The following is a 144,179-nucleotide window of genomic DNA, read 5'->3' as shown; positions in this document are numbered from 1 at the left end:
ACCTAGGTCCCTTTGGACATCAACACTTTCCAATCTTTCACCATTTACGAAATACTCTCCATTCCTCCTACTAAAGTGGATAACCTCAAACTTATCCACATTATATTCCATCTGTCATGTTCTTGCCCACTCACTCAGCCTGTCCAAATCCCCTTGAAACCTCCTTCCATCCTCCTCACAACTCACATTCCCACCAGGTTTGTGTCATCTGCAAACTTGGAAATATTAAAATTGGTCCCCACATCCAAATCATTGGTATAGATTGTGAACAACTTGGGCCCAAACATTGATCCTTGCAGTACCCCATTGGTCACAGCCTGCCAATCTGAGAATGACCCACTTATTCCTACTCTCTGCTTTCTGCCTGTTACCCAATCCTCAATCCATGCTAGTATATTACCCCCAATCCCATGCACTTTAATTTTGCTTATTATCTTCCTATGTGGGACTTCATCAAAAGCCTTCTGAAGATCCAAATACACCACATCCACTGGTTCTCCCTTATCCACTCTGCTAGTAACATCCTCAGAAAACTCTAACAAGTTTGTCAAACATGATTTCCCCTTCATAAATCCATGTCGACTCTGCCCAATCAGACCATTATTTTCTAAGTGTCCAGTAATCACATCCTTTATAATAGATTCTAGAATTTTCCCTACTACTGATGTCAGGCGTCTGTAGTTCCCCGTTTTCTCTCTCCCTCCTTTCTTAAATAGTGGGGTTACATTTGCATCCTTCCAATCTGCAGGCACCATTGCAGAATTTATAGAATTTTGAAAGATGATCACCAATGCATCCACTATCTCTGTAGCTATGTCCTTCAACACTCTAGGGTGAAGTTCATCAGCTTTCAGTCCCACTAATTTCTCCAATACTACTTTTTTACTAATCCTAATTTCTTTCAGTTCCTCATTCTCACTAGACCCTTGGATCTCAAGTATTTCAAGGAGACTTCTTGGATCTTCCTCCGTGAAGACAGACACAAGGTAATTATTTAGCTTCTCTGCCATTTCTCTATTTTCCATTATAAATTCTCTTGTCTCTGTCTGTAATGGGCTCACATTTGTCTTTGTCAATTTTTTTGTTTTTACATACCTATGGAAACTTTTACAATCCGTATTTATATTTCTTGCTAGTTTACATTCATATTCTATTCTTTTTTTAATCAATTTCTTGGTCCTACTTTGCTGGATTCTAAAATTCTCCCAATCCTCCAACTTATGACTTTTATTGACAACTTTATAAGCCTCCCCCTTTGATCTAATACTATCTTTAACGTCCTTTGTTAGCCACGGCTGATGCGCTTTCCCTATTGGATCCTTTTCCCTTAAAGGAATTATGTTTTTTGAAAACCATGCATTAATTCTTTAAATACTAGCCATTGCCTATCTACTGTCAAACCTTTACTGTATTTTTCCAAACCATCATGGCCAACTTGTTCCTCATACCTTCATAATTGCCCTTGTGTAGATTTAAGACCCTAGTTTCAGATTGAACGACATTTTTTTCAAACTGAATGGAAAATTCTATCATACTATGGTCACTTTTCCCTAAAGGTTCTTTTACCACCAGATTATTAATTAGCCCTTGCTCATTGTATAATACTAGATCCAAAATAGCCTGTTCCCTAGTTGGTTCCTCAACATATTGCTCCAGAAAAACATCTTGGACACATTCCAGGAATTCCTCTTCCACAGCAGTGGTGCTCATTAGATTTACCCAGTCTATATGTAGATTGAAGTCACTCATGATTGCCCTTGCTACATGCACTTCTAATTTTCTGATTTATACCATACCCTACATTACCACTACTGTTAACGTTTCGGGTCAGTGACCCTTCTTCCGAAGAAGGGTCACTGACCCGAAACGTTAACTCTGCTTCTCTTTCCACAGATGCTGCCAGACCTGCTGAGTGAATCCAGCATTTCTTGTTTTTGTTTCAGATTTCCAGCATCCGCAGTATTTTGCTTTTATATTACCACTACTGTTCGTGGCCTGTAAACCACTCCTACTAATAATAGTTGCCCCTTGCTGTTTCTTAGCTCCACCCAAACAGATTCTACATCCTGGTCTTCCCATTGAAGATCCTCTCCCACTAATGCACTGATCCCATCCCTTAATATCAGCACTACCCCACCTCCTTTTCCTTTTTGCCTGTCCTTCCTAAATGTCGAATATCCTTTAATATTCAGTTCCCAGTCTTGGTCACCCTGCAGCCACATCTCTGTATTGGCAATTAAATCATACCCATTTGCTTCTACTTGCGCCATCAACTCACCTACCTTGTTGCGAATGCAGTGTGCATTCAGATAATTCTGCCTTTTTAACACTATTCTGTATTTGACCCTGGTTGGTTCTAACATTTGTTTCTGCTGCTTTCCACTTGCATTCACAGCTTATTTACTTCCCACAACCACCTTTCTTTTTCTCCTATCTGAATTCCCTCGCAGGTTCCCAACCCCCTGACCCTCCCCAACAGCACTAGCAAATCCCCCTGCGAGGATATTAGTCCCGCTCCTGTTAAGATGTAACCCGTCCATCTTGTACAGGTCCCACCTGCCCCAGAACTGGTCCCAATGTCCCAGGAATGTAATGCCCTCCCTCCTACACCATTTCTCCAGGCACGTGCTCATTTGCTCAATCTTTTTATTTCTATACTCACTAGCACATGGTACTGGGTGTAATCCTGAGATTACTGCTTTAGATGTCCTGCTTTTCAATCTCCTTCCTAGATCCCTAAATTCTGCTTTCCGGACCCCATCCCTCTTTCTGCCTATGTCATTGGTGCCAATGTGGACCATCACCTCTGACTGTTCACCCTCCCCAAAAGAATGTTCTGCTGCTGTTCCGTGACATCGTTGGCCCTGGCACCAGGGAGGCAACACACCATCTTGGAGTCATGTCTATGGTCACAGAAACGCCTATCTGTTCCCCTAACTATCAAATCACCTATCACTATTGCCCTTCCACTCTTCTTCCTCCCCACCTGTGCAGGTGAGCCACTTGTGGTGCCACAAACTTGGCTCTTGCTACATTCCTCTGATGGACCATTGCCCTCACCAGTACTCAAACCGGAAAACTGGTTAGTGAGTGAGATGGACTCAGAGGACTCCTGCACTTCCTGCCTAGTCTTTCCAGACTGCCTTTCCTAAAAATATTGAATATGTCAAACTCTTTACAAACAGACACTTACACCAGGTACTCCAACTAGAGAGGATGAGCTGAATTTTTGCGTCTCCCCCCGACATCGGGAATGGAGGTAAATGAGGCCCAAAAATTACAAAGCTGGCCAGCGTGCCAGTTTCCTGACCCTCATTTTGGCTGATGTGTGTTTGGGGCCTGGGAAGGCCGCCCACCCCCACGAGGCAGGTGGGTAATTAGGCTTATTAAGAGCCTTTTTAAAAGTAGACAATGGAGGCCGACACGGTCTCCAGTTTCCTGATGCAACGGGGGGGCCTATCAACTGCCTGGAGGCGGGCACCCAGCAGCCGGCTGGGCTGCCAGTATTCTTGGCAGGACTACAGGCCCTTCCTGCCTGCCTGGGCAAGAGTGCAGCCAAAGGCCGCCCTATAGAGGGGCTCTCCCACCCACTCCCCCCCACCCCCACCATCACAGTGGTGGCATGGCTGCTTTTGTATTTTTTAATTTAAGGTCTCACCCAATTGAAAATCTTGACTTTAATCAGTTTCCTACCAGAGGCGGGTTCGTGACCCAAAAACAGTCCTGACTCCTGCTTCCTACCTCTGTGGGGAAAATTCAGCCCATTAACTCTGTTTCTCTCTCCACAGATGCTGTCAGACCTGCTGAGTATTTCCAGCATTTGATATAGTTAAAATATTGTAGTTACCAAACTGCTGAGGATGTCAGTTTCTATGAAAGGACCCTACATTGAACACTTTAAATTCTTCTGACATTCTAACAGTTCAAGTGAGAAATTAGGGAACTCGCTCAATGCAGGCAAGTGAATTTAAGTGATGAGGGCTTTTGGACTCGAATTGCTGATTTTTCGATTAGGAATCAAAGGAGTATCTATTTGAGGTACTTGGTCATCTACATTGCATACAAATTATAACCAGTGTTTCATTTTGCAGTAAGAAAAACTACTGTTCATTGGAATTAGCATTATCTTTAAAATTTCCCCATTGCTTATATTTTTTTAAACAGTTACTAAATAACTTTGAATGGGAGATTCAGCTGGGTGATGCTAATACCAGATAACCAACTTTGTGCTGTCAACCAGAGTATTGCAACCCTTCCCTATAAGCATGCGAGGAAATTTAAATCAGAAAAATTCAAAAGGATTTCATACAGATAAATAATGTGCAACTGTTTCGTTCTGTGTCATGTTAGAAACATAGAATGATTTACAGCACAGAGGAAGCCGTTTGTCTCATTGTCTCTGTGCTGGCCAAAAAAGACCTATCCAATCTAATACCAGCTTCCAGCTCCTGGTATGTAGCCCTGTAGATTACGGCACCTCAAATGCATATCTAAGTGTTTTTAAATGTGATGAGGGTTTTTGCCTCTACCACCCTTTCAGGCAGTGAGTTCCAAACCGCACTATCCACTGGGTGAAAAAAAATACTCCTCAACCCCCCCCTCTAATCCTTCTACCAATTAATCTAAATCTAAGCCCTTGGTTACTGACTTCTCTACAAATGGATATAGAGGGTCTTTCCTATCCACTCCTAGGCCCCTCATAATTTTATACACTCCAATTAACTTTCCCCTCCACCTCCTCGATTCCAAAGAAAACAGTCCAACCTATCTAAGGTTTCCTCATAACTAAAATTCTTCATTCCTGGCAACATCTTCGTAAATCTCCTCTGGACCCTCTCTAGTGTAATCACATCCATCCTGCAAGACAGTGACAGAACTGCATTCTAACTGATGTTTTATACAGTTCTCACATTATAGTTCTGCGCTTACACTCCAGAACTCAGCCAATAAAGGAAAGTATCTTGTATGCCTACTTAACCACCTTATCTACCTGTCCTGCTGCCTTCAGGGATTTATAGATATGCACTTCAAGGTTCCTCTACAAACACAGGTAGGCAGTAGCGTAGTGGTATTATCACTGGACTAGTAACCCAGAGACCCAGGGTATTTCTCTGGGGGACATGGGTTCAAATCCCACTACAGCAGAAGGTGGAATTTGAATTTAATTAATAAATCTGGAATTAAAAGCTAGTCTAATGATGGCCATGAAACCATTGTCGATTGTTGTAAAAACCCATCTGGTTCACTAATGTCCTTTAGGGAAGGAAATCTGCTGTCCTTACCTGGTCTGGCCGACACGTGACAATGTGGTTAACTCTTACATGCCCTCTGAAATGGCCTAGCAAGCTACTCAGTTGTACCTAACCGTTAGGAAGTCAATAAAAAGGAATGAAACCGGACGGACCACCCGGTATCGACCTAGGCACAGGAAACAACAACGGCAAACCCAGCCCCGTCGACCCTGCAAAGTCCTCCTGACTAACATCTGGGGGCTTGTGCCAAAGTTGGGAGAGCTGTCCCACAGACTAGTCAAGCAACAGCCTGACATAGTCATACTCACGGAATCATACCTAACAGACAATGTCCCAGACACGGCCATCACCATCCCCAGGTATGTCCTGTCCCACCGGCAGGACAGACCCACCAGAGGTGGTGGCACAGTGGTATACAGTAGGGAGGGAGTTGCCCTGGGAGTCCTCAACATTGACTCCAGACCCTATGAAGTCTCATGGCATCAGGTCAAACATGGGCAAGGTAACCTCCTACTGATTACCACCTACCGCCCTCCCTCAGCTGATGACTCAGTACTCCACCATGTTGGAGGAAGCACTGAGGGTGGCAAGGGCACAAAATGTACTCTGGGTGGGGGACTTCAATGTTCATCACCAAGAGTGGCTCGGTAGCACCACTACTGACTGAGCTGGCCGAGTCCTAAAGGACATATCTGCTAGACTGGGTCTGTGGCAGGTGGTGAGGGAAAAACATACTTGATCCCGTCCTCACCAATCTGCCTGCCGCAGATGCTTCTGTCCATGACAGTATTGGTAGGAGTGACCACCGCACAGTCCTTGTGGAGACGAAGTCCCGCCTTCACATTGAGGATACTGTCCATCGTGTTGTGTGGCACTATCACCGTGCTAAATGGGATAGATTTCGAACAGATCTAGCAATGCAAAACTGGGCATCCATGAGGCGCTGTGGGCCATCAGCAGCAGTAGAATTGTACTCAACCACAATCTGAAACCTCATGGCCCCGTATATCCTCCACTCTACCATTACCATCAAGCCAGGAGACCAACCCTGGTTCAATGAAGAGTGCAGGAGGGCATGCCAGGAGCAGCACCAGGCATACCTCAAAATGAGGTGTCAACCTGGTGAAGCTACAACAGAGGACTACTTGTGTGCCAAACTGCGTAAGTAGCATGCGATAGATAGAGCTAAGCGATTCCATAACCAATGGATCAGATCTAAGCTCTGCAGTCCTGCCACATCCAGCCGTGAATGGTGGTGGACAATTAAACAACTAACTGGAGGAGGTGGCTCCACAAATATCCCCATCCTCAATGATGGGAGAGCCCAGCACATCAGTGCGAAAGATAAAGCTGAAGCATTTGCAACAATCTTCAGCCAGAAGTGCCGAGTTGATGATCCATCTCGGCCTCCTCCTGAAGTCCCCAGCATCACAGATGCCAGACTTCAGCCAATTCAATTCACTCCGCGTGATATCAAGAAACGACTGAAGGCACTGGATACTGCAAAAGCTATAGGCCCTGACAATATTCCGGCAATAGTACTGAAGACCTGTGCTCCAGAACTTGCCGTGCCCCTAGCCAAGCTGTTCTAATACAGCTACAACACTGGCATCTACCTGGCAATGTGGAAAATTGCCCAGGTATGTCCTGTACGCAAAAAGCAGGACAAGTCCAACCCGGCCAATTACCGCCTCATCAGCCTACTCTCAATCATCAGTAAAGTGATGGAAGGTGTCATCAACAGTGCCATCAAGCGGCACTTGCTTAGCAATAACCTGCTCAGTGACGCTCAGTTTCGGTTCCGCCAGGGCCACTCAGCTCCTGACCTCATTACAGCCTTGGTTCAAACATGGACAAAAGAGCTGAACTCAAGAGGGGAGGTGAGAGTGATTGCCCTTGACATCAAGGCAGCATTTGACCGAGTATGGCATCAAGGAGCCCTAGCAAAACTGAGGTCAATAGGAATCAGGGGCAAAACCCTCCGCTGGCTGGAGTCATACTTAGCACAAAGGAAGATGGTTGTGGTTGTTGGAGGTCAATCATCTGAGCTCCAGGACATCACTGCAGGAATTCCTCAGGGGAGTGTCCTAGGCCCAACCATCTTCAGCTGCTTCATCAATGACCTACCTTCAGTCATAAAGGTCAGAAGTGGGGATGTTCGCTGATGATTGCACAATGTTCAGCACCATTTGTGACTCCTCAGATACTGAAGCAGTCTGTGTAGAAATGCAGCAAGTCCTGGACAATATCCCGGCTTGGGCTGATAAGTGGCAAGTAACATTCGCGCCATACAAGTGCCAGGCAATGACCATCTCCAACAAGAGAGAATCTAACCATCTCCCCTTGACATTCAACGGCATTACCATCGCTGAATCCCCCACTATCAACATCCTAGGGGCCACCATTGACCAGAAATTGAACTGGAATGGCCATATAAATACCGTGGCTACAAGAGCAGGTCAGAGGCTGGGAATCCTGAGGCGAGTAACTCACCTCCTGACTCCCCAAAGCCTGTCCACCATCTACAAGGCACAAGTCAGGAGTGCGATGGAATACTCTCCACTTGCCTGGATGGGTGCAGCTCCAACAACACTCAAGAAGCTCGACATCATCCAGGACAAAGCAGCCCGCTTGATTGGCACCCCATCTACAAACATTCACTCCCTCCACCACCGACGCACAGTGGCAGCAGTGTGTACCATCTACAAGATGCACTGCAGCAATGCACCAAGGCTCCTTAGACAGCACCTTCCAAACCCGTGACCTCTACCAACTAGATGGACAAGGGCGGCAAATGCATGGGAACACCACCACCTGCAAGTTTCCCTCCAAGTCACACACCATCCTGACGTGGAACTATATCGCCATTCCTTCACTGTCGCTGGGTCTGAATCCTGGAATTCCCTTCCTAACAGCACTGTGGGTGTACCTACCCCACATGGACTGCAGCAGTTCAAGAAGGCAGCTCACCACCACCTTCTCAAGGGCAATTAGGGATGGGCAATAAATGCAGGCCTGGCCAGCGACGCCCACATCCCTGAATGAATAAAAAAAAAGTTCTCAACATCCTACCATTTATTATGTATTCCCTTGCCTTGTTTGTCCTCCCCAAGTGCATTACCTCACACTTCTCCAGATTGAATTCCATTGCCATTTTTCTGCCCACCTGACCATTCCATTGATATCTTCCTGCAGCCTATAGCTTTCTTCCTCACTATCAACCACACGACTAATTTTTGCATCTTCAGCAAACATCTTTCATGCCCATTGCACGTAACTCTAAGCCATTGATATATACCATGAATAGCATGGGACCCTGCGGAACCCCACTGGAAACAGCCTTCCTGTCACACAAGCACCTGTTGACCATAACCCGTTACTTCCTGTCACTGAGCCAATTTTGGATCCATCTTACCACTTTCCCTTAGATCCCATGAGCTTTTAATTTTTTTGGCCAATCTGCCATGATGGATCTTATCAAAAGCTTTGCTAAAATCCTTGTAGACTACATCACAAACACTACCCTTATCCACTCTCCTTGTCACCTCCTCAAAAAATTCAATCATGTTAGTCAGACACAACTGTTACACTAATGTGCTTGGTTGAATGATAATTTTCTTTAATCCACTGACTGGAGATCTGGATTTGTATTTTTTTAAAAAGGCATTTTTAAAAGAGATTATAAAGTGGCTTTGCTAGCAGCTTACGATGGCTACCTAATTTGGAAAACGGTATCCTACACTGCAATGATTGTGAGGAGGGAGACAAAATATCTGCTAATTCCCTAGCAAGAACCAAGACCCAGGAAGTTTAAGGGAACTGCTGGTTCTCTTTCTTTTAGCAAGAAGAAGAAATACTGCTAACTGCTATGTTTGAATCACTGAGTGACTGTCATGCCACTCCCCATCTGTGGTTTTAAGCTGGTGTTTTTTTCTGCAGCAGAGGAGAAACAATTGGACTCTGACACGTGCAGACCCAAGTGGGGGCCTCTCTGTCTCTTGCTCTCCATTCCAGCTTGAAAGCTTTCAAATCCTGCCTATTGAATGACCACCTTTTCATACTCAGCTACAATTAGAAATCCCATTGGAGGAAATCATCTGCATCGCTGTCTCCAAGAGAGACCCACTGAAACAGTCTTCAAACTAAAAGCCTCAGGACCACTGAATTCAGCTAGAAGCCAGCCAAATCATCAAACCCCACAGACTGTATACCCTTTTGTTTTATGGACTCTAACTTTCCCCACTCTAACCTATTTGTGTGTGTGTAAACCTCCAGAGTGTATGTGTGAGTGAAAGTTGGCGTGTAGGTTATTATTTTTATTATAATAAAAGGAAAATACTGCAGGTGCTGGAAATCTGAAACAAAAGCAAAAAGTGCTGGAAATACTCAACAGGTCTGGCAGCATATGTGGAGAGAGAAGCAGAGTTAACGTTTCAGGTCCGTGATCTTTCATCAGAACTGAGGAAGAGGTGAGCTGGGTGGTTGTTTTTTCCTTGGCAGGCAAAACACCAACTATCTTCAAAACAGTTCCCACTCTAACTGAACTGAAAACAATGGGCTGAATTTTACCAGCCCCCCAACATTGTAGTCATGGAGGGCAGGCCAGGAAAATATCTCCAGGAGAGGCCCACCATGGGCCTCGATGCTGGGAAGGCCCCACCCCGTATTACCGACGGCGGTGAGGCCTCGGCGATGGGTACCTGATTAAATTACGTTATTAAATTCAAATAAAATGAATAAACACTTACCTGTTCGCAACGGCCGTCCTACGCCAATATTCTAGCCGGAACTCCCGCGCTTACAGATCTCCTTTTGGAGATCTGAGGTGGAACACTGGTGGGGAGGGGGGAGGAGTGATGTTTTCAGGGCGGGAGGGAGCAGGGAAAACTCTTACTATGGGTTGAGGGGATGGTGTGAAGGGGTTGAAGGTCAAAGATATTTAAGTTCAGGATCGGCAAAAAGGTTTTTTAGGGGTAGGGGAAAATAAATAAATGGTTGGTCATTGGTGGGTGTTGGGAGAGGGGCTTCAATCTTTTATTGAATGTTTAAATTTAACTGCAACTTGCAGTTCACTTTAAAAATTTAAATGATTAGTAAGGGCTTGAAGCCTTTTAAAATTGGTTAGTGCCTGCGCGGTGGCGCTGGATGCCATTGCCAGGGACAGAGTGCCCGCCTTCTCTATGTCATGGGGGGCAGGTGGTCCACTACTCCATGTAAATGAGCTGCCACGCCAAATGTTGTGGCAGCTCCGCGGCACACATCTGACGTGTGCGCCATGCCGTTTTGGAAGCTCAGTGCCAAGATTCAGTCCAATATCTTTGTTTTTATTTTTAGAGATACCACACTGACACAGGCCCTTCGGCCCACCGAGTCTGTGCCGACCATCAACCACCCATTTATACTAATCCTACATTAATCCCATATTCCTACCACATCCCCACCTTCCCTCAATTCCCCTACCACCTACCTATACTAGAGGCAATTTATAATGGCCAATTTACCTATCAACCTGCAAGTCTTTGGCTGTGGGAGGAAACCGGAGCATCCGGCGAAAACCCACGCAGTCACAGGGAGAACTTGCAAACTCCGCACAGGCAGTACCCAGAATCGAACCCGGGTCACTGGAGCTGTGAGGCTGCGGTGCTAACCACTGCGCCACTATGCCGCCCTCATAAATTTCAGCCCCATGCCTTTCTAAATGACAAATTATACAGTCTCTCAGAATTTTTTTGAATAATTTTGCCACCACTGATATTAGGCTGACTGGCCTGTAATTACTTGAGCTATCCCCACCTCTCTTTTTAAACAAAGGTGCGACGTTAGCAGAGCTCAAGGCCATTCTGTGTCATGCCTATAGCCAGAGAGGATTGGAAAATGATGGACAGAGCCTCTGCTATTTCTTCCCTTGCTTCCCTTAGCAGGTTGGGATACATTTCATCCTGGCCTGGTGATTTATCCACTTTCAAGAATCCTAAACACCTTAACATTTCCTTCCTCACTATATTTATCCAATCCAATATTTCACATGCTTCCTCAACTATAATGTCTGCTTCATCCATCTCATATGTGCAAACAGACACAAAGGATTGAATTTTATGAGCTGGGCTCGAGCGGACCCGCCGTCACTGAGACCCGCGATATTTCATGCGGGGGCTCATTTAAATGGAGGAGGCCGAGCGGCCACCCCCAATCATGTAGAGGAGGTGGCTGCTTCTTCCCTGGCAACGGCGTCTGGCGCCTACCGTGCAGGCACAGCGCCATTTTTAAAGGGCTTCAGGCCCTTCAGTCTCATTTAAATTTTTAAAGGTCCCGTTTCAAAGAAAACTGCAGAATACTTTCAATTTTACTATGATTCCCCTCTCCAACCCCACTGCCCCACTGAGTCTTCATTTAATAATTTGACATATCCCCAAAAAAACACCTTTTAATACTCTGAACTTCCCCCCCCACCCCCACAACTTCAGCACCTTTGACCCTCAACCCGTTCCCACCATCCCCACAACCAATAAGAATAGTTCTCCCTGGTACCCCCCCCTCCCGCTCTGAGAATTACACTCCTCCCTTCCCACCAATGTCTCAACTCGGTTCCCCAAATGGGGATTTGAAGGTGCGGGACTTCCGGCCACTGGCTGGAATATCGTGGTGGGCCAACCGCTTGGTCCAAGTAAGTTATGTAACATTTATTTGTATTCATGATCAATGCAAATGAAGGCTCTGCCGCTGTGCGGCGGGGGGCCGCACCGAGGGCTTGCCGCCACCGGTAAAATGAGGCGGAGCCTTCCCGGTGTCGGAGGTCATGGCAGGTCTCTGCTGGAAGAGTTTTCTGCCGCCACCACCCCCGCCCCCCCCCCCCCCAACCATGACCCCCGATGTCGGAGAGCCTGTAAAGTTCAGCCCAAAGTATTCATTAAGAATGATGCCCATGCCTTTCCTTAGGTATTCTCTTGCTCTTTATTTTTATGTATTTATAAATCATCTTTGGTGTTTTCTTGATTTTACTTGCCAATATTTTTGCATGCCCACTCTTTGCTTTCCTAATTTCCTTTTTAACATCACCCCTGCACTTTCTCTACTCCTCTAGGTTTTCTGCAGTATTGAGCTCTTGGTATCTGACATAAGCTTTCTTCTTTTGCCTTATCCTACTCTGTATACTCTTTGACATCCAAGTGGGCCTAGGTTTGTTTGGCCTACTGTTACGACCAGGTGAAAGGGGTCAAGGGGTTCCCTCTCAGCCTTTGCCTTGGTTAACTGTAACAGGGTTTAACTTTTAAAAACACGCACGTGCCCAAACTGCTGGCTGAGGCTGAGAAAGGCAACACCTCTGGCAGTCGGAGGACTGTGGGTGGCCAGGCCCCTGCTGAGCCCCAGGCTGATGATGATCCTCTGGCGTCAGTAGAACAGGCCATGCTGTAGTTGCAGGGAGCGTTATGGCAACATCTGGCAGAGATGCCACAGGCCATGCGCAGCCTTGAGCGGATGGTGGGGGAGTCCATCCAGGCCAAGACAACTGCCATGTCCCAGGCATATAAGTTCATGGCTTCCTCCATCGAGAGGTTGGCAACCTTCATGGAGAGCCAGATTCCACTGATATGCGCAGACGTACAAACCATCGCCTCGACCATGAGCTCAATGCAGCAGTGGCAAGGCGAGAGAGGGACCAGGGGCCTGGAGAGTGTTTCTGCTCCTGGTCCTTCTTGGGAGAGCAGCGAGGTTCTTATGAGCTATGAGAGGGAGGAGGCAAGCCTGCGCTCCACATTTGGGGTCCCCCCTCAGGGTGATTCCAATGTGGACACCAGCTCCTCAGCCCTTCCACCGGTGAGTCCAATTCCAGCAGCCATGACGTCTGAGGACAGTCCTGCACTGCTGCAGGAGGCCCTCAGGCAGCCAGGACACTCCAGGCCTCAGGCATCCAGAGGACGACTGCTGAAGTCATCCAAAGCCAAAGGGTGTCCTGATCAGCAGCCTGTCTCTAGTCAAGATGCTGGCACTGAAGTCACACCGTGAAGGAGCACCCGCAAATGTTTCAAAAAGACACCTTGACATAAATGTGTTTTCACGGGTGACATGGCTATGTAGTAATCAACGTCAGTAAATGTGCTTTTCTAACAGGTGTCTCCTTTGCCAGCATGTACTGATTATGTGTCCTCTCATTACATCATTGGCCTGACAGAATTGCCAATGTAAGGAATAACATCATTGCCATGGCAGTACGCATGATGTGGCACTGCACTGACGCAGTCACATGGACAATGGGTCAGTCAGTTGCTGCCAGTAATGCTGGAGAGACAGATGTCACAGATGCAGAAGACTGCAGACCAGATGAAGGACGGTGGTGTGTGTTGTGGGGAGCATATGGAGCACTTCAGGGAGTGTGGAAGCACTCAGTGATCAGACATTGTCATGCATCCCTTGCTTGCCGCTCACCATGTCTGCCCTCCATCGATGCTCTTCGTCCCCCCATGTGCGGCTGCTGCTGGATCCTCTCTATGTCCTCATCATCTGAGGATGTCTCCTGCTCCCGCACCTCATCATCCTGCAAGGCCTCCCCCCTCTGTAATGCAATGTTGTGCAGAACACAGCATACAGCAACGATGCCCGCAACCCTGTCTGGTGCGTATTGTAGGGCCCCGCCCAATCTATCCTGAAGCTGATGGCCTGCTGGATGGTAGCTCATGTCGAGCCGTGACAGGTGTTGTAACGCTTTTCTGCATCACTGCTGGGATTCTTCATCAGCGCGGGCACCATGTCTGCAAAGAGTAGCCCTTGTGTCCAAGAATCCACCCCTGAATCTGAGTCGGTGCAGTGAACAGCAGCAGCACCTGGGACTGGTGCAGTTTGAAGGAGTCATGGCAGCTGCCTGGAAAGCGGGCACCCACTTGCAGGAAGTGCTTCCTGTGGTCACATACTAGCTGCACACTGAGTGAGTCGAAGCCCTTTCTATTGAGGTGTGTGGCTGGTTGTTCTCTTGAAGCCTTGATGGCCACTGCCAGAACGTACTTCCGCCCCTCCCCCCCCCAGCCACGGAGCTCTACGTCAGGGGCCTTGTAAAACCCAACCCGTTACATTGTGTATCCCAAAAGTTCATCCTGGTATTTACATAAACTGCAAAGACTTCCATTCTCTAAATGTGTGAGTCATTTGAAATAATAGGCATCGCTCTTGCTTGTGAGTTCATGGGGGTTTATGCTGGGAACTGCCATGTTAATGCTTGAGCAGCATTCCATCTTCATAAGCTACTTTATGATCTCCTATGAGAGAAGTGGTAGCAGGTGGAGAGATTGAAGAATACATAGACACAATAAATAAAAAAAGGTACACACTCTCCCAAACCAACTGAAGGCACAAATTTCTCACATTTCCATCCTCAATAACCAGGCCAGAGTTGAAACCAATTATTGCCATTGCTTTCTTTTCATGTGCTGTTCAATGCCAGGCTTATGCATCTTCTCCCCCAGTGGCCTGGCATTCCTTGGCATTGTGTGCCATCTTCTCCTGCAAGAGGAATGTATTTTGTTAATTAGCAATGTCCAAATTCTACAGTCACAATCTGTTAGCAGTCGTGTAATGGATGGTACTAATGGCACTAAATACTAGTTTTCTCCCTTCTGTTACAACATCCATTTAATTCCTTCTTGGAAGAGCCTTCTCACCTATTTAACTGCACAAAGCCCTGTACATTATTAAGTAACATCCTTGCTCCATCCCCATAACAGGGATGACGATAGGTACCTGAATCAGGCAATTGCATACCAGGTGAGGACTTTAGTGAAAATCACACTACGAGTAAAGAAACATTTACAGGTGAATGCTGAGCACCCTGTAGATCCTGTGGATATTCATGTCCTTCACCACAGTGGTGGTTATAAGTAGGAAAGATGCTTAATACAGTGTATTCAGGGATGGTGAGGTTGATTCCTCCTTGGCTGACCTGACAGTGGCAGAGCCTGTGGGGGGTGGAGGGGGCAGTCAAGGGATGGGGGAGGGGGCAATATTTCTCCGATCATTTTGAGGTTGTCCAACTCTGCTTTGGAGGACTGCCTCAAAATTGCTCCCAGGAACATGTTTGGGCCTACCAACCTGGTACCCGGATCAACCTTCTGCCTAGTTGTGTAGAATTTCCCAATTCCTAGCTCGGCCTCCTTGTTGGGTTTAGGGTGAAAGTTTCCAAACCATTTCCCTGCTGACTGCCCATGCCCATGCTCCCCATGATCCCAGTTGACGGCTGGCAGTAGTCTCTGAGCTAGTGGTGGGAAGGTCACTTAACCGCTCAGCCGAGGCATTCATTGGGAGATTTGTTGTAGTCTTTGGGGCTATTGTGCTTCTTTAATGTGACACCTTCCTCAGATGCTGCAGTGGTGGTCCTGCTGCCGAACTGCCTAGATTTTACTCAGGGCCACTGGTAAACTCCTGATTGTTGGTGGGAATCCCACAGGCAGCCTGCCATGAATACCTAATGGTCGTTCTTCCAGGAAACTGGGCCAGGATCATTGTGTGGTCATGGTAAAGGTGGAAAAAGGGAATTGCAGACCTGACTGTACATCTGAACCTATAGAACAGGCAGAGGTGTCCTTGGTTTAACTTCTCAATCAAATGATAGCAACTCCTGCAATGCAATACTTAATATATTGGAGACTTAGTCTGGGTCATGAGCTCAAACTGCTCAAATGTTTTTTTGAAATACCAGGCTCTCCCACTTCTATTTCTCTATTTACTGAAATAAACTTATCATTCAATAGTTTAGTCTTCCAGATGTGTTTTAAAATGTAAACATAATCAAACTATGGAATAAAGAGCCTATTGCACCAGTGAATGAACATTATTGGCATTCCTTCAGATGCACCAAAGATTGATAAAATAGGCCTGAGCTCACAGTGCTTCTGAGGAATGGATCTTTCAGTCAGGAAACAGCTCCTAAAATGAGCTGTTGATGGCATAATATCCTTATGGGGTTTAATTGCACATTAGGATTTTCAATCATGAAACATGCTCATTTATAACGCAGCCCCCATCTCCCAGTTTACTACACTCATCAATTATTACTGAACTGAAAACAGTAATATTAGTTTCTTCAATCATTGTGTCTTTGTAGTGCATTTGTATATTTTTTCAGGGTACTTGCTATGAAGCTTTTTTCGTGCTTTCCTTTATTAGTAGTCCCGTTTCTGTTTGTGTGATTGTAGTGTGGCTATTATTTTAAACAATTAAGTATTAGTCTTCATTATCAACTCCTAGCTGGATCATTGATTTTTTAAATTAAATCAAGTTAGGGACTGCACTTGTAGGAGAACACTGCTGGAACAGCTAGCTTGAAAGCAAATTTTACTTTGTATCATGGTCCATAAATGGCATGCTTTTTCTTTAAAGAAAGGCCATAATATCATTACCCATTTAGCTTGAGCTGTAATTGTCAGCTTGTTCCCAGTTGAGCTGAGCTTGCCCCCTGCTGGTAGTATTGTCATTTGGCAAATATTTCAACTTTCAAAAACGTAACAAAGATTTCTGCTCACTGACAGCACATCAACCGTTCAGTTCAAAAATTTATTGGGAATGGTATTAAATCAGTCCGAAAGTGGGTGGGACCCAGGAGGGGTAGCAGCCATATTCTAGCTGGACAGAAAAATAATCAACTTTTTGTTGACAGATAGCAATGTAACTATTCTTTACTTGCTTTCTTCTTTTTGACAAGGTGGGGGTAAATCCCTGGAAAATGCTGACATGTCGGAAATCCAACATGATCCCACCCACTTCTGGTTTGCATAGGGGTGTATTCAGAGGCGAATGGGAAACCCCCTGGAGCTGTCAGGCCAGTCATTTAAATATCTAAACAACCAATTAAATGTGGTTTTAACCCAAGATTCTGGCTTTAGCAGTCAGTATATAGGTTTCCCAAGCCGTGTTGGACTCACCAGAGTCAACAAGGCAAGAACACAATGGGGAGTAATAGATCAATGAAACTGACAGGCATGAAAGCCTTTAAAACAGTGAAACTGCATAGCTGCTGGTCTGCCTTTGTGAAAGGCTTGCACTCGCAGCACTTGTTCAGACAGCCTGATTTCATAGGTGATTTCCAACTTTTTGGAAATCATTTCACCGACCTTGGACCTTACTCACCTTGACATGGTCATTCCTGCTGTCAGCCTTTACTACAGCATGGGAGCAACTTATGCAGCTATAGTATGGACCTCCGGTGAGGAACAAGAAGAGCAGCCACACCAAAACCAGCAGCACCAGAAGTCACACCAGCAGCAACAGGAGGAGTAACAACACGAACAGCACCAGCAGCAGCTGCCTTCTCTGCAGCCACATGCCCCTCTACAGGACAGAGGGGATGGACACAGAGTTCCAGCTCAAAGGAGGGGTATGCCCAGCACAGGGTGTACAGACAGAGAATCAGCTTCCTCGACATGACGGAGCAACAGTGCCTCAGGAGGCTTAGGTTTTCTCAGCAGGTCATTGCTGACATCTACAGCCTCCTGGATCAAGTCCTCCTTGCAAGAGGATCAAGGGATCACACATTGCCAGTAGCTGTCAAGGTCACCACAGTCCTGAATTTCTTCACCTCCGGCTGCTTCCAGGGATTTGTTGGTGACATCTGCAGGATTTCACAATCTGCTTCCCACAAATGTTTCTCCCAGGTGACCAATGCCATGTTTGCCATCACTTATGTTCATTATTACACTGATGAGGCCAGTCAGAGACAGAAGACTCTCGCATTTACTGCAGTGTCTGGATGCCCACAGTTACAGGGAGTCATTGACTGCACACAAGTGGCAAACAAGGCATCCTCAGACCAGCCTGGGTTTATCTATCAGAAGGGATTCCACTCCCTCTGTGTTCAGCTGGTATGTGACCACCAAAAGGTTTTCATGACTGTCTGTGCGGATATCTTGGAAGCTGCTCTGAGTCCTTCATTCAGCAGCAGTCACATCTCCCACAGGTTTTCACACCTCCACATAGAGTGAGCGAGTGGCTCCTTGGAGACATGGGGTCCCTCTGAGAATCAGGTGAACTAACTCCTGTGACGAGCCCTACCACTGATGGAGAGGAGAGGTACAACAAGAGCCACACGAGCACAAGGATGATTATTGAGTAAGCCATTGGCTGCTGAAGATGTGATTCAGGTACCTGGACAGATCTGGGAGTCCCCTTCAGTATGTAACAGCAAGGGTATCCCGAATGGTAGTGGTCTACTGTGCCTTGTGCAACATCACGCTGCTGAGAGGACTGGAGCTGCAGGAGGAGGAAGGTGCAAACTGCTCGGCATCAGAGGAGGGGGGGAAGGCGGAGGAGGAGCCAGGTGAGGACATGGTGCCCGCTGCTGCTCACCTGGTTGCCAGAGAAGCCCTTGACAGCCTCATACAGGCACAGTTCAGCTAATCTGAGTCCATATGGCAGTGCAATGATAAACCCTCTTCCCGAGCCCAATAGAACTTCCACTACAACTCATTCCCACAGTCAAAAATCCAACCATCACATTCACACCCTTTGCTCATCTTCTACTCTGGTCATTTCATTCTCCTGAAGGATACTGTCCATTTAGAATTCGGGATGCAACAGAGTGGATGACAGGAGAATGAAGAGTTCAAATAAAGTGTTTGATTCATTTACAATTCCACATACATAATGGACAATGACATTGTTATACACACCCATGAATTCCCCTTGTGTAACTAAGGTCTTCCTCTTCTGCTTCCTTTTACTCCCACGTGGTGCAACCCCTGTGGCTTCAGCAGAGCTAGAGACAGGCTGCTTATTCCCCTGCTCTGACAGCTGAGATGCCTGTGGCGGACGTCTTCTGGGACCCCGCCAAAGGCTGCCTCGCCTGCATGTGTGCAGGGGCAGACTCGGTCACTGGGGCAGGAGGCAGCATGTGGGGCTATGTCTGAGGGGGCTGTGATAGCACAAGATAAGAAGTGAGAACTCCTTGAGAAGAGCCCCCACTGCCATGTGCCCTTTCTCCATCTTCCCTCTCATGACCCACCTGTACTTTCCTCCTGGCCAACAGCTGGAGAGCAATTTGCTGCATTTCAGTGAGGATCTGAGCCACCAAGGTAAGGCTTTCCCCCATCCTGTGTAAAGTGGCAGACAGAGTGTGCAGGCCATTGGTCAGGGCCAGCAAGCACTCAATTGCCTGCAGCTTCTGATTCTCCATGAAGATGGCCACACTTTCCATGGAGGTGGATGGCCATCCGTGCAAATGCATGAGACATCATGGCATTCATGATAGAAACTCTCCAATCTCTCTCCAAGGATTTGCCGTGCCTCTGGAAATGCTGACAGAACCACACGTATTTTCTGTTGCTGTCCAGATGGATGACCCCCCAAGGCCCAGCATCTGAGTCCAGCTGAGCAGAGCCTGGAGTGACCTGCGCCCTCTGACAGGGACTCTCCACTGTTGGTGGACGGTGTGCATGAGTCTTGTGAAGGTACATCCTCAGTGTGCTTGTCCTCCTTTGAGGACTCCTCAGCCTCATCCCACTGCTGTCTTCCGTCACTTTTGAAGGATATGTGGGAGATGGAGGACATGAATTCAAACTGATATGGGAAAAGTGTTCAAAGTCTACATTGTGCAGATCATGACATTTCAGTTAGCAGTTACATTAATTTAGCATGAGTGGGTGTTATGTGCCAAGTAGCAGTGTGCTATCTAATGCTGTCACCAGGTAAATGGGAGATCTCCACCTCTCCATCGTCTGCACCTATGGTCTGTGCCACGCTGTTGGTATCCAACACCTGCTCCTTCACAGTGGCCAGGGTGGCTAGGACTGGTGTTCTCTGCCTTTCTCTGGAGTTGTGTGCTGTCTTCTTCTGCAAGAGATGGACTGTGTGGAGAGGATGGAATGAAACATTTGTGGAGGGTGACCAGGAGGGATGGGTGTGAGATGTCAATAAGATGAGGGCGAGTGTCAGTGTTGGCTGTTTAGATGGGGATGTGAGGAGATGCCTGGAGAGAGAGGAATGAGTGGAGCTGCAAGATGTGTTGGTCTGAGGAATGCTGTACAAGAGAATGCTGGGGAATCAGAGAGTGGGGGCTGGCACCTGAAAGTGTTACACCACTCACCTTTCCTGCCTTTATTAGGTCATTGGACCTCTTGAAGCACTGTATCCATGTTCTCGAGACCACACCCTTGTTGCTGACTGCTTAGTTTGTGTGGCAGGCCTCTTCCTCCCATTGGCAGGTGTTATGACCAGGTGAGGAGGGGGTCTCAGGCTCCCCTTTTGCCCCTTCTCTCATTTGACCGCAACAGGGTTTATCCTTTTTTTTAGCACAGTGATTGAACTTACCACCTCAGTGAGCGCTTGCTCCTGTTCCTCTAATGTCATTGCAAAAGAACCAATCAGAAAGGTTTTCTTGAGTTTAGACAAGAAAGATGCAAGTTTATTACTCTTAACACTCTAACCCGGTTAAAATTACTAAAAATACGCTACACATTCATGTACATATTCACACAAGAGTCACACAAACACAAATAGATTACAGAGGGAGAAATGATTTGGTGGTTGGATTAAAGTCCGGAATAAATGAAATTTAAATATGGTATATTAGTCCCATTGCCCTCAGCTGAAATTGTAGTCCTGAAGTCCTCATTGGGCCACGTGCATGGTGGTGGGTTTACTTCTCTCAGGGCTCCTGAAGGCAGATGAGGGGTTTGATTCTTGTCCCCTGGATGCTTGCTGTGGTGGTCTGTAGGCTTGGGGGGAATTCCCAGTCACAGCCAGATCTTCTCTTGATATTTACTAGTGAGAGTGAGAGGGAGCCTGCTTCATTGATGGCTTTTCAGTTACTGCTCTGCTGTCTCTGTGACAAAGCCTACAGTTTCTCAAGAGCTGTGCAGGCAGTCACATGACACTATCAAGCCCCTTTGTTCTTTTAATGAGGTTTTTCTGGAATCTTCTCTGAGATTCAAGGTGCTACACCTCAAGATGTCCAGTCACACTTGGAGGAAGGTTGGCTCTTTCAAACTCAATGGGTGTAGATGGTCCTGTGACCATGTAGTTAAGGCCATTCTAGGTAATTTAATCACTGAGAGTACCCCATTATTCTGGCAAGGTTGAATGAGACTTGTCATCTCCAGTTTGATCATTTGGTGTTTCAAATGTAAATTGCAGTGACCATCTTGGCTGCCAGGTTTTTAAAAAGTTACTTGTAAGATTTTCCAGTGAAAGTCAAATGTAAGAAATTAATATTTCCCCTTTGGCATGTAGGGTTTTCATGACACAGGAAACAACATGTCTCTTCAGACCCTTACTGCCTTCAGCATCACCTCCAGGGAAGAGTCAGAGAACCGGGGTGGGGTAGGGGGGGTGGGGGGGGGGGGTGGTGGGGGGGGGGTGTAGTCTTCCTATATCTTGCTTCAATGTTTTTTCTTTCTGTAGCCTTCAGCCTTCATAAACAATGTTGGATGGAGCCATTCTAACCCTTGCTGGGGTCCCTTTAAATAGAGAGCCTTTCATTGAAAGGTGCTGGTTGTCATCATGCCCACACTCTGTATTTGGTCGGGAAGGCTGTAAGCAGGATGCTAATGCTATGAGTGTGTTAGCCAGGCACAGCAAAGCCTGCTGCTGCAACTATCGGGTTCCCAACTCATTGCCAGCCCCCCTGCTGCCAGCAGGTCAGTTCAAATAAAATTCTGCCCATGGTGTCCAACTAGTTGGGTTCACAAGCACCCAACTCTGTTGTAGTTGCTCATAGGTTGGCAATGCAGTGGAAAGAAGCCTGTGGGACAAAGGAACAGAGAGTAAAGGGCCTGGCTATTGGGAAGTGTTTGCAGTGGTGTTCAGGAACCTGGTCAGGAGCAGCTGCAGTGGCCACATAACATTTGCTGTGAAACTTCTGACTTACCTGCACTGCAGCCAAAGCCCAGGCCCAGCTCCAGCTTCCACATTCACTCTGTTTCTCTCTTTATCACATTCCACCTGCAGAGGCCTCACACCCAGCCAGTGATGCGTGCTCTATAGTTTATGAGCGAGTGACTCGGCTGATGAAGCAGCTAAATATCTGTGCCCTGTAGACCAGGAAGGTCTTTGTGTTGTGTTAGCTGCTTTCAACTATGATAGTGGTGAAGTGAACCTGGAGGAGAAGATTACTTAGAGTTTCACCTTCTGACCACTGCCCATCCACTCCCACTAGAAGTGCATGTACAGATATCAGAGTAAAGGATTGGGCTTGGCTTTAAGACAGACCCTGGTTAATTAACCTGCCATCATTCACACTTGAAAGACACCATTTGACACTCAGATTCTGTCTGTGGTGGGATATTAGTCAGAGAACTCTTCCACCAGCTCTTCACCCATCACTGCCATTCTGGGGATCACCTGCGGAAAGTGATGGTGACCATTCAATTGTCTGTCCAAGCAAAATACCACATAATACCCGATAATAGACTTGCAAACAAAATTAAAGACCACAGGATTAAAGGGCCAGTGACAGTGTGGATATAAAATTAGCTAAGGGACAGAAAGCAGAGAGTAGTGGTGAATGGTTATTTTTCAGATTAGAGGGATGGTATTCCGCAGGGGATGGTGTTGGGACCACTGCTCTTTTTTTTATATATATATTAATAACCTGGACTTGGGTTTAGAGGGGATAATAGCAAAGTTTGCAGATGACACAAAACTCAGAAACGCAGTAAACGGTGAGGAGGATAGTAACAGACTTCAGGAGGACATCGACAGACTGGTGAAATGGACAGGCACATAGTCGATGGAATTTAATCCAAAGAAGTGTAAAGAGATTGCATTTTGCTAACAAGAATGAGGAGAGGCAAGATAAAACTAAATGGTGCAATTTTAAAGGGGGTTTAGGAACAGAGACCTGAGAGTCTTTATACAAAAAATGTTGAAGGTGGCAGTGCAAATTGAGAAGGCTGTTAAAATAGCACGTGGGATCCTTGGCTTTATTAATAGAGGCATAGAGTACAAAAACAAGTGATGGTTAGGCCTCAGCTAGAGTACTGTGTTCAATTCTGGGCACCAGACTTTATTTAGGAAGGATTTCCAGGCCTTAGAGAGGGTGCAGAAGGGATTTACCAGAATGGCACCAGGGATGAGTGACTTCAGTTACGTGGAGTGACTAGAGAAGCTGGGGTTGTTCTTCTGAGAGCAGAAAAGTTTAAGAGGAGATTTGTTAGAGGTATTCCAAATCATGAAGGATTTTAATAGAGTAAATAAGAAGAAACTGTTTCCAGCGGCAGGAGGGTGAGTAGCTAGAGGACACAGATTTAAGGTGAATGGCAAAAGAACAAGAGGTGATATGAGGAATAAAAGATGATAATGCAGCGAGTTGTTGTGATCTGGAATGCACTGCCTGAAAGGGTGATGGAAGCAGATTCAATAGTAACATTCAAAAGGAAATTGTATAAGTAATTGAAAGGAAACCTTTACAGTGCTATAGGGAAGGAGAAGGGGAGTAGGACAAATTGGACAGCTCTTTCAAAGAGCTGACACTGCCACGATGGGCTGAATGTTGTCCTTCTGTGCTGTATCATTCTATGAATCTATGGAGAAGAGTACAGATGGGGAGAAAATTAGCAGAAAAAGGGAAAGCCAAGATTTACAGGGTAATATTTTCTACTGGCTATCATTTGATTTCTAGTGGTAATGTGGTGGTGCGGGCATGAGATGCGCCAGAAAAATTTTCTGCTGGTTGGCAAGTTAACAGATACCCTGAAACAGGCAGAGAAACTGCTCGCAAATGTAAATTCGGTGCTACACATAGGACCTCTGTCCAACAAACCTCAGTTCAGATCAAACAGCACTGAATTGTGGTTTAAACTAAATTAGAAAATGCCACATAAAGCAGAAATGCTTTTATTCTGGACTAATAATTAAATCTGATTTTCTTTTCTTTTTTAACCATTCTGGATTTCTCAAATAGATCTGAGCTCTGTCTACTAGTTATCTTTTGGCAGTTGCATTCAGAATTCTTACTGCCTTCTCTGGTTTATTAATTGTTGTTCTCTTACTAGCATTACACCTCAGACACAGAGTTGTTAGATTATTAATGAGATTGCCATTGTATTCACTGAATATAAAACAAATGTATAAGCATCTCAGCACCATTCAATTTTTGCTGCAGTACTGCAATCAGCATCCCACACATTTTTCTTCCCTCCTTATATTTTTGCGCATCATCAGAACTGAAGATAGCAGAAGTACTAAAACATGAAGCTGCGAAAGTGTGGTACAGCATTGAGAATTAGAATCTGTTGTAAGTATTGAAAGGCTCTATAGAGGTTTGCAGCCAAAGCATGACATCCTGACAGAATGATAAATTTTAGTTCTCAACACACTTGTTATCTGAGATTGAATATTCTGAAATGAAAATAATTAGGCTTTTTGTCTGGAGCACAGAACTTAATCTTCTCCAGCAATGCAAAGTTTTAAGTAAGTAGAATAATGATGGACTCAAATTGATTTTGAGATGAAATGTTTTTGACAGGCAGAATGATAAAGCTACCAAAGCTATTCCTTGAAACTTAAGAACCAGTATTTTATTTTTGTGCCATTTCTCTTAGGAGGTAAAAATCCTGCAGAAAATGATCTTTTTGCATTTTATTCCTTTTTGGATTTAACACATCAGGTCACCAAACAGTCATATTTCATAGTGCTCTCTAACATAAATTAGAATATTTTGTTTTTGTAAAATAAATCATTTTTCTGCGCTTCTGTGTGTTTGGTGTGAGTGGAAATTTATACCTGGCCTATTTTCATCTGTCAGTCTCTCCATGAAGCCAAACCTGTTTAAACTAGACAAGGGCTTAATAGGCTCACACAGAAAAAATGGCAGGGATTTTATGGGGCAGTGGTGACCCCGTCCACCAGCCGGAAAGTTGGGGGCAACCCCGCCTTTGCTGGTCATGGGAGCCCTAACTGCATTTTACATTCTTCAGGCAATGAATTGCCTGCTGTTGGGGCTTCTGTCCCTTTAAGGGACAAAAATTCCCCCAACTGCCTGCCCAATTACCGCCAGGAGCTGCCAGCCAATTGGATGGCCAGCAGTTGATCAGTCCCAGCAGTGCTACTGGGAGTGGGGGCCATTGCTGGGGCTGCAGCAGGCCGGGAGTAGCCATGATGAAGAAGGTCCCAGAATGAAGATAAGTCGGGTCGGTCTGGCCGTGGCCAATCAGGCTGGCCCTGACGAGGGGATGATGGGTCGATTGTGAGGGCCAATGGGGGGGAGGGGTTCTTTCAGCAGGTGTGGCCCTTGCTACTGGGGGGACCCTCTGTGGGCAACAGGGTGCATAATCAGGAGACTCCCTGCACCCTAAGTCTGTGGGGAAGCCACTAGGGTATACCTGGTGGCCTCACCATGTGGTGAATGCCCACCCGCCGCTGGTAAAATACTCATGGCAGCAGGAAGAGGCCCTTAAGTAGCTATTGGCTTGCCACTTTAGGGCCTCAATTGGTGGGAGGGCCATCCGCCACCTTCCCCACCACTGGTAAAATGCCAAATGTTGGGGGAAGGTGACGGGCACGCCGCACCTTGCCATCCCACCAGATTTTACACCCCCCCACTACCTCCCAGCACACTCCCTGGGGCCCTGTAAAATCCCAGCTAATGTTTTGTGTCAACAACTTGAAGAGATAACTTATGGTTCCCTCAGTATGAACAAAACCAAGAGTAAATATTGATAGGAAATGAGAACTTCTCGTTCACATGTGCATCACGATGGGCCCTCCTTGTTGCTGTTCCCAAAAGTGTGGCCTGAGAGCCCAGCAGCTAAATCGCAGTGGAGTCCAGGTATTCATAAATGGGGAGAGGAGGAGAGCAAAGCTTGGGGAACAAACACAGCTGAACCTGGAGGGAGCAGAGCGCAGGGAGAAATCAGGAGCTTGGGAGAAGGGACAAATCTGGAGCCCAGAGGGAGCAGATCATGGAGAGAACAGGGAGAACATGATCCAGCTCTAAACGAGCAGGGGGCGAGACCAGCAATGTGATCCTGATGGAAAGACAGGCCACGTTCTCCATCCCACCCAATGCGAGACCCGAATTATTTTCTTCCGACCTCTGTCGGACAAGGATTATGTTCTCTCTCTCTCCCTGCTTCCTCCCGACTTTAACCTGGATCACGTTTTACCTTCTGACCACAGCCCCCACCACAACTCCCATTGGATTGGGATCATGTTCCCTCTCCTCCCCCCATTAAACCAGAATTACACTCTCCCTCTTCTCCCCTGTTCGTCTGGAATCACATTCTCCCTCTTCTCCCCATTCATGAGTTCAAATATTTAAAGGGGTTCCCATATGACTTGCTGGGTTAGTCTGGCATGCAGGATTTTTAAAGTTAAAGTGAGGTGGAAGGTGTTATGTTTTTTGGTTCCCACAAGTTAGAAATAATCACACTTTTATTTAAAATACTGGTGCTCTTTGTTTATTTCATTCAGCTTCCATGCTGCTTGGTAAAAAAACTGCCTAGAGTGGTGTAGTGTTATGTGTTACATGACTCAGTGCAGCAGCGAAATGTGGCCCCTGGAACAAACTTACACATGACAATTAGTTCCTAGCTAATTAGTTCCTAGCTCTTTACAACTATTATAACAATATATAACATCCCTCTTTCTTTAAAAAACACAATACATCTAAATTGATGTAACTGTTCCAATCATTAATATTTTTTCTAACCTAAAGAAGATTCTCAATCGACTTTTAGAAATAAACTGATCCCCTTTTAGAGTCTTTAATATCTTGTTCCCTTTTCTAAAAATATTATCCGCGATATCACTCAGGTGGAAAGATGTTTGCCTCCATCTTGTAGACTTGGCATTTGTTGCTCTCTGTGGTGAGTTGGCACGCTGCACAGGCAATGTCGTGTATGTTGTGCCTGGTGTTGTAGGAGTCGTGCTTGCTGTTGGCTAATGTTGTGTCACTTGCTGATAATATTGTTGATGTTGTCTTGCTGAATAGTGATGTTCCCGCTGTTGTTGTTGACGATCTTTTCTGTTTTTCCAGCTTAGGTGCGGGTCGAATGTGGACCCTATTCCTTCTCATTTGTTTTCCGGTTTCAGTCTCAATGATGTATGACCTTGGAGTCTCAGCTTCATCATCAACTTACGCTGGGCTCCAGGTTTTCATGATTGGATACTGTTGATGAACAGTTTGTTCGTTCAACAGCTCAGGAATGATTTGGCAGTGTTATGGTACGACTGCTCAAGACAAAGCCACCAATCAATATATATCATTCTGCCTGTGGTGGGAGCAATGCACTGTCAATTCAGTCCCGCCACTCCACAGGTCGCATCATACATCTCTTTAAGCTTTACAAATCAAAGAAAACAACAGCTGACTTGAAATAATCTAGTAATCCCCGAATGAGGCGAACCAAACCAGGTATCTTTAGATATCAACAAATTAACTATTTTATTAAAAAACCTAAAATCTTAAACACTACTTAGATAAACCAATATCAAAAGACCTTATAACTTATTTAAAGAATCTAACTCCCGCATTCGCATACATATATCCAAACTAATGTTAGTTTGGTGTTTAATTAGCTGCCTGAAAAAATAGAAATAACAATAAAGTCTTTGCAGATTATGCTTCCTGACGAATGGTCCTCTGATACAAAGTTCACTTGTAGTCTTCCAAGGCCTGATGAGGAAAGGGTCCTTTCAGAGATAGGAATTCAGCAGTTCAGTTCAGCATTTCAAGCATCAAACTTTTCTTCTTTCCAGCGATGAACACAGTGGATCAATAATTTGTGTTTTCTTGAAGGAATTAATCTGGCTTAACTTTTTAGAATTTTGAGAGAGAATAATAAACCAACTTCTCTTCCCTTCAGTTTAAATGGTCTGAGAGATCTTCTTTCTCCCTTCAGGTGCTATCACACAGCTATATCAACTGTCTGTGTCTGCCAGCCAGTTTCAAGGTCAAATGGCAACATTGTATTTCATCTCTTCTCCATTTGTATGGTTGCAGCTAGGCAACTAGAATGCACTTTCTCTTACAGTCCCTGAAGAGATCTCTTAAAGATGTACTAATCGCTTTACAGCCTTAAAGGTGCACCACAATATTTCCCAAAGAGGAAAAAAACAGCATAATTACAGTATGCTTGTTGAAGTGTTGTTCTCCCTCTACCTGTGTTTCTCTGCATTGTTGTCTCACTTTCTCCTGGTCACTTGGAGGATGTGGCTTGATTGGCAGAGTTGTCTTATATTTTCTTCCATTCAACAGCTCTGCAGGTGATTTCATGTCAGCCTTGAGAGGTGTGGATTGGAGTGACAATAAGGCAAGGTTTGGGTCTTCCTTCGTCTCTCGGCATTTTGCAAGGATTCTTTTGACTGTCTGGGCATGTCTTTCTATAAACCCGTGTCCCTGTGGGTAGTGTGGTGATGAGGTGATGGTGTTGAACCCAACTAGTCAGCGAATTTCTTAAATTCTCTGGAGGTGAATTGGGTGCCATTGTCACATATTAATCTTTCAGGAATCCCTTGCTCAGCGAAAAGAACTCATACTGTGGAGATAATTGTTGTAACTCTCAATTCTTTCACCTTCTGGATAAAACTTTGAGTAGTAGTTTGCAACTATGAGATACCATTCCTAATTGTGTGAACAAATCAACTCCTACATGATCTGGGTGGTACTTCAGTAGCTATCATCTCTTTCTGCTGTGTTTCTGTACTTCTGGCATATAGTGCATGTGGCCACCATGGGTGGAATTTTATGCTCTCCCCCACGGAAGGTTTGGAGGCGGGGAGAGCATAAAATCGGGTGGGATGGTGTGGATGTGGTGCGGGGGTGGGAGTGGGGTTGCCACCACCATCCGGCCTCCGCCAAAATGTAGTCCAGGGCGGGAAGGCCTGTGAACTGCCTTACCACCCCACTGCCAGTTGAGGCTCTTGACTGGGTAATTAACCCCTAATTAGGGGCATTTTCCTGCCATAGCTGCAATTACCCTTGCAGGGGGTGGCTGTGCTGCCTCATGGGAAGCACGGCATGAAAAATCGTGTGGGCTGCTTCTCGGCTTCGGGGGTGGGTGTGTCCCTTGTTCAAAGGCACTTAGTGCCTGAACGAGGGACCTGGCATCAGGAACGGGGGGTCCTGCTGAGGGCTGCCTCCCTGCCCTTGCTGCCGACCCTCCTCTCCCCTCTCCCCCATGACCCCCACCTTTTGCGACACCTCCCACCCTGACTTACTTCATGCCTGGTTCCAGCGCTGCTCCTCAGTGCCTGGTTGCTGCAGCTACAGCAGCATCCATCGCCTCCGTGGTGGCACTTCAGCTGCCAGCCTCTGATTGGCCAGCAGCTCTGCAAGGCGGGATTTCTGGCGACAGGGTCCTTAATCCTATGGAAGACTTGCTGCTGTCCAGTTAAGTGGCACTAAATTTGGCGGGCCTACAGAAAAGAGGGATATGGGGATCTTGGTGTCGGTTTCTTCCGACGTCGGAAACCCCACTGCCCGGATAGAATTCCCATATTTTTGATGTCTCTGTATATGCCTATCCAGTACATAACTGATCTAGCTCTGAGCTTACACTTCCCCATTCTCATGTGGCCTTCATGTATCTTCCGGAGAAGTTCTTCCTGCATTGTTTTGAATGTGATTATTCTAGATCTGGCTAGCAAAACACCATCTTCTAGTGAGGTGTCATCTCTGATAGACCAGTACTGCTGTATTGCTGGCTGTGTTTGCTGTATCTTATCAAGCCATCCCTGGATCACTTGCTGAGATAGCATCTGTAACTCCTTGTCTTTGCTGGTCTCATCTCTAATTTGACTAAGTTTCAATGGTGTTCTGTTCACCAGGTGCTTTTCAATGGATGTATGATCTTCAACCCTCTGTGTTGTCTCCTTCACCTCATGGTTTACTGAGATAATCTGCAGCTCTTCACAACTGCTCAACCCCAGGATAGCAGGACCATCTATTTCAGTGACGTAGAACATACAATTGATATCTTTTCCTTTGTGTGTCCCTCTGATTTGTGTTGTTCCTAGCTGTCGAATCTCAGTTCCCCCATAAGCTGTTAACATGACATTGTTCGGTTTCAGAGCACCTTTCCTTGAATAACCATTTTCTTCCAAATTTTTAGGAAAGATCTTCTGGTATAGTCTGAGCGGGATGATGTTACTCTGGGCTCCGGTATCAATTTTCACCTTCAGATTTATCGTTGTGGGCTTATTTCTCACCCTCTTCCTGATCTGAATGGTTGTGTGAATTTCTTTTCTCTGGGAACTGTCACATTCAGACATTTCATGCTGTTGTATGGTTCTTATGTCTCTTGTATTCTCATTGTCATCTTCCAGGGTATGAATGTTTTGGTTTCTTTTTATACTCATTCGCCCTGTTGCTCTGATACTGGTGATTCATCCAACCTTCTTCCTTTGTTCTGCACATCTCCTCCCAGTGATTGGCTTTTCTGCAAGCTCTGCAGATTGATCCATATGCAGAATATTTCCCTCCGTCTGTGAGTTCATGTGATCATCTACAACTCCTGCACATCTTTCTTTCTGTCTGGTGTACATTCTTTTGTTGCTCTTTCACGGTATCCATCCTGCTGCCTTTCTCAGGGCTAACTGAAGCCTAGCCGTTTGGATAATTCGTGTCTTCATCTGTTTGCTCGTGGCTTCATGTGCTCCGGCTGTGTTTACAGCCTGTGATATTATGAGCCTGTCCTTCCTAATTAGAGCATTTTGCACGTCAGGGTGTGCAGAATCCCAAACTGGCTGAACTATCAGCCTTTCAGCTATGTCTTTAAACTTATATTTTTTGGCTGCATTTTACAATCCAGTTACAAAATTGTTAATGGGCTCACCAAATTCCTGTCTGAGGCCTTGAAATTCACATCAGTAGATCCAATGATTTGATTTTGGCCGGAGATGGGTGCTGAATCATTGAAAGATTTTGTCTGGTTTCTGCCATCCTCTTCACTCAGCTCCCAGCTATTAAACAAATTTAATCCTTTGTCTCCTGCCCACAGAAGGATATAGCTGACCCACTCCTCTTCACTAGTGCCTTTTAGAAAACTACTGAATATCAATCTGCACTTTTATTTAAACTTCTTAAATGCCTCTACGACATCTCTAGCTTCCCAATTCATTATGGACTACAGCTGTGCATTCATTGCTGTGCCAACAGTCATTTTCATTTTCACATAATTCACTCAGTTTCTCTCTCTGGCACTAATTTGGGTTGATTTTTCCCAATCTATTTCAGCATTAAATTCATTTAAAATGCTTTAGGCTTACGCACAGCCACCTTCTTTTTCTTTTTCTTTTGGGCCTCCTTATCTCGAGAGACAATGGATACGCGCCTGGAGGTGGTCAGTGGTTTGTGAAGCAGCGCCTGGAGTGGCTATAAAGGCCAATTCTGGAGTGACAGGCTCTTCCACAGGTGCTGCAGAGAAATTTGTTTGTTGGGGCTGTTGCACAGTTGGCTCTCCCCTTGCGCCTCTGTCTTTTTTCCTGCCAACTACTAAGTCTCTTCGACTCGCCACAATTTAGCCCTGTCTTTATGGCTGCCCGCCAGCTCTGGCGAATGCTGGCAACTGACTCCCACGACTTGTGATCAATGTCACACGATTTCATGTCACGTTTGCTGCCACCATATTATGTCTTCTGGTTTCCATAAGTTAGATATAATCACACTTTATGCTTAAAATTCTGGTGCTCTTTGTTTATTTCATTCAGCCTCCATGCTGCTTGGCAAAAGTCTGCCTAGAGCGGTGTAGTGTTAGGTGTCACATGACTCCAGTGCAGCAGTGAAATGTGGCCCCCAGAACACACTTACACATGACCATGAATTCCTGGCTAATTAGCTCCTAGCTCTTTATGACTATTATAATATATAACAGGAGGCTGCGCAATGCGAAGGCCTCACTCCCCCAGTAGACAGGGGATTTGCAGGAGTTTTTAAAGATCATGCTAATAGTGTGCCATGCGTGACTTTAGGTTCACTATAGCTGGCACAAATTGGTGCCACGCAGCCCTCTATAGACTGGGGCCCGGCTTGCCAGACTGGCCAGTCTTCATAGCTACTTCATTCATTTATTTGTTCATTTGGTTAGCCCTAAACTTCCCCTGTGCCTGGCCACACAACTAGTTTTGTACCTCCCCACTGAGTTCTCTTTGTATCTTGGTGCATGATATCGCAATGATTATCACCCACCATCAGGTGGGCAAGGGCCAAAGGTCTGTGAGAATCACAGTAAAACCTTCGCAATGGCAACAGTCAGCTCTCAAAGAGCTGCATGGAAACACTGCGATAACAAGGAGCGGCACAATCTTATGATGCTCATGTCAGTTGGTTGAGCTTGGCATTCCTCAAAGGTGCTGACTGCTTCCAGGAAGAAGCACCTGTGCATCCTTCCTGCACCTGATCCACCCATTCTGCCATGGCATCTTGTTTATTCGAGCAACTGCTCAGATACACCAATTCAGTGAGATTCTATTACTGACACAAAGCAGATATACTGGGTGGATCACAGAGCAGCAGTGAACAGGAGGTGCTGGCAGGCAACTTTGAAGAGACATCAGCCACTTCCAAGAGGTGACATAAGCAAGAGGCCTCAGCTAAGGATTCCAAGACCTCAAAGGTCTACGCTGTTAAAAATCAATGATTCAGGAGCATTGCTCTCACATGAAGACAGCGGAGACAGTCACTTCTCTTATGATGCTGATGATGGGACAATTGAAGAAATTCAGAACTCACATCCACAATGTGAAAGGTAGGACATGAAGTGAGAAAGACCCTGATAACTCCATTATTAAGGGTAGGAGAGATAAACTGAGAAAACTAGAAGCCTATTTGCCTACCATCTGTTCTCGGGAAGGTACTCGAATCTGCCATTAGAGACAGAGTGACTGCATACTTTTTAAAAAAATGATTCTTTCATGGGATGTGAGCATCACTGCCAAGGCCAGAATTTATTGCCCATCCCTAATTTCCCTTGAGAAGTTGATGGTGAACTGCCATCTTGAACTGCTGTAGTCCACGGGATGTAGGTGGATCCACAGTGCCGTTAGGAAGAGAGTTCCAGGATTTTGACCCAGCGACAGTGAAGGAACGGTGATATAGTTCCAAGTCAGGATGATGTCTGGCTTGGAGGGGAACTTGCAGGCGGTGGTGTTCCCATGCGTCTGCTGCCCTTGTCCATCTAGGTGGTAGAGGTCGTGGGTTTGGAATGTGCTGTCGAAGAGGCCTTGGTGAGTTGCTGAAGTGCATCACATGGATGGTACACACTGCTGCCACTGTTGGCCAGTAGTGAAGGGAGTGAATGTTGAAGGTGGTGGATGGGGTGCCAATCAAGCGGGCTGCTTTGTCCTAGATGGTGTTGAGCTTCTTGAGTATTGTTGGAGCTGCACCCATCCAGGCAAGTGGAGAGTATGCCATTACACTCCTGACTTGTGCCTTGTAGATGGTGAACAGGCATTGGGGAGTCAGGAGGTGGATTACTCACCACAGAACTCCCAGTCTCTGACCTGCTCTTGTAGCCACAGTATTTATGTGGCTGGTCCATGGTAACGCCCAGGATGTTGATAGTGGGGTATTCCGTGATGGTAATGCTGTTGAATGTCAAGAGGAGATGGTTAGATTCTCTTTTGTTGGAGATAGTCATTGCCTGGCACTTGTGTGGTGCGAATGTTAATTGGAGAAATTTGAGCTGATCAGAGAGAAGTATCATGGATTTGCAAAAGCTAAGTAATGCCTAATGAACCTAGTTGAATTTTTTAAGAAGCCAACTGAAATGGTAGATAAGGGAATATCTATGGATGATATTTACATGGACTTCCTGAAGGCATTTAATAAAATTCCAAATAAGAGACAGTTAACAAAAATCAGAGTGCATGGAATTGGATGCAACCTATTGGCTTGATTTGCTCAGGAGGCAGGAGACAGACAGTAGGGCTAATGGGCATTGTTCCCTCTAAATATTTTGGAGTATGTGGGTGATTTATTTCAGTGTGAGGCCCCTTTAAATTTTTTTGCACAACCCACATACGTGATAACTTAAAGGGGCTGACTTGTGCACGGCCTGCACGGGGATTTTTAGGTTGCTGCTTGGTTATGCGGCTTACAGGGAACTTTGATAATGGGTATGTACTCAAATTGGCAGGATATGATCAGAGTTGGTTCCTAAGGATCGATATTGGGCCTTAGCTTTTCACTAGATTTATAAATGACGTGGATGAAGGTATAGAGAGCTGTATATCTAAGTTTGCTAAGTTAGGAGACACAGTAAATAGCGTAGATGAAAGCAGAAAGTTGCAAAGCACATTGATAGATTAGATGAATGAGCAAGACTATGGCAGATGGAGTATAATGTGGGGTAGTGTGAGGTTATTCACTTTGGTGACTAGAATAAAAAAGTAGAATATTTTTTAAAAGGTGTGAAACTTTTTAATGCTGATGTTCAGAGAGACTTGGGTGTCGGGAAACAGGCCAGTTCAAAGATTAATGGTAAAGTGTTGCTAATTGCTCACTGACTGGGAGAAAACCTCCACTTGAGCCCTGTTTGAAGTGTTAATAAGGCACCGCCTTCATGACTGAAAGTTTGACAAATCCCTCTCATTTGGAAGAGAATCAGATGAAACGTATAATTTCCAAGCCCACAATATAATAATGCACAAGTGATGTAATGATAATTTTAGTGTGTTTATTTTTATTCTTTCATGGCATGTGGGCGTCACTGGCCAGGCCAGCAATTGTTGCCCATTCCTAGATCTGGATCTTAAGAGTGGCGGAAAGTTCAAAAAAGGCAGGCCGCACGCCAAAGAGCCACCGCAATCTCCTGCGCGATAACTCATTTAAATAGCCGGGGCGGCCTGCCCCCCAATCACATGGACGGGGTGGGCTGTCCGTCCCCGGCAATGGCGTCGGCTGCCTGTGAACATGTGCTGGCACCACTTTTAAAGGGCAGCCAGGCCCTTCCAGCACATTTACATTTTTAAAGAGGAAACCCCCACAAAGTTAAATAAATAACTTCACAACACCCCTTTCCCACCACCCCAATAACAATTACAGTAGCTATTTGCCCTTTCTCCCCCCAAAACACCTGCCTTTCACATCTGACCTCCCCCCCCCAAAATTGCACAAAGTTTAAAGTTCAACCCTTCCCACCATCCCCTACACCCATCATGTTTATTTGACCCCATTCTCCGCCTCCCACACTGATGAACTTATCTCCTCCCCCTCCCCAATGTGGCGCCTCGTTTCCCCGGATGGGGATATGAAGGTGCAGGAGTGCCGGCCACTCTGCCGCAGATCGCGGCAGGCCCTCAAGGTTGCTGGTAAGTCTATGTTAATTTATTGATTTTATTTATTTGCATATTTAAAGTGTTGTCCCGTCGCCCAGTGGTGGGGTGGCTGCAGCGGAGCCTCACCACCGCCAGCAGGATCAGGCCAGGGCCTGCCGGCGTCGAGGTCCATGGCGAGCCTCCTCCTGGGCCATCTTCAGGCCCCCCCCCCCACCTCCACCACAGAACCCAACACCTGGGGGAAGAACAAAATCTAGCCCCTAATTGCCCTTGAGAGGGTGGTGGTGAGCTGTCTTCTTGAACCGCTGCAAATTTAAGTTACTATGCTGTGTATTCATAAACAAACAGGTATTCCAAACTTATTTTTATGATGGTGGTCCCCTTTAACAGTGCAGAAAATATGTGACTGTATTTTTAAAGGGGATAACTGTGGAGGGGCAACATTTGGCCTCAGTGACCCTGAGTGAGGGTGGGGATGAATTACCCACCATTTCCATTTCTGATCATGCTCCAGTGATCACACCCTGTCGAATCACTACCCCCACCCCAGCAGGAAATATACATGGTTGGTTGCCTGCTTACAAAAGGATCAGGGTTGGCTATTCTGCTTTCCACAAACCAATAACCTGCTTATTAAGCTCACTGCCAAAGTTCCCACCTTGTAGAAAGGCTATATGGATGAGGTACTAAAGAGCTGTATTTGCCATGAGGCAGGAAAGGAGGAATAAGGGGGAATGAACTGAAGAGAAAAACAAAATAAAGAATCTCTAACCATATTATAGGAAGGCAGAACAACTAGGACATTTTAACTACCACCCACCCCCACCCCGTTCCAACTCCCCACGGGTGGAAACTGGGCAGGTGGGCAGTTAAAATCACCAGGTGACTTACCTTTTGACATCCTGCATTGATCCCAATGTGTTGAATTTTAACTTGTTATTCTGAACACTTCCCTGAAGCCAGTACGGGTCTTCTTTAAATATGCAGATCAGGGTTGAATGACATCATTGGGCCTAACTGCAATTTTAGCGTGACCTGAGCAGGGAAGCCGTTGTGACCTTCCCGTCAGATGAAGACAGTGGGAAGAGAAGCTGGGGTCAGAACAGGCCCGAATAGGTAAGTTAATTTTCAGGGAATTGCAATCGGCCAATCGCCCAGGCTTCACACTGCTGAGCTTAGAGGGGTTGGGTGCTTACTTCATCACCCACCACTTTGTGACCACTTGATTCCTACTCCTAGTTAAGTTTCAGGCTTTTATGTTGTTTTTTGCACAATAACAACACATGCAAGCAGCACAGTGACATCTTCAGATTGCAATGGTGAGTTTTGCAGTGTACTATGCTTTTCCTGAAATTGGCAAAATTATGTTTATTACGCTGGATTTTTGCCTTTCCCAGGTGTTATCATTTAATGGAAGGACTTCATTATAATTTCTTCTTCTGGTTTCCTGCCTGCAGGCAGTCAAATTGACAAACTGACAGGTGGGAAAACCAACAGGTGTGGGCCTTTGGGTATGGTCCCTGGCAATTGGGAGGGAAGTAAGGAGCTTGAGGCAGGGGACAGAAGCTATGAGGTGAGGAAGGGAGTGAGAGATCAGGGATTGTGGGGCTGTGGGGGTGGCGAGAGAGAGAGAGGCAGCAAGAGGATTGCAACTGTAGATACTCAGTAACCTTGGGAGGAATAGGAAGAGACACTAGTATCTATATCCATATAGAAAAATATAATTGATAAAAGAACAGTACCAGAGGACTGGCTTTGTCATCATTCCAACTTCAAAAAGGGAGATATAAATAATCCAAGAGACCATAGACCAGTTAACCTAATGTCAGTGGTAGGAAAGATACTAGAATCTTTGCAAAAAGATTAGATCGCAAAATATCTAGAGAGGGCAATATAATAAAAATTCATACGGATGTCTAAAAGGGTGGTTATGTTCAACCAACCTGATAGATTTCTTTGAAGAAGTACCAGAAAGAATAGATAAGAGCAAAGCACTGGATGGGCTATACACGGACTTTCAAAAGACCCTTGATATATGCCACATAACAGACTCACAACAAAGGTCAGTGTGTCTCTAGTCGGGGGCAGGTAGCAAAATAGTCAGAAAATGACCAAATGAAAATTGACCAGCAAGAGAGTAGAAATTAGTTCACTTTTCTCAGACTGGCATAAAGTAAGAACTGGTGTCCTCCAGGGATCTGTGCTGAGGTCACTGTTGTCCACCATATGTATCAATGATATGGACTCAGGAATTGACAGTATGGTGTTGAAATTCACAGTGATACCAATTTGGGGATATAGCCAATAATGTGGAGGACTGTACCAAAATATAGTCAAAAAAGGCCACAAAATTTGGCTCCATATTACCAGTAGTTTTGGTGTTACGCATCCTGCTTTGGTACCAAAATGGCATCTGCATTGCTTCTGTTCACTTCTGGCATGGCCTGCACCAAACACCATCTTGGGGAGGGTGTTAGCTTGGGATTTATGAGCATGCGCCGGAATTATGCAGAGTAGGCAGAATGTGATGTTAATCAGCGGCTAATGGAGCTTTGAAATCAGTGCTGTCATTTTGGACCTTGCTGCTCTAGTTAATGCCCTCTCTTAAACAGGGACAGCTGAACATGCAGTCAGCAGCAGGAAGGACCCCCACCTGTACTATTTAAAGTCTTCACCATCCAACTTGCAGATTAGTTGCTAATTACTTTCTACTGGTTCTGTTTCAATTTGTGGAAGTGCTGGGAGTTTTGAGGAGTTGGTTATGGTTGGTGAAGTCTTCAGGGAGTGATGCTGGATGTAGGGAAGGCATTGCTTGTGACTGCAAGGGCTCTGGACACACCAATTGCTCCCAGTCCTAGGTGCCATAGTGGCAGTTCCCCCTGGGCTGCAGCTTGAGAGGAAAATGGTGCAAAGGCAGCAAATAAGAAGACAAGCTGCTCACAGAGGGAGGAGGAGAAAGGGGAGGAGAGCTCATAGCAGGACAGCAGCACCGACTCACTCTATCTCAAGGCTGTCCTGCTGCACAGTTTCATTTCATCCCCCACCTCATCCGACGCTTTAACCAAAAACTTTTTAATCTTCCTTTCGGGCGTGAAGGTTCGCAAGCTACAACATCTCATGCGGACCAACACCGCTTGGGATCCATCTTCCTTTTCCTCCGACCCTACCCCTTCTTTGAATCTCACCCCTTGCTGTGTATTCATGATACCCTCCAAACTTCCCCTCTCTGACTCTGAATGATCTGTCCTCAGCAAAGGCCTCAGCTTCATCCCCTTACACCCCCACCTCAATGAATTTCGAGCTTGGCACGATACTGAGCTCTTCTTCCTTCGCCTTCGCTTCCATGCCCACTTCTTTGGCCAGGAGTCTTTCCCCTGCTCAGCAGACTCTTTCACCCATCTCCAGTACGCACCCTCCACCTGGACCCCTCCCTTTTGATCTTTTCATTGAGAATGCCAGCATGACATCAGCCAACATGATTTCTCTGCTCCCCTCACTCACTCTATCCTGTCTCCCTCTGAATATGCAGCACTCTGTTCTCTTGTCCAACCCTAACAGCATCATCACACCTTCTAATAAGGGTGGTGCTGTTGTTGTCTGGCGTACCAACCTCTATGCAGCAGAGGCCAAACACCAATTCTCTGATACTTCCTCCTACCTCCCTGGACCATGACCCCCACCACCGAATGTCAAGCCATTGTATCCAGTGCTGTCACTGACTCCAACCTCATAGTATCCCCAACCCCGAACAGTCCACTTCTACCTCCTTCCCAAAATCCAAAAGGCGTTTGATACAGTGCCACACAACAGACTTGTGTAGCTCATGGAATAAAAGGGACGGTAGCAACATGGATACAAAATTGGCTGAGTGACAGCAAACAAAGAGTAGTGGGTAATGGATGTTGTTTTGGGCCGGTGGAAGGTTTGTAGTGGAGTTCCCAGGGATCAGTGTTGGGACCCTTGCTTTTCCTGATACATATTAATGATCTTGGTGTACAGGGCACAATTTCAAAGTTTGCAGATGACACGAAACTTGGAAGCATTGTGAACTGTGAGGAGGATAATATAGAACTTCAAAAGGACATAGTCAAATTGGTGGAATGGGCAGACAGGTGGCAGATGAAGTTCAATGCAGAGAAATGTGAAATGATTCATTTTGGTAGGAAGGACATGGAGAAACAATACAGAATAAAGGGTACAATTCTAAAGGAGGGGAGCAGGAGCAGGGGGACCTAGGTGTATATGTACGTAAGTCATTGAAGGTGGCATGACAGGTTGAGAGAGCAGTTAATAAAGCATACAGTATCCTGGGCTTTATTAACAGGGGCATAGAGTACAAGAGCAAGGAAGTTATGTCGAACTTGTATAAGACATTAGATTGGCCTCAGCTTGAGTATTGCGTCCAATTCTGGGTGCTGCACTTTAGGAACGACGTGAGGGCATTGGAGAGAGTACAGAAAAGATTCATGAGAGTGGTTCCAGGGATGAGGAATTTCAGTTATGAAGATAGATTGGAGAAGTTAGGACTGTTTTCCTTGGAGAAGAGAAGGCTGAGAGGTGATTTGATTGAGGTATTCAAAATCATGAGGGGTCTGGACAGAGAAGCTAGAGAGAAACTGTTCCCACTCATGACAGGATCGAGAATGAGAGAGAACGGATTTAATGTATTTAAGAGAAACAAAAGTGACATGAGGAAAAACTTTTTCACGCAGAGTGGTTAAGTTCTGGAATGCACTGCCTGAGAACATGGTGGAGGCAGGTTCAATTGAAGCATTCAAAAGGGAATTAGACAGTTATATGAAAAGGAAGAATGTGCAGGGTTACGGGAAGAAGGCAGGGGAATGGAACTGAGGGAGTTGCTCTTTCAGAGAGTCAGTGCGGACACGATGGGCCGAATGGCCTCCTTCTGTGCTGTAATGATTCTGTGATTCTGTGAAATCCACAAAATGGACTACCCTGGTAGACTCATCATTTCAGCCTGTTTCTGCCCCACTGAACTAATTTCTTCCTATCTAGACTCTATTTTTTCACCCCTTGTCCAGTCTGTTCCCACCTGCACCAGCGACTCTTCCGATGTCCTTCGTCACTTCAACAGTTTCCAGTTTCCTGGTCCTAACCGCCTCTGCTTCACCATGGACATCCAATCTCTCTACACCTCCATCCCCCACCAGGATGGTCTGAGGGCTCTCCGCTTCTTCCTTGAAGGAAGGCCCAACCAGTCCCCATCCACCACCACACTCCTCCGCCCAGCTGAACTTCTCCTTCAACTCCATTCACTTCCTTCAAATAAAAGATGTTTCTATGGGTACCCGAATGGGTCCTAGCTATTCATAGCTTCTTGTGGGATATGTGGAGCATTCCTTGTCCAGTCCTACTCGGACCTACTCCCTCAACTCTTTTTCCAGTACATTGATGACTGTACTGGTGCTGTTTCCTGCTTTTGCCCCGAACTGGAAAATTTCGGTGACTTTGTTTCCAATTTCCACCCTTCTCTCAGCTTCTCGTGGTCTATCTCTGACTCTTCCCTTTCCTTCATTAACTTCTGTGTCTCCATTTCTGGGGATAGGTATTAATTAATATTCACTATAAGTCCACTGACTCCCACAGCTACCTTGACTACATCTCCTCATGCCCTGCCTCCTGCAAGGACTCGATTCCATTCTCCTAGTTTCTCTGTCTCCATCATATCTGTTCAGACGATGCAGCCTTCTATACTAGCACTTCCATTATGTCTTCTTTTTTCCGCAACCGAGGATTCCCCTTCCACCGCCCCTCCACCGTGGTTGACAGGGCTCTCAACCATGCCCTATCTATTTCATGCACTTCTGTCCTCACCCCTTTCCCTCCAGAACCAAGATAAGATACCCCTTGTCCTCACTTTCCACCCCACCAGCCTCCGTATTCAAAGGATCATCCTCTGTCATTTTCGCCACCTCCAGCATGATGCCACCACCAAAAGCATCTTGCCCTCCCCTCCCTTTTCAGCAATCTGAAGGAACCGCAATACCCTGGTCCACACCTTAGTCACCCCCAACATATCCCCGCTTAACTACAGCACCTTCCCATGCAGCACAGGAGATGCAACACCTGCCCTTTTACCTCCTCCCTCCTCACTGTCCAGGGCCTCAAACACTCCTTCCAAGTAAAACAGCGATTTACCTGTACTTCTTTCAGTTTAGCATACTGTATTTGCTGCTCACAATGTGGTCTCCTATACACTGGGGAGACTAAACACAGATTGGGTGACTGCTTTGTGGAACATCTCCGTTCAGTCCACAAGTGCAAACTGACCTTCCTGTCACTTGTCATTTCAAATCTCCACCTTGCTCCCACACACTGACCTTTCTGTCCATGGCCTGCTAAAGTGTTCCAATGAAGCTCAACGTAAGCTCGAGGATCAGCACCTCATCTGTCGACTGGGCACTTTACAGTCTTCCGAACTCAACATTGACTTCAATAATTTTAGATAAAATCTGCCCCCATTTTTTTCTTTTTTCATTTTTTTCTGGTTCTTTTTGTCCCTCTGCCTTTGTTTCTTTTTTAATCCCTTTACTTTGTGTTCAGACAGCTGTAATCCTGCCATTTACACTTCATCCAGACACATCTTTTGTTTCTTTACTTGTCCCATTACCACTTCCTTTGGCTTTGTACCATGAAACCTTTTGTCAATTAATCTCTCCTTCCCTCTAGGCTATCACAGACCTTTCCTTTTGTTCTTCTTCCCCCGTCCCCTCTTTCACTTGCTCAACAGCTATTACATTTCTAACTTTTGAGAATTCTGATGAAAGGTCACAGACCTGAAACATTATCTCTGTTTTTCTCTCCACAGATGCTGCCAGACCTGCTGAGTATTTCCAGCATTTTCTGTTTTTGTTTTCTCTCAGCTGGAGGTCTTATCCACCTTGGATCATGATCATCATTGGCCACTATGCTGAAATAAAAGCCACCACAAAACAACCATTTCATGTCAACTTTATCCAACAAAACATCCAATATTCCATACAAAATACAACTAATCACCCTTGTGCATTCCCTCGGTGCCTGTTTTGTAAATGCCTTTGTCTGGCCTAGTGCTCCTACACAGTGTTACCCTATTAGGTTCAGCATGGCTGGTGGAAGACTGCTGACTTTCCAGATAGCAGATGGTTTTGCAGGACGACCTTGAGCAGCTCTGGACCAAGAAGGGCGGCCTCAGACTGCACCACTTCAGCATGGGCAGCAGCAGCAGCAAAATGGGCTGTCTGGCTGAGAGGCAACAGCAAGGGCACTGATGGAATGGCAGTGATGGGGACACAGATGTTGTCATCCTGAGGACTGCAGGTTCGGGCTCCATGGAGCCACTGCCACTTCCCCAGGGCAGCAGCTCAGCCATCCTAGCAACGTGTTGGAGGACAGATTGCTGGCACTGCTCTGACATCTGGTCAGCTCCTTTGAACACTGGTTTCTGCATCCGTCATGACAACAGCCTGGGCCTGCATGGCACTAAGCTGAGATTTCATGACCTCAGTCTGAGCTTCCATTGCGGCACTGAGACATTGGGTGGTTTCTGCTTGTGCTGCAGTGGAAGCTGAAACATCTGCCATCAGATGCTGTATCATGGATGGGTCCTCAAGTGTTGTCAAGGCCATCACTTCAACGCTGGAAAGGATAGGCTCCAAGTTTGCCGCAAAGTCCTGTGCCAAGTTGGAATCAAACTCCTTCAATTCTAGAGCAGTTCCCAAGGATTGGAAGGTAGCAAATATAACCCTGTTATTTAAGAAAGGAGGAGAGAGAGAATGGAGAACTGTAGGTCACTTAGCTGAAATGCTAGAATCTAGGGACATGGTAACCGGGCACTTAGAAAATCATTACATGATTAAGTAGAGCCAACACCAACTTATGAAAGGCAAATCATGTATGACAAATCTGTGAGAGTTTTTTGAGGATATAATGAGTCAGGTGGATAAGGAGGAAATAGTGTATTTAGATTTTCAAAAAACATTCGATAAGGTGCCACACAAGTGATTATTACACAAAATTAGGACTTATAAGATAGGGGGTAATACATTAGGATGGATGGAGGATTGGTTTATGGACAGAAAGCAGTGAGTAGGACAAAACAGGACAATAAAAGTGGACCTTCCACAGTGGCTTCCAAAAAAGCATGGAGTGACATCAGAGGATAGCAGGTAGATGATTGGTTGGTGAGTTTTTAAGGGATTTTTTTCTCTCTAATCTAAGGTAATCGTTTAAACTAGCACTGGGAAACCATAAGGTACTGTATTAAAAACAAGAAATGCTGGAAATACTCAGCAGGTCTGGCAGCATCTGTGCAGAGAGAAGCAGAGTTAACGTTTCAGGTCAATGACCCTTCTTCAGAACTGGCAAATATTAGAAATGTGAAAGGTTTTAAACAAATAAAGCAGGGGTGGGGCAAGAGATAATCAAGGAGAAGGTGTAGATAGGACAAGGTCACTGAGAAAAACCGACCAGAAGGTCATGGAGCAAAGGCAAACAATATGTTAATGGTGTGTTGAAAGACAAAGCATTAGTACAGATAGGGTGTTAACGGACTGAAAATTGAACAGCCGCAAGTACAAACATGAAAAAAAACAGTGGGTCGGCAAACTGAACAAACTAAGATAAAATAAAATAAAGTAAACACAAAAAAAAAGAAAAAAATAACTAAAAATAAAAGTAAAATGGGCGGCCCATCATGCTCTGAAATTATTGAACTCAATGTTCAGTCCGGCAGGCTGTAGTGTGCCTAATCGGTAAATGAGATGCTGTTCCTCGAGCTTGCGGTGATGTTCACTGGAACACTGCAGCAATCCCAGGACAGAGATGTGAGCATGAGAGCAGTGGGGTGTGTTGAAATGGCCAGCAACCGGAAGCTCGGGGTCATGCTTTCAGAATGAGTGGAGGTGTTCCGCAAAGCGGTCACCCAGTCTGCGTTTGGTCTACCCAATGTAGAGGAGACCACATTGTGAGCAGTGAATACAGTATACTACATTGAAAGAAGTACAAGTAAATCGCTGCTTCACCTGATAGGGATGTGTGGGGTCTGGGATAGTGAGGAGAGAGGAGGTAAATAGGAAGTATTACACCTCCTGCGATTGCAGGGGAAGGTGCCATGGGAAGGGGATGAGGTGGTGGGGGTAATGGAGGTGTGGACCAGGGTGTCGCAGAGGGAATGGTCCCTTCGGAATGCTGACAGGGGAAGGGAGGGGAAGATGTATTTGGTAGTGGCATCACGCTGGAGGTGGCGGAAATGGTGGAGGATGATCCTTTGGATATGGAGGCTGATGGAGTGGAAAGTGAGAACAAGGGGAACCCTGTCGTGGTTCTGGGAGGGAGGGGAAGGGGTGAGGGTAGAGGTGCGGGAAATGGGCCGGACACGGTTGAGATCCCTGTTAACCACAGTGTTGGCAATCCTCGGTTGAGGAAAAAGGAAGACATATCAGAAGCGCTGTCATGGAAGGTAGCATCATCAGAGCAGATGCATCGGAGACGGAGAAACTGGGAGAATGAAATGGAGTCCTTACAGGAGGCAGGGTGTGAAGAAGTGTAGTCGAGGTAGCTGAGGTAGTCGGTGGACAGCTATTAGTAGACAGCTTATCCCCAGAGATGGAGACAGAGAAGTCAAGGAAGGGAAGGGAAGGGAAGTGTCGAAGATGGACCATGTAAAGGTGAGAGAAGGGTGGAAATTAGAAGCAAAGCTAATAAAATTTTCTAGTTCGGGGCGGGAACAGAAAACGGCACTGATACAGTCATCAATGTACCGGAGAAACAGTTGGGGGAAGGGGCCCGGGGCGGGGCCTGCTTCTCTTCCCTGCTCCCTCCTGCGATCGCCGCCTCAATCGCCATATTCAGTTTCCCGCTCCCTCCCGCACCTGCCTTCTCGCTGCTCCCTCCCGCCACTTCACACTGCTCGCCGCTCCATCCCTGCCACTCCTGACTTGTCGCCATTCCATCCCGCCGTTCTCTCCCACACCCAACTGGTCGCCGTTCCCTCCCGCCACTCACTACCCACCTCGCCACCCGGAGAAGTGGCAGGTTGTGGGGGGGGAGGAGAGCAAGTGAGGTGCGAGCAGCGAGTTGGGGAGCGAGAGGCAGGATGGAATGGCAACCAGTTGGGAGCGGCAAAATGGAGCAGCGAGCAGGCGGGTGTGGGCGAGAATGGTGGAGGGAGTGGGGAAAAGAAGCAGAGATTGAGGTGCCAATTGTGGTAGGGAGCAGAGGTGAGAAGCGGCGATTGAGGCCCCTTTCCAAAACTCGCGCTGGAGGCTGATGTCCCTTTGCATGATAACATATTCACGTGCATACACGCATTAATATTGGCAAGCTGGCAAAGCTCAAGTGCATTTTGTACGTGCACAATGATGAATTGGGTCCGCGCTTGTGCTCTGTTCAAACCGCAGTGATGATGTCGGTGCTTGACAGCATTTTCAGGAGACACTCTGATTATATTTACAGCTTAGGTTAATAAATAGAATTCCAATCAGGGCAAGTAACTGAATTACTAAGAGTATTAGCACAGAGCCGATTTAGTGGCATTAATCAAAATTAATAGTTTTTACGAGGTACTAACTGGATTCTAAAATAGGGAAGGGAGATTTTTTTTAAGATCATGGATGGGCAACTGAGACCTGGTGCTTGCAATTCCTGCACCATGTGGGAATTCAAGACATTTCATGTGTCTTGGGGGACCATGTGTGCAGGAAGCGTCTCCAGCTGCTTGAGCTCGAGCTCAGGAATTCCGAGCTTGAAGGGCAGCTGCAGTTACTGCAGAGCATCAAATTAGCCATCCAGAAGAGTAAGAAGAGGCAGGAAGTGCAGGAGTCTTCGGGGTGTGTGCCACTCTCAAACCAGTACACAGCACTGGAGACTGCTGGGAGTGACGACATCCCGAAGGAGTGCAGTTCAGAGCACGACACCAATGGGCAAGGGACTGTACAGGAGGGAACAGCAAAGAGTACAACTGCAGCTGTTATAGGAGATTCCATAGTCAGGAGAACAGACAGGCATTTCTGTAACTGTCCTCTGAGTCCCGCATGGTGTGTTACATCCTGGTGCCAGGGTAAAGGACATCATGGAGAGGGTGCAGAATATTCGGCACGGGGGAGTGATCCAGTAGTTGTGGTACACGTTGGTACCAACAACATAGAAAGAGCAGATATTGAGGTCCTACTGTCAGATTTTCAGGATCTGGGGAGGAAGTTAAAAAGTAGGACCTCAAAGGTTGTAATCTCTGGATTACTCCCAGTGCCACATGCTAGAGAGAGTAGGAATAGGAAGATAGGAAGGATCAATGCATGGCTTGAGGCAAGGTGCAGGAGGGAGGGCTTCAGATTCTTGGGCATTGGGACCAGTTCTGGGGCAGGAGGCAGCTATTCAAAAGGGATGGGTTGTATCTCAACAGGACTGGGACCAATGTCCTCGTGGGGAGGTTCACTAGTGTAGTTGGGGAGGGTTTAAACTAAATTGGCAGAGGGATGGACATCAGCATATAGAGGTAGTAAAGAGGAACAAAGTGCATAAAGGATTGAGTGTGTTGGATTGTACTAGAGAAGGAAGTAGTACCATGTTAGATATGGGCAGACTAAGAAGGACTACAAGGAGCACAAGGACCAGTTTATAATGCTTGTATGTAATTGTACACAAAGGGATGGATTTTCAAATGCTGGTGCGGGGTGGGTATGGGCATGGGGGCAATTTGAAAATAACGTTCCCGGAGGGCAGCATGAGGATCCACTGCTTCCAGAACACAAATTAATTTTAAAAGGGATGCTGGGAGATGGGAAAACAGGAAACCCTCCAATTAATTGGCTGTTGAGCTCGTTGCAGAGCTCAATGAAAGACCTGTCAGCAGCAATCTGTGATATTCAATAGAAGGGCATGGGGAAAATATGATGCCTGGAACACGGCAGGGTGTAGAAGCCATGAACACTGTGGGGGCCATGATTGGAAGGGCTGTTTATCATATTTTCGAAGTGCAGAATAAAGCTCAGCTGCTCAAACAGTGGTACCGACTAGCCATTGCTGGAGCTGACGCTTGGGAATGGTGAGTGGTAAGAATCTGAAGAGGGCCATGGGGCCTCTGGCATCACTTGGCAGCTAAGGTTGGCAGGGGAAGTGCTGGTACATGAATGAGCATTAGCTGAGGGAGCTGAGATGGGAACATTGGATAGAGTAGTTCGGTGGAGACCAGAGCAGAACAGCAAGGGGCAGCAAGGGGAAGAAGGTGCTACCCAATAAATCAGGTTTACCGCCCAAGAGTCAGCGACCTGCAAATGACAAAGTGCCAATGCCATAGGAGGCTACGCTTATCCAGGTAGATGGTTTCAGTCCTGTGTGCTTTGATCCACAATGACCTGAGGCCTCGCAACCCCCATGGCAGTCCCCTACCTAAGGCTGTCAAGGTCACCATCACCCTGAACGTCTATGCAACCGGCTTGCTCCAGGCATCAGCTGCAGACCTAGGTGGCATCTCACAATCGGTAGCTCATCATGCCATTAGGCAGGTCATGGATGCCATATTCAGGACAGCGAGGGACTACATGCACTTTGACGTAGGTGGGCCTACACAGGCACAGAGGGCTGTGGGTTTTGTCATCAATGGATTCCGTCAGGTTCAGTGGGGTCATTGATTGCACCAACATAGCTATCGAGGCATCGACCGACCAGCCAATCAGATTCCTCAACAGAAAGGGCTACAACTTATTGAATGTCCAGTTGATCTGTGACCACAAGAAGTGAATCTTGCAGGTCTGTGCCTGGTTCCCAAGCAGCTGTCATGACTCCTTTATACTGCGAGAGTCCCAGGTGCCACACCTCTTCAGGCACACATCCATACTCCGTGGGTGGCTGCTGGGAGATAAAGGTTATTCCATAAGCAGGTGGCTTCTGACGCCTGTCCACTACTAAACATGGATGGAAAGAGGCGTTACAACCAGAGCCATCTCCTAACACGGACCTTCATATCGCAAACCATTGGCCTCTTGAAGATGCACTTCCATTGCCTTGACCAGTTGGGTGGTGCCCTCCAATACGAGCCAGCCAGAGTCTTGTATTGTGGTCATCTGCTGAGCCCTGCACAACATGGTAATACAAAGAGGCCTGGAGCTGGATGAAGAGCAGGACCTGGAACACCACGCTACTGCGGAGGAGGATGGAAGGGAGGAAAAGGAGAAGAAAGGGATCGCTCCAGGGGTAGTTGGTGCCTAGTGTCATGCTAGGCCCCCACCTGCCAAGAATGAGGCACATTAATTTTGTCATGAACATTGATTTTAAACTGTTACTGGAGTGAAGCAAGGACTTGTTAAACAGATCAGCCGTGGCTGGAAAATACATTTGCATATTAACAGACAGTGATCGGAAGGACAAGGATCATTCCCTGACACATTCAACCCACAATGGACCTTGGTCACCAGGTATTGTGTGTAACAGGAGCATTCCAGAGACTGCTAAGGTGATACAATCCAAGACGTGGTCAGACCAGTTGGTCACATGACTAACCTGCTAGGTAACCTGTGTTTTTCTGAATTGTATAAACAGATTGAACTCAGAGTGTCTGTTTGCTCCTGGACTGAGAAGATCTCTCCTCTCTGCTCCCATTTATCTCCCACAAGCCTCTGAATCCACTGAAGACACAAAGAAAAGTCTCCTCCAGCGAACAAGGTTTAAGAAGAATACTGGGCCCCAACGAAAAGCAAGATCTACCCACAATCAAGGTCTCTACAGTGAGCTCAAAGAACCATAACAAAAACTCTTCAGATATTGCCTCAAACTTTTCTACTTTATTTTTTTCTTCTGCTCTTTTCTGTCTCTATTTGCATGTGTGTATCACGTATGCATGCTTGCATGGGCGCATCGTGTATCCATAGGCGTTAACCGAATTAGAGTTTATGTTTAATAAATTTCAATATTTCTTCTTTAATCCTAAAAAAGCCTGTTGTGCTGGTTTCTTTGCCTTATAAAAGGAAAGCGGTGAACAAGGATTCACCAAGGGGGAGCTAAAAACAAGGTGGCCAGAATTTTACGCCACGATAACGAGTGGAGTGGTTGCGTAAAATGGAGCGGGAGACACCAGGAGACCTTCCCGACCCACTCTCGCCTCCGCCGCCACTTTACGCAGGGCGGTGGTGGCGAAAACCGGCCCGCCTGCCCCAGGCCAATCAAGGTCCTTAAGTGGTCATTTAACAGCTACTTAAGGGCCTTCACCCACCTCCACGCAGATTTTACGTGTGGCAAGCGGGAATCTTGGAGCTGGGAGAAGCCGCCTAATGAAACCAGGCAGCTCTCGAATGTCCGGTGGGGGTGCCCTCAATTTCAGGCACCCTGTGCCCAATGTTGGGCCGCCCCCACTACCCCAACCACTCCCAAAAGCCAACACGCACCCCCCCTTCCCCCCAATCGACCGATTACCCCTAGCAAGGCAATCAAAACTAACCCGCCTTCCCGGCTCCCAGGCATCTTGTCTTCCAGTGGCGCTGCTGGGACTAAGAGCTGCCAGCCCGCTGATTGGCCAGCAGCTTTATTAGGCTGGACTTCCTACCTCAAGCGGGTGGAAGTCCCGCCTCACACCAATTGAAGCCCAGGGACCCACAAAATATGGGTTGGATCCCCAGGCGAGGCAGATGCGGGTTTCCCACCGACTTTTCAATCAGTGACTGGCTCCCGTCCACCAACTGTAAAATTCTGGCCGGTGTGTTTAAAATTAAACCCTGTTAGAGTAAGACCAGGTGAAGGCGGAAAGGGAACCCTAGACGTCTTTCTCACCTGGTCATAACACTCGGCTTTGGAGGCCGACTGCAGATGCCGTCCTAGATTTCAGGGCGACCAGCAGGCCGACATAGCCATAAGGGCCTCATTAATTCAGCAGCATTTCACCTGAGCACCTCTAAACCCTTATGATCGATAACCCTATAACTCACCTTCCAGCACAGAGAGCCATCGCGCTGCAATGACTCATCTCGGTGGTGTCCCATTGCCAACCATGACCATGGAGAACGAGGTTTCCACCACCAACATTCTCCAACATCATAGAGCATGGAAACACAGCAATCCAAGGCTACTCCCTCCACCCCCTCTCCCCCACTACTGCCTCAACTCCATCTGCCTTTTGACATGAAACATCAATAATACACATATCAGTTTGATACATAAAAAATTGATATTGAAATGAAAACAAAAGACAAATGTGGAAAACAGCGCTCAGGTGACCCATTCAGTGAAATTAACAGCATGGCACCTTTCTTTTTCTACCACTTCTACAGGGTGTTCCCCCTGCGGCCGAGGATGAGGTGGAGGCAGCCTGCTCCCTTGTCGCTGTCTCTGGTTGAGATGCCTGTGGCCTCCGTCCTTGTCTTGGTGGTGCCCGTGTGGACTCCCCCTCATTGCAGGGCCTGCCTCTGTCATAGGGCCTTGCAGCACAGATGTTTTTGAGTCAGAGGGGGCGATGGGCCAAAGAGTGACATTGGTGCCCGCTGAGGGGCGGCCCCTTCGTCTGCCACTTCAACTGTTGCAGCCCTTTCCTGGCACCCTTGGATGCTGGTTGAGGCCACCTACTGGGTCGCAGCTGGCATCCACTCCAAGCACCTCTGCGCCATCAGTGACACTGAGTGGTCAATGCTACAGAGTTTCACTCTTTCTGTGCATATCAGTGCACTGCTCCTGCACCCACTCAGAGTGGTGCTGCATTTGGCTCTCCAACAAGTTGGCCAATCTCTCAATGAAGGAGCTTATGTGATCGAATCCCTGAGTCATGACAGAGCACGTGTGCTTCATAGACTCTTTCATTGCCTGCCTACGGCTCCTCAAGGCTTCAGGAAACTCCAACCAACAGGAATTTAGCTGCCTCTGGTTCTCAAGGAAGGCCCTCCTTCTTCACAATACCCGAGACCCAGCATCTTCGCCCAGTGAAGCATCGCTGTGTTTGTCCTCTGTTCTCCGAGGGGGACTGCCCACAGCTGACTTTGCCTTATGCTCCTCCTCTTGCTCACGCATGATGTGAGGCTCGCCCAGTACTCCCCTTTCTATGCTAATCTGTGGCCCAACCTAGGTGAGTGCATCTATGCTGGTGGAAGGTACCGAGGTATGATGTGATGGTTCTGGCTCTGGTAGCTCTCCCCTCACCGAGGAGGATGGCGATGTTTGTCCTTTGGCACTGCACGCCCCCTCAGCTACTGACCCTGTGGGAAACACAGGAAGATGGTTATGAGGATTTGACCTACTCATCGTGTGACCCCAGCATAAGCAGCCACATGGGAGACATCGGTCGAAGCGCATTGGGCAGGAGTCTCCTCCATACCCTTCACCCCAAGATACAGCTATCAAGTGACCCTGTAGATCTCGGCCTCCCATCTCCCCATTGCCCATGGACTGGCGCATCGGCACCCTGACAATATCCAGCACTACCTCCTCCATTGGTGTTAGACTATGCAGCTCGGGCACAACACCACCCGTTCTGGTCATTTTGTGGGCATTATAGCTGTCTTATCGTGCAGGATGAGGAGAGAAAGATTCATGAGTAGGATGCCCTCCTTCACCTCTTCCATCATGACATTCACATGAAGTGGTGCACAGCTCAGTAGTGCCCCCTTCTCAGTATCGCCCCATATGCGAGGTTGGCTGCCATCTCAGTGATACAACTGGCCACTTGATCTGACAATATTAGGGACCAATGGACATAATGTGAGTCCAGCTCACCTGCATTCTGCTGCTTATAGAGCTGGTCACCTGTCACCCTTGTGGCATTTGTTACTCACCTTTCCCGACCTTATGAAGTTGTTGAATCTCTTCTAGTATTGGACCCACGTCCTTCTGGTCTCTTTTCTAATATTTGTCAGTTCTGAAGAAGGGTCACTGACCCGAAACGTTAACTCTGCTTCTCTTTTCACAGATGCTGCCAGACCTGCTGAGTGGTTCCAGCATTTCTTGTTTTTATTTCAGATTTCCAGCATCCGCAGTATTTTGCTTTTATCCTTCTGGTCTCTCCCTGGCCACTGACCTCACTTGCCACCTCCTTTTTGTGTCCTTCTGTAGGTTCCTTCTTGCAGATGGTGGAAAGAGGATGTCTCTCCTATCGCTGACAGCCTCTGTTAATGCCTCGAGGGAAACATCTGAGAATTGTGGGGCCGTTCGTGGACGCCTGCCTGTTCCATCGCTTTTTGTGGCGATCACCTGCTGCTTGATTTCTTCAGCAAGCGACAAGCCCAGCCATGGCTGCCACTCACCTTTTCAAAGGGCCCTCCTTCACCAAGTCGTGCCTCCATGCCGTTCCCGATGCTGCTCATTGGGAGCCATTCTAGCCCCCTGGCCAATTAGGCCCTTTGCATTTGAAAATAGCTCCACATCAGCAACGCTGCCACGGAGCGGGGTCAAGACCTGAAAATGATCCAGGTATTGGGTTTCCAAACCCAAAATGAAAATTCCGGCCAAAGTGTGGTGAATAAGTTTGGTGAGCATAAATAGCCATTTGGGAATATGGTGTAATGGCAACAATGGAAACGTGACTTAAAATGGTGAGTACTGGGCACTTAATATTCAAGGATACAAAGTGTTCAGAAAAGACAGGGAAGGAAAAAGGGAGGAGGTGTGGCAGTACTGATTGGGGAAAACATTGTAGTGTTGGAAAGGGAGGATGTCCCTGAGGGGGCAAGGACAGAATCCATTTGGTTAGAGTTAAGAAGCAAAAAGGGGATGATCACGTTACTTGGGGTATTCGATAGCCTCCAAATAGTGAGAGAGAGAGACAGAGGAGCAAATCTGTAAGGAAGTTACAGAGATGTGCGAAACTATAGAGTGGTGATATTGGGGGATTTTAATTACCAAAATATTGATTGGGATACTGTTAGAGTAAAGGGAAAGGAAGGGGAAAAATATCTGCAAAGTGCTCAGGAGAACTTCCTTGACCAATATGTTCTCGTTCCAACTAGGAAGGAGGCATTGCTGGATCTGGTGCTAGGAAATGAGGTAGGCGAAGTGGACCAAGTGGGGGAACACTTGGGTAAGAGTGATCATCATGTCATAAGGCTTTGTTTAGTAATGGAGAAGAGCAAGGAACAATCTAAAATAGAACTTCTAAATTGGAAGAGGGCTAACTTCATGGGATGAGAGGGATCTAGCCAGGGTAAAATACAACAAAAGAATGACAGGAAAAACTGTAACAGAACAATGGGTGATCTTTAAGGAGGACATGTTTCAGGTTCAGGCTAGGTACATTCCAACAAGGGCAAAAGGTAAGGGAACCAAAGCTAGGGCTCCTTGGATACTGAGGGAGATAGAGATTATGATGAAACAAAAACTGGTGTATGATGCATGTCAGGTGAATTCGTCAAGCGAGAGCCAGGCCAAATACAATAAGTTGAGAGGGAGGTGAAGAGGAAAGTATGACTGGCAAAGAGAGAATATGAGAATAGAATAGCAGTCAACATAAAAGGGAATCCAAAAACCTTCTCCTGGCAAATAAATAGTAAGTGGGAAGTAACAGGGTGGGGTCTATTAGGGACAAAGAAAGTTATATCTGCTTAAAGGCGTAGGGCACAGCTAGAATATTTAATGAGTACTTTGTATCAGTGTTTACTAAGGAAGAGAATGCTGACAAAATATCGGTAGAAGTGGTGATGGTAGAGGTAAGATGAGGTGAAAATTGATAGGCAGGATGTCCTGGAAAGTCTGGCTATGCTTAGACTGGATAAGTTGCCTGGTCTGGATGGCTTACATTCCAGATTGCTAAAGGAAGTGGGCGTGGAGATAGCAGAAAAGTTTGCCATAATCCTCCAATCATCTCTAGATATGGGGAGGTGCCAGAGGTTTGGAGAGTGGCAAATGCGACAACCCTATTCAAAAAAGGGTGTAAGGACATTCCTAGTAACTACAGACTGGTCAGTTCAACATCAGTGGTGGGTAAGGTTTTAGAAACAATAATCAAGGGGAAAAAATCACAGGCACTTGGAGAGGTTTCAGTTAATTAAGGAGCACCAGCATGCATTTGTAAAAGGCAGATTGGACTTGACTAATCTAATTGAATTTTTTGATGAAATGACAGAGAAGGTTGATGAAGGGAATGCAGTGGATGTTGTTTATATGGATTTTAAGAAAGCGTTTGACAAAGTACTTCATTAAAGGCTTGTTAACAAAATTGAGGCTCATGGGTCAGTTTCAGCTTGGATAAAATTGGCTTAAGGACAGAAAACAGCACACTGTGGTAAATGGTTGTTTTCCAGGCTGGAGGATGGTAAACAGTGATGTTCCCCAAGGGTCAGTGCTAGGACCACTGCTTTTATTGATATATGTAAATAAATGACTTGGATATTGGAATACAGAATAAAATAGCAAAATCTGTTGATGATACCAAACCTGGAGGTGAGGCAAACAATGAGAATGATACAAATTAACTGCAAGAGGAAATAGATAGGCTAGCAGAACAGGTAGCGAGGTGGCAGACTGAATTTAATACAAACAAGTGTGAGGTGTTACATTTTGGCAGAATGGATAGGGAGAGGCAATATAGACTCAATAGTACAGTTCTAAAGAGTGTGCAGAGACAGAGGGACCTTGGTGTCTATGTGCACAGGTGTTTGAAGGTGGCAGGACATATTGAGAGAGTAGTTAACAAAATATATGGGTTCTTGAGCTTCATAAATAGAGATATTGAGTATAAAAGCAGGGAAGCTCTGCTGAACATTTATAAAGCTCTGGGTTGGCCACAACTGGAGTATTGTGTACAGTTCTGTTCACCACACTTCAGGAAGGATGGTGAAGGTCCCTGAGAGGGTGCAGAGAAGATTTACCAGAATGGTTCCAGGGATGAGGGAAGTTAGCTACAAGGTTAGGTTGGAGAAGATGGCAGTTGTTCTCCTTGGAGCAAAGGAGGTTGGGGGAACATCTGATAGAGGTGTACAAGATTATGACAGGTTTAGATAAGGTAGACAAAAAGCTGTTCCTATTAGCTGATGGTACAAGCACTAGAGAACACAGATTTATGGTTTTGACAAGAGATGCAGGGGGATGTGAGAAAGAACTTTTTTACGCAACAAGTTATAATGACCTGGAACTCGCTACCTACGAAGGTGGTGGAAGCAGAGACAATGGATGATTTCAAAAGGAAATTGGATGGATAACTGAGAGAAATAAACTTGCACTTCTATAGGGATAGAGCCGGGGAATGGAATTGATTGGATTGCTCTACAGAGAGCTGGCATGGACACGATGGACCAAATAGCCTCCATCTGTGCTGTTATGACACTATGACTATATAACAGTTAAGGACAATGGGGTGGGCAAGATATGTTGACATTGCCAGTGACACCCATTTCCTGACAATTTTTAAAAAGCGGTACAGTTGTAGTATAAATGCACTCTGAAAATCATCTGAACTCTGCTTGCTCACTGCCTATGGCAATCTATCTGTAATTGGGGACCCCTTTGTGAGGAATTACAGACAGAAGATTATATTACATTCTTCCACTTTGTTGAGTGGCACATTTGTAAATCAACCCTCTTTACTGTCAGATCATTCTGAGTGATATGTTTCCCCCTCCTTAGTGGTTCTGCTGTGAGATTCTTTCATTGCAAATTTGTAAAATATGATTTTAAGCATGTCATGATACATTTATAAATTCAGCAACAAAGGAAATGGGATGTCACTTTTCCTTTCTAGACCTCAAAACAGAATATCTTGAAGTGATTGTTTGGGCCGCAGATTTATAGGGACAGCGGGAGGGATCAGGGCTGCCTGTTTGTAACTGGGAAACCTGGAAACATTGGGAACTTGGAGGTCCTGCCGAATTTAACAACAGGATCTCATTAAGATTTCTTTACTCCATTTCCCATTCAGCAGCCAGCCAGATTGACAGGCTGGGCAGCTGTCAGGCATCTGGCCGACTTTCGGGCGGGTAAGCCAGTAATAGAAGGCTGCATCTGGGAACAGTCTCGGGCAATCGGAAACAAGCAGGGCATTGGGAGGGAAACGGGTGCTCACAGTGCTGTCGTGAGAAGGGAGGGAGAGAGAGAAAGATCAGGACATAGTCAGGGTAGGGTGGAGTCTCTAGATCGCAGGGAGCAGTCTGAAGATTGCAGGGTGGGTAGTTAGATTGCGGCAGGTTTGCTTGAGGAGTCAGGGAAGAAGTTCTGCCCTTCCTGGTCTACACGCAGTGCTCTGAAAAGCAGTTTCCTGCTGCGCCCTCTCTTTAGTGACTGGGTTTCCCATAACCTGGAAATCACAGCCATTAACTTTAAATCGTCCTAAAATGTGAGGAACGGAGCCTCATTTAAATATTAAAATAACTGACCCGCCTCTCCGGACCAGATTACTAGGACGCTCCCAATCTCGCCATTGTTAAACCTGAAGTTGGCGCATTTGCAATGGCTTTCACCTTTTTATCAATTTATTCACCCACATCCTCTCCCAATGGTGGGGCAGTGGGGGTTAAAAATTACCCCCTTTATGTCTGTCTGCCAAGTTAATCTTTTGTTGTAAAATCATTGATGAACACAGATGGAGTTATGGCAACTAATCAAAAATGACAAAAATCCAGATATGTGAACACTAAGTTTAATATGCAAATATTTTCTTGGTCCAATTCGGACATATTGACTTCAATAAAGACAAAACACTAAAGATGTTGAATAAGAATGATCCTTTTTTAATTATTATTTAGGATTGCTAAGTTTGAAGAGAAAATTTTGAGAAATAATTTTTATTATAAAATGAATTATCAGCTTCACTAAATGTGTAAAAATACAAAAACTTTTGACAATGTATTGCAACGAAAACACACATATTTACTACAGAGGTACCTAATTTAAAATTGCTTGTTGTCTTAAACTAAAGAATGTGTGGTTATGTTTTCTTCCAGAATTAATCTAGTGGAAAAAGTCAGTATATGTATCAAATGGGATTCCCTGGTTTATATTTGCACTGACCTTTTAGCTCCTGTTAATGACTGGATGAAAAATATAAATACAGCAAAGAGTGCAAAGTGCAGTCAGGATGACGATTTGCTTGAATCGTTTTTGTCTTCTGCTCTTAGGCCTACCTACAGCATGTCTCATTCCCTGGGGTAGAAATGGGTCTGCGCTACAGACAGTGACCTTGAGCCTCATTTCAATAGTTTGAGTGAGCTATTGGCACCTATAGTGCTTCAAGGGACAGTTCATTCATTTCAACAAGATCCATTTTGGGACACTTGTCTCACTAGGAATCTCTTCTTCTTTGGTCTCCTTGTCTCGAGAGACAATGGGTAAGCGCCTAGAGGTGGTCAGTGGTTTGTGAAGCAGCGCCTGGAGTGGCTATAAAGGCCAATTCTAGAGTGACAGACTCTTCCACAGGTGCTGCAGGTAAAATTGGTTGTCGGGGCTGTTACACAGTTAGCTCTCTCCTTGCACTTCTGTCTTTTTTCCTGCCAACTGCTAAGTCTCTTCGACTCGCCACTCTTTAGCCCTGCCTTTATGGCTGTCCGCCAGCTCTGGCGATCACTGGCAACTGACTCCCACGACTTGTGATCAATGTCACAGGATTTCATGTCGCATTTGCAGACATATTTAAAGCAGAGACATGGACGGCCGGTGGGTCTGATACCAGTGACGAGCTCGCTGTACAATGCGTCCTTGGGGATCCTGCCATCTTCCATGCGGCTTCCAAGCCATCTCAAGCGCCGCTGGCTCAGTAGGGTGTATATGCTGGGGATGTTGGCCACCTAATGCCAAGGATTCTCCGGAGGCAGCAAAGATGGAATGAGTTGAGATGTTGCTCTTGGCTGACATACGTTGTCCAGGCCTCGCTGCCGCAGAGCAAGGTACTGAGGACACAGGCTTGAAACACTCGGACTTTTGTGTTTCGTGTCAGTCACTAGGAATTACTCTCAGATAAGTCCCAGGGAAGGGGGAAGAAAGGGTAAGGGGAGGGAGATCAGCCCTCAGGAGTGCTGTGGAACTGGGAGGAGCACTCCTACACTTCCGGACTCCACGTCAAGCTGTGAATTTTTTTTTTAGCCATGACTGGAAATGTGATAAGGCAGCTCAATGTGGTAAAGGTATCCGAAAACAGGAATTAAGCCCTTCATTAACATATGCAAGGAACACAATGTCTATTGAAGGTGTCTGCCCAGGACTCCTGCAAAGCCACCCTTACCAATATGCCGGCCCCGAAATGCAGTTGCAGAACTTTCCGTCCCAAAATTGATCCTTTTCATCCCCATTTTCTGCTCGGAAAATGGGTGTAATAATTTCTGAAATAAAAACAGAAAATGTTGGATATGCTCAGCAGGTCAGGCAGCATCCATCAAACAACAAGACCAGTTTCTACTGTGGATCTAAAGTAGTGACTTATAAAATTAAAATCTCTTTAAACTAAAACATAATCAGAGCAAAGATTCCCATGTGTCTGCCTATTGCATAGATTACTATTGTCAATTTAGTACAAGTGGCTGATGTAATCATGTGGTCAAATGTCATTACTACAAACTATCAAGAAGGACTCATCAGATACTGGTCATATTCGGAACATAGGAGGAGGCCATTCAGCCCCTTGAGCCTGTTCCGCCAAGCAATGAGATCATGGTTGATTTGTATCTTAGCTCCATCTACTGCCGTGGCTCCATGTCCATAAATACCCTTGGCTGGCAAAAATCTATCAATCTCAGATTTACTAATATTTTAATTGAGCAAGCACATACTGCTTTTCCTTGGGAGACAGTTCCATTCTTCCACCAACCATTGTGTGAAGAAGTGTTCCCTAACTGCTCTTCTAAATGTTCTAGCTCTGATTTTAAGGTTATGTCCACCTTTTCTAGTCTACCCAACAGGCAGCATTTTTTTTCTCTATCTACTCTTTCAATTCCTTTCAAAATCCTAAACACCTCAATGAAATGTCCCCTTTACCCTTCTACATTCCAGGGAATACAAGTCCAGTTTATGTAACCTCTTCTCATAATCTAATGCTGGAGCCCTGGTAACATTCTGGTGATTGTGCACTGCACTCCTTCCAAGTATATAGATTCTTTTTGGGGTGCGGTGCCCAGAACTGTACAGAGTATCCCAGATGTGGTCTACAGCTGTAACAAAACTTCCTTCCCTTTACATTCTAGCTCTATAATTAAAAATGCCAGCGTTCTTTTTTTGATAATTTTTTGTACCTAATACATTTTAGTGATCCGTGTACATGGACCTAAATCTCTTTAGACTTGCACTGTTCCTAGCTTTTCACCATTTAAAAAGCAGCTGATCTATTCTTTTTTGGTCCAAAATGGATGACATCACATTTACATGTGTTGAAATCCATCTGTCACATTTACTTGATCTATCAATGTCTACTTGCTTTGCCACCAATCTATGTGCCATGGGCAAGCTTGGATATGTGGCTTTCTAGTCTGGCTGTTAGGATTTAAGTTCCTCTCCTGACTAATGTAGCTGCAAAGGCTGCTTAGAATGGGATACTGTGTACAGTTCCGAACACCGCACCCTAGAAAGAATCTATATACTTGGAAGGAGTGCAGTGCAGATTCACCAGAATGTTACCAGGGCTCCAGTGTTAGAGGATGAGGACAGATTACATGAACTGTATTCCCTGGAATGTAGAAGAGTATGGGGCAATTTCACTGAGGTGTTTAGGATTTTGAAAGGAATTGAAAGAATTATGCGATAATAGTTTCCTCCAAGAAAGTTTGAGTGGTTTCTGTGCTGAAGTTGGGTTTCGTAAGAATGTAACATAAGCTGTTCTGATGAAAGGACATCGACCTGAAACGTTAACTCTGCTTTCCTCTCCACAGATGCTGCCAGACCTTTTGAGTATTCCAGCATTTTCTGTTTTTGTAATATAAGCAAGCATGTTGTAAGCAAAGCCCATTTGTTCCAAGGAGCCCATTTCTTGCACAAACCCTGTAAAATCTATATGAATGTCCACTTAACGGTAGCTCTTACATTATTCATCCTCAACCTTTGTTAGCATGGCTTTGTCAGCAGTTCAGAGATGCAGTGTGGACGGTGTATGTCTTGAAGCAGATGTAGATGGGTATGTGAAGGGGATGAAGGGGTTGTGGGGTTAGGGCAGGGGCTCAGGTGGGCTGCTGTGATAAATAGAATGAGCAGAGTGAAACAACACCAATATTATCTAACAAGTGCAAAAGATTGGGCTGGAATGGTGCATGTTATTTGTTCCTCTCAGTCTAACATTTGTTTCACTTCTTGTTTCATCATCCTTTATCTTGTTGAGCAGGTTACATCCTCAAAACAGAATCTGAGCAAAGCTTGCCAAGTTCAAGACATTTCTGCAGGAATCACTAACAATGAACCAAACTATTTTTATAAAACAGTTACATTTAAAATAAAAACAAAATTCTAGGAATAAACAGTTCTGACAGCAGCAGAAGAGAAAAAAGACAGGTTAGCGTTTCAGATGGAGTCCCTTCATTAATCTACTCCTTCAGATGTTTACAACCTCACTGTATATTTCCATCAATTTACTTTTCAAATTTCAGATGTTCAGCTTTTGCAGTTTTTTTCTTTTTCTTTCTTTGCATCTTTTAATAAAAAATATTGGTCAACAAACTAAACACAACACTTACTGTTTAAGAAATTTGTTAAAGCTCAATCCATAAACAGACATTATGAAAAAGAAGAAGCAAAATCATCACACTCATGCTGTTGTGCAAATGAACTGTTATGTTCAATGATAGAAATCAGTCTTTGTCAATTATCTTGAAGAAAGGTTTCATAATTCAGGGTCACTGTAAAAGAATTTGAAAAACAGACAATTATCAGTCACAAAGGAGCTTGCTCAGCTCATAAAGAAATAATGTACCCCTTCATCCCCGCACCACCATTCACAGAGCTCTGTTTGACCAAGTAAATGCAGCACTTATAGAAAATTCAATGTTGGCTAATAGTAGCAAACAGAAGTTGAAACCGCATCTGTTCAACATTGGAAATGACAAGATTCTACAAATTCTAACTCAAATGAAAATTGCCTTTGGTGGATTTCCAAAAGTCCACGACAAAGAAAGTGACTTGGACTTATTTTTCCATTCTTTAAACTGTTGTGAAGATATACTAGGTAAAGACACAGCTCCTGTACAATTAAGGCATAGAGATCAGAAGGTTTAATTTGTTTGCGCTGGTTGAGCTGACCTCAGCTAGGCCAGCAATTCCGGCATGAAAATTTGCCCTGGGTAAGAGAAAGGAAAAAAGCAGCATGGGTCGCTGCTTCTTTTCACTGACCAGTTACATCAACTAGAACTTCTGTGTGTGGGGACATCAGATTCGGACAGGATTGGGATTGGCTATGTTGCCCTCCATGGATGAACTGCCTGCTAACACTCACTGGCTAAATTCACATATGAAGACTGCCATTTGGGTAGTGGGTGAGGTACTGACAACTCCTGACACCTATGAAGCCATTCCCAGAAACAGTTAGCAACTTCGGGAGAGAGGGAGCAAAGGGAAGATAACTGTAGGAACAGCCTGTGAAATCTGTTCATCACTATCAGGACAAAAACAGAGGCAGTTTTTAGAATTTTAACTAGAACAGTGATTTCTGTATCTGAGAATGTAAAACTGCCAAAGTAAAAGGGGTTAAATACAAATTTTAAAAACTGTGCCTCTGCCAGCACATCCTTTGAATGTACAAAGTTTGGCATTGGCAATTTTCCCTTCCACCACCCCGCACACCCTCCAAGAGAGACATTCATAATTTTAACATTTTTCAATAAAATCACAAACAAAAAATTGCAGATGTAAATCATTCTGCAGCTTTCAGCAGAAAGTCAATGAACATATCGAAGTAGGATTTTTTTTCCATGTTGTAAAGGTTAAGCAATTCTATATCCAATAACAAACCAAACACCACAAAATCATGCCACAACAACACAAATTCCACTGTGAGGTCTGCCACTGGTTGTGAGAACCTTCTGAAAGAGGTTCGAGATGTGTATCATCAGCTATAGTATAATTCTTGCCACTGTGACACTGTGTAGAAGTGGAGCTATGCAAATGAATTTCGCACCCATTGGACAGGGTCGGGAACCCTATATTGGAACCATTTTTGGGTCCCAAACCCCAACCGGGGGTTGGGGTGGGGGGGGTGGTGGAAAATGGGCGTAGCCCAAAATTTTGGCAGAGGTGGGCTGCTAATTGACTGGAGTGTGGGGTTGGCGGCCAATTAGCAGTGACGGGTGTGACATGGAGGAAAGACTTGTCACATGCAGGCCTGATTTAAAAGTATGACGGCAGCCATTACTATGGCATGGAAGCCCGAGCTAAGCAGGAGGAGAGGCAGAGGCCAGGCACCCAGGGCAGCGCTTCCCCATGGTTCACAGATCCAGCCCTCAAAGTGCTGCTGGAGGCTGTGAGAGAGAGAGGTCTTGTTCCCAGAGGGTGGCAAGCGTTGGCCACCACTGGCCTGGCTGGAGGTTGCAGAAGTAGAGGAGCCGAAGTGTCATGTGGAGGACCAGGGTGCAGTGCTGGAAGAGTTTTAATGACCTTCTCCACTCTGGCAAAGTGAGTGCAATGCGACACCCAGATGATAGGCCTCCAGGTCTGCAGCCACTAGGAGACACTGCAGTTGAACAGCCTGAGGGTACATGGTGCTCCTGAATATGTGTGGGAGAAATGTGTGCCCAGGGTAATTACTGACCCATCAGCAAGGCTCAGAACCCTAGTACTGTTGAGAACCTGGCAGCACTGATACAGGCAGCGTCTTATGTAAAAAAGCCACTGGCATTGGTGAGAGAGGCCAGCATTGCATAATCTCTCTCTTTTATCCTTGCAGGGGAAGAGGGCACAGAATGCAAAGGAGAGAGCTTGCAGGAAGAGGAGTACCCCAGCTCCCCATCCCCACAGTCATGGAGGAGGCAGCAACGAACATCGCCAGGGTGGCCCTGCATGACCAAATGGGTGTTGGAGAGATGGGAATCACTGGCAGAGAGGGTGAAAAGATATTGAATTGTATAGATGAAGGGATGGAGTGCATGCTAAGGCCTCATCTGCATTGGGAAGCCTCAGCTCTGCAGAGGCTTCTGCTGTCAGAGGCAGGTTCACATGATCTCCCTCTTGTGTCTCCCACAGAGCCAGTCATGGAGGGGGAGCCAGTGCTGCAACATCATCACCGGGTATCCTCTAACAAAGCTGAACCAGTAGAGCCAGCACCCTCACATCATTCAAACATACTCTCCACCAGCACAGCCTCATTCAGATTGGTGTCTCCTTGCACGCATTAGAAAGGGTGGTACTAGGTGAAGAGCACAGCAGTAGTGAGCAGGAAGAGGTGAGAGAGACAGAGGCAGCTTTGGGCAGTCCCCCTCGGAGGATGGTGGACAGAATCATCTGGGCACAGATGCAGGGCCTCAGGAGTCAGAAGCAAGGCTACTTTGAACAGCAGCATGACGTGTACTGTTATGGACAGGTGGGAAATGAAAGGGATGATTTCTACTTTTTACCTCTCAACTGATCGAAGACAGTGTGTTTTGTTAGAATTGTGCATTTTAACAGTCAATAAACAGACAAATGGCAGGTTTTCTCATAGATTTAAAGAAAGATATATTTTTTATTAAACAATATCCAAAAATATTCGCAACTTCACCCACTCACAAGCACACACACAAGAAAAGATAGAGATTAAAAGATATAATGCATTTAGGTCTGATGGCTTGAAAAAGAGTTTGTTGTGAAACCTTGCTTATTTGCCCAGGAGGAAGATTTAAGAACTGTGCAGGCCTGTTTTTCCTTTTTCTTGATTCACTGATATCAAACTTTGGGAAGTTTCAGGTGGATGGATACTTTGCTGCAGACGTCTTTGGTTAAATCTCAGTCACAGTTCAATGGCAAAAATCCTGTTACAATTTCTCAGGTAGGGAGATTCAAGGTCACCTTTCATCTCTTCCTCTAGGTAGTTTAAAGATAGTTTTCTGGCAGGGTCCTTCTTCTTGCTGGAATGGATCTCTCTTCTTTCTGGCTTCTGGTTTTTCTGGCTTTCTGCACAGAAAATACCTCTTATTAAAACCTCCTTATCAGAGACATGGTTTCTGTCAGGTCTCCCAAGTTTCTCTCCCATTGTGTTTTCATAAATGGTGTTGGTGGTGTGGCCATTGTTAGACAATGGGTTTGGATGTTGATCATCTCTGTGCCATCTTGATAAAGTGGTGCTTTTTCACACCCATTATCCTGAGTTTGAGTCTGGAGTCTCCATATCTGCCAAGTCATTGTTAGTCCAACTTGTTAAAGAGGGGTAGCCGTTAACACTGAATGGTCCGTTTACATTCCTAATGCTTTCTTCAACACTTTTTTTAGTATTCGTTCATGGGATGTGAGCATCGCTGGCTAGGCCAGCATTTATTGCCCATCCCTAATTGCCCTTGAGAAGGTGGTGGTGAGATGCCATCTTGAACTGCTGCTGTCCTTGGGGTGTAGGAACACCAACAGTGCCGTTAGGAAGGGAGTTCCAGGATTTTGACCCAGCGACAGTGAAGGAACGGTGATATAGTTCCAAGTCAGGATGGTGTGTGGCTTGGAGGGGAACTTGCAGGTAGTGGTGATCCCCTGCATTTGCTGCCCTTGTCCATCTAGGTGGTAGAGGTTGTGGGTTTGGAATGTGCTGTCTAAGCAGCCTTGGTGAGTGGCTGCAGTGCCTCTTGTAGATGGTACACACTGTTGCTATTGTGCGCCAGTGGTGAAGGGAGTAAACGTTGAAGGTGGTGGATGGGGTGCCAATCAAGTGGGCTGCTTTGTCCTGGATGGTGTCGAGCTTCTTGAGTATTGTTGGAGCTGCACCCATCCAGGCAAGTGGAAAGTATTCTATCACACTCCTGATTTGTGCCTTGTAGATGGTGGAAAGGTATTGGGGAGTCAGGAGGTGAGTTGCTCGCTGCAGAATTCCCAGCCTCTGACCTGCTCTTGCAGCCACAGCATTTATGTGGCTGGTCCAGTTCAGTTTCTGGTCAATGGTAATCCCCAGGATGTTGATAGTGGGGGATGCAGCTATGGTAATGCCATTGAACATCAAGGGGAGATGGTTAGATTCTCTCTTGTTTGAGATGATCATTACCTAACACTTGTGTACCATGAATGTTACTTGTCATTTATCAGCCCAAGCCCGAATGTTGTCCAGGTCTTGCTGCATCTTCACATGGGCTGCTACAGTATATGAGGAGTTGGGAATGGTGCTGAACATTGAGCAATCATCAGCGAACATCCCCACTTCTGACCTTATTATGGAGGGAAGGTCATTGATGAAGCAGCTGAAGGTGGTTGGGCCTAGGACACTACCCTGAGGAACTCCTGCAGTGATGTCCTGAGACTGAGATGATTGACCTCCAGCAACCACAACCATCTTCCTTTGTGCTATGTATGACTCCAACTAGCAGAGAGCTTTCCCCCTAATTCCCATTGACTCCAGTTTTGCTAGGTCTCCTTAATGCCATACTTGGTCAAATGCTGCTTTGATGTCAAGGGCAGTCACTTTCACCTCACCTCTGGAATTCAGCTCTTTTGTTGACATTTGGACCAAGGCTGTAATGAGGTCAGGAGCTGAGTGGCCCTGGTGGAACCCAAGCTGAGCATCAGTGAGCAGGTTATTACTGAGCAAGTGCTGCTTGATAGCATTGTCGATGACCCCTTCCTTCACTTTACTGATGATCGAGAGTCGACTGATAGGGTGGTAATTGTCCGGGTTGGATTTGGTCTGCTCTTTGTGCACAGGACATACGTGGGCAATTTTCCGCAATAGTGGGTAGATGCCAGTGTTGTAGCTGTACTGGAACAGCTTGGCTAGGGGCACGGCAAATTCTGGAGCACAGGTCTTCAGTACTATTGCTGGAATGTTGTCAGGGCCCATAGCCTTTGCAGTATCCAGTGCCTTCAGAGGTTTCTTGATATCACGTGAGTGAACCGGATTGGCTGAAGACTGGCATCTGTGATGCTGGGGACCTCAGGAGTAGACCAGACATGACAATTTGTTCAGGGTTCCAGCAGTTCCCATGTGTATTCGCTGTACAGGGGAGGTCACTTGACCTCTTACTGCATCTTGTGTCTTCTTTGAGTTTGATTCACCAGTTCATCTTGTAGTTCATAATTTTTCCTTGCGTGAGTGAGACAGTACCCACATGTCAGAGTTCCCTAAGGCAGTGCAGGGTCATTGGCTGAAAATGGAGCAGTCCATTCAACTCATGTGCTCCAACATGGCTCAGGGCATGAGCTCCTCCATTAAGAGAGTGGCCAACCTCATGGAGAGCCATATATGGCAGCACTCAGAGTGGATACAGAAACAGTGCACTTACATGGACAAACGGTTAGTGCGCTGATGGCACTAAAATGCATGGAATGGATGCCAGTTGTGCCCCAGTTGGTGGCCCCTCCAGTGATCCAGAGCGCCATCCAAAGGCTGAGGCTGTCACCAAGGAGGATGAGGGTGCCACACCTCATGATGTGCCATCATCATCATTGGCCTCCTTAGCACCTCTGACTGAGGGGCCATCTATGCAGCAGTGACTGAGGCTGCCCCTGCATTGACGCCGGTCCAGCAGCCTCTGGAGGTGCTCCCACTGGCACCTCCACAATGAGGATGACCACCACATGCATCGAAGCCACAAGCAGACACAAGTGAGCAGGTTGCTTTAACCTCAACTGAGGCCACAAGGGGAGCACCGCATAGAGGTGGCAGCGAGAGGAGGTCAACGCGCCAGTCAGAGCACTGAGTGGCTCACTGGAGTTTGCTGCACGTAAATATGTACTTGTAATTTATTGTTAACACTGTAAATATTGGTTGATTAGCACTCAGGTGAAATGTGCCCTGGCGTTCAGGGCATCCTGATGAGAGCTTTGATTCCTGATCAGCCCCAGCCATCTCCCTGCTCATCATGGGCACCTCTGTGCTCTGCATCTTCCTCCTCCTCCTCTTCCTCCTCCTTTTCCTCCTCCTCAGATGAACTTTGTTGAACTAGCATCTCATCCTCTTCCAGGTCCACTTCTCTCTGGACAGCCATATTATGGAGAGTGCAGCAAACCACAAAAATGCATGAGGACCCTTGCAGGTGTATTGCAGGGCACCACCCGACTGATCCAGGCACCGGAACCACATCTTCAGAAGCCTGATGGCCTGTTTAATGGTGGTTCTGGTGAGTAAATGACTTTGGTCGTATCATCTCTTTGCCTCCGTCTCGGGGTCACATAAACGGGTAGTAACCAACGCTTCAAGGGATAACCCTTCTCCCCTAGAACTCACCCACAAAAATTGGAAGGTGACATGAAGAACTGCAGCACCCTGGACTGCCAGAGGATGAAGGTGTCATGGCAGGTGCCAGGAAAGTGAGTGCACACACGCATAAGGCTCTTGCTGTGGTCGCAGAGCAGCTGAACATTGAGGGAGTGGAAGCCCTTCCAGTTGATGAATCTCACTGGCCACTCACTTGGTGCATTAATGGCCATATGTGTGCAATCAATGACACCCTGCACCTGCAGAAATCCAGCGATGGAGGTGAATCCCACAGCCCTCATCTGTTTGAAACTGTATGTACCACCCTGTTGTTGCAAATTGGGCATCAGCGGCTTGCGAGATGCAATGGGGAGCTGCTGTTTGAGAGACACCACCAAGGTCTGCTGCTGATTCTTGGAAGGAGCCAGAGGTGAAGAAGTTCAAGGCCACAGTGACTTTCACAGTTACTGGTAAGGCATGGTGAGCAGTGCTGTGAGGACTGAGGTCTTCCTCAATGAGGGCACAAATCTCAGTGACCATCTGCCTAGGTAGCAGCAGTCTGCGGCACTGATTCCTTTACACGTCCAGGTAGCTTCTTCTTTGGTGGTGCATGCGATGCTGAGGGTATGGCCTTCATTGCCTTCCTGCCCCTTGTTCCTCTCCACTGCCCTCTTCATGCCCAGGGCTCTGCATTTGCTCCCGAGGATGTTGCTCCTTTTTGTTACTCGACTCTTAATCCTACTATCTTAATCTCATATCCAGCTATTGCCTTGCTTGCGGTCAGCTGCACTCACAATGCTCACTGGACCCCCCCTCTCATGGCCCCACAACCCCCTCAGCTGCCTGAGCGCACATTGACCACTTGCTCCATTAACTCTGTTCACCCAATGGCACCAATGTGCCAATGGATGAGTGCCCCTCTCAGCTGGCCACCCTTTTATGAGCCCACCTAATATCATGGCACAGTCATGACTGGCGCTCCACTATGTTACCGCCTCCTTCCACTCGGACTGTTCGGAATCCATCATGTAACATGTGTGCCCCACTAAAATTCCAAACTGGCCCTTGACGAACTGACAAGGTTGTTAGCAAGCTCACTTAGCCATCAACATGAAATGAGCAGGTTACTGGGTCCCACATTCCTCCCTCCTGAGCAAAATTAACAACAGTCAGAATGGCAATGGAAAAGCAGCATGACTGCCGGCGGCATGAGTTTTCGTGCCCAGACGAAAATTCTGCCCAATGTCTCTAAAAGATTCTCCACCAACGACCTTAAACTAATTGGCCTGCACTAGTTGGATTTTTCGCCCTCCCCTTTATGAACAGGTGTGTAACATTTGCAATCCTCCAGTCCTCTGACAACACTCCCACACCTAAGGAGGATTGGAAGATTGTGGCCAAAGCCTTCACAATTTCAACCCTTACTTCCTTCAGTAACTGAGGATGCTTCCCATCCAGACTGGGTGACCTTTCTACTTTAAACACTGAGAAGCTTTTAGGTACCTCCTCGTTATCTATTTCTATCTTATCAACTTCTCTACTACTCTGCCTCCACAAGTTGATTTCCTTTGTGATCTTTAATTTGGTCCTATCCTTCATTTGACTACCTTTTTACTATTTAAGTGTTTATAAAGGATTTTTAGGTTCTTTTTATGTCACCTCCTAATCTGTTCTTGGTCCCTCATTTCATTTTTCAGTTCTCCTCTGTACATTTTTGTATCCAGCTTGGTTCTCTACTGAATTATGAACCTGACATTTATCAAAAGCTTCATTTTTCTATTTCATTTTAATATCTATATTTTTACTCATCCAGATACTCTAGCTTTGGATGCTCTCCCTTTCCCACTTGTGGGTATGTGTCTAGTCTGTACCTGAACTATCTGCTCTTTAAAGGCCACCTATTGCTCATTTACTGTTTTGTAGTGATGCAGGGAGTTGTGTGGTGCTGGGGCCAGGGTGCACATTGCCCTCTAAAGTCCCCTCAGCATAAGAACCTATAGGATCTGAAGAATTACATCTTTTACAATGCTCCCAGTAAGAAAGCATTTCAAACACAGCTTATCTGCTGAGATATTGTGTGTTATGTTGTTTAGGCCACAGTATATCTGTATTTTAGTGAATGAATTAGTGAGTGTGCTGGGAGAGGATGAATAAAAAATAAAGAATGATTGAAACCCTGAGCTGGGAGAGGCCTCTGACCTTCTCCGCTCCCACAATTGCGTCCAGGTCCACAGTCAGCAGGGCTCTTTTCCTGTTGGGAGTTAAAGCATCCTTGCTGCTCCACCATCACACACCCACCCCTGCCTTGGCCCTGATGCCATTTCATGTCTGCAGTTGCCGCATTCTATTATCTATATATGCTGGAATAAGGAGGATGAGAAACGCTGTGTGTTACCCAAGTTTACAGCTTAGCTGCTACCTTATGCATGTATCTAAAAATGCAGCACGCAGGTAGCTTGTGTGGGCAGTGTTCATGTTTTTTGTACCTTGGCACCTTTTGTACCATAGGGCCAATGCATTAGCATGTCAGCAAAAACATAGCCAATGTCTATGCATTAGAGAAATAAATGACAAGTTTCCAAAGTGCTGGTTATTCTCCCTCTTATGATGCTGTTCCAAGATTATTTGGCAAAGAATGAGGACACTCGCCTTGACAACCGATCAAAGACATATCAATTCCGCCTGCATCTGCTGACAGGCGAAATGGCACTGAGCTTTTCTATTGTCTCCATCCATACTGTGCTTCACAGCAGAATGCCCCTTATGACAAAAAGGACCACTTTTCTGGTAAAAAATGTCCTGAGACAGAACATCCAAAGCTACATCCGTTTGAGAGTTTGATCTTACATTAGCCTCAGTAGCAGTACATCTTTAAGGTGAACAACAATTTTTAAGAGTTGCAGCACCAGTTAACTCACCCCCTTGATCCCCACCCACTCCTAGTGTGATATGTGTACCATAGTACAGTAATAAGCAGATCTCACATTTTGATATATGGTCAGCTCAGTGCTCAAATTATGGGTTCCACTGTAACACTGCTTTAAATTCAACATGAACATGGACAGGGTAGAATTCAAAGTCATGTAGTTAGTTAATGGACCAGATGAGGGGGGTAATTTATTTAACACTAGAGTCAGGGAGCTGCCAGAACTGTCAGTCCTTTCTGAAATTATGACTGAAACAAAGCTATAATAAGACAGCTGTCGGAACTGTGAATCCTTTGCAAACTTATCACTAGAGCAGTGCTGGATGAGATATTGGTGCTTATATCAGGTGTATCTCAACACTTTTTTTATTTGAAAAGACTATGCAGAATGCCAGGAGTGAAACCTCACATACAGCTTCTCCTGCCCATGAAACACTTGCCTCAATGGTGCTGTTCCCTGAAATTCTATCCTTGATGCCAGAGACCAAACTTTGAGTTATTTATCGTTTGGTAATCCTGGGTTACTGAAACACGAATTATGTCATTCATGCCTTCATTACCTCTAGTCTTGACTATTCCAATGCATTCCTGGCTGGTCTCCCACATTCTACTCTCCGTAAACCTGACGCCATTCAAAACTCTGCTGAACATATCTTAACTCGCAACAAGTCCTGTTTCCCTATCATCCCTGTGCTCGCTGACCTATATTGGCTCCTGGTCAAGCAACGTCTTGATTTTAAAATACTCATCCTTGTTTTCAAATCCCTTCATGGCCTCGCCCCTCCCTATCTCTGCAATTTCCTCTAGGCCCACAACCCTCCAAGATATCTGTGCTCCTCTAATTCTGGCCTCTTGAGCATCCCTGTTTTTAATCACTCCATCATTGGTGGCTGTGCCTTCACTTACCTAGACCCTAAACTCTGGAATACCCTCCCTACACCTCTCCACCTCGCTGTCCTCCTTTTAAGCCACTCCTTAAAACCTGCCTCTTTGACCAAGCTTTTGGTTATCTGACCTCATATCTCCTTTTTTGGCTCAGTGTCATATTTTGTTTTATAATGCTCCTGTAAAGTGTCTTGGGATATTTTATAATGTTAAAGGTGCCACATAAATATAAGTTGTTGTTGTTCTCATTGTCGTTGTCATCCAATTTACCCATTGGTACCTAGAACAATTTCTCCAAGTCTTTTTATGTTTTAATCAACTACCAGAGGCAAATTCTCTGAAGATTTGTCCACGTTACTGTTCTCTACTGTTATATAAACCTTTCAAAGCAGAGGAAGGTTCAGAATTGCTGAAAGCAAAAAAGAAAGCCAAGGAGAGAAATTGTGGGAGTAGTGTTGTGGAGCTTCAAAGCATGATGGCATTGATACGAGCTCATGTCAGTCACCCTCCACACTCTGGCTGGGATTTAATGTGGAAAAAGCGGACAGCGATGGAGGCAGAGGGGGCATAACATAAGATGGCATCGGGTCGGGCCCTCGACATCATCACGCCGGGACACAATTTCATGAGCGCAGACAGCAAGTCGTTTGGGCACCCGCTCGTGTTTCAAAAATGAGCAATTAAAATTTAGATGATTAAGGAGGCAATTGAAACTGATTTTACAGGCCCTTCCAAAATTTTCGAGTAGCACACAGGCGTTACAGGGGGTCAGAGCAGCGTCAACGGAGCGGCGGTTGGTGGTTTTGCTGCACTCAGCAGCCATACAGTAAGGCGTTTCACGTTCATTACAAGGAAGGAGTAGGGCAACCATTTATTTGGAACTGAAACCCCCTTGAGGAGTTATTCCCCCTGTCAGGGGGCTCACTGGAGAGGTGCCTGAGAAGGGGGTGGGCTGGGTAGTATTTCAGCACCCATTAGAAGGATGCTCCAATAATAACGGCAGGGCCCAGGTCGCATGGGCGTCATGCAGGATGATGGGGGTCCTTTTATAGTGTCTAAAGTTCTGTTAATGGATGTTAAATACCTAGTAGTTGACAGTAATAGGGTGAACAGGTGTTGGGTATTGTTAGAAGTGGAGGAGTAAGCTCTGTGGCAAGCAATAAACAGTCTCTACCAAAGCATCCTAGTCTCAGTATCTTCTTCACAAACAGGCTTGGAAGTTTCTCAAATATTGGTAGCAGAGAATGGTTGCCTGAAAGTGAAGATTGGAGACTAAGTTTTGTTTTCAGACAGGAGGTTATAATTGGAGTATTTTTTTGAGAAGGCTGTATTTGGAGGTTTTTTTTGAATATGATAGAAACCAGGTCTAAGTTGTCGGGATATGATTTTCCACCGCTGTTTTGTGAAGCCGAACCTTACAATCAATGGAAGAATGAAGTTGATCTATGGACACGGGTTACGTTTTTACCACAAAGGAAGCAAGGAATAGCCCTTGCACTTTCACTTCCCACCAGAAGCAAGATCAGGGGCAAAGTGGTCTCGGAGCTAGAGGCTCATCATTTGGACAATGAGGAAGATTTGGACAAACTCTTAAAATTTATGAATAAAATTTATATGAACAATGACTTATTGAGTGCCTATGTGGTGTGGTCAGACTTTGATAAAAATGGATGGCTCTTCCATAGAAGAATATATTATGAGTTTAACCGATTATATGCAAGGTTGCAGCGGTTCTCCTTGGAAATTCCTAGATCAGTACCTGCCTTCAAATTGTTGGATTGGGCTAGGGTATCGAACATGGATAGGCTCTTGGTATTAACCGGAGTTAGATTTAAAGAAAGAGATATGCTTTTTGATCAGATGTCTGACACCCTGAAAAGTTTTTTGGGAAAACATTGCTTTCCAGCCGCTTTCATGGCGCAGATGGGCTCTTCAGCAGTGACACCGAAGGTAGAGGATACAATGTTAGCAGCATTTCGAAGTTGTTTAAGTATGAGGCCCAAGTGTCAGTACGAAAGGAGAAACACACACAAAATGAATGAGTTGGAGACCATTGTGGCAGCGATAACAGACGGCAGGAATTGGGCAATTATGGCAGAAGGATGAACCCCAGGAAGAACCAAGGGGTGGTCAACAGGTGTTTCTGATGTGACGCAAAGTATCACTATGTGTTGCATTGTCCAAAAAGGAATAACAGGATTTTTGAGATGACACATGACGTAGAAGGTTTGGAAGGCGAGGATGATGCTCCTGATCAATCAGAAGGAACTGTACTGGTCACGAGAAGCTTCAGTCTGGTAATGAGTGTTCTAGTCGCAGATCTGTTCAATTGCACAGTACTAGACTGCAGTATGTGGACTGGTGAAGGCATTACATGGATTCTTTAAGTAAGGAAGACTGAAGTAAGGCCAAAGAATATGACAGTTCTACCTGGATCAGGTTTGGGGATGACAACACATTGAAATCACTAAAAAGATTGATAATTCTGTGTAAAATAGCAGGGGTAAATCATTTTATTAGTACAGATGTAATATCCAGTGATATACCTTTGCTGTTAAGTAAACAATCTATGAAAAAGGCTCGGATGAAATTGGATATGGCTCGTGATAAGGCGATTGTCTTTGGGAAATTTGTAGCTTTGTGGTTTACACATTCCGGACATTATTGTATTACTTTAGTGAGACCTAACATCTCTAAGCAGGTGTTAAAGAAGTATTAATGGCATCCGGGGGTAGGGATTTAAAGGAGAAAAGACAAATTATTTCAAAACTACATCGACAGTTTGCACATCTATCTGGTTATAGGTTGAAGATTCTGTTAAAAGATGCAGGGATAATAGATGATGACTACAGTAAACTTATCGAGGCTATCAGTTAAAAATGTGATATCTGTAAAAAAATACAGGAGGATGCCACCGTGACCTGTAGTGAGTCTCCCATTAGCAATGGACTTTAATGAAACCGTAGCAATGGACTTGAAGGTATGAGATAAAGACAAAAACATTTTTCTTCTACACTTTATAGACATAGCGACTAGATTCAGTCTGTCAACAATAATTTATAGTAAAGACAGAAAAATAATAGTGGACAAGATAATGGAAAGGTGGACAGGAACAGTTCTGGGAGTACCGGCTAGATTTCTAACTGACGATGGAGGAGAATTTGCCAATGATGAGTTCAGGAGTGTGTGTGAAGATATGAATATTGTAGCAATGCACACGACAGCAGAAAGTCCTTTCAGTAATGGAATTTGAGAGAGAAATCACACCGTGATTTGACGAAATGCTCCAGAAAATTTTAGCCAACCAACCAAATTGTAGATTGGCCAGTGCTCTGGCATGTGCAGTACATGTGAGAAACATGCTTCAAATGGTTGGGGGCTACAGCCCCTATCAATTAGTTTATGGCAGGAATCGGAAAATACCTTCGGAAATGTGGGAGAATCCTCTGGCTTTAGAGGGGACTACAATTAGTTCAATTTTTGCGGAATATTTGAATGCCATGCATGTATGGAGAAGAGCATTTATTACGGCGGAGATTGCAGAAAAATTCAGGAGAGATTTGAGGTATCGGATCAGGCCATCAGAAAAGAATTTTAATACCGGGGACATGGTCCTAGAGAGATACAGCACTGAAACGGGCCCTTTGGCCCACCGAGTCCATGCCAACCATCAATCACCCATTTATACTAATCCTACATTAATCCCATTTTTCCCTGTTACATCCCCACCTTCCCTCAATTCTCCTACCACCTACCTACACTAGGGGCAATTTTTACAATGGCCAATTTACCTATCAACCTGCAGGTCTTTGGCATGTGGGAGGAAACCCACGCGGTCACAGGGAGAGCTCACAATCTCTGCACAGGCAGTACCCAGAACCGAACCCGGGTCGTTGGAGCTGTGAGACTACGGTGCTAGTCACTGTGCCACTGTGCTGCCCCCCACTGTGCCGCCCCCCACTGTGCCACTGTGCCGGCCCTTACAAAAGAGAAGGGCAGAAAGAATGGAGAAGGCTAGGAAAAGTTATGGGCACTGATGGCAAAATGGTAATTTTGCAACATAGCAGCCAAACCATTAGAGTACATTCCTCGCGGCTTATGGGCACTGACTATACGCTGGCAGAACAAATGATGGAAACTGATGATGCACCATGTACTTCGCATGCACATATGTTGGACCTTTACAAGCAACAGACTGAGGCAGATAACAGGCTAACCGAGAGCGGACAAAATGATAGAGAGGATCAAGATAAGGCTATTTATCCCAAAGGTCAACCACTGAAAGTTGGGACTAGAGTGATGTATATGCCAGAAAGGACTAGTGAATGGAGGGAAGCCACCATTTATAGGAAGGGCAGGAAAGGCCACAGGGAAATACAAACATTGGCTGAATGTACAACACAAGAGACAGGATATCAGATCTCTCGATTGGCAGAAGGAAGTGACAATGTGGAAGGCCAGAAAGCATAGTGTAAGTTCAGACAGTGGGCTTGAAGATGATCATAGTCCAAGGAAAAGGTCACAAATTTGTGAAAGGAAGTCTGGTTGTAGGAGGAACAGATTGAGTAGTAGCAGTCCAGAAAGGGATAGGAAATCTAGTAGGGGACGTGATTTCACAACAGCAAGGACCAGAGAGTGGGCGAGGAGTGCCACAAGAAGTAGGAGCACTTACGATAGAGAAGCTCTAATGGCTACTAACAAGCTAGATGGGAAGTTGGTAAAGGATGCAAAACAAAAAGAGTTTGTTTGGCGTATACACGGAGGTGCCAGATAGAGGACAACCAGCATTGTCCCATAAATGGATCTGTAAGAGAAAGCACTTCCCGATGGTACGTATAAAGCGAAGGCCAGACTTATAACTCGAGGATTTGAGAAACGATTAGGTGACCAAGAAGTTAGAGTAGACTCACCAACAGCAAGAAAAGTGAGTTTGAGGATTTTCCTAGCCCTTTTAGCGACACACTCATGGGAATGTAAGTCCATTGACATCAAAGCAGCATTTTTGCAAGCGGAGAAATTTCCAAGGGCAGTATTTTTAAAGCCACCAAAAGAAGCTGGAGATACAGAGGGGAAATTATAGAAGCTAAACAAGTGTGATTGTGGGCTAAACGATGCATCCAGGGTGTGGTATTTTTCAGTTAGGTCCATCCTACTAAAAGCTGTTTGTATTCAGCTAAAAGCAGATCTGGCAATGTTTTATTGGTACCATGAAGAAAAACTAGCAGGCATTTTCTTGATGCACATAGTTGATTTCTGTGAGGAGGAGCTGAGGCATGTGAGAAATTTGTGTTAGATAAAGTTCTGCAGGAATTTAAAATTGGAAGTCAGGCTTCCGGAGCTTTTAAATATATAGGGTTGAATAGGCAGACTAAGTTGGGAGTAACCCTAAATCAACAGTCTTACCTAGAGAATGTTAATAGGATCCCGATAAATCAGGCCAGATCCTCACAAAAGGAAGACTCTACAACCAAGGAAGAGTGTAGACCAGTTAAGGAGCTTAATCGGGCAATTAAACTGGTTGTGCACACAAACTAGGTCGGATACTTGCTATGATGTATTAGAATTGAGCACCATGCTGAAACATGCTACTGTTGGGGAAGTACTGAAAGCAAATAATATATTGAAGAGATTGAGTTTTGACAAATGTACACTCAAGTTTCCAGCATTGGGTGACCCAGAAGAAATGAAATTAGTCATTTTTAGTCACGTCTCACACGCTAATCGTCCCGATGGTTATTCGAGCGCAGCAGGGTTCATTATATTTTTGGTGGGAAGAAATGATAAATGTTGTCCATTAGCCTGGGAATTGAAGGAAATAAAGAGGATAGTTAAAAGCACCTTAGCTGCTGAGGCACTTGCACTGAAAGAAGCGATAGATATGGGTATGTATTTATTGAATATTTTAAAGGAACTCATATAAGGGGGAATCGGAGAAAATGTTTCCTATAGAATGCTACATAGATAACCATTCTCTCTGGGACAATGTCCATTTGACAATAAGTGTCAAGGAAAAGAGATTGAGGATTGATCTCACAAGTATAAAAGAAATGTTGGAAAGAAAATAAATTTCCAAAATAAAATGGGTCAACGAAAGGTATCAGTTGTCAGATTGTTTTACAAAGAGAGGTGCTTGTTGAAAGAAATTGTTGGATCTCCCTCGAAGAGGGCTGTCTTGTGTTATGACGAGTTAGGAAAATGTGGAAATGTTTTAATGTTAAGATTGCTTTTAATTCTTTAAACAAGTTTTCTTTGTCAAAAAAGGGGGAATATACAGTAAGTTAATGGCTGGTGCTGTTGAAAGTTGATGGTATAATCATGTAAGATAAAGAAAAATATATCATTATTTTGTCTCTCTTTTTCATTTTGTATATATATGTATTTTATTTAAAGAAAAGAGCAGAATCTGTTAGTGTCTAAAGTTCTGTTAATGGATGTTAAATACCTAGTAGTTGAAGGTAATAGGATGAATAGGTGTTGGGTGTTGTAAGTAGTAATGTTGGAGTAGTGAGCTCCGTGGTAAGCAATAAACAGTCTCCACCAAAGCATCCTAGTCTCAGTAATATAAAAGCAAAATACTGCGGATGCTGGAAATCTGAAATGAAAACAAGAAATGCTGGAACCACTCAGTTCCGAAGAAGGTCACTGACCCGAAACGTTAACTCTGCTTCTCTTTCCACAGATGCTGCCAGACCTGCTGAGTGGTTCCAGCATTTCTTGTTTTTATTATCCTAGTCTCAGTGTCTTCTTCACAAACAGGCTTGGAGGTTTCTCTAACATCCTTGGCTGGAGGCTTGAGGGGTTTGGTTGCTGGCTGAAGAGGGTGATCTCAGGCTGAAGGGGTCTACTTGCTGGCTGAAGATTGGGGTCGCTAGCTTCCTGCTGGCTGCAGTTCGAGACAGGGTTCGGGTGCTGGCGGTCCTTTAAACATTACACAGCACTTACTTCTGAGTTAGCTGATAACGCAGCCGCCGCCTCAAGGCCCGCTTCCAGTCACTGAATGGTCGGCCACCTGCCAGCTGTTAACTGGCAAACTGGCGCAAGATTCCAATGGGAATGAGAGTCGAAGCGGGAGGGCCTTCGCCACCCACTTCCAGTTTCACCTTCCCTTTCCCGCTGAGTCCCGTGAAATCTTGGCCTCTATTTCTAAGCTCAGCCATCCCATCGTGGGAAAGTGTCAAGTAAAGGACAAAAAAATCTCCAGAGGGAGGAACAGAGAAGAAACTGGAGGAAGTATCACCCAAGGCCACTGTTTCATACCATCAAACATCCAGTTTCAAAACAGCAAGGTCAATGGCCTTGGTCGGGAAGCTCAAGACTAGGGATGGCGTGTGATGTGGGAGAGCCAGTAAAAAGAAAAGAACCGTGAAAAACAGGCTTCTGCAGAACAAAAAAAAAATGAAGTAAAGAAAGCTAGAAAAAAACACAGATTATAGAACTTTGCAGCACAGAAGCCCATTGTTTTTGTTCTGAGTCTGTGTGACATCCACTGTTCCTTTTATTCTTTCTGGCTGATAATCATCTTATTTTCCTCATTATTTCTTACAGCGTGACTTTTCTCTCTAGGGTAACACCACGATCAACACCTACTCGGACGATCAGACCACTATGTGCAGCTTTGGCCTTTTTATTTCATGATGATTTCTTCAGCAAAGACGAGCTTTCCTTTCCCAGATGACACTCACTTCTGTGTCTGCAGCTGTTTCTAAGATCCCACTTGAGGTTTCTTTTTCTTTCGTTTCTGGCATGTTATTAGACAGTTAATAAAAATACAGATCCTGCCTCAAGGCGTTTTCGATAAAAAAGGAACCTGTTACTTATGTTCTATTTAAAACCAGAAGGGCTGCTTGGACTTACTGCAGAAGACTGGCACATTCAGACTTTGAAATCAATCTCTAGTTAGATCCTGGTATGCCAAAGGGTCTTGGTTGTAGGTGACTTGCTGTCAAATCCTCCAATGCTGCAAACTAATTAGAGATATTCAACGGCATCACTGTTGCTGAATTCCCCACCACCAAGATCCTGGGGTTACCATTGACCAGAAGTTTAACTGGAGCAGCCACATAGAACATAGAACATAGAACAGTACAGCACAGTACAGGCCCTTCGGCCCACGATGTTGTGCCGACACTTTAACCTACTCTAAGATCAAACTACCTACATACCCTTCATTCTACTATCATCCATGTACCTATCCAAGAGTCGCTTAAATGTCCCTAATGTATCTGCTTCTACTACCACCGCTGGCAGTGCATTCCACGCACCCACCACTCTCTGTGTAAAGAACCTACCTCTGACATCTTCCCTAAACCTTCCTCCAATCACCTTAAAATTATGCCCCCTGGTGATAGCCCTTTCCACCCTGGGAAAAAGTCTCTGACTATCCACTCTATCTATGCCTCTCATCATCTTGTACCCCTCTATCAAGTCACCTCTCATCCTTCTTCGCTCCAATGAGAAAAGCCCTAGCTCCCTCAACCTTTCTTCATAAGACATGCCCTCCAGTCCAGGCAGCATCCTGGTAAATCTCCTCTGCACCCTCTCTAAATCTTCCACATCCTTCCTATAATGAGGCGACCAGAACTGAACACAATATTCCAAGTGTGGGCTAAACCAGGGCTTTATAGAGCTGCAGCATAACCTCGCGGCTCTTAAACTCAATCCTCCTGTTAATGAAAGCCAACACACCATACGCCTTCTTAACAACCCTATCAACTTGGGTGGCAACTTTGAGAGATCTATGGACATGGACCCCAAGATCCCTCTGTTCCTCCACACGACCAAGAATCCTGTCTTTAAGCCTGTATTCTGCATTCAAATTTGACCTTCCAAAATGAATCACTTCACACTTTTCCAGGTTGAACTCCATCTGCCACTTCTCAGCCCAGCTCTGCATCCTGTCAATGTCACGTTGCAACCTACAACAGCCCTCCACACTATCCACAACTCCAGCAACCTTTGTGTCATCGGCAAACTTACTAACCCAGCCTTCCACTTCCTCATCCAAGTCATTTATAAAAATACTATAAATATAGCTCGGGGGCTGGAAATTCTATGGTGAAAGTCTGTCAGGAGTGTGATGAAATAGTTTCTACTTGCCTAGATGGGTGCAGCCCCAACAACACTCAAGAAGCTTAACACCATCCAGGACAAAGCATCCCTCTTGATTGGCATTCCATCCACCACCTTCAACATTCACTCTCTTCAACACTGACAAACAGTGACAGCAGTGTGTATCATCTACATGATGCACTACAGCAACTCACCAAGGCTCCTTCAACGTCACCTTCCAAACCCACGACTCTACCACCTACAAGAACAAGGGCAGCAGATGCATGGGAACATCACCACCTGCAAGTTCCCCTCCAAGTCATACACCATCCTGACCTGGAACTATATCACTGTTCCTTCACTGTCGCTGGGTCAAAATCCTGAAACTCCCTTCCTAACAGCACTGTGGGTGTACCTACCCCACATGGATTGCAGTGGTTCAAGAAGGCAGCTCACCACCACCTTCTTAAGGGCAATTAGGGATGGGCAATAAATGCTGGCCTTGCCAGCGACGCCCACATCCCATGACTAGATAAAAAAAAAGGCTGTGGCCTCATGATGGTGAGGTTATGCAGCATATAGCAGGCCACCATGAATCTTACCACAAGCCCCACAAAGCGACATGTGTGGAGTCAATCGCACCCAACACCATGAGGAAACCTGCTGGCGAATATTGGAGGCCTCCTCCAGAGTGGTCCAGGCAGCGGAAGTGATGTTTTAGTGCTCTGTTGGTCAATCCGCTCAGAAAATAGGCGACATGTTTAGATAGAGGATCTGGATCGGCGCAGGCTTGGAGGGCCGAAGGGCCTGTTCCTGTGCTGTAATTTTCTTTGTTCTTTGTTCTTTATTTTGTGTGGCAGCATGGCATCCATTGTATGAATGTTGCTCACATGTGCCTGGGTTGTGCACCGGGATCATAAGCCATGTTGTCAAATGATAGCCCTTGTTACCCAATAGCCACCCTCTGGTTTATCGTGGTGGTTCAAATGCAGATGGAACAGCGGAGTGCCACAGAATGAAGGCATCACAACTGCTGCCAGGATAGCAGGCATTGGCCTGCAGGATATGCTGCATATGGTCGCACTTCAACTAGACATTGAGGAAATAGAATCCCTTCCGGTTGCTGTACATCTCAGAGCTGACAAGCGACTCACACAAAGCGACATGTGTGGAGTCAATTGCACCCAATGCCACGAGAAAACCTTCAATCCTAACAAAGCTGTGTGTTTGCTCCGCCTGCTGCACTTTGGTGAGTGAGAATGAAATGTATTCACCTCTCTTGCAATACAGAGCCACAATGCAATAGTGGATAACATGCTGGGAGATGTTGCAAACATCGCCTCGTCTAGTGTGGATGGAGCCGGACACACTGTCACCTTCACAGGCACTAGCAATGTCTTCCTTACCCTCTCTGAGGTTGCAGTTGTGGCTGCAGCAGGTGGCAGATTTCAGGGAGGTCCTCCTTAGGGAAGTGGAGATTTCTGACACACTGATCCTCGCAGAGGTCCAGTTTGGAGAAATGCTTTCTGAACACCCTGGGCAGATGTGACCTCCTACTGAGAGCCGTTCTCCCCCTCCTCCCTCTTCCAGCGGCTTGTGTCACTTCTGTTCATTCCCCCTGCCATGCTGTAGTCCAAGGGGGATTCCAACTATTGCACATATGTCTGGGAACAAGTGGTTTGTCCAGAATCCTTGAAGTCAGGATAAATTCCATGTGTCACACCACTTCCTGTAGACTTCAGCAACTTTAAACAACTCTGGAAACCACCAAACACCTCTACAATCACAGCAACAGCCAGTAGAAATCAATCAGCAACTAACCTGGACGTAATTGATGATCCCTTTAAATAGCAGTGATGGGAGGCGAGAGGTGGGGCGGGGCAGAGTGTCCGTCACCTTCCTGTCACTCCACATTTAGGTCAGTGGCCTTCCTGCCTAACAGCCAATTGTAGCCCTTAAGTGGCCACTTATTAACCACTTAAGGGGCTCTTCCCACTGCTGAGGGCTTGGGTGGGGCCTCCTCCGTTGGCAACCTCCCATAACACCCCAGCCCTGCCCACGCCCCCCCCACCCCACTCATCGGCCACTAACTTTTTGTGATTCATGCACCAGGACACCCAGATCCCTCTGTACCAGAGACCAGTGTTCTGCAATCTCTCTCCATTTAAATAATACTTTGCTTTTCTGTTCTTCCTGCCAAAATGGACAAGTTCACATTTTCCCACATTACACTCCACCTGCAAAATTTTTGCCCACTCACTTAACCTATCTATATCCCTTTGTAGACAATTGTGTCCTCTCAACAACTTACCTTCCCATCTATCTTTGTGTCATCTGCAAATTTATCTACAATACGTTTGGCCCCTTCATCCAAGTCATTGATGTAGATTGTAAATAGTTGAGGCCACAGCACTGATCCCCATGGCACTCCACTAGTCACATCCTGCCAACCCGAAAATGCCCCATTTATCCCTACTCTCTGCTTCCTGTTAGCTAACCAATCCTCTATCCATGCTAATATGTTATTCCCTACAACATGAACTGTTACTTTGTGTCATAACCTTTGATGTGGCATCTTATCAAATGCCTTTTGGAAATCCAAGTACACCGTATCTACAGTTTCCCCTTTATCCATGTTGCTTGTTACTCAAAGAACTCTAATAAATTGTCAAACATGATTTCCCTTTCAGAAAACCATGTTGACTCTGCCTGATTGTATTATGATTTTCGAAATGAAATGCTATAACACCTTAATAATGGATTCTGCTGAGCTGCCAACCCTCTGATTGGTTGGCAGCCACTGGAGGCAGGATCCATGACCTTAAAGAGATGGGGTTCCTGGCGCCGGGCACTTAAGTTCTTGAGCACCGTTGAATCGTGCCGGGGTTGGGGGGTGCTTCATAAGGCTGAGATGGGGTTTCCCTCACCTTTTTAGCCAGCCCTAAGTGAGCATTTTGCCCCCAGAAGGCTTCAGCCTCCAAGAGTTGATCATTTCATGTTCGGTGCTGTTAAATGATTCTTCATTTCCTCTTCCCTACTCTGATTTCTTCTTACCTCTTCCTGAGTGCAGCTATTTATGGTACTCGAATGGGTGATATTGCAGCATAGGAAAAGGAAGAGAAAGGTGACGAAAATTGGTTGGGGGGAGCGTGCTGTTGGTGCTGAAATGCTGGAAAAAAATGACATGAAAGTCATAGATTGTTTTTGTGATGTGCAGGAGCTAGGTGCTCAAGAAATCACCTGTTTGTTACTGTGTTACTTGTGCAGTGGGTGGTTTGAGGCGGATCCTCAAGTAATTCGTAGCTGCCGTTCTATCAGAGATGAAAAGACATGATTATCTCTCATCTTTCACTTCACTCTGGAAGAGAAAGTATCATTTCTACTTCACACAAGCCCTTATTTTAGAGAGGACTCTCCTGATTGTGTTAACCAAAGACTGACAATGGTCACAATATCTCAGCTACATGGAAATCCTATAAAACATGACATAATTGAAAGAATTAACTCACTATTTAATCTGAGGTCCTTTCAGTTCTGGAACTTACACCAGTTCTGACTGAACAAGTCCTATCTTTTGAGATATAGGTCCTTTCCCTGAAGAGGCTGTGAGATCACAGCTTGCCCGTGCCGATTCCAATGGGGGTAGGGAGGATGTAAATTTGGTGCTCCCACCTCATTCTCATGATTGTAACATAGGGCTGAGCAGATCCCATGCTGCTGTCTTCCTCCTAGCACTGCTGGCGACCTCTGTGCTCAGCTGTGGACTGAATTGTATTGGGCTGATAGCACACGGTGCAGGCATCCTTCCCTTCCTAAAGGCACACTCCCTATTAAAGGGAAGCTGCACTAATGAACTGAAGGCTGCTGGAAAATTATTCTGAAATACTCAAACTGCAAGGAGATGGTTCAGCAGGCAAAAGAGAGGGCTCCCAGATTCAGTGACGCCACCTTGACACCCAGGTGTCATAGAGAGATACAGCACTGAAAACAGGTCCTTCGGCCCACCGAGTCTGTGCCAACCAACAACCACCCATTTATCCTAATCCCATATTCCCTACCACATCCCCACCATTCTCCTACCTACACTAGGGGCAATTTACAATGGCCAATTTACCTATCAACCTGCAAGTCTTTGGCTGTGGGAGGAAACTGGAGCACCTGGTGGAAACCCACACAGTCACAGGGAGAACTTGCAAACTCCGCACAGGCAGTACCCAGAACCAAACCAGGGTCGCTGGAGCTGTGAGGCTGTGGTGCTAACCACTGCGCCACTGTGCCACAGGTGGAAGTCAGGAGAGACATCATGGTACTTCAGGGGGGTGCAGGAGGTCCTCGAGGACCACCCTCAGAAGGTTGTGGAAGCAGGTGGCCAATGAGGTTAACTGCAGCAGTCTCGATCTGAGGACCTGGCAGCAGTGCCACAAGAGATCTAATGTCCAGCCTCAAGTTGGCAGAGGGCATAGTGCTAAGCTTACTCTCTCCGTAGCCTCTGCTGCATCTCACTGTAATGTTGCAGGCCCAGAGGCATTGACACTCCTGTCCCTAATCCTGTTTCAGCCTTTGCGTGGACAGGTCACCTACTTCTCTTCTCTCCCTGTCAGGATGCAGCAACACTGTCCAGCAAATCCAGGAACTCAACACAAATGACCTCTAGAGGCACTCCAGAGTACGTCCAGACACTTTACAATAGAAAGAGTTGTCAAAAATGACCTTACCTGCAATTTGGGTGTTTGGCCCTTTAAGGAACACTAGTGCAGGGCCTATCTTACAGCCTCACATCTGATTTTCACAGAGTGATGTGTAAATTCATTGCCAGGACTAGCATTGCCCAAATTTGAGATCCTGGCATTGCAGCAGCTGGTTAGGCTTTATGCTATCAGGCACTGCTTCACGGACTTCCAGTGCACACTGGGGATGCCTGTACTGACGCCGTTTTGTACAGGCCTCGCTGGAACTCGCTGGCGATGTTGTGCTATGGCAGCGCTAAGCAGCTGAATTTTGCGCCCATAACTCTTGACTTCACAAAACTTAACAGGTTTGAAAGAAGAATTATATCACTGAAATGTGTTAGCCACTGAGCCTCATGCATATTTTACATAAAGAGTACTAGCAATAATAAAACCTTCACATACAGGGTCTTTTATTATATCAATGTTTCAAATATCAATGATATACGTTGTCTCCATTCTTGAGGTGTCAATATGTCAGGATATGGCAGTGCTATAGTCCTTGATAATATCAAATGAAATCCCCATACTTTTTTAAAAGGTGCAATGAATCATCTTTCTGTTGTATAGACCCCTGTCTTCATGGGTTAATTGATGCCTCTGATGCTTTACTCTGCTCTGTGCTTGTGCTGCCACTTTACTCGAGACCACTTCCTTCCTGTTAGTTCTCGTCATGACATGCCACATTACGTGTGATTATGTAGAATGTGTAATGAAATACATTCTGCTGTAAAATTGATTGATGTCAGATAATGAAGACAATTATTTAACCTGCGACAAGTATGAGTTTTAAAAATCTGTGCAGGAATTGTTTAAATGCTAAATTGTCAAAGCACGACTTCACGGAGTTAAATACAGTAGATTTGTTTCTTTCAAAATTAAAAACTGATATTCTCTCTCTCACTACTTCTTTCTCTCTGACACGTACCTTGGCTGGAGTTTCAGGTCTTTGTCCTCGCTGATATCTGGTAAACTCTCATGTTGAGCTGAAATGATTTAGGAATGTATTTAGTAGATGGAACACAGCAAAGCTTCCAAATGTCATGTATAGCTTGACTCTGGAGGACACGGGCACTTGTAATTTGTGCACCAGTGAGGCGTTTCTGACAACTAAAATAATGTTTCTGCATTGGAATCTAAAATGCATCATTTAAGGAAATTTGTCCAAAGGATATTATAAGGATGGAGTGAGTGGAGGGGGAAGAGAGGAGAGAGAGAGGGAGAGGAGAGGAGGGAAGGGGTAAGAGAGAGAAAGCAGGTTAGAGAGAGTTTCACCATGTCACTCTGGGCCAGATTCAAAACTATGGCCTACGCCTGCAAACCCACTGCCTAACAGTCTCCTTTGTAGATAACTTGTTAAAATTGGACAAGTTAACTGCATTGAGAAATTGTATTTTATGATTGATCACTTACACATCTTTTTCGTGCTGCCCATCCATCCGTTGAGTTCATCCATTTCAACTTCCATCACAGAAGCAACATCTTCCTCAAAAATAGGGCTTATGAAGGAGAATAATTATTAGTAGTAAATATTTTCTGTTCACAGTTTTAAGAATCAGAGCATCATAGCTGATATATCAAAAATGTGTATTTTCTACGTTTATCAAAAATGTTGAGGTTGAAAATTTTCAGGGAACAATCCCAACAATTGCTCCAGGATCACACCTCCACCTGGACCTCCAGTGCTGACCCCAAAGGTGTATGAATGGTCAGAGGGAAGTCCAGTCAATTATATACATATGGCAGGAACACACACTACTGATGGGCGATTCACAGATACCTGGCCCACATGGCTGAAAGAGTGCCCATCCTTTGCCAATCAGAGAGGGTGCTAGGGCCCCCTCACAAAAGATTTTCCTGGCAAATAATTAAAAAAAAGATTACCTGCCAAGTCTTGGAAGGCCCATACCATGGCCTGGGTCAGTCCACAGCTGTCACTGCCATGTTGTTTCTCAGGCTTTCAGTCCTCAGAAGCTCCTCTAGGCTTCTGTGATGACAGGGACATGCCAACTTTCAACATAAAGAGACCCCACTCCTGCCCTGCCCATGTCAATAGGCTCGAGGAGGGAAGATGGAAGCTGTAATCCCAAACAAGGCCACTGGAAGCTCCCTTATTAGGTTGGGATGGCCGGTAGCTTCCAGTCTTGTTGCAGCCCTTCTGCCAGAGCTATAGCAGGAGTGTGCCAGCAGAGGCGAGGATATTCGGCCTCAACCTGTCACTAGTAGGTTGTGGTAACTAGTGGTTATTTTTTTTTCTCTCCTGTGGTTTCAGTAAATTCTCAGGTCTGGAGTTTTCTGGAAGAACAAACACGCAACTGAACACCCCTGCATTGATGCTGTTGAGTTGGACTGGTTTTCTTTGAACTAGTAATATCTTCAGCCAGCTCATTTACACTGTAGCAGGAAGCTGCAATGAGCCACTCAGCACAGCTGCTAACAGCGCACTTCATCTGGCACACCTGCAAATATTGGCCAATGTTGAAGAGGCGAGTTCATGACCTGTGAGTTTGCTTCTGATTGCCTCAGGTAATGTAAGGAAAATCCAATCTACCCTGCAAGCTCTGCATCACCTCATGCCCATAATGGAAACAATTCTGCTTCATCCAAAGAAAAGAATGTAATCTGTGATAAAATTATAATTTGCAAGAACGTGGCTAGCATATGGTTTATTGACAACAGCAAGATATTTATACAAAAGCAAAATACCGCAGATTCTGGAAATCTGAAATAAAAAAATGCTGGAAATACTCAACAGGTCAGGCAGCATCTGTGGAGAGAGAAAAAGAATTAACGTTTCAGGTCAATGACCTTTCACCAGAACTGGAAAATGTTAGAGATGTACCAGGCTTTAAATAAGTACAGGGGCAGGGAAAGGTGGGAGGGAAGGAAAAGAACAAAAAGAGAAGGTCTGTGATCAATGTTCCTTGTAAGCTGCATGACTGCACAGCAACCCATAAGTCCCCATGCAGGCCACGCACAAGATGTTCCCTTTAAGTTACCGTCCATGCGCAGCTGCGCAAAATAATTTAAAGGGGCCACACATATATCACCCACGCACTACAGAAATAAATTAGAGGGAATGTTATCTGTGATAGGGTGGGAGGCTTAGGTGATTAAACGACTAAAGAGATGATGGTGCAAGTCAAAAGGGATGGTAATGGGTTAAGTAAATAAGCAAAAGATGGTTCTGGAGGTGGTTCATGTGTTTCATCAAGCATATACCAAGGGAGGAATTTTATGCCCTCCCCCATGGCGGGTTTGGAGATGGGGACAGCATAAAATTGGGTGGGACGGTGGCAGGACACCCTGCCACATTTCTGCCTCCACCAAAATTAAGCCTGTGGCTGGAAGGCCTGTCAGTGGCCTACCCCCCCCATTTCCAATTGAGGGGCAATTAATGTCCAATTAAGGGCCTCATCCCACTGTTGCAATTAGCCTTGTGGTGGGCGGGCCTGTCACAAGAACACAGGAAATAGGAGCAGAAGTAGACCATATGGCCCATCGAGCCTGCTCCACCATTCAATATGATCATGGCTGATCTTGGGCTTCAATTCTACTTTCCTGCCCGCTCCCCATATCCCTTGATTCCCTGCAAGACCAAAAATTAGTCTATTCCAGCCTTAAAAGTATTCAGTGATGAAGCATCCACAACCCTCTGGGATAGACAATTCCAAAGATTCACAACCCTTTGAGTGAAATAATTTCTCCTCATCTCAGTCTTGAATGACTGACCCCTTATCCTGAGACTGTGTCCCCGTGTTCTAGATTCCCTGACCAGTGGAAACAATCTCTCAGCTTCTACCCTATCAAGCCCTTTCAGAATCTTGTATGTCTTAATTATATCGCCTCTCATTCTTCTAAACGTCACAGAATATAGGCCCAATTTACCAGCCTCTCATCATAGGACAACCCCCTCATCCCAGGGACCAATTTAATAAATCTTCGCTGCACTGCCTCCAGTGCAAGTATATCCTTTCTTAAATGTGGAGACCAAAACTGCACACAGTATTCCAGATGCAGTCTCACCAAAACCCTGTACAATTTTAGTAAGACTTCTTTATTCCTGTACTTCAATCCCCTTGCGATAAAGGCCAACATGCCATTTGCCTTCCTAATAGCCTGCTGCACCTGCATGTTAACTTTGTGCGTACCTTGTACGATTACCCCCAAGTCTTTTTTATCAGTTTCACACCTTTTAAAAATATTCTGCTTTTCTATTTTTACGACCAAAGTGAACAACTTCACACTTCCCTACATTATACTCCATTTGTCATCTTGTTGCCCACTCACTTAACCTGTCTATATCTCTTTGCAGCCTCTCTACATCCTCCCCGCAGCTTACCTTTCCATTGAGCTTTGTATAATCAGCAAACCCTTGATACAGCACGGGAAACATGGCACGAAAATCCATGTGGGCTACTTTCTGGCTCTGGGGGGGGATGTCCCTTGTTAAAAGGCACTTAGGAAGCAGATGCTGAGAGCCAGGATAAAATCCGGCCCAAACTTACTTTCACATCTACATCCCTTTTCTCAGAGACTGTCTCCAGCTCTGACTTATTCCACATGGATTCCAACTGAAATTCTACCCTTCTTGTTTCAGATCCACCCATGATTACAAATAATCTCCAAAATATTCAGCGTTCCTTGAACTTCCTCTTGCTGCATCCTGAGATCCATGCTCATTTCCGTGTACCACCACATGCACGCTCATGCCCTCCCTATTCAGCAGCACCGACTCACTCTATCTCAAAGCAGTCCTGATTTGTATTTCCATTTCATCCTTCATCTCATCTGATGCTTTAACAAGAATTTTTTTTCTTCCTTTCAGGTATCAAGGACCGCAAGCTGCAACACTTCTTACACATCAATGCTCCTTCAGATCCTTCTTCCCCTTCACTTTCCTCTGACGGCATGCCTCCTTCCAACCTCACCTTTTGCTGTGTTTTCACTATCCCCTTTGACCTTTCCTGCTCCGACACTGAACCATCAGTCCTCTGCTTAGGCATCAGCTTCATCCTGTTATGCCCCACCTCAATGAATTTTGAGCTCGGCATAGCACTGAGCTCTTCATCCATCTGCTCTGCCTCTGCACCCATTTCTCTGGCCAGGAGACTTCCCCCATACAATGGACACTTTCGCCTTCAGAATTCTTGTTCCACCTGATCCCTCCCTCTGAACTCTTAACCTCCCATTTCATTTCATTTCATTAGGAATTACTGGTGTGACAGCAGTCATCTCAATTTTTCTACCACTGACTCACTCTCACCCATCTCCCTCTGAACTTGCAGCACTCTGTTGTCTCAGGGCCAACCCTGACATTGTCATTAAACTTGCTGACAAGGCATTGTGATTGTTGTTGGTGTGCTTTGAGGAGGTTGAACACCAACTCTCTGACAACTCCTCTTACCTCTCCTTCGACCATGACCCCACCATCGAACATCAGAACATTGTTTCCAAAATTGTCATTGATCTTATCTCCTGGAAATTTCCCTCCACTGTCCCTAACTTTGTAATTCTCAACCCTGCAAAACCCGCTTCTACTTCCTTCTCAAGATTTACAAACAGGATTGCTCTGGTAGACCATTGTTTCAGCCTGTCCCTGCCCTACTGAACTGATTCCTTCCTCTCAACTCTATTTTTTTCTCCCTTTGTCCAGTCTCTTCGCACCTACATCGGCGACTCTCCCAACACCCTTTACCACTTTAACAGGTTCCACTTTCCTGGCCCTAACCATCACCTGGCATCTCCTCAGATACCAGCTGTGACTTAATTGCTTGCACTCACACCTTCTCATCTTTGAGCTAGAAAGTTGCGGGTTCAAGTCCCACTCCAGAAACTTGAGCACAAAATTCTCAGCTGATACTCCAGTGTAGTCCTGAGTGAGTGCTGCACTGTTAGAGGTGATGTCTTTTGGATGAGACATTAAACTGAGGCTTATCTGCTCTCTCAGATGGATGTAAAAGATCTCACAGCACTATTTAAAAGCTGAGTTATTCCTGGATCCTTGAACCATATTTATCTCTCAATCAACATCACTGAAAAACAAATTATCCAGTCATTATCACACTGCTTTTTGTGGAAGCTTGCTGTGCACAAATTGGCTGCCGTGTTTCCTACATTACAACAGTGACTACACTTCGAATGTACTTTATTGGCTGTATAATGCCTTGGGACATCCCGAGATCATGAAAGGCACCATATAAATGCACGTCTTTCTTTCATTTTCACCATGTATGTCCAGTCCTTCTCCATCCCCAACAGGGCGGTCTGAGGGCTCTCCACTTCTTCCTTGAATGGAGGCCCAATTAGTCACCATCCACTACCACCCTCCTCCACCTGGCTGAACTTGTTCCAACATTGAACAATTTCTCCTTTGACTCCATTCACTTCCTCTAAATAAAAGGTGTTTCTACGGGAACTGGTATGGATCTGAGCTATGACTGCCTTTTTGTGGGATATGTGGAATATTCTTTGTTCCAGTCCATTCAGGCCCCCTCCCTCACCTCTTTTTCTGGTGCATTGATAACTGTATCGGTGCCATTTCCTACTCTCGCCCTGAACTGGAAAATTTCATCAACTTTGCTTCCAATTTTCACCCTTTCCTCACTTTCACACGGTCCATCTCTGATTCTTCCCTTCCCTTCCACAATTTCTCTGTCTCCTTCTAAGGATAGGCTATTGATCAATAGCCACTATAAGCCCACTGACTCTCTCAGCTACCTGGACTACATTTCCTCACATCCCACTTACTGTAATTTCTTTTCCATTCTCCTAGTTTCTCCGTCTCCATCACATCTGTTCTGATGATGCCACCTTCCATACCAGCGCTTCTGATATGTCAGCCTTCTTCCTCAACTGAAGATTCCCCCAATTATGGTTGACAGGATCCATTTCCTGCACTTCTGCTCTCACCTCTTACCCTCCATCCCAGAACTGCAATAGGGTTCCCCTTGTCCTCACCCTGCCAGCCTTCACATTCAACAGATCATTCTCTGCCATTTTTAAGTCATCTCCAGCATATGCCACCACCAAACACATCTTCCCCCTCCTTCTCCTCCCCTTTCAGCATTCCGAAGGGATTATTCCATCTGTGACATCCTGGTCCACTCCTCAATCACCCCCAACACCCCCTCCCCTTCCCACAATGTCTTTCTATGCAAGTACAGGAGATGCAGCAACTACCTTTTTACTTCCTCCCTTCTCATCGTCCTGGACCCAAACACTCCTTCCAGATGAAATAGCAATTTCTTTGTACTTCTATCAATTTAGTGTACTGTATTCACTGCTCATGCTGCAGTCTGCTCTGCATTGTGGAGACCAAACGCAGATTGATAATCATTTTGTGGAGCACCTCCGTTCAGTTCGCAAGCATGACCCTGAGCTTTCAGTAGCCTGTCACTTATATCTCCACCCCACTCCTTCTCTGCTCTCTTTGTCCCTGGCCTCCTACACTTTTCCAATGAAACTCTACATAAGCTCAAAGAACAGCACCTCATCTTTTGATTAGACACTTTATAACTTATTGGACACAACATTGATTTCAGCAATTTCAAATCATAACCACAGCTCTCATTATTTCTGGATGACAGCTGTTGGTAATGATTCTGCTATTCCCACTTACACCTTCACTAAACCCATCTTTTGTTTCTTTACTTGTCCCATTACCATCGCCTTATGTCTTGCACCATCATCTCTTTTGTTATTTAATCGCTCATGTCTTCCATCCCATCATAGACCTTCCCTTTTGTTCTTTCCCCTGTTCCAACCATTCCCTGCCTCTGTACTTGTTAAAAACCTGTTACATGTCTAATTTTTCTGTTCTGATGAAAGATCATTGATCTGAAACATTAACTCTGTTTCTCTCTCCACAGATGCTGCCTGACCTGCTCAAGTGTTTCCAGCGTTTTCTGTTTTTATGATTAGATTAGATTAGATTAGATTAGAGATACAGCACTGAAACAGGCCCTTCGGCCCACCGAGTCTGTGCCGAACATCAACCACCCATTTATACTAATCCTACACTAATCCCATATTCCTACCAAACATCCCCACCTGTCCCTATATTTCCCTACCACCTACCTATACTAGTGACAATTTATAATGGCCAATTTACCTATCAACCTGCAAGTCTTTTGGCTTGTGGGAGGAAACCGGAGCACCCGGAGAAAACCCACGCAGACACAGGGAGAACTTGCAAACTCCACACAGGCAGTACCCGGAATCGAACCCGGGTATATCCACTTGCTTCTGGAAAATGTCAAAGGTTATGCAGAGCCATGTGGATGGAACAGTCCTCAACGGGAGGTATGCAGCTGGAGAATAACATTTAATTCCAGATACATACTTAATTGTAATTAAATTGGCGCTGTCACATCACAAGTTCCTTATAAGCTCAGATGCATAATTACCATACTGGTGAACTTGTTTTTTATTTTGGAAGTAAGGTAAAATAACAAGGCTTGCATGTATTTGTTAACTGAAGGCGGTTGTGCTGGGCCCTTATACGTAATAATCCAGTATATATGATCATTCACAATACAGCATCACATTGCCTCAACATTTGGCTGTAAATCTTTGTATTCAGGACAGGCAGAGGCAGAATTTGATGAAGGACCCTAGTCACGGCAGCTTCCCACCTCTTTTTCTGCACATCAAAACTACCTTTGGGGCAGGGAAATAATACATAAATGGTCAGGTACACACCAGAACAAGGAGGGGTGGTAAGGCGTAATTTCCCACATTTGTGACTGTGCAGCTCGGGTGTCGACAGTTGCTAAGGGCAGAATTTCAGATTTAGAAGACTGCTTTCCCTATGGTAACCGATTGTAGAGTGATTAACTTCAGTAAAGAAACTGGTCTATTAAGATGAAAGCATTTCTTTTTTTGAACTTTGAAAGCCTTTAGCTTGTAAGACCAGCTCACTGTTAGTTTGCATTCACTACCTGAAGCCAGTGTCCCAGTTTCATCCATCCGATACTATACGTGCAAATGTCACTGACCCCAGAAACTGGGTGGGCAAGGGTGCTGCCCTGACAAAAAATATTGGAGCAGATTTGGAGCTGAACTTTAGCAAGAGTTCAGCAGAACCCAGCAAAAGGTGGTAAAGACTTGCTACACTGTCCCCACCATTTCAGGGACTTATGAAATTGTTACAATTCTTCAGCCTGCTATGCAGTATTGCAAAAACATTACTGATAGACTTGAAATCAAATTGACTAGCTATTGAAATCCTGTTAGGTGAATCCAGAGAATTGATCATACAGATCAAAGAAATGATTGATCACAGACTAACGAATTGGCATCACTCAAGGAGGTTGCATTATGTTTACATTTTAACAGGTTTCAGTGCCGCTCGATTACTTTGCCTCTATGTTCTGCTTGAATTTAATGGAGACCAGTAGGATGGGAGACAAAAAAGATGACACAAAGCTTTAAAATACACAAATGTAATACTTTCATCTATAAGCTTTGCTCATATTCTGTAATCTTAAATCCAGCTACATGACAATTGGTTAGTGGCAACATTGTGGCACAGAACACCCCAACAGTATCTACCTAGTGCTTGAAATATCACCCCTGCTGCCCCTCCTCTCCCCCTCTGCCTGAGTAAAATGGTTGGGATTAAAGATGGGAAATCAAAGGTTTTTAGTTTCTTGGTAAACCAACCTTTAAATTACATCAATGTCCATGCTGTAAAATAACAATGATCACAGGCTGAAGTCTGAATTTTTGGATCAGTTGATGGCAGTTTGACAGAGAGTTAAAAACAAGCATTTGATCCAGGTTGGAGCCCATAGTCCAATCTCTGGCATGAATCTTGATAAGCAGTTACCTGTCGAATGCATGCTCTGGCATGTCAAGCATAGGAACAGTTTAGGTTTCAACTGAGGTGCTTAACAGCAGCCATTTGATTCAGATACATTTGATTAATTTGCATGAGGAGGTAGGAGTGCTGAGACTACTCTGAACTAAAATACCCCTTGCACAAAGCAGCCGCAAATGTGGAATATATCTGAATTTATAGCTGGAGTCTAACTGAAACGTTACTGTGCCTCATAGGAAAATATGATGTAAAATGAACTGCAGGGAAGTATTATGCAAAAAATTATGTAAATATGTAACAAACAAGTATGATATTGGCCCCTCAGGTTCTGCCAGATCCCTGGTGTAACTTTAGCAAGAGTTCAGCAGAACCCAGCAAAAGGTGGTAGAGACTTGCTAAACTGTCCCCACCATTTCAGGAATTTTCTGGTTGGCCTTGGTTGGCCATGGGGGCCACTCCAAAGTTGGAGTTTTAGGCAGGCAATCCTATATCGGGCATTCCTGCTTTTCCAGTTCAATTTGGGGCACATTGTTGGATTGGACAAAGGTATACAGAGACAGATGAAGAATACTGGTCTCCAAGTGGGCATGTGAGGCACAGCAGAAGGTCTAGGTGAGGGGTGCAGCTTAGACTCCTGAAGATAAGGAAAAATGGCTTTTGTGAAAATCTAGATCCCACCCCACCACCACCCCCACCCCTTCCCCCCTCCAACCTGTATGCAAGAGCTTGAAGGGAGTTCTGTTCCCTCACCCCCACAAAGGCAGGTGGGAGAAATTTCTGGTCATATGGGGCAAACAGGTGTTTGCAGTGGTATGGGTACCAGCCTGCCCATACAAATTAGGTGCCCTCCTGTTGACCCGGCAATCGGCATAAACAAATTGGCAGAAGGTAAATGAGATCAGAGAGTTGAATGTGTGGCTCAAATGTTGGTGTGGGAGAAGTGGGTTTTGATTCATGAGGCACTGGCACCAGTACTGGGGAAAGAGGGAGCTGTACCATTGGGACAGGCTTCACTTGAACCGCGCTGGGACTAGTGTCCTGGTGAATCATATAATTAGGGCTGTAGAGAGGGCTTTAAACTAAATAGTCAGGGTGGGTTGGAAGATTCATATGAGGGCAGATTTAGAAAGTTAACGAGAAAGGACAAGGCAATAGTGCAGGGTAGCGACACGGGTAATGATAACCGAGTGTGACAGGAAGGGACAGAATGTACAAACATAAGAGTGCACCAGCTAATAGGGTCAGACTAGGGAAAATGGCAAAAAGACATCATTCATAACAAGTGGTATTCAGTTCAGAGTCCTACCTCCTTATACAAATTAATCAAAAGTATCTGAATTTGATAGCTCAAATGGAAATAAATGGGTATGGCATGATAGCCATTAGAGACGTGGTTGCTGAGTGACCAAGACTGGGAACTGAATATTCAAGGGTATTTGACATTTCAGGAGGATAGGAAAAAGGATAGCTCTATTAATAAAGGATGAGATTAATACAGTAGTGAGAAATTATCTTGGCTCGGAAGATCAAGATGTAGAATCAGTTTGGGTGGAGATAAGAAATAGCAAAGGGAAAGAAGTCACTAGTGGGTGTAATTTATAGGCTGCCTAACAGTCGCAACATTGTAGGACAGAGTATAAATCAAGAAATAATGGGGGCCTGTAAGAAAGGTACTGCAATAATTGTAGGCGATTTTAATCTTCCAATCAAGTGGACAAATCAAATTGGCAAAGGTAGCATTTAGGATGAGTTCAGAGAATGTATTCGGGATAGTTTCCTAGAACAATATGTTCTGGAACTAATTAGGGAACAGGCTATTTTAGACCTGGTAATGTGTAATGAGATAGGATTAATTAATAATCTAATTGTAAAGGATCCTCGAGACAAGAGTGATCATAACATGATAGAAGTTCACATTCAGTTTGAGGGTGAGAAACCTGGGTCTGAAACTGGTGTCTTAAACCTAAATAAAGGCAATTACAAGGGTATGAAGACAGAGTTGTCTACAGTGGATTTGGAAAATAAGTTAAAAGGTAACATGGTAGATAAGCAGTGGCAGATATTTCATAACTCTCAACAAAGATATATACAATTGACAAAGAAATACTCTATGAGAAGGATGCACCATCCGTGGCTAACTAAGGAAGTTATGGATGGTATCAAATTGAAAGTAAAGGCATACAAAGCTGCGAAGATTATTGGTAGGCCGGATGATTGGGAAAATTTTAGAAACCAGTAAAAGATGATTGAAAAGAACACAAAGAGGAAGAAATTAAAATATGAGAGTAAACCAGCAAGAAATATAAAAATAGATAGTACAACAATAAGTGTATAAAAAGGAAGTGAGTAGCTAAAGTAAACGTAGGTCCCTTAGAGGATTAGTTTAGAGATACAGCACTGAAACAGGCCCTTCGGCCCACCGAGTCTGTGCGGACCATCAACCACCCATTTATACTAATCCTACACTAATTCCATATTCCTACCACATCCCCACCTGTCCCTATATTTCCCTACCACCTACCTATACTAGGGGCAATTGCTAATAGCCAATTTACCTATCAACCTGCAAGTCTTTGGCATGTGGGAGAAAACCCACGCAGACACAGGGAGAACTTGCAAACTCCACACAGGCAGTACCCAGAATTGAACCCGGGTCGCTGGAGCTGTGAGGCTGTAGTGCTAACCACTGCACCACTGTGCCGCAGTGGTTAGCACTACAGGATGAGACTGGGGAATTAATAATGGGAAACAAGGAAATGGCAAAGACTTTGAACAAGTATTTTGTATCTGTCTTCATGGAAGAAGACACAAAAAACATCCCAAGAATAGTAGAAAATCAAGGAGCAAAAGGATGGGAGGAATTTAAAACAATCACTATCACTAGAGAAAAAGTACTTGGAAAACTAATGGGACTAAAGGCTTACAAATTCCCTGGACCTGATAGCCAACATCCTAGGGTCTTAAAAGAAGTGGCTGCAGAGATAGTGGATGCATTGGTTGTAATCTTCCAAAATTCCCTAGATTCTGGAAAGGTCCTAGTGGATTGAAAAACTGCAAAGGTAACACCTCTATTCAAGAAAGAAGAGAGACAGAAAGCAGAAAACTATAGGCCAGTTAGCCTTTAATGTCATTGAGAAAATGCTGGAACCCATTATTAAGGAAGTAGTAGCAGGGCATTTAGAAAATCATAATACAATCAAGCAGAGCCAACATGGTTTTGTGAAAGGAAATTCGTGTTTGATAAATTTATTAGAGTTCTTAGAATGATAAAGGGGAATCAGTAGATGTAGTGTATTTGGATTTCCAAAAGGCATTCGATAAGGTGCCTCATAAAAGGTTACTGCACAAAAGCTCATGGTAATATATTATCACAGATAGAGATTGGCTTGCTAACAAGAAACAGAGGGTTGGGATATATGGGGCATTTTCAGGTTGGCAAACTGTAACTAGCAGATGCCACAGGGATCAGTGCTGAGGCCTCAACTATTTACAATCTATGTTAATGACTTGGATGAATGGACTGAGTGTATTGTAGCCAAATTTGTTGACAATACAAAGATAGGAAGGAAAGCAAGTTGTGAGGAGGACACAAAGAGTCTGCAAAGAGATATAGATCGGTTAAGTGAGTTGACAAAAATCTGGCAGCTGGTGTATAATGTGAGAAAATGTGAACTTGTCCACTTTGGCAGGAAGAATAGAAAAGCAGAATATTATTTAAATGGAGAGAGATTGCAGAATGCTGTGGTATAGAGGGATCTGGGTGTCCTGGTACATGAATCACAAAACGTTAGCATGCAGGTGCAGCAAGTAATTAGGAACACAAATGGGATGTTGGCCTTTATTGCAAGGCAGATGGAGTATAAAAGTAGGGAAGTCTTGCTACAACTCTACAGGGCATTGGTGAGACCACACCTAGAGTGCTGCATACAGTTTTGGTCACTTTGTTTAAGGACAGATGTACTTGCATTGGAGGTTCAGAGAAGGTTCACTAGGCTGATTCCTGGGATAAAAGGCTTGTCTTATGAGGAAAGATTGAGCAAGTTGATCCTAAACACATTGGAGTTTAGAGGAATAAGAGGTGATCTTCTTGAAACATATAAGTTTCTGATGCTGAGAGGATGTTTCCCCTCGTGGGGGAATCTAGAATGACAGGGCAGAGTTTCAAAATATGGGGTCTCCCATTTAAGACGGAGATGAGGAGGAATTTCTTCTCTCAAAGGGTCATTAATCTTTGGAATTCTCCAGAGAGCAGTGGAGGCTGGGTCATTGAAAATGTTCAAGGCTGAGCTAGACAGATTTTTAATCTACAAGGGTGTCAAGGTATTGGCGGAGGCAGGCAGGAAAGTGGAGTTAAGACCATAATCAGATCAGCCATGATCTTATTGAATGGCAGAGCAGGCTTAAGGGACTGAATGACCTACTCCTGCTCCTATTTCTTATGTTCTTCTGTTCTGTGGTATCAAACACTTATTAACCATCAATGCAACTTCCCCTGGATTGCTAGGCCTCGTAGAAAATGTATGAGGAAAAAGAGTACTTTTTCTGAGAGAGTTGGGACAGGTTCTTAGATCTAAGATTGCTGTAAAAGGGATCCTGGAATCTGAGAGGTCTTGAGAAAATTGGCTTTGGAGAGTGGGAGCATGGGGGATGATCCCATGGAATGATGGAATGAGAGCACTGATAGCGCCATCAAGCAGTTTGTGAGTACTGGAAGGAGCCTGAACCTGATGGGGTAGCTCTTGGAAAGAAAAAAAGAAAGTAAAACTTGCAGTTATATAGCACTTTTCATGACTTCAGGATGTCCCAAAGTGCCTGTCAGCCAATCAAGTACTTTTCTTTGGAGGGCATGTTTTGGGTACGAGTTCAGGATTTGGAAGGGAGTTTTGGAAGTATTGGGGGTGGGGACAGGATTTGAAACCTTCAGTGGAATGAAGCCCAGGATAATGGGCTGCATTTTATGCTCCGTTAGAAGGCGGGTATTTTTGGTGAAGGAGGGGCCGTAGAATTTGCACGAAATCGTCTGCCGCAGAACCCAACACTGTAGTGTAGTTTCTGATTTTCTCGGAGGCAGCAAGGTTCCATGGCGGCACCTCCACTGCGAAGTGACAGGATCGTAATTTAAATCTGTTACATAATGTTTTGCATGAATTTGTATCTAATTCGCCGCGATCCTACCGGGTGCTTGCAATCTTATGCATGACATGCAGCACTCACGTGCCTTCTTTGAAAAGCTGGCACCACCAAGACGAGAGTCATCAGTGTCTACAAAGGTTAGGTAAGTAACCACTGTTATCTTGTGGAATTTTTTTTCACATTAGACATTGCTGCTGAGCTCAACTTGCAGATATGAGGGAAAGAAGGAACCCTAAAAGTGGATACTGTTGGGGGGGAAGGAGGGAACTCTGCAATCCAACGTCAGGAGACGCCATTGACGACGTCACCGATGCAGTCCCACCACATGATTGGAAGGGATGGCTGCCATCATTATGCTAAATGACCCTCTGCTGCATAATAGCAATGGAGTGGTCATTAACCTCACAGGTAGGACCACCACCATTTTGAGCACCTGCTGCCGAAAGCGACGGCGGGATAATAAAATCCAGTCCAATGAGTGATTTGACTGGTTTACCTTCTCCTTTGTTTTATTGGTTGGTTCTTCTGACTGGCCATACAGGATTTGTTGCTCTCTCAAGTCCTTAGCAGTTTCTCATTGGCAGTAATTATCCAGCTGTTATAATATAAAATGGGCAGATCGGTGCCACAGCAGCACAACTGTGGTAGTACCTACACCCACAGTCCCCAACAGTGACTGCGTAGCAGAAAACACATCAACCAGAATCAAGAATTATTTACAAGGTGAAACTGACACTGTTCAAATATTCTAGTTACTTGCCTCTGAGAAACTACTCCTGTCAGTTTAATGAATAGTTTCACTTTATGTGTTCTATTTAAAATGTTAAAAGCTTCAAACACCATACCTTGCTGGATTTTCACTGGTAACATCATCATTTAGAGCTGAGAAAAGAAAGTTTATACATGTTTAGTTAAAATACATTTTCAAGCAGATTTCCTGAAAAGGAAAACTTGCCTTTATATAGCACTTTTCACAACCACCAGAAGTTAACAAAGTGTAGTCACTGTTGTAATGTTGGAAATATAACAGCCAATTTACACACAGCAAGCTTCCACAAACAGCAATGTGATAATGATCAGATAATCAGTTCTGTGATGTTTATTGAGTAAAAAGGCTGAGACACCAGGAATAACTCCCCTGCTCTTCTTTGAAATAGTGCCATGGGATCTTTTACATCCACCTAAGGAGCAAACAGGACTTTGATTTAACATCTCATCCAATAGACAGCACAGCATTCCCTCTGTACTGCACTGGAACATCAACCTTGATTTTTATGCTCAGGTCCTGGAGTGTGACTTGAAACTCAGAGGGGAGAGTGCTACCAACTGACATAATTACCTTAAGATCCATATTAATTTTTACATACTTTGGCTGGGTGATTGTTGCCACCTATAAAAAGAGGAAAGTTAACTTATAACATAATGTTAACAAAATGTAAACTAGTCATGCCATTGCTGGTATTCTCAGGAATTAAAATTGAGTTCTTAAATAGGCTCTGGTTTGTTGAAAACAAAATTAATCTGCATTTTGTTCTTTAATACAATTGGATCAAGGATTTTTTTGAAAGTTTTGCATCCCGTCGAGCTAAATTTGGCAATGTGCTTTTTTCTTTTGTTGCAAGTCGCCCTTCTGTTTGTGATCATGTTTGGAATTGTTGTAGTGCTACAGCCCTTGAGACATCTTCCCTACAGCAGTAAATGTGGTGAGGTGTTTATTTCTGAAAAACTAATTGAAAGAAGTTGTCCACTTCACTTATAATGATTATAAATAATATGGTGGCCGTGCTTTAACAGAAAGCAAAAGTCTTCTCAGGAAGGGGCTTCACTGCTTGATTCTGGCTGCTGCAGTAAGTGGGCTGCTGAGGACATTCCTGCACCACCTGGCCCACAAGGAAACCATAAAAATATAAACAATTACCTTCCTGTGCTGCCTCTAGCTCAAATCCTGTTAGCTCTCAAGTTTCTCTGATGTCTCTGGTACTGGTTGCGACTTGAGCAACTGTAAATTAAAATCACCTCGCTGTCCTATTTGCATAAGATAAGACCCCTACTTTTGCATATGGATAAGGTCTACCTGCAGAGATTGTCTCCGGTGATTCCTGAAACATGGCTGTTAAATTGGCAGCAGTTGGGAGCATGGCACCAAGGGGGGTGTAGGTATTCAGCCCCTATTTTAACCCCCTGCATGCCCTATTTTTGTTGGGTGCCGGAGGTTGAAATCAGGGTATTTGTGTGGCTGTCAGGTGAATCTTAGCTGCAACGCCCCACTCTCCAGTTGATTAAGCTGCCAGCACTGTCTGTCTGCTCATCCATTTGTGTGATGTATAAAAAGGACTATTGACAGTTACAGGATTGTATGCCAGTAAGAATCAGTGCCTTCGAGTGAGGAAGGGAGAAAATTGGGGAGAAAATTCCTTCAAATAGAATGAAAATCAATGCCTTAAAATGACTATGGGGTAACTTTTGACCTCTGAGCTCAGAGCGTCAATCATTGGGAATGCATATCAGAATTCAAGCATATGATCCCTAAGATGTCCTATTTATTAAAAGTAATTCCTGATTGTGTTCCAGGTAGGCAAAGCTCTCTGTCAGCAATGCAATTCATATAATTATCCCTTATATGCCCATATTCAATTAGGTGTTTGTGCTAGAGTGGGCTAAATAGTAAGTTATCTATGATATGTGGATGATAAGCCAGTTATTTGGGAAATTTGGAAAAGACTTAATATCCTCACTATTTCATACTTGAATTCCAGGCACGTTTAATTTCTTTGGTTGTTTCATGAGCAATAGCCATATTCTGAAGTGGTCTTGGTTGCAAGCAACTATGTATGAATATGTTGGGAAATGATTGATGAAAACTGTTTGATTCATCCCAATTAATTTGTGGAATAAATCAGTTGATCTTTGTATTGTGTTTTTAAAAAGGGGGATGTCAGTCGTAAAGTGAATTACTACGTTGCCAGTTCACCTGAGTATAAACCCAGCACAGACTTTTGGGACAAAAATTCCTCTCTGTTGATTGTTAGGATCTTATCTGAAATAAACATGGGCAATCTCCAAATTGTTATTGATGGTTTCAGGCCCTCAATATGAAACTGGCCATAATTTAGCACAAATGTGGTACTGAAGTGGCACTCTCATTCAGAAAGGTTGTAAGCATGATTAAGGTGAGAGACATTGCTGACTGGAATGCTAGGGGTGCTCGTCAAAGGTTAAAGCATATTGATAGGAAGACAAGGGAGAGCTTTGCTCCAAATTGGCGTGTGTGGTATCTGATTTGAAAGTGCTCAGTACTACACTGGTGACCCAAATGGTGAAATGTTCTACTGTTCCGTAACTGACATCCGTCAACTTGATAAATGCAAAAAAAAGATAAAAGGCACAATCTTCGCTCCACCATCCCCTTTTCTATACTCCTCTGCCATATAATCTTAATACTATTAAAAAGAGAGGCAGCTGGCGACAGATGTATCCACATCTGGTCTCTGCTTGGTATGAGTTGCTGAAAATAGAAGTCAGAACTCTCACTGATACTTCTCTGCTCCATTGATTTTTTTGCTTCACCAAATGCTCAGTGTTGGCCCAATCAATTCACACACGATGAGCAAATTAGGGTCTGAAGAAAGAATGAATTCAAAGGCAGAATCTTTGGGCCCTGCCGAAGTCAGGAACATAGGCGTACGGGGCCTGAAAATACCAGTGCCGGATAGCGTGCCGATTTCCCAATCCAGTTCCTGGCACCGGCCATTTTAGGGGAGGCAGGTTCAGGGCCTGGCAGGCCCTAGATTGGGAGCCAACTAGGCTCATTAAGTGTCTTGTTATGGGCGGTTAAAGGAGGCCAACTGCGATTTTGCATGTCGGCTTTCAGTTTCCCAATGTGACAGGGGGCAGTTTAACTGCCTGGAAGTGGGAATCCAGCGGCAGGCCTGGGGTAGGTGGCAGCTCTCCAGGCAGGCCTACAGGCCCTTCCTGCCTGCCTGCCTGTTTGTGAGTTCAGCCAAAGGCTACCCTGGAGAGGGATTCCACTTTCTTCTACCCCACCATAGTGGTGACCTAGCTGCTTTTTCTATTTTTTATTTGAATTTTTTAAAAAGTCGCTGAGAGGGCACCTTCATGTTGATGTGCCCTCTAGGTTACTTACCTTTTACTGCAGCCTGCTGCTTCTCTCAAGCTGAAAGGCCTCTGATTGGCCCACCAGCTTCAAGAGCCCGCCTACCACCCTTAATTGAACAGGGAACCTGTCTCCATGCCAGTTAAGGGGGCGCCCTGGTCAAAATTCCAAAGAGTGACTGTTTCCCCCCGGGAGTGGGTTCGAGACCCGGAAACAGTCCCGAACTCCTGTTTCCCACCCCCAAAGAAAAAATTCAACCCTAAATCTCAGTTAGGCTAGAAGGATTGCAGATGTGGGTTCCTGAGCTAGTCAAGCAGGCAACACACTGAAGTACACTTCCACTGATCTACACTGCTTTTTAAAATGGTAACTATCATCTATCCAGTGACATTTAGAAACTGTTAGGGGAAAAGTGCTTTAATATGGAAGTGGGCACAGTGAGATGAAAAAATAATTGCGATGGAATAAGGGGGACAATCTGTAATAATTCAATTGAAGAAGGAGGAGTGAAAAACTAGAGGGTATCAATATAACATAGTCACCAAGAAATGAAATAGAGAATTCAGAAGAAACCTCTTTACCCAGAGAGTGGTGAAAATGTGGAACTTGCTACCATAGGGAGTTGAGGCGAATAGTTTAGTTGCACTTAAGGGGAATCATATGATGTTTATGCTGATGGAGTTAAATGAGGAAGGATGGGAGGAAGCTGAAGTGGAGCATAATTGCCGGCATGGACTGGTTGGGCCGAATGGTCTGTCTCTGTAGTATATATTCTATACCATTCTATATAATTTGATTTTGTTATACATAGGGAAGGGATAACAAGCTTGGGAATAACTGGCACAGCAGTTGTTAGAGCAGTCAAGAGCTTACTTTTTAAATATGCTGTACGAAAGTTATAGAATTTAGGCCCTATTCAGATCAGTCATTGACTTTTTAACCAAAGCTTTCCAAGATTTATCTTCCCATTTATTCATGGGATTGTTTCTTAGAGGAGCCTGTAGAACAAATGCAGTTCTTGGTCTCCTGTTTGTTCAGAAGTGAGCCCTTTGAATCTGCAAGCCTTTTCATGATGTCCAATTGTGTGGCTGGGGAGAGATGTAGATTGAAAACTGGAGAGAATTATTTTCAGCATTCAAGAACAAAAAGCTGCATTTGGCAAACTGTGGGGATTGTTTTTCATTAATAATGATCCAGGAAAGATTGGCTGCTAAGGCCCCAGTTGTCTCTTTATCAAGTGCTTGTTCTATATTTCACTCTCAATCCCTTTGAGAAGTTTTTTGTAATGAGTTGTTTTCTTCTGCCTACACTAAATAATTGTGAACTGTGTAATATTTAATGAGTGTTGGATATTCTATGAGTGGATATAAACATCTGCCTCCTCAGAGATTTGCAAAAAATCTTAACAACAGTTCCCATTACAATGAGTCAGTCTTCCAACTATTAGTTAAAATTATACAGGCCCGATTTTAACCCTTCATGCCCGACAAGAATGGGATGTGCTGGGGTTAAAGTCCTTGCAAATACCTACTCACCTGATCCTCACTGGCCTTGTGTCATGTGCCATTTTAACAGGCGCATACTGGCCATTCAGCAAGTAACTCACATCAGGCAGGCGAGGGTCTCATTGAAATTCAACACCTGGGTCTGAACGTCATTCACATCTTGGCTATATTTTAACAAGGGACACCTCTGTTTGGCATCTGGTACCAGCAGCAGGCACAAAGCAGCAGGCCCAGAAGAGGGTTGAAAAAGTAAGCAATTTATTTTTTAAGAAGTTCCCTTGGTCTGGTGGGACAGCAATGCTCCTCTGGGTTCCACAAGTAAACTTAGGACCCTAGGCTTCCCTTCTCTGTCTGCAATCAAATACCTCCCGCAATATATCCGAATACATGAGACTGACACCACAGGTTCCTGGCCTAATTCTTCTGCTATGCTCACCCGCTGGGCTGGCACCAGTGACGTTGGGATTGGGCAGGAAACATGGAATATTTAAATGAGACCCCGGAGTTAAAATAGCCTGAGCCTCATGTTGGTGACCCTGTTGACCCCTCACTCATCATTCACGCCCAGTTAAAATCGGAGTTTCCCTTATGGGGCACCGCAGCTAAAAAGGCTGTTGCAGTTAACATGAATGTGAGGTTTCAAAATTCTTATTTAAAAATGCTATTGTACAATGTGACTTTTTTTATTCATTCTAATGGATCTCCCATGAAATTGCTTGCAGATGGAGCATGTGAAAGGAGCAATGGGAGTAAAGTTGCATCCATGCTGCCCCAGGACTGGGGATCATTTTAACCAAACACACTCAAATGGAAACTTAGATATGTCCCTAATGGTGCCGGTGTTCACCAGGATCAGACCGGCTGCCTGTTTGTACACACTGCACAAGTTTACTTTCGATTGACTCCAATGCGGAGTAAAATCAATGACATCCATCATGCCTCAACCTCAAATTCAGAACAACACCCTTTGCGTACTGCCACATTTTCTTTTTTATAGGCCAACCATTTTGTTGCCTTTCTGTTATTTCTTCTTTTAAATACAATGCTATTTTTTTACTAAGCTTGTTTATCAAATCAATAAATCAAAGTGTTATTGCTTACGTTTTTTCCTATAGATATGATTAATCAGGAAGGCAATCCCTAAACCAACCAGAGCAAGAGCCAGAATTGGAAGCACAATCATCAAAATTACTTTGTTGCTATTTGAGGTGGTCTTTGAAATATTTTTCATAGCTGGTGAAGAACTCAACACATATGTCGAATTCTCGGCTCTGTTCCAAAGGCTTTCATTGTGAATCCTCTTTTTATTGGTGGCCTTGGTGCTTGCAACATTCCCGTTGTGCAGATCTTCCAGAATTTTTGTTGCAAATGTACTTTGTGAAATTGTTGGCCATGTTTGTTCTCTTGCTTGTAATTTCAGGCAGTTGTTGGTACAGAGATCATGATGTGTAATTGCTGTAGATAATGGAACAAATGTGTCATTTTCAGTTTGAGCAAACTCGACTGCATGAATCATTGATGTAGTTGTTTCATTTTTTTGTGATGAATAACCTGTTAAAATGAATCAGAGAATTAAAAACCAATTTACTTTGCATTATGTATAAACCTGGTGCAATCTGAAGAGTCTCAACTCCTTTGAAGTATTTCTGACTTGCTTTGCAATTCTCCTTTAATGCTTCCTTTTCTTAAATGATGGGGTGGGTTGGTTGGAGCAGAAATGTAAATATGTCCCTAATAGTGCAGGTGCCCATAACCCTGTGAACTTTGATGGGGTTAATGGCAGGCATCACAGATGGATGCACCCCTCTTCCCCCACCCAACCCAGTGGAGTTTCAGCACCAAAAGGTCAATATTTCTTTGTTCTAGATTTTTTTCTGTCAAACAATTATGGAATAGAATCAGACAGTACAGAAGGAGGTTATTTGACCCACCATGCCTGTGGCAGCTCTTTGTAAGAGTTATTTCATTAGTGCCACTCCCCTCTTCTTTCCCCATAGCCCTGCAAAATTTCCTCTTTCAACTATTTATCTTATTCCCTTTTGAATCAGTTTCTATCATCTTTTTAGGCACTGCATTCCAGATCATGACAACTCACTGCGTAAAAAAAATTCTCCTCTTCTCCCCCTGATTCTTTTGCCAATTATTTTAAATCTGTGTCCTTTGGTTATTGCCCCTTCACCACTGGGACCATTTTCTCCTGATCTACCCTATCAAAACCCCTCATCATTTTGACCACTTCTCTGAAACCTCCACTTAACATTCTCTGCTCTAAGGAGAACAATCATAGCTTCTCTTGTCTCTCCACATAACCAAAGTCCTTCGTTCCTGGTACCATTCTTGCTGTTTCTGTCAAAGTTTAACAAATACTTTGCTAAGGAGTAATAGATGCTATTTTAAAAAATATTCATAAAATATGAGTAAAATATATCCTTATCTGTCTGGAGGGCACTGTTGACAATTGTCACTGCCCACCTTTGCCACACCCACATGTTGCTTCTGTCTCACTCTAGAATCATGTGGATCTGCATGAGTGATATTGGAGCATTAATATTTGTCACTATACCACAGGCTGCCTGTGAAACAGTATTAGGTTACAGGCAAGCAGGAACAGACAGTGATAGTCTGCTCAGCCACCCACATCAGAATAACAGAGTGTTACTTTATTTAAAATGAATGAAAATGAGATTCTTTCAAAAGCTGTACATTTGGCATTGGCAGCAGAATTGCAATATTAGCCATACAGTTCCTTCAGAAGACTATAATGAAATTTTGTAAGGAGAACTTTCCCTTGACTGCAAAAAACATAAATGCATTCTAGGGGTAATTTTCTGGTGGTAGAGATTAGCAAAAGGAGCAAGGAGCGAAGGTGTCTGCTGTCCTCAATGATAAGAGGTCATTTAGAATATTTAAATTCGTTGGTGCCGGTATTCATATTTTTAATCCTTGAAAATAGTGGATCTCCAAAGAATTATTTTTTACGGGGAAGTGTGGTGACAACAGTGTTTTAGTTCTGTCTTTTAACAACACATCAGTTTTTCAACGACTGCAAACTCTACTCACAACAAACATACTAAGAAGACAAATTTTCTGCGTTGTCACCATTGGTGAAATACCTCATGTGTTGTGAATATGCCTCGGAAAATCTACCTTTAGAAGCAGTAAACAACTAGCTGCTCACTGAGAAAGAGGCAGAGGCCGATAGGAAAATAGTAACATAGATCAAGAGTAGGCCATTCAACATTTCATGCAAGTTTCGCCATCCAATTAGATCATGGCTGATTTGTGTCTTAACTTCATTTACTCACCTTGGTTCTGTAATCCTTAATACCCTTACCTAACAAAAATCTATCAATCTCAGTTTTGAAATTTTCAGTTGAACTAGCCTCAACAGCTTTTTGGGGGAGAGAATTCCAGATTTCCACTAGCCTTTGGATGAAGAAGCGCTTCCTCACATCATCTCTAAACAGCTTAGTTCTAATTTTTAAGGTTATGTCCCCTAGTTCCGCACTCCTCCACCAGAGGAAAGTTTCTGTCTGCCCATCCTATCAAATCATGAATTAGATCATCACTAAATCCTCTGTACTCAAGGGAACACAAGCCTTGTCTGTACACAACCTGTCCTCATAATTTAACCCTTTTAGCCCCAGTATCATTGTAATGAATCTGGCTCCTCTTTCTTCAAGGCCAATATATCCTTTCTGAAGTGTGGTGCCTAGAACCTCAGTAATGAATAACAAATATTGGGTGGATTTGATAAGATTTTCCTGTAGCCCTTTAATCACATCCCATTTTTAAAAAAGGTTGCTACTGCCTCACATCAATTGACAGTTTGACCAAATTCACCTGATGGTTCAGTGGGTAAATGGCCTGCACATTGTTGCACCAAACCATACAAATCAGAAAGGACCCAGTCTTCCTGTGGGGAATGGGAGGTTTTCAGTTGGTGCTGCGGTAACTGGCTTCAGGCAGGGCAGCAATGGTTGGGGTGGGGTGGGGAGGCGTTGGTGGGTGAGTGGACACCTAAACGGTTTCAGTCCTCCTATGTTTGAGAACGAAGAAAAAACAGCCTGGATTTCCATGTTGGTTTGCTATCCTGTGTTCACTGCTGGATAGTGTGTGTTTGTCCATGTACGTATATATGTAAGTAGATGCCTAATAAGGACAGGATCAGCCTGACCTGTGATCGTTTAATGCCTACTGTTACTGCCTGGGCAGACTCGCATGCTGCAGCACAAAGTGGGTGATTGTGAACTGGCAGCAAGTTTTACTTCAACGGGAAAGAAAATTGGGCTAAAGTGTGAAACGGGCTCCCAATTCGCGATGGTCTGTTATCTAAACATTTACTTTGGAAATGCAACAGCAAGTGTACAAAAAAGAAAACAGGAACACAATATCTCACTATCTGTGTCAACATTTCCCCTTTTTTGGTGTACACCCACACCAGATGTTAACACTGCTAATGGCTTCACTTGGTCCTCAAAATATGATGAATTTAATCTTTTCCACTTATCTAACCAATTTAAACAATGGAGAAATTTCTTTGGCTGCACAATAAATGGGCAAGTTTCCAGATTGAGTCCACTGCACCAAACTTTTCTTTCTCCACTGTAGATTCTTCAGAATCTCAATATTGGGCTAAAATGACACGTTTCTAATTCCAATATAAAATTAGTTCTGGTGAATCCCTTTTAAGGCTCTTATTATTCTGAGCCAGAGTGGCCTGTTTGTGGAAAGATTGCAACTTTTAACAGATTGAAAAAATTTTCCCTGCCTGTGATATGCATTGTGCAGAAGCAGAATGCACTATGCGTGGAATCAGAGGACATTGTAGATAAGTTCAATTCTGTCCTTGCACGACAAGCACATGGTGAGGAGAAATCATTGAATAACTATCAGAAATAGTTGAAAAAGGAAAAATGAATTTGTGGTCGAAACAGCAAAATTGTTTAAGAACCAAAATGATGTCCCCCCCACATTATCTGTACAGCAGGTGCAAAAATCCTGGGCTGATTTTGTCTTTTCTATCTAGACAACACTCAATGAAATGAATGATACCATCATTTTGGGGCGGCACAGTGGCGCAGTGGTTAGCACCGCAGCCTCACAACTCCAGTGACCCGGGTTCAATTCTGGGTACTGCCTGTGTGGAGTTTGCAAGTTCCCCCTGTGTCTGCGTGGGTTTTCGCCGGGTACTCCGGTTTCCTCCCACCACCAAAAGACTTGCAGGTTGATAGGTAAATTGGCCATTATAAATTGCCCCGAGTATAGGTAGGTGGTAGGAGAATATAGGGACAGGTGGGGATGTGATAGGGATATGGGATTAGTGTAGGATTAGTATAAATGGGTGGTTGATGGTCGGCACAGACTCGGTGGGCCGAAGGGCCTGTTTCGGTGCTGTATCTCTAAATAAATAAATAAAAAATAAATTGACTTGATTAACACTAAGAGCCAAACTTGGAACCTTTCTGCTATGTATTGGTCAGTAATTTTGGCTTGCCAACCTTTCAGGATTATCCTGGAGTCTCCAGGAATTAAAGCTTAATTTCGAGGGCACTGCTGACAGAAACCAGGGAGAAAAACAATTCATTAAAAAGGGCTTTTTCATTTTCTTTGAACTCTTTAATTTTTCAGTTATAAAAATGCGGGAGATGGGGGAAAAAAGGCGTTTAACTGAGTGGAGTGCTTACAGGAGGGTGGTCAGGTGATGAATCCTCTAGGAATACACCTAACTAGAGTTGGCAACCTTAGTGATATATCAGGAGTGTAAACAGCAAATTTGGAATTGTACATGCTGCAGCTAAATGCTGCTCTCTCTACTGTGGCACCAGTAAGGGTGTTCAGCGACATGCTCCTTTCAAAAATTCATAATTTTTATTTTTAAAATGATACATTCCCATTAATTTTAGAACAAGTTTTGTTTCATAATTGTCAGACTAAATATCAACACAAAATTTAAGTTTAAATATAGCATAGGAACAATCTGAGCAGTGGTTCAGTTGGTAGCACTTTTGTCTCTGAATTACAAGGTTCTGGGTTCATGTCCTGCTCCAGGGCTTGAGCACAAAAATCAAGGCTGACACTCAGGCAGTACTGCACTGTCAGAGGAGCCATCTTTTGGATGAGACGTTAAACCCCATCTGCCTGCTCAGGTGGATGGAAAAGATCCCATGGCACTATTTCAAAGAAGAGCAGGGGAGTTATCCCTGGTGTCCTGGCCAATATTTATCCCTTAATCAACATCACAGAAACAGATTATCTGGTCATTATCACATTGTTATTTGTGGGAGTTTGATGTGTACAAATTGGCTGTTGCGTTTCCTACATTACAACAGTGACTACACTTCAAAAGTACTCCATTGGCTGTAAAGCGCGTTGAGACACCCAGTGGTCATGAAAGGCACTATATAAATGCAAGTCCTTCTTTTCTTTTATAAATGATAGTTGGTTTCATCCATATTCAAGAGACCAGAGGTTCCCCAGAAGCTACCTGAATAATCATCCTCACTCTCTCGCACTAAGAGGAACTTTTCCATTCCTTAATCATAGAAACACTGTACCTTTTTTCACCTCCAGTTCAAGAGATACTCTTCTTCTACATTTCCTTCTCTTTCACATCCTCCACTCCCATCCCCCTGCCCTCCTCAAGTTCTGGGAGGCACTCTTCTCTAGTTCAGTGGTTCTCAAACTGAGACCCATAGAAACTTCATGTGGGTCCATGGAATAATGTGAAAGTGTGAGCAGGAAGACTGGGTCCTTTCTGATTTGTATGGTTTGGTGCAGAGTCAGCTAGCTGTTTCACCTAGTGAGAGCGGCATGAATATAAATATCTGTTTTCTTAAAAGCATTATTTATATGTTTGAGAACCACTGCGCATGTTAACAGAAGCTCCCATCCGCATTCACAATGCCACTTTTCTGTAGTTTACATTTTGTTGTTAATCCCACCCTGTTTGTAATGCACACTTCTTTGTCTCCCCCAACTCATAAATAGGCTGTCTCCTCCGAGGCTTCCTTCACTGTTGAGCCCAGCTCCAGTTCTAGCTCCTATTTGATACTATTGCTTTACACCAAGAGCACAATCTATGTTCATTACCGTAGGGTACATCAGAAACTCTTGATCACAGTATGTGTCACAGTTTCTGCTCCTGGAGCAAATTAACAGCCATTTGAATAGTCTGTCCTAAAAGACCCTAGGGAACTATTTCAATGAGATGAAAGGGGATCTAGACAGGGTAAAATGGAACCAAAGACTGAAAGGGAAGACTGTAACAGAACAACGGGTGATCTTTAAGAAGGAGATGATTCAGTACATTACAAGAAGGGTGAAAGTTAGGGGAACCAAAGCCAGCGCTCCTTGGATGACCAAGGAGATAGAGATTATGATGAAACAAAAAAAGATGATGTACGATGCATGTCAGATGAATGCTTCAAGCGAAAACAAAGAGAGAATATAAGAATAGAATGGCAGTTAACATAAAAGGGAACCCCAAAATCTTTCACCAGTATGTAAATAGTAAGCAGGTAGTAAGAGGCGGGGTGGGTCCTATTAGAGACAAAAAGGTGATATATACTTATAGGCATAGGGCAAGGCTACAGTACTTAATGAGTACTTTGCATCAGTGTTTACTAAGGAAGCGGATACTAACAAAATATCGGTAGAAGCAGAGATGCTTGAAGTACTGGATGAAGTGAAAATTGATAGGCAAGGTGCACTAGAAAGGCTGGCTTTGCTTACAGTGGGATAAATTGACTGGTCCGGCTTGCATCCCAGATTACTAAAGGAAGTGGGAGTGGCGATAGCAGATGGGCTTGCCATAATCTACCAATCTTTCCTAGATACAGGGGAGTGGCAAATATGACACCCTTATTCAAGAAAGGGTGTAAGGATATTCCTAGTAACTACAGGCTGGTCATTTTAACATCAGTGGTTTTAGAGTGGTTTTAAGGTTTCAGAAACAATAATCAGGGGAAAAAATCAACAGGCACTTGGAGAGATTTGAGTTAATTATGGAGAGCCAGAACGAATTTGTAAAAGTCAGATCATGCTTGACTAATCTAGTTGAATTTCTTGATGAAGTGACAGAGAAAGTTGATAAAGGGAATGCAATGGCTGTTGTTTATATGAATTTTAAGAAAGGTTTTGACAAATTACCACATAAAAAGTTGGTTAACAAAACTGAGGCTCATGGAATAGGAAGGTTGGTGGTGTAGTAGTGTAGTGGTAATGTCACTGGACTAAGAAGCCAGCTATTTTAAACTAATCCTCTGAGGACATGGGTTTGAATCCCACCTTAGCAGGTGGTGAAATTTGAGTTCAATTCATAAATTGGGAATTAAAACCTAGTTTGATGGTGATCATGAAACCATTACTGATTGGTGTAAACACCTATCTAGTTCACTAATGTCCTTTCGGGCCATCCAGACCCACAGCAATGTGGTTGACTCTTAAATGCCTTCAGTGGGCAATTAGGGATGCTGGCCTAGCCAGAGATGCCCACAAACGAAAAAAAAAAATGACTTAAGGACAGTAAACAGCAAGTTGTGGTAAATAATTGTTTTTTAGACTGGAGAATGGTAGACTGTGGTGTTCCCCAAGGGTCAGTGCTGGGACTGCTGTTTTTTTTGATATATGTAAATAACTTGGATATTGGAATACTAAGTAAAATTTCAAAATTTGCCAATGCTACCAAACTTGGAGGTGTGGCAAACAGTGAGGATGATACCAATTGACAGCAAAAGGACATAGACTAGCAGAATGAGCAGACGAGTGGTGGATGGGATTTAATTCAGAGAAGTGTGAGGTGATGCATTTTGGCAGAAGGGACAGGAAGGAGCATATAGGCTTAATGGTACAGTTCTAAAGAGTGTGCAGGGATAGAGGAACCTAGGACTTTCTATGTTCAGATCTTTGAAGGTGGCAGAACATATTGAGAGAGTAATTAGCAAAACATTGGGATCTTGGGCTTCATGAATGGAGATATTGAGTACAAAAGCAAGGAAGTTATACTGAACTTTTACAGGGCTCTGGTTGGGCCACCACTAGAATATTGCATCCAGTTCTGGTTGCCACACTTTAGGAAGGATGTGAGGGTCCTTGAGAGGGTGCAGAGGAGATTTACCAGAATCGTTCCATGAATGAGGGATTCTGGCCATGGGGTTGGATGGGGGGTCAGGGTTGTTCTCCTTGGTGCAAAGGCGATTGAGGGGAGATTTGATAGTGGTGTACAAGGTTATGACATTTCTAGATAAGGTAGACAAGAATAGCTGATCGTACCATTAGCTGATCGTACAAGGACTGTGGACACAGATCTGAGGTTCTGGGCAGGAGATGCAAGGTGGATGTGAGGAGGAACGTTTTACGCAGCAAGTGGATTGATGACCTGGAACTTGCTGCCTACAAGCGTGGTGGAAGTGGAGATGATAAAAGATTTCAAAAGGAAATTGGATGGGCACTTGAGGGAAATAAACTTGCAAGGCTATGAGGATAGAACATGGGAATGGGACTGACTGGATTGCTCCACGGAGAGCCAGCATGGTCTCAATGGGTCGAATGACCTCCTTCTGTGCAATAATGACTCTATTCTGTTGGCACAAGTGCAGTGGAATGAAAGTCTTGCTGTTATATAGCGCCTTTCATGATCTCAGGACATCCCAAAGCACTTTACAACCAATGAAGTACTTTTAAAGTGTAATCACTGTTGTAATGTAGGAAACGTGGCAAACTATTTGTACACAGCAAGTTCCCACAAACAACTATGAGTTAATGACCAGGACATCTGTTTTAGTGATGTTGGTCAAGGGATAAATGGCCAGGTCACCATGGAAACCACCCCTGCTCTTCTTAAAAATCGTGCCTTGGTACCTTTTACAACCACGTGAGTAGGCAGACAGTTTTAAAGTCTCATCCAAAAGACAGCACAGTATTCTCTCAGTACTGCATTGAAATGTCAGCCTAGATTATGTGCTCAACTCACTGGTATGGGACTTGAATACACATCCTTCTGACCCAGACACGAGAGTGCTATTGCTGAGCCATAACTGACACCCTACAGCAGAATTCCTGCTATGTGGGTCATTCTAGACCCACTTTAACTCCTATAATAGCTGGAGTGAGCCCCCAGCCCCTTCAGGCGTGCAGTGGAGGTATGTGCCACAATCCTTCATTGTAAGCCAGAGCAGCCCTCACAATCTCCACCTGAGGTCCCACTTTGCCCAAAAGGAGCTGAAGAGAAAAGTGATTTTTTTGGTTAAATATTTGGTTTCTAAAGGAGCCTACTAGTTTTCCAGACCAGATGAATTGACCTCCTTCATGATCGACAACCTTAGTCTAGTAAAGGTTATAAGCCCTTTCAGGAGACCTCAAAGAGACTCACCAGCTCTTTGCTCTTAGCTGGCTAAGCTTTGCGGTGAGATCTAAATGGGTGAAATTTTACTGGGTAGCTCAAGAATTCCCACTAGCATGTGTCCTGGATGTAGAGGGGCAGAAGACAGAAGATCCACTCAAGGCACCACTACTGGAATTAAAGCTTCAGTATAGATGGGATATCAGCTGCATAGATCTGGACATTACATCATTTGGTGAATCCAGACTGCTGACAGCCACCTACCTACAAGACTTCTTTAATCTCCCTAATGTAAGTTAGATGACCTTGCCCGACCACACAAACGTTTGCATTCCAACATTTACTCTGGAATCAAAAGCATGGGGATCATTAGGCCCCGTCAACCTAGCTGTCTTAGCTACAGCCTCATTCTCTTCTTCATCTCCTGTCCCCACCAGCCTTTTCCTTACCTGAACCAGGCAGAGAGGCTGAATAAGAGTCTTTCAGATTATGGTGCCTTAATGCCTGAAGGCTCAGAGGCCAAAAGTGCAACAGAGAGAAGGGGCAGTGGAACAGATGCAGGAATCAAAAAGGTGGAAGGTGTGAACAGGAACATAAGCAACGAGGCCATGGAGGGATTTGTAGATGAGGACAAGGCTTTTGAAATTTATGTGTAGTTGGATAGTGAACCAGTGAAAAGTAGCAAGGAACAGGACACGGGGCAGGTTGAAGGAGTTGCAATTAGTGATGGCAGTCTATTACTCCAATTTCTTTACACTGCCTTTCTTTTTAAGTATTTTCATTCCTACCTGTCCCGATGTAGCCATCCCCAGCAAAGGATTCTCTTCATGTCTCAACACTGTGACCTTGTAGTGGTCCTTTTCCTCATTTACATAGGCATAAATGTATCATGATAACAACAACATCTTGCGTTTATATAGTGTCATTAATGTAATAAAACATCCCAAGGCATGTTATAGGAGCATTATCAAATGTAATTTGACACCAAGCCACATAAGAAGATATTAGAACAGGTGACCAAAAGCTTGGTCAAAGTGGTCAGTTTAAACAGTGCTTTAAAGGAAGAAAGAGGTAGTGAGGTGGAGAGATTTAGGGAAGGAATTCTAGAGCTTAGGGCCTAGGAAGCTCCACCAATGGTTAAGATCAAGTAAGCACAAGAGGGCACAATTGGATGTGCATAGAGATCTGCAAGGGTTATAAGGCTGGAGGAAGCTGCAGAGTTAGGGAGGGGTGAGGCCATAGAGGGATTGGAAAACATAGATGAGAATTTTAAAATCAAGGTGCTGGCGGGCTGCAAGACAATGTAGGTCAGTGAGAGCAGAGGAGATGGGTGAACGGAACTTGGTGCATGTTAGAATACGGACAACAGAGTTTTGAATGAGCTTAAGGTAATGGAGTCTTGGCCATGAGAGCATTAGTTCTTTGCCACCAGCTCCACTTCTATAAATGCCTCTGTTTGGCAAACAGCCTATCCAACCTAAAGTTGTGCTTGAGCCAAAAGTTTTCCCAGCTGCACTTTTGGATAATTGAACTCATTTTATTCAGATCCCTCCTTCACCACCTTATCTACCTGATCTGCTTTCTTCAGGGATCTATGAACATGCACTCCAAGGTTCCTCTGTTCCTTTACACTTCTCAGAATCATACCATTTATTGTGTATTCCTTGTCTTGTTTGTCCTTCCCAAATGCAATACCTCACACTCCTCCGGATTGAATTCCATTTGCCACTTTTCTGCCCACCTGTCCAATCCATTGATCTCTTCCTGTGGTCTACAGCTTTCTTCTTCACTACAAATCCGCACGACCAATTTTTGTATCATCTGCAAACTTCTTAATTATGCCCCCTACATTTAAATCTAAATCATTGATATGTACCACAAAAAGCAAGGGGCCTAGTACCGAGCCCTGCGAAATCCCACTGGAAACAGCCTCCCCGTCACAAAAACACTCATTGACCATTTCCTTTTGCTTTCTGCCACTGAGCCAATTTTGGATCCAGCTTACCACATGTCCTTGGATTTCATTGGCTCTTACTTTACAAACCAGTCTGCCATGTGGGACCTTGTCAAAAGCTTTGTTAAAATCCCTAGGTCTAACCCATATGATCCCAAAACACTGCTGTCTGCAGACACAGTTCTATGATCCCTGTCCTCTCTGACCTGCAGCAGCTCCCTTTTCCTCAATGCAATGAGAACAAAATCTTTCCCCTTTTAAGACCTCACTGCATCCTACCTATGCAACTTATTCCAATCCTATGCCCCATTCTATGCCCTTTGACCCTCCACCTCTGGCCCTCTGTGTATTCCCCTACCACTACTCACCTACTCGAAACACAGAGTGCAAAATTTGGCTCTGTAGTGCCCAGATTTTCATTTTTTATTTCCAAAATATACTTTATTCATAAAAATCTGTAAAAATTACATTCCCAAACAGTTTAAACCAGCATCAAGTCAAAAAATACAAACAGTGCAAAGGTGATCAGTTTCCTTCTATACAATCATGAGTTGCCTCACAACCCTTCCATTTCATTGTCATGCCATATACATTTTTACATTTACAGCAAACGAAATTTTCCTGATACTGTTCGAGGGGTTTCCCATGGATCCAATTGATCTCTTCCTGTGGTCTACAGCTTTCTTCCTCACTACAAATCCGCACGATCAGTTCAGCTTGGTGGGGGGACCTTACACTGTGGTCTTTCCCCATTGAGCCTTTGCTGCGGCAGCCCCAAGCTTTAGTGCGTCCCTCAGCACGTAGTCCTGGACCTTGAAATGTGCCAGTCTGCAACATTCGGTGGTGGACAACTCTTTGCGCTGGAAGACCAGCAGGTTTTGGGCAGACCAAAGGGCGTCTTTCACCGAATTGATAGTCCTCCAGCAGCAGTTGATGTTTGTCTCGGTGTGCATCCCTGGGAACAGCCCGTAGAGCACAGACTCCTGTGTTACCGAGCTGCTTGGGATGAACCTCGACAAAAACCACTGCATCTCTTTCCACACTTGCTTTGCAAAGACACATTCCAGGAGGAGGTGGGCAACCGTCTCTTCCTCACCACAGCCACCGCGGGGGCATTGTGCGGAGGGGCGAGACTTCGGGCGTGCATGAAGGATCTGACGGGGAGGGCCCTTCTCACCACCAGCCAAGCTACATCTTGGTGCTTGTTTGAAAGTTCTGGTGATGAGGCATTCCGCCAAATGAATTTGGCGGTCTGCTCGGGGAACCATCCGACAGGATCCCCTGTCTCCTTTTCCCGTAGGGCCTTGAGGACATTCCGTGCACACCACTGCCTGATGGATCGGTGGTCAAAGGTGTTTTCCCGCAGAAACTGTGTAGTGCCCAGATTTTCAGTACTTTGAGTACTGCTTTCCCTCCAAAATTGCATCTGCAGCACACACACACTAGCTAGGTTCCAGCTGTGCGGATGCCATTTTGGTGAGAGGGTGGGCATACGCACATGGAGCGACTGCTGGGAGTAAGCAGATTGTGTCATCAATCAGCCTGAATTGCTAATTTGAAGCCACGCTGCCATTTTGAAGTTCGAAGCTCAGCTCATGCCTTCTCTTAACTTTGCATAGCTGAACATGTATATTCATCAGCTGGAAAGGGCCTCCTCCCCACCAGCACAATTTAAAGGGATTATCAACTACGTTCAGGTCAGTTGCTGATGATCTCTACTGGCTGTTGCTGTGATTGTAGAAGTGTTTGTTGGTTTCTAGAGTTGTTTAAAGTTGCTGAAGTCCAAAGGGAGTGGTGTGGCACATGCTGAAGGATTTTGTCCTGACTTCCAGCATTCTGCTCAAACCATTTGCTCGCAGATATGGGTGCAGTTGTTTGCATCCCCCTTGGAATACAGCATGACAGGGTATATGAGCAGAGTCCACATCAGAACAGGACAGATCAGAATCACAGAATTGTTACAGCACAGAAGGAAACCATTTGGCCCATTGTGTCTGTGCCGGCTCTCTAAAGAATCATTTTACTTTGTGCCACTCCCCGGCCTTCTCCCTGTAGTCCCGCACATTCTTCCTTTTCAGATAACAATCCAATTCCCTCTTGAACGCCTCAATTGAACCTGCCTCCACCACATTCTCAGGTAGTGCATTCCAAATCCTAACCACTCGCTGTGTGAAAACGTTTTTCCTCATGTTGCCATTGCTTCTTTTGCCAGTTACATTCAATCTGTGCTGCCTTCTTCTTGATCCTTCCACCGATGGGAGCAGTTTTTCCCTATCTGTCCAGACCCCTCATGATTTTGAATGCCTCTATCAAATCTCCTCTCAACCTTCTCTTCTACAAGGAAGACAATCCCAACTTCTCCAATCTAGCTACAAAACTGAAGTTCCTCATCCCTGGAACCATTCTCATGACTCTTTACTGCATTCTCTCTAATGCCTTCACACCTTTGCTAAAGTGTGGCATCCGGTGCTGGACACAATACTCCAGCTGAGGCCGAACTAGTGTTTTATGCAAATTTAGCATAACGTCCTTGCTTTTGTTCTCTATGCCGCTATTCATGAAGCCTAGTATGCTGTATGCTCTATTAACCGTGTTCTCAACCTGTCCTGCCACCTCCAGTGATGTATGCACAAATACACCCAGGTCCCTCTGTTCCTGCACCCCCTTTAGAATTGCACCCTTTCTTTTACATTACCTCTCCGTGATCTTCCTACCAAAATAAATCACTTCACACTTCTCTGCATTAACTTTCATCTGCCACTTGTCCGCCCATTCCACCAGCCTTTCTATTTGCCTCATGGTTGGGTCCGCAAGTGTGCAAATGGAGTTGGCCGCCACTTCCAAGCTGGAAAGGATGGGCTCCAAGCTCTGCACAAAGCCCTGCACCAAGTTGGTGTTGGATCTCTCCATGCTCCTTGACATTGACCGCTGGCTTTCTGGCAGGCTTCCCAATGCACCAAGCATTTCTGTGTGCATGCCCATCAGTCTTTTTCTGGATGCCATCCCAACGAAGTCCTCATCTGAGTCCTCTGCAACAGAACTTGCGTGTAACCTCATCTTCTGGCGAGCTGGCATCTGTGCTACCCCTATTCCCTGCCCTGACTACAAGCCACTTGTGTCCAGTGTCACACCACGTGCCTATCCCATTGTATGTTATACTCTACAGTACATGCAGTGTCACTAACTGAGGCTGGTGGCTCCGAGTATGAGATCGAGTGACAGTGTTTCTTCATCATCATTGTCGTTCTACTCTTCCACTTCTTGCCTGGCCAGGTTGCAGTTCTTGGGTATCTGAAAGGCAAAACACACAATGCTAGGGTTGTGGTGAGGGGAGAGGTGGGAAAGTAAGAGGTGCATACTCACACCATTTACAGCTTGCACATCAGAAGAGATTGTGGGATGAGGGGAAAGTGGGATGTGAGAAGGTGAATTAAGTACAAAGATGCATGAATCTTCAATGCTTTCAGGCCCGGGACTGCCCATGGCCTCAGTCGTGGCCGCTCCATCGATGGCAACCAGCATCTCCTCCATTGGTCCCCTGCCAGTTAGGTGCTGCTGCGTCCGTTTTGCACCACCTTCTCCTGCAAGAGAGAGGGAATTGTGTCAGTGAGTGTGATGCAATGTATATTGGTGGTATGCCTGTCACGGTTGAGTAGCTGACAATATGTGCAAGCTGTGAGATGTGGATGTGAGGCTTGTAGCAGTTCTAAGTGTGTGAGGGTGAGGTGAAGCTATGAATGTGAGGTATGGAGTCTTGATTGATAGAGATTGTTGATAGGTGAGTGATGGGAGTGTGCTGAAGTGAACAGTGTGTGAGGCTGGTGGTGCAGTTGGTGAGTTATGACATTTGAAGATGCATTCACCGACCTTGACCACTCGTGTGAGGTCATTAAAGATCTTGTGGCACTGCATTCAGGTCCTTGGGGCTTGGCTCCTGGCATTGACCACCATGCTATCAGTTCCCAGTGCCTTCTCACAGTGTACCTGGAGGACCTCATGGCCCCTTGCGGATAGATGACTTCTCTCCTCCTGTCCACCTCCTCCACCAGGAGAGTGTGAGAGAACCTTGGAGCACACTCTCTGCCCTGTTGCATCATAATGCAACGTTCTTCTTGCTCTCACTCTCTTCTGCAATCAATTTGAGCACCTCCTGTTTAAAGGATGCAGTTTGGCTTTACATAGTACAGGCTAGCTTTAAGTGGTGCTAGCCTTGCAGAAACTTGGGCCCCCTGCTGTGGCATGCAGACACTCAGCAGTGTGTTTTTTAAAATTCATTTATGGGATGTGGGCGTCGCTGGCCAGGCCAGCATTTATTGCCCATCCCTAATTGCCCTGGAGAAGGTGGTGGTGAGCTGCCTTCTTGAACCGCTGCAGTCCATGTTGGGTAGGTACACCCACAGTGCTGTTAGGAAGGGAGTTCCAGGATTTTGACCCAGTGACAGTGAAGGAACGGCGATATAGTTCCAAGTCAGGATTGTGTGTGACTTGGATGGGAACATGCAGGTGGTGGTGTTCCAATGCATTTGCTGCCCTTCTCCTTCTAGTTGGTAGAGGTCGCGGGTTTGGAAGGTGCTGTCAAAGGAGCCTTGGTGCATTGCTGCAGTGCATCTTGTAGATGGTACACACTCCTGCCACTGTGTGTCGGTGGTGGAGGGAGTGAATGTTTGTAGATAGGGTGCCAATCAAGCGGGCTGCTTTGACCTGGATGGTGTCGAGCTTCCTGAGTGTTGTTGGAGCTGCACCCATCCAGGCAAGTGGAGAGTATTCCATCACACTCCTGACTTGTGCCTTGTAGATGGTGGACAGGCTTTGGAGAGTCAGGGGGTAAGTTCCTCGCTGCAGGATTCCTAGCCTCTGACCTGATCTTGTAGCCACGGTATTTATATGGCTACTCCAGTTCAGTTTCTGGTCAATGGTAGCCCCTAAGATGTTGATAGTGGGGGATTCCGCGATGGTAATGCCATTGAATGTCAAAGGGAGATGGTTAGATTCTCTTTTGTTGGAGATGGTCATTGCCTGGCACGAAAGTTACTTGCCACTTATCAGCCTTAGCCTGGATATTGTCCAGGTCTTGCTGCATTTCTACACAGACTGCTTCAGCATCTGAGGAGTTGCGAATGGTGCTGAACATTGTGCAATCATCAGCGAACATCCCCATTTCTGACCTTATGATTGAAGGAAGGTCATTGATGAAGCAGCTGAAGATGGTTGGGCCTAGGACACTACCCTGAGGAGCTCCTGCAGTGATGTCCTGGAGCTCAGATGATTGACCTCCAACAACCACAATCATCTTCCTTTGCGCTAGGTATGACTCCAGCCAGCGGAGGGTTTTCCCCCTGATTCCCATTGACCTGAGTTTTGCTAGGGTTCCTTGATGCCATACTCGGTCAAATGCTGCCTTGATGTCAAGGGCAGTCACTCTCACCTCACCTCTTGAGTTCAGCTCTTTTGTCCATGTTTGAACAAAGGCTGTAATGAGGTCAGGAGCTGAGTGGTCCTGGCGGAACCAAACTGAGCATCACTGAGCAGGTTGTTGCTAAGCAAGTGCCGCTTTATGGCACTGTTGATGACACCTTCCATCACTTTACTGATGATTGAGAGTAGGCTGATTGGGCGGTAACTGGCCGGGTTGGACTTGTCCTGCTTTTTGTGTACAGGACATACCTGGGCAATTTTTCACATGCCGGGTAGATGCCAGTGTTGTAGCTATACTGGAACAGCTTGGCTAGGGGCGCGGCAAGTTCTGGAGTACAGGTCTTCAGTACTATTGCCGGAACATTGTCAGGACCCATAGCCTTTGCAGTATCCAGTGCCTTCAGTCGTTTCTTGATATCACGCGGAGTGAATCGAATTGGCTGAAGTCTGGCATCTGTGATGTTGGGGACTTCAGGAGGAGGCCGAGATGGATCATCAACTCGGCACTTCTGGCTGAAGATTGTTGCAAATGCTTCAGCCTTATCTTTTGCACTGATGTGCTGGGCTCCCCCATCATTGAGGATGGGGATATTTGTGGAGCCACCTCCTCCTGTTAGTTGTTTAATTGTCCTGTGTTGTAGCTTCATCAGGTTGACACCTCATTTTGAGGTATGCATGGTGCTGCTCCTGGGATGCCCTCCTGTACTCTTCATTGAACCCGGGTTGGTCTCCTGGCTTGATGGTAATGGTAGATTGGAGGATATGCCGGGCCATGAGGTTACAGATTGCGGTTGAGTACAATTCTGCTGCTGCTGATGGCCCACAGCGCCTCATGGATGCCCAGTTTTTCATTGCTAGATCTGTTCGAAATCTATCCCATTTAGCACGGTTGTAGTGCCACACAACACGATGTTGTGTATCCTCAATGTGAAGGCAGGACTTATTCTCCACAAGGACTGTGCGGTGGTCACTCCTACCAATACTGTCATGGACAGATGCATCTGCGGCAGGCAGATTGGTGAGGACGAGGTCAAGTATATTTTCCCCTCCTGTTGGTTCCCTCACCACCTGCCGCATATCCAGTCTAGCAGATATGTCCTTTAGAACTCGGCCAGCTCGGTCAGTAGTGGTGCTACCGAGCCACTCTGGTGATGGACATTGAAGACCCCCACCCAGAGTACATTCTGTGCCCTTGCCACCCTCAGTGCTTCCTCCAAGCACTGGCCACAAAGCTATCATTCAAATTAGCAAGCCGCACAAAGTTTGCATGCTGCCTGCACAGAAGCAACAGGCATGGATTAATTATGCATTACGCTATTTGTGTCCTTTTTTGGACCCTGTTCAATTTTGCACCCACAATCTCCGGGCATTCTTTGGAACTCCCTTCCTAAGATTTTTCACTCAGGTACTTCTCTCCACTCCTGAAAAAGTTTATTTTTGGTTATCTAACTCTTTTACTACGACTCGGTGAACTATCTGTCCTATGTGAAGTTCTATTTCTTTATCGGCACTGTAAAAGTGGAAGTTGTTGCTGTGGAATAGGTCAGATGCAAAGTGAAATCCCAGTATTCGGCAAAAGCAATGCACCTGAACCACGAAGTCAGAACAGAAAACCATCAGGAACAGCACAGACAGAGGGTTAAGGTAGTGAGGGGGTCTGCACCACATTCCCAATCTGTTCCTGCCTCTTACTTTACCTGAAATCAAGTACAGCAAGGTCACCTGCCCTCATTTAATGTGGGGCCCTCATTTAAATTACAAAGTTGACACCCAATGATATAATGGAGATGCGCATGCTATTTGTATTCCAAGATGACTAAGGATCGTGCTGTCTCGGACTTGTCAGCTTTTGCTGCTAGTTGGCAACATCTTGTCCACAAGATGCCCAGGCAAATGCTCCTCCTGGCCCCACAAGAATACCTTAGGGCTTCCACTCCTTCCTGATTGTAAACTTTATCGATCTTGTCCCTTTCTGACCTTACTGTGGACCGTTTGTTGGATCTCCAGTGGAGGCCTGACACACCCACAGATTACCATTCCACCCATTGGTATTGATGTCATTCCTACCGCTTCCGGATGGCACAGAGTCAGCAAACCATTGAGGCCTGGGAGTTAAAATATTGCTACCCACTTCGGCCCCTGCACTCCAGTTCTTAGCCAGAGTTAAAATGAGGGTCTATCTTTTAAGATTGCTCCAATCAGACGAGTAAAAAAAACACTGAAGGAGGTTTAAACAATTTCATGGAGAGAAGGATACATAGTGGAATAAAAGGCATGACTTCATCACATTGAATTCTAGTGAAATCTCCTGCAGAGAAAAATACTCTTCTTCAGAACCTATGCCATGGATCGATTACAAGTTGAACTAGTTAATTTGTTTATCAACCAAAACTTTCAGTGCATAGGTGCAGTTAGAATCTAAAGATAACAAAATGAGGAACGAGAGATTCATCAAACTGCGAACTAAATTAATTATTTTTTAAATGTTTCAGTTCTGCAAGTGATCTTTTTTGCGCTTTTGTTTTGTGAAGATTTTCATTTTGCATTCTCTTTGCATTAACAATTTATTTTCTCAACATCATTCAACACAACAGTGGATTCAAAAGAGAGGATTGAAAAAAGAGAATGTCTGAAAAAATGAGAGTAAATTTAGGTTTGGAAAACATGTTTTTTGACCATGGTGCACTTTTAAGGTAGCCAAACATTTCTACTCTTTATTGAACAATGAATATTTTTCAATGTGAAGAACATGAAAAAAAGCTCAAACATTCTAAAAGACAAAAATTTCAACTATTTTTGTTGATATTTTTCCCTTTTAGTTTCTCACTGTTTTCTCCCACTGTGCAGCTTCCGTGCCTGGCAAAGAGGACAGACTGAGTGAAAACTCTGCCACGCTTGCTGTCAACACCATTCCATGATCAGCTATCGTGGGTGAGCTGATGGGACCCTGCCAGATTTCACTTGAAATGGAGCCTTTTGTTACCATAGATCAAAGTCATACAGCAGTTTCTGTTTTTTTGAAATTATTTTCTACATTTTCCTTATTACCAGGTTTCTCTGTATTCCTCTCAAGCATAGAAAATGGATTTTGTTGCACCCAGTTTATGGGTGTAAACCAGGCACAACGAGACCCAATTTTGGGGACTAAATCCTGCGAAATTGGGAATCAGGCCATTTTTTTAGGCTGACCCCCTTAAACAGGCATCAGGTCTCTTACGGATGTAAATGATGTGCCTAATACTTGTTTTCCACTTCAGGAGTCAGACCTGCCCCACTCAAAATTCATCACAGGCTGTTGCAGCCACTATTGAAAGCGATTTTGAGAAAGAAAAAGGATTTTTTAAAAACATTCATTTGTGCTCCTCCTGGTTCCACAACCCAATGTGCAGGATCAGGGGTAGCAACAAATTTCTTGCAACCTCATGGCACAGCCATCCTGTCTACAAGATGTGCCTGATAGTGAAAAGGAGATCATTTAAAACTAACATTCAGGAAACAGTTATAGAACAACTCCTCAGTAACTTGTGAAGATTACACTGGGAGCAGGGGGGTGGTGGTGGGGGAGGGGGGCATGGTGGGCACGACAATAAATAAATGAATTGGTATTTTAAACAATATGCAATTTCTGAACATGATTAACAAGATATAGTGATAGGACAGTCAACTTCAGAATTTGTTGCTTTACATTTATGATTGGCAAGAGTTATGATTCTAGTTACAACTATCAAAATAGGTCACAATTTAAATCAAAATGAACAGTTCTGTCCTGTAATGAGGGACTGTGGATGACTGCAAGCAAGAAACGATAGAGTGCTAGGTCTTTTTACAGCTCCTTTTCTGACCATTTGGTGGATTTCATAATTGAAGAGGGGGAAAATCGAAGAACAGACTCACGCCACAGTCTGTGCAAACAGATTTGAAAGTATAGAAATTTTCAAATAACCTTCTAAATCAGTCTCCAAACAATTAATTTGCCAAGAGAGAAATTACAGCAAACACCAAGCCTCATTAAGAAACTTGAGAAATATACTTGATAAAGTGCATTTACATGTTAAAGCATGTTGCTGTCAAATCTCTCAGACGTCTGGGTGTAACTATTCACTTAAGTAAGCTAAAGGCTACATGACAGGCAGAGCAGCAGTTTTCAGCCAGGTTAACTTAACAACATTTTACAGTGACACTTACTGTTGCCAGAAAATAAGAGGCCCACCGACAGAATCAAATATAATCTTGAATTCCGCTGGTTCATGTTACCTTTATAGAGAGTATGCATACAATTTTATTGTGCTCTGATTTCCTCTCTTACACAAAGAAGCGTCACCATTTCCTGTTTCCTGTAAATGTTTCTGACTCAAATATTTCTCCAGGAGCTGTTTTTGAATGATCTTTTTAGGAAGTGATGCAATGCAACCTGAACTAGCTGCTTGTGCCAGGTTGATTATTTCTGAAAGTGGTTTCTTTCTTATTTATCTGCAAAAAAAGTGACTCCTGCAGGTTTTTTGATTAAATCTTTTTTAAACAGTCAGGCTGCTTCAATGCCCCCAGAGGAGATATATCTTTGTTATATGTTCCAGTTTGTGAACAGCGGATGTGATTCTTTTATCTTAAGAAACATTTTGCTGTGCAATGTTTTGATAAGCTTCTCATACAGGATGATGAATATCCTGCGAACTAAATAAATTCATTCCTTTCTGCTATGAGAGAAGCTCACACATATTGATCTCTCTTCCAGGTGTTGAGAAATTCCCAACCTGGCGTCTAGTGGAAAGAGATTAAAATATAAAATGTTCACATTACTGTTCCGCCAAAAATTAGACTTAAAAAATATTAGCCAGTTTCCCATGGACCATAGTGTGAAGATATAATTCAATTCTTCACTTTAATACCTGAGATTCGGTCCTTAGTTTTATATTATTTTGATTTCACACAATCGTGGAATTGTTACAATGCAAAAGGAGGCCATTTGGCCCATCGTGTCTGCACCGGCTCTCCGAATGAGCATTTGATAATTTGATGTTATTATTTTTAGTTAACTTATTTAATTTGGGAAGCAGAGAAAGTACAGTTGTTTGGTGCATCGGAATTTCTCTGCAGCACAGGTTGAAAATTGAGCAATGCAATACTGAGGCACCTGCACTAAAAATGTACTTAGAGAGTGATACGTTTACATAGCCAGTTTCCGATATAAATGCATACATAAGACGGGCAATTTTAACCCTTGTTGGTTTGTTTCCATAACTGGGCCCTTGAAGTCCTCATCTCTGCCCTGCTCAACAGAGCTCTGCAAATTTTCTCCTCAGCTGTCCCATGCCACCAATACCTGCTCAATTCACTTGTGCTCGGTCTTTAAACTTGTGCAAAACCCTCTGCATCACTATGTAAAACACACAGAATGCCAATGTTTGAACTGGTGCCTGGGAGACATGGAACGCCTGATGCTGAATCCTCAGATGGTTTGACCTTCTCTGGCGTGTCTTCTTCGAGAAGCCTTTGCTGCTTAGAAGGAACTAGGGGAAAGAGAAAAGGAACAAGATTTAGGATTGAACTTTTAGGCTGGATATCTACAGATGATCGTCTTGAGAATGCAGCTTGATGTTGTAAAACTTGCTGAATGTTTGCCAGGTGAAGGAAGGGTGACAGGTGATATGCAAACACCCTTCTCAGATAAATCAGCAGCCTCTCCTTCCCTGACATGCATAGCTGTGCTTGGGCTACTGATCCCCAAGGCTCTTCCTCTGCCTTCGTGAAGTCTATATTATTGGGTATTCCTCCCCCAAACTTGGCTCTCTCCCTGGCATTATGTACCATCCAGACTGCTGAAAAGAGGCTGAGAGTTAGGCTGTTGAAAAGGTATGGGGAGATGCCTCGGGCTTGTGTAAAGTGCATGTGGTGACAGGTGGAGAAGAAGCAAGATGGAATCAGGATGGGGAGATGATGGATTTAAAGTGTGTGGAATGTGAAGTGAGAAGGGCTGGTGGGAGGAGTTGAATATTATGCAAGTCCTAACATATGAGAAGAGATTGGTGTTGGTGAGTGGGAGGGGAGGGGATGAAAGGAGTTTTTGTCAGGTTCTGTTGAGAGGTGTAAAGAGCTGTACTCACCATTGCTGCTCTTGGGAGATCCAGAACTATGGGGACATTTAAAGTGAACTAATCAATTAATTATAGACTACTAACAAAGTAACTTAAGGGCTGCAGAGGCAACTTATCAGTAGAAACAGACTAATAAGCAGAAACTAACCGGGCAGCTGCAGACTGCTTAAAAGTAGCCTATTGTACAACAATCAGCCTAACGGTTCACAAGGAGATAAAGGGGATGGGAAACTGGAGTAAGAAGTTAAAACAAATTGACAAGGCAGTACCCCAATCAGGCCCCGACACCAAGAAACTGCAGAAGTTTGTAGACCAATTGGGAACAAAGAGTAGGTGTTACTGATTTGTATGAATAACTATAATAAGGCTTGATTTGGTGCGAAAGGTGGGTTAGTTCAGGGTTAGTTCAGTGTTAGTTCAGTGTGTGTGTTGCTTTTAGTTTTAGTTTTAGTTCAGTTCATTGTTCAGTTTTCTGAAGATGTAACAATTAAATACTGCAATAAAGTTTCTTAAAGCTACAGTCGGACTTCGTTTCTCTTTGTGCAACTAATGGGATGCAACAGGAGGGGGTGAACGCAGTTTTTGTCAGGTTCTGTTAAGAGGTGTAAAGAGCTGTACTCACCATTGCTGCTCTTAAAGATCCTGAACCTCTTGATCCATGCCCAGAGGGTGGAATTGATGACACTGACCTTGTCAGCCACCTCTGTCCCGGCCTGCTTCATAGTGGCTTCGGGGATGCTCCTGCATCTGCTTTAGAAGAGCACCTGCTTCCTAGTCCTGATACCATCCATCAGGATCTCCAGGGCAGTGCCACAAAAACAAGGCAGCTTGGCGGAGTGAAGAGGGGGCATTCCTGTGACTCATCTGTGCTGCCACAATGTTCTCCATAGTTGTTCAGGCAAGAATAAAAGCACAGGATACAACTTTACTTTAAGAGATGCACCCTCACTTTAATTAGAGCTTGGGAGGTCCACTGGAAATTACAGGTGTCATTTGGGCAGGCTGTCCAATTCCTGGCTCAAGCTGGGAGGTCATCCCATCAATCAGATGGAAATGCTGTCCTGAAGTTAAAATCACCCGAGCATTACACCCACAATGTCATGGAAGCTTGACATTTGTGCTGTCTGTTAAAATCAAGACTACTGTGTTTGCTTGGTGAGCATACTGTAGGACTGTACAATTTTTGAATCTGTTTCTGATCATTAGGGGGCACTTCTTTCAGAGTGTTTTAGGGAGATTGCACTACTCTCATTCAGGGTACAGTCATTATGAACAGCTGATAAAGTTGTATAATATTAAATTATACAAATCTGCAACATTCATTTTCAGAATACTAATAAAACAGGAACCTGATCCCCGAAACATCAGTACAATCTTAAATTCTCATGCAGTAAAACCAGAATTTGACTTTGTCACTGCAAACTAGTGACCTTGATTATAGCATTTCATTGAGGAACACTTGTTGGATGGCCCAGGGGCAAACTGGAGGAAACTAGAAAGATTATTTTTTAAACTCTTGCATTTCAGTATTGAGTGGCCACAGAAGCAGTGCAGGGAGTGTCCTATATCAAAATATAAAATGCTTAAGGTGACCCAAAGCTAGAAAAGCTGGGCAGATTTGACTCCTTTGGGGGTGGCAGGGGGGGGGCGGGGGTGGTGGCGGGGGTGAGGGTGGGGGGTGGTTTATGTTGTCTGCCGTGGTGGATTTGGTGGCATGCAAGGTGATATAATGAGGTGGAGCTGTTTTTTCGGATTCCCGATGGTGGGAATGTTGGAGGAATTAAGTCGGCAGTTGTTTGCAGAATTCTGGGGTTCTCCTTGTGTGATGGCAGATTGCAGCTTTGCATTCATTTCAATAACTTGAATATTCATTACCCTACGCATAGCTATAACTTAGTCCTACCTGCCAGATTAACTGAACGGTGAGTGATATTCCCATGCCACCCAATTTACGATAATTTCACTGTGGGGTGCAACAGTCAGATTTGTACAGTTGAGTCTCAGATCTGTGCTCTTCCCTTTAACTCACCCGCTAAACAATGCCAGCATTGGAATGGACACTTTTCTCCACGCCAGCATTGGAACAGAAGCGTGCCTTCAGGCTGGGCACCAGCATGGGTGAATCTTCTCAGGCAATGGCAGCAAAGGTATGGGCAGGGGCAACATGGAGGAGCAGGGGAGGGTAGTCGGGGAGGGAAGGGTGGGGTTGATCGGGTGCATGGAGGAGAAGGGGAGGGTAGTCGGGGAGGGAAGGGTCGGGTTGATTGGGTGCATGGGGGAGCAGGGGAGGGTGGAGTGGAGCATGCATGATGTTGTATGGTTGATGTTGATGGTGAAGATGCATTTTGTCGGCTAAGGGGTTGATGGGTGGATTAGATCAGTACCGTGTGAAGAGATTTGGCAATGGGCTAAAGGACGAGATGAGTACTGTCAATGTTGAGGAGCTGTAGGGCAAATTGAGGGTACTGGCTAGTAGAGAGAACGGTCACAGTCAATGGGGGCAAATTAGTTCCGTGGGGGGTGGTCTAGACTAATGTGTGGGAAGTCAACAACTTCATATGGAGGGGAACAGGACTTGGCAACAATGGTCAGTTCGATATGAGGAGGTTCAAGGAATAGAATTGGCATGTCAATAGTAATGGGAGTAGGAAGAGAGGGAGGGATGGAATGAATTAATTGATGATTACACCATGCACAGTAATGGGGAGAGGTTCAATGGTTACGGAGGGAAGGGTAACAGTAACATTAGGTGGGGTCAAGGGTGATAGGCTCAAGTTGGAAGGTTGCAGGATGTTGGATAGTGGGGAGACTTTCCTTGAATTCCACACACACCATTTTCTCCAATGACAATGGAAATCACGTGGACACTCAAAGAGAGCAAGGAGAGTGGGAGAAGGCAAACAATAGTGGATGTGACTTCTACCTAGCTGCAATTTGAAGACGGATATAAGGGAACTGTTCATTGCCTCGATGTTTCAGCTCATTAGCAACAGAGGGCTGAATCGCCAAACTCTGCTTATTTATTGTTCAGAAAAGTCACAGAAACATGGGTTTCATTCATCCAATTTGTCTAGTACCATGGGAAGAAGAACAAAGAGAGAGTCTGAGGAGGGCTCTTTTCTCTCAACTCATGATGCCTGAGCACCAGCAACAGACAGAACAGGAAGATGAGGATGCTCTGAATGATAACACCCAGGAATGGACTTATTGAAGATGGGCACTGGTACATCATCGTATCCTCAGGACAAGGACAAATTACCTTCAAATATCAGAGAGGTATTGCCAGAGATGCTTAAGGATGTCACGTGAAATGATCACAGAAATTTGTAGGATCTTGCAGAATGACCTGCAGCCACTCGGCTTCGGTGGGAATCCCGTGCCAGTTGCCCTCAAGGTGGCTGCAGCACTCAAGTTTATTGCTAGTAGCTCCTTCCAGGAATCCATGGGTGACATATGTGGCATCTCGCAGTCTGCAAGCCACAGGTGCATCAAAGAGGTGACCAATGCCCTTTTCGATGTGCCAATGATTTCATCTACTTACCTGTGGACAAGGACAGCCAGGTAGCAAGGTCTGCGGCCTTCGGAACCATTGCTGGCTTCCCTAGAGTGCAAGAGGTGATCAACTGTACTCATGTGGCCATTAGCGCTCCCTGGGACCAGCTTGCCGTCTCTGTCAATTGCAAAGGCTTCCACGCTTTAAATGTGCAACTGGTTTGTGACCACAGGAGAAGAATCATGTATGTTCGTGCAATTTCTCAGGGAGCTGTCACAATTCGTACATTTTGAGGAACTCCCAGCTGCCAGAATTTTTCGAGGAACCCGCCGAAGTAGATAGATGGATCCTGGGTGATGAGGGTTACACACTTTGTATATAGTTGCTGACACCAGGACATCATCCCCAAAGTCCTGCTGAAGAGAGGTATAATATCGCTCATGCATCCACCACAGCCATCATCGAACACACCATTGGCATGCTGAAAATATGATTCCATTGCCTTGACCGGTCTGTAGGTGCACTTCAGTATGCACCACAGAGGGTGTCACAAATAATCGTTGTCTGCTGTGCCTTGCACAACCTGGCAATTAGATGCAGCAACATTCTGCAGGCGGAGGAACAGGAGGACACTAGTCCTCCTTAGATGGGGATGACTATGAGGAGGGTGAGGAGAAGGACAACAATGACAATGATGCCATCATCGATATGAGGGCCATGGAGAGACATGCAAGGGACATCTGGGAGAACTTCATTTATGCATGTTTCAGCCAACTATAAGCCACATTGTCATGCAGGCCCCTACCTGCCAAGAATGAGGTACACATTATTTCGCCATATGAACATGAAAACTTAAAATTGCTGCTGGGAAGAAAAGAGGGCCTATCACAAGGAATTGCCAGGCCCCTCGCCGGAAAGACCTTTTTTGCATACTACAGTGTTGGAACAAAGGACCCAGTCCCTGCTTCCCCAATACACAGAACACCTGGTCAGACCAGTTTAGTCACATGACTGACTGGCGGTTTGAGTTATTTGAATTTGAACTTGCCACAGACTTTTTTAAAACTGTTTGCTCCTGGACTGGAAAAGACCTCTCTCCTGTCTGCTCCCATTTCTTTCTCATGGAACTGAAGACCATTGAAAACACATGAACCCCAAGAGAGAAAAGTCTCCTACAGTGAACAAGGTTTAAGAAGAATACTGGGCCCCAGTGAAAAGCAAGAATTACCTACAAAAGGACTACAATGAGCTTGAAGCACAGCAACAAGAGCCTCTTCTGATATTGCCTCAAACCTCTCCATTTTATTTTTCTTTGCTCTTTTCTGTCTCTATTTGCATGCGCTTATCGCGTATACATGCTAGCATGGGGCACGGCATGTATACGTAGGCAGTAACCAAATTAGAGTTTAAGTTTAAGGTTTAATAAATTTCACTTTTCTTCTTTAAAACCAAGAAAGCCTGTTTCTGCTCATTTCTTTGCAATTTAATTGGAAAGCGGAGAACAAGGATTCACCAAGTGGGAGCTCAAAACACAATGTGTTTAAAATTGAACCCTGTTACAATAAGAGCAGATGAAGACAGTGAAAGACCCCTAGACACCTTTCTCACCTGGTTGTAACAGAAATTTGGGTGCTAGCATTTGGACCTTTACCCAGAAATGAATGACAGAAATTGGAAGTGGGATGCCAAATTGTTCCCAATCAAAAAAAAAAATATTAATACAGGTTTTCATGTGGTTGTGTGTGATTGAATACTAACATGTCTGCAACTGAAACTAGTAGCTCTCCAAGCCAGGGTGAAGAAACTTGGGATAAGTTGAAAGCACTGTCTATGGAGGAGTGAGAAAAATGGCTGAGCAGTGTGAGATCACTGTACGTGGCAAGGTTCGGATGTCTGAACTCCTAAGGCTAATGGCCAACCATTTTTCCCTTGAATCTGAAGAAGTAGAAACAGGGTTCAAAGCAGACTCCAACAGGGTATTGTTAACAAAGATACAAATGGAACAGAGGAAACTTGAATTTCAGGAAAGAGAGGGAGAAAGAGAGAGCCTTCCAGAAGGAATGGGATGAAAAAGGGAGAGCCTTCCAAAAGGAACGTGAAGAATGAAAGGCAGGAGAGAGAGAGAGAGAAAGAATATTTCAGAAAGAATAAGAAGAGAGAGCTGAAGCGGCGTGAGTTAACTTGGGGGCGACAGAGTAACCCCAGTGAAAGCATGGCCAATATGGAGGAGCATATTTCAGGGCTGGGTACAAAATTGCTAAAACTCACTCAATTAATTCCAAAATTCAATGAGGAAAATATGGAGGAGTTTTTTGTGTCTTTTGAGAAACTGGCAAAGCAGCTAAAATGGACAGTTGAGACCTGGTCCCATTTAATACAAAGAAAACTAACTGGAAAAGCCCATGAGGTTTATTCCCTGTTGCCAGATTATAGTTAATCAAATTATGAACTGACCAAAAATGCTATCCTCCAGGCATATGAATTAGTACCTGAAGCCTACTGCCAAAAGTTTAGAACCCTCAGAATGCAAGCTAATCAAACTTATCTGGAGTTTGAAAGAAGTAAGCAGCTGGCTTTTGACCAGTGGCTGATGGCTCTTAAAATACAGCTCAGCTATGAGACTCTCAGAGAAGTAGTCCTGTTAGAAGAATTTAAAAACTCTCTCCCACTCGCAATAAAGATGAATATAGAGGAGCAGCGGGATCAGGGAGCCCGGCAAGTGGCTGCTCTGGCCGATGAGTTTGCTTTAATTTATAAGTCGTTTTCCAGGGGAGAACCTTTCCTAATCACCCCTACAGATCCGAAAAGGACAAAGGGTGAGAAGATGAAATCCGCCCAGGCAGTCCTGGGATTGAAAGGAAAGCAGGAGACACAGGAGGGCCTTCTCCAGCCAAAAAGGAAGGTGCTGTGAGCAAGAGTGAGACCCGGAGCCCTGTGTGCTTCCATTGTTATAAAGCAGGGCATTTAAAAGCTGACTGCTGGAAACTAAAGGAGAAACTGATAGGGTTAATCAGGGCACACCCACTCAGTGAAGACGGGGACCTGATGCAAAGCACAGCAGAACAAGCTGTGGCTTTAACTGAAGTAAGAGTGAGACCCAGGAAGCTTACTACGGCCAGTGCAGGAAAAGTTAATAGGATTCCTGAAGGTTATCAGGGTTTTGTGTCTGAAGGAAAAGTAACCCCATACTCCTCGAGTGGGGCAAGCAAGCCCATAGTGATTCTCAGGGATACAGGGGCCACTAGATCCCTTTTACTGGGAAAAGGCCTGACCTTTCCCCCAGAGAGTACAGTGAACACCAAAATGGTGGTGAGTGGTATTGGAGGGTACTGTATGCCTGTACCTGTGCACAGGGTGCACCTGGAGTGTGACCTAGTTTCGGGACTGGTGACCGTAGGGATTGTCCCTAGTTTGCCTCTGGATGGGGTTGACCTGCTCCTAGGTAATGATCTAGCGGGGCTGAGGGTGATAGCCCCCCCCCGCCAGTAGTGAAAGAAAGACCGCAGGAGGCCAGAGAGACAGGGCAGGGCAGTGGCAGTTTCCCTGAATGTGTAGTGGATCAGGCCATGAACAAACCAGCTCCCCAGAGGAGACTACATTGACACTGCAGGCAGATGACCATGAGATCTGCCTGTCCAAGACTTTCTTTGGAAAGTTAGGAGACCCAGGGAATGAATTAAATGGATTTTCCCTAGCTGAGGCTCAGCGAGCCGACCCAGCATTGCGAGAGTTAGCACAGGCTGCCCAGTCTGAAAGTGAAGCAGAGGGAGTCCCTGATTGCTACTATTTAAAGAATGAGGTGCTGATGAGGAAATGGAGTTCTCCTCACAGACCTGAAGGCATGGAGGCAACAGTAGTTCACCAGTTAGTGGTGCCACAGAGGTACCGGGGAGAAATATTAAGAAGGGCCCATGAGACTACAGTCCCTTACAGTTTACCAGCCCTAACAAAAAGGGCCCACGAGACTACAGTGGCTATGAAAGACCAAAGCCCGCATAAAACAGTAGTTTGACTGGCCAAAACTTCACAAAGATGTGGTGGAGTACTGCAGGAGTTGCCACATGTGCCAGCTTGAGGGGAAACCCCAACCTACAGTGAAACCTGCACCCCTAAGTCCTATACTGGTGTTAGGAGGACCCTCCAGCTGAGGGCTGGTGAACTGTAAGGGACTCCCGCCGAGAACAAAAGGGGACAGGCAGGCACACGGCTGGCAAGAGAAGGGGAAAAGGTGACCAAGAAGACAGGTTAAAGGAAGTCTGGGAGGAATCTCAGATGAAAACCCCTGCTGTCCGGTCAACAAATGTGAAAAGTTAGACACTACATTCTTCTATGTAAATTCAGACTCTAGAAGCACCCACCAGAGTTGCTAACAGCATTTACAGGAACCTGCAGAGACAAAGAGAGACCTCTAGGGGGCACAGAAACCATGAAGGTGATGCCTCACCTAGTTGAAGTGCCACAGGAGACTGCAGTCAAGTCTGCACAAATCCCTGCAGGTAGGAGTGTCCCAAAGAACAAAGAGGAGATTAGCAAAGAATCCTCATCCACAGTTAGAGGAAAAGGGAACCAACTATCCCCTGAAGTCAAGAGTCTTTGCATGACTCAGAGAGTTCTGGATAGACTGCCCACTACTAACTCTCCTGAAAAAAAATGTCCTCAAAAGGAACAAAAACCCTAGGCAGTCATGGCAATGGGCAAACAGAAGAAACGTTTCCCCAAAGAAGCACATGGCTACTGGGATGCCAAAAAAGGGGAAATTAAAACAGCACTGGCACACAGAAAAGGACATTTTAATAAGCTTTATGCTTGATGAATGAATGGAACTGAATGAGAGAAATGTATGGTTTTTCTTTCTGTATCTTGTATTTCTCTCAAACCTTGTAATGAAATGCGCCGCGTGTGGAGATGTCATGCAGGCCCCCATCTGCCAAGAATGAGGTACACATTATTTCGCCATAAGAACATTAATACTTAAAATTGCTGCTGGGGAGAAAAGAGGGCCTGTCACAAAGAATTGCCAGGCCCCTTGCCGGAAAGACCTTTTTTGCATACTGGCAGACAGTGTTGAAACAAAGGAATTAGTCCCTGCTTCCCCAATACAAAGAAGACCTGATCAGACCAGTTTAGTCATATGACTGACTGGCGGTTGGAGTTTTTTGAATTTGTACTTGCCACAGAGTTTTTAAAACTCAGAAAGCTGTTTGCTCCTGGACTGGAAAATACCTCTCTCCTGTCTGCTCCCATCTCTTTCTTACAGAACTGAAGACCCATTACAGACACATGAACCCCAAGAGAGAAAAGTCTCCTACAGTGAACAAGGTTTAAGAAGAATACTGGGCCCCAATGAAAAGCAAGAATTATCTACAGAAGGACTACAGTGAGCTCGAAGCACAGTAACAAGAAACTCTTCTAATATTGCCTCAAACCTCTCCATTTTATTTTTCTCCTGCTCTTTTCTGTCTCTATTTGATTTGATTTAGATTTAGAGATACATCACTGAAACAGGCCCTTCGGCCCACCGAGTCTGTGCCGACCATTAACCACCCATTTATACTAATCCTACACTAATCCCATATTCCCCTACCACCTATCTATAGTAGGGGCAATTTATAATGGCCAATTTACCTATCAACCTGCAGGTCTTTGGCATGTGGGAGGAAACCAGAGCACCCGGAGGAAACCCACGCAGACACAGGGAGAACTTACAAACTCCACACAGGCAGTACCCAGAATTGAACCCAGGTCGCTGGAGCTGTGAGGCTGCGGTGCTAACCACTGCGCCACTGTACCACACATTTGCATGTGCGTATCGTGTATGCATGTTAGCGTGGGGCGCTGCGTGTATCCATAAGTGTTAACCGAATTAGTGTTTAAGGTTTAATAAATTTCACTTTTCTTCTTTAAACCTAAGAACGCCTGTTTCTGATCATTTCTTTGCCTTATAATTGGAAAGTGGTGAACAAGGATTCACCAAGTGGGAGCTCAAAACACAACGTGTTTAAAATTAAACCCTGTTACAGTAAGACTAGGTGAAGACAGTAAAAGGCCCCTAGATCTTTCTCACCTGGTCGTAACAACCTCATCAAAGAATGTTGGGAGGAGAAATATAACAATTCACCACAGAAATTCACTTTTATTCATCTCTGCAATCTTAACGAAGCATTGCTGCACTTTCATGTGATTGGCATTTGGATCACCTATGGGCTACAATGAACGTGACTACATATCATTGTAAACAGTAAGTTATAACTGCAAAAAACAGAAGTAAGGCATGACCGTATTGGAAAAAGTTAATAATCAGCAATAGGAAAACAGCCATCATTGAAGACTGGAGGCTCAAATTCCCATGAGTTATGTACACTGGACATTTTCTGAGATGCTTTGCAAACATCATTGTGTTCCTGCCATAGGCCTCCAAAAAACCTTGTAGTCTCCATCTGAAACCAAGCAAAACATTAATGAGAGTGAGTGAAATTTTAAATGAAATAAAATTGTATTAATAAATCTTCTATTCTCACAATTTGTACAGCACCTGTGCCATCTTCATGCTCAAAACTGTTTCAGTTTCCTTTTTCTCCCACTACGTCTAGATGCTACCCTGACATTAGCAGCTGAGGTGGAGGCAGTCTGCTCAGTGTGCTGCCCTGTTGCTGTGGATGACCATGGCAGGCATCCTCTGGAGGTACGGGGCCTTGATGGCTCCATCCTACTGGGAATCTGTAGCACTGGTGCTTGAGTAATCCCCGTGTGTTTACCTGCTGGAGGTAAGGGGGTCAATGTTGTGGGGGGCAGGACAAAACGGTGTTTACCCTGGGGGTGTCCCGATAGGAAGGTCCTGGGGCAGCTGGCATGCGCTCCTCCTCCATCTGTGTGCACGATGGCACCTGCCTGTCTCCCTGAGAGAAAGGAGCACCTGGAGGGAGGTTCAGGTTCCTCGTCCCCCTCTTGCTTAGACTCTGCTGCATGGAGCCCATGGCAACAGTGTTGGAGTGCAGGTCAGATTGCATATGGCGCGAGTGCTCAACCAGACTCACCAGAGAGCTCGCCAGCCTCTCGACTGAGGAAGCCATACGCTCAAATGCTTGGGACATGGCAGATGTCATGGCATGCATGGACTCCTCCATGGTACACACAAAGCCATGCATGACCTCAGGCATCTCTGACATATTTTCCATGTGGCTTTGCTGCACATCCAGCAGACCTCTCATAGCAACAAACAGAGGATCATCATGAGTGTGGGGCTGAGCAGGGGCCTGGTCCCCAGCAGTCCTCCGATTGTCAAATGACCCGGCTGACACATGCTCCCTCAGCTGCTGGGATGTGTCTCTGTTGTGACCATCAGATTGTGGCCCAGTTTCTAATCTTAAACCCCCCTATTGACCATCTGGATGTATCTGCGCTGGTGGAGGTGGAAGAAGAGGCAGGTGACGGTGCACCCTCTGATGCATTGGCTTCTTCTTCCTCCCCAGAGGAGGAGACTTGGGCCACATAGTGTTTCACAACTCGAGTATGGGCACCTGCAGTGGAGACACAAACAGAGGCACATTAAACATCTGATTCACATGGGTTCACACAATTTCCTTTAGGGTCCACTTATGGCTGCAAGAGTGGAGATGACACTTCATCCTTATGCCTTGTGGCTCCTGCCTCGCCATCTCCATTCGCCCTGCCTCCATCCTCTCTCACGATCTCCGATGCCTCCTCCTCAGTCGTGGTCAGCACCCTGATGTCACAGACCCCTCCTCCTGTCTTAGCATACTCACGCAGGTTGTAGCTTCATTTTTGCTGCAGCAGACAGTGCAGATTTAATGATATGGCAAATGATCATCACAGCCATTGCATACATGCATTAACATCACTCATTCTGCAGTGGCTTTCACACAATACTGTACGATTGTTCACTGCTTGGTGTATTGCTTCAAACCCACTATGATCACCCAGATAGGGAATGATATCATGTTCCCTGTACCTGCCCATAACATCACTGATATCAGAGTCGACTTTGGAATGCAGGAGGAAGTATTGAAGACAATGATTCAGTTGAGACACCCCATACCCGCTCTATTCTTAGATTTAAATCCATAATCAAAATACTGTAACATCCCAAAAGCACTTGTTTATGATGTGACAAGATAATGAACGAAGAGGGAAAGGAATTGAAAATCTGGGAAACAGACATAGGTGGGAAACAATTGTGATTGCAAGTCAACATCCCTGGCTCAGAACTATTTCTACTCTGTTCATGTTGGTACAAATGATGGTCACAATTGTAATAAGAGCCGTCCTCTGTTACTTGCAAAATCTTACCTCAAGACTGTCGAAGTGCACTGAATTGAACTGGCACCCAGCTCTTATGTCTAAAAGAAAGTAACAGTCAATGAAAAGTAGTGAGGGATCAATATATTGTCATATATTTCACCCTCAAACCAGTGAGTTGCAAGTAGGTTTGGGTAGCTTGATTTAAGTTTAACTTGACCATTTTCACACTGTATCCTCTGTAATAACTAACGAGGTCAAGTAAGCCATCTTAATACCAACACGTGACCAAAGAAGTCATTTTTGTGTCAGCAACTGCATTAATCAAATGAATGTATTAAGCAGTAATCCGTCAAGAAAAACAATGATTACAAAGCAATGGACCTTGATTGAGTTGTAATTAATGAATTAAGAATCATACGAGAAAAAATGGTCTTTAATTTAAAGGTATTAAGTTTAAAAACTAAGTCTTAAGCTGGTAAGAAAGTTCAGTGTCAGTAGGATTTTGTAAGTTACTGTAACACAAAGTCAGCAGAAAAAGTATTGTAATCCTGATAACATTCAATAACTTGGCTAAAAATGAATCAATTTCTGTACAAAATCATACTGTCCAAAGAGATAACAATCGTAATGAATAGAACGCTTCACAGGTTTTTTATCTCAATTATTGGCAAAATGTTTTATTGATTAAGCTCCAATTAGAGTAGAGTAGTAACTGACATCACAGGACCTGGACAAACCATCTGGCAAACTACAAGGTGATCTGATGGTCAAAGAGGGTATAAAGCAACAGCTATTGAACATGAGAAGCAGCACGAAAAATCCAGAGGAAGAAAGAAGAGAAATCGTCAATCAACAAAATACAGCAAGAGAAAGAGAGATGGCGCCACAGTTACTCAGAGGGCTACCACTGAGGTTCTGAGGAACAGACTGTGACTATTGTCTTTGTTAAGTATTATTTCTTTGTACTGAATGTAAACTACTTCATAAATCTGCTATACTTAGAACCATCATATACCTGTACCCATAGTGGTTTGTTGTAGTCACAGACAAGTCACCCTTGTAGGATTAAATTGAATCCTGAAAGTAGCAGGAAAGCTATAATACATGCAAGCGCATTAACAACACCAATCTTCATCTTGGCACAAAATCATTTAGTAAATGGCACCAAGGCTGCTCAGGCATTCCACTGCATTCCTTGTGTACCCTCTGCCTTAAAGACTAGGAGCCATGGAAGAAAACAATGGAGCAGCTTTGCCAGGATCACATAGCCTCTCTGATCTGAGCAAGTCATTGATGCATTTGTGGCATTGCACCCATGTTCTACGAGTTACCCCACAATTCGAAACCTCCTCCACTACCTCCATCCAGGCCACCTTGGTGAGGGGGGAGGGTCTTCACACTCCATCTGCAGGGAAGAGGACCTCCTGCCTTTCCCTGACGGCATGGAGGAGAACCTGCAGGGAGGCATCACTGAGCTGTGGAGCAGGGCAGTGTCTGCTGGCTACCATGTGATTCACTTTAGCTGTCGGGAAAATAAATGATGTGAAGTTGGTGGTGATTTTCACAAAATAAGGGAGGCTAAAGCATTTTGATTTAAGTAAAAGCTTCAATTTAAGTTAGTCTGAAGATGCTTACATGAAAGGAAGACTGTTGATCCTTGAGGTTTCAAGCACAGAATGTTTTATATCCATGGCGATCATGGTGTTTGGGGCAGTTCCACCAATGAAAGGCTGCCCCGCCACATGATGCCACGTGTTCACCGTGGCCGTCGCCAGATGGCTCATTTACATACAACATCGCATGCGAAATGGGAATTGCAGCGGAAGCCAACTTCCGGTCCCGCCGTTGGGAACACAGTGGCGATCATAAAATTCCACCATTACAGAGATTACCATAGAAACAGATGCCACTCTCTTAAACCATAAATTCAAGAATATAATAGATAGCTGTAAACAGCAGTTCTCTTTGCCTGCACCTCAGGCACAAAGTATAGACTACCAGGAAACGTTTAGGCCAAGACAAGACGTAGAGAGAGAAAGAGAAGAACATTCGGCACAAAAGCCAAGTTTGACCACGTGTTTTATACTGACCCTTCTGACTGAGAATCTGATGTGAGTTGGCTGCACATGGTTAGCGGGGGACCAAGATGGGTGTGGTTGTACTGTAATCATAAGTGCACGAAAGAATTGGGGTGGGGGAGGAGTGGGTTGATTTATTCTGTGAAAACAAAGTAAATTATCTATGCTTGTAGCTGCACCTCTGTCTTCTTGGATCTAATTCAGTCGGCTAAGTGGCTACACCACCCAAAGCATCACATGCATGCAGCAATACTTGGGCAATATCCAGGCTTGGGCTGATAAGTGGCAAGTAACATTTGCACCACACAAGTACTAGGCAATGACCATCTCCAACAAGAAAGAATCTAACCATATCCCCTTGACATTCAATGGCATTACCATCGCTGAATCCCCCATTATCAACATTCTAGGGGCTACCATTGACCAGAAACTGAACTAGAGTAGCCATATAAATACCATGGCTACAAGAGCAGGTCAGAGGCTAGGAATCCTGCAGCAAGTAACTCACCTCCTGACTCCCCAAAACCTGTCCGCCATCTACAAGGCACAAGTCAGGAGTGTGATGGAATATTCTCCACTTGCCTGGATGGGTGCAGCCCCAACAACACTCAAGAAGCTCGACACCATCCAGGACAAAGCAGCCCGCTTGATTGGCACCCTATCTACAAACATTCACTCCCTCCACCACCGATGCACAGTGGCAGCAGTGTGTACCATTTACAAGATGCACTGCAGCAACGCACCAAGGCTCCTTAGACAGCACCTTCCAAACCCGCG

The 144,179-nt window shown here is 44.9% G+C and overlaps 1 protein-coding gene across 6 annotated transcripts; it reads right to left on the bottom strand.

Moving 5' to 3' along the window:
- Positions 1 to 57,052: 57,052 nt before the first annotated feature.
- On the bottom strand, positions 57,053 to 127,808 carry tmem154 (transmembrane protein 154). 6 transcript variants are annotated; one of them, XR_010975858.1, is made up of 7 exons: positions 127,666 to 127,800; positions 106,871 to 107,320; positions 100,996 to 101,032; positions 86,608 to 86,693; positions 86,123 to 86,180; positions 60,992 to 61,153; positions 57,053 to 58,657 (listed from the first exon to the last, which is right to left on the bottom strand). XR_010975858.1 is itself a non-coding variant. In XM_068040958.1 (6 exons), the coding sequence occupies exons 1-6, from the start codon at positions 127,751 to 127,753 to the stop codon at positions 61,138 to 61,140; spliced, it is 735 nt and encodes a 244-aa protein (XP_067897059.1). In that variant the 5' UTR covers positions 127,754 to 127,800; the 3' UTR covers positions 57,053 to 61,137. The 6 variants fall into 6 exon arrangements, 5 of the variants coding, with proteins under 5 accessions (XP_067897059.1, XP_067897074.1, XP_067897048.1 ...); XM_068040958.1 differs by having other exon boundaries at positions 57,053 to 61,153; XM_068040973.1 differs by lacking the exons at positions 57,053 to 58,657; positions 60,992 to 61,153 and adding an exon at positions 85,652 to 85,921 and having other exon boundaries at positions 127,735 to 127,808.
- Between the last annotated feature and the right edge of the window lie 16,371 nt (positions 127,809 to 144,179).

This window comes from Heterodontus francisci, chromosome 1 (genome assembly GCF_036365525.1).
Source record: "Heterodontus francisci isolate sHetFra1 chromosome 1, sHetFra1.hap1, whole genome shotgun sequence".
Taxonomy (NCBI): domain Eukaryota; kingdom Metazoa; phylum Chordata; class Chondrichthyes; order Heterodontiformes; family Heterodontidae; genus Heterodontus; species Heterodontus francisci.
Note: the sequence above shows the minus strand (reverse complement) of the source record. Positions and strands in the feature narration are given on the sequence as shown.

Coding starts and splice junctions, on each gene's coding strand:
- tmem154 (XM_068040947.1), bottom strand. CDS start 127,753: ATGCATACTCTCTATAAAGGTAACATGAACCAGCGGAATTCAAGATTA. Junction 107,321..127,665: donor CCTCTTATTTTCTGGCAACA/GTAAGTGTCACT, acceptor TCATTTTAACAG/GTTATTCATCACAAAAAAAT. Junction 101,033..106,870: donor TCATATCTATAGGAAAAAAC/GTAAGCAATAAC, acceptor TTCTTTTCTCAG/CTCTAAATGATGATGTTACC.